The following is a 144179-nucleotide window of genomic DNA, read 5'->3' as shown; positions in this document are numbered from 1 at the left end:
CGACTTCAATTTCCAAAAACTGTGATTGCAGCTTAACCCCAACTGCCCTGTTTTTTTTTTTTTTTTACCTGTTATGCAATGAGCAGAAACATCTGGAAATTTTGGATTGTGCATGGGCAAAATGCCTGAAATCTGCTGTAGTTAAAGTTGTGGAAACAAGATCTCTGTTATAGATTGTTAGACAGCATTTGCACATATGCCAATGAAGTAAATCTGACAAGATTACAAAAAAAAAAGGCTGGGATATAGGGTAAGGATGTGGTTTTTGCATTAAATACAATATATCTCAAGCAAGAGGTGGAAAATACTTATTTATATACAGGTAGTCCTCAATCTATGATGGAGATCCATACTGATGACCCCATCGTAACTTGAATATATCGTAAAACATGGCCTAGCCTACCTAAGGGTCTTAAAGAATTTTGTTCAGTATAGGGTAGTATAATTTATTAATATTTTAACAAATTACAGTACATAATTGAACAAAATGTAGCAATTTAGATTACCATAATGTATAAACCTTGCAGTATACTGTGCATCCGAAAGATTTATTCACATTGCTTCACTTTTTCAACATTTTATGTTACAGCCTCATACCAAAATGGATTAAATTCATAATTTTTTCAAAATTCTACAAACAATACCCCATAATAACAATGTGAAAGAAGTCTGTTTAATATCTTTGTAAATGTATTTCAAATAAAAAACAAACTCCAGGTGGGCTGTCATGTGCCTTTTACTGAGGAGTGGCTTCCATCTGGCCACTTTACCATACAGGCCTGATGGTTGTTCTGCTGGAAGGTTCTCCTCTTTCCACAGAGAAACACTTTGTTTTAGTGTCTGGTGATTACGATAAAAAAAGAAGAGAAACAAGAGCTAAAATTGGGCTTTGAAACACCAAAAAACAACTGAGACAACTGAACTCTGTCAACCCCTGGCAAGGGTGAGGCATCTCACAGGAGATGTGTCCATTATGGTGGTGTCCCAAAAAATGTTTTGTGTATCACACAAAAAATGTATATGGTGCTTCAAAATGGGTATATTTTGACTTTTTTTTTTGTATCAACATCACCATCGTACCAAGTCGAACCACCGTAATTTAGGGGCTACCTAATATTTTGTACTATTTTGAACATTTTGTACTTTACCTGATTTTTATTTACATTGAAAGTGTGAATACTTCCAGGCCAATATTTCTTATTTGTTTTTGGGTTTTTTCTTTTTGCTTGGTTATTTTTTTTTTCTTCTTTTGTTTCTCCCTATTTCTTAATAAAATGACCTCTTTTGCTGGAATTACTAAATCATACAGAATGAGGTGCTTCCTGCATTTAAAAGAAATATTGGCCCATAAAATTCAGTATAACATCTAAAAAAGATTTAATTTTACATTTTTTAAATTAGTTCAGGTAATTTGCTCTTATCATTACCTATCTGGTCAACTTTAGTAAATTTGCTTGTAGAATTAGCAAGCAGCGTATTGCATTTTTACCTTTGTCTAAATTAGAAAATAATTTTCCTTTTGTCTAATTGTCAATATTTTTTCATGAATATTCACTTCTGAATACTGGAGCAGCTTTAAACGTAGATACTGTGTATACTGTATACATGGTTTTACTTTGACTCAAGTACATTTTTGTCTCAATATTGCCAATGTCAGCTGAGTAAGCTTTATACACATTGAAGAATGCTGTCTGCCTACTTTATAACACTTCTTACGCTTTTTATTACATTAATTATTTATTAAAATAAAAAAAAACATACCATTTCCATGTCCAGGTTAAATTCATTGTAATCAATGCATGTGTCTCAGGTAAGTCTTCCATAGCATGAATAATGTATTATTGAATGGCTTTAAAGCTCCTGTGATTGCATTGTGGGATTAAAGTCATGTTCCATGCAATGGCCGTGGTCACAAAATTGTGTAATTCACATGGGACTAAAAGTCAATATTGGGATCGGGAACAAGTGGATTACCCTGCCCTTGAGCTTCTTTCTGTTAATATTAAGATAAAGATATAACATTTATATGTGATACCTACAAAGCATAGTAATTGGTTATGCTTATGAAAGTAGTTTTTTTTTTTTTATCAGTATCCTATAACCTTGTTTTGTTTTTTCAATCTGCATTCACATTCCAACACAGGGCTCACACAGGCACATAACATGATTCATTTGATTCACATAAATGAATCGTAAAATCAGGTCAAGATCAATGTTGGTACTAGAAAATCTTGCAAAACTAAACAAAAGATGTCAAAAAACACAATCCAGAATTGTTCCCAAACAGAACAAGGTCAAAATTCAGGAATCAGAGATTATACCAAAAGAGGGCAAGGCAAAAGGGACATTGGACATTCGTTGCCACCCAGACGTGGATGGATTCCCTTTTGAGCCTGGTTCCTCTCATGGTTTCTTTCTTTCTACCATCTGAGGAAGTTTTTTTCCCTGCCACAGTTGCCATTGACTCGCTCATTAGGGACAATTGTCTAATTATAAGTAACAAACGTATACATTTATTTTATTATCGCTTTATCTGTGTAAAGCTGCTTTGAGACTATGTCCATTGTTAAAAGTGCTATACAAATAAAAATGAATTAAATTTAAATGAATTGGCAGAGGCAATATCAAAGCAGGCAAGGTCATTCACAGAAAAGCGTTTCGAGAAACACCTCAGAACTCACACCATTGACAGGTAACCACCATTGCCTTGTGAAGAGGAAAGATCGTCGATTAAATCCAAGGCTATGAGTGACCATGGTTTCTTTTTCTATATCTTGTCTGAGAGTTAAAGTGTATTATCTACTAATGTTCAAATTTGTGGGTGTCCATATCTGAGGGAGATATGGATCCATTCCAAACTCTGTTAATGTGGAGTGATGGTACTCAATTGCAAAACAGGACACTGACAGTTTTAGGGTTTGGTTTGGCTGAAGGACCTTCACAAATCCAGGACAACATATCAGCACTAACATTAATTTAATTAGGGATGTTACATGAGTTTAAAAAAGAAACAAGTGAAAAGAACACCAGCTGGCTTGCTAGGGGTTAAACCTCTTGTCAGGCTTGATGTTGTCAAGATTTTTTTGTATCCTGTTAGTTGAATTGTCTTATTTCTAACTGGCCCACATTTGCTTTCTGAGGCCTTTACAATGAATTGCAGTTAAGAATCTGGGTGACACAGGGCCAAAGGATAGGGATGCCATGAAACTCTGCTTTAATGGTCTTGATGCTTTCAACAACCCATACTAGAAGAATTAGGGTTTTTTTTTGTCTATGTAGACTATTACTGAGAGTTCAGATATTTACTGAGGACCTCACTATTAACAAGCATTTAGGTCTTCGTAATATATATAATGTCTAAGTTTAAAAAATTTTTCCCACAAAGAAGGAACTAGTGGAAGCATTTGACTGACAGATGTAGCCTTGTTTTAGAGCGTCTGAAATGTGTTCCCCATATTACTTCTAAATTGAGAAAGAGAGGATAAGCTGAAGGGCAAATGTCTGAGCTAGCTGTAACACACGTCTTTCGGCTTCTCCCATTAGGGGTCGCCACAGCGGATCATCCGTCTCCATTCCCCCCCTGTCCTCTACATCTGCCTCTTTCACCCCGACTACTTGCATGTCTTCCCTCACCACAACTAAACACAAACTGGACACCACAACCTCTTGTCCAACTGCACTAACACAGATTCAATACATAATATCTCCTAAATGATTGATGGCAAAAGTTTAATAATTTATTTTCTTAAATTTTTTTCCAGACGAATTCCAACACAAAAGGTTTTTCATTTATGTGTGTGCCAGCAATTAGTTATATAACATAATCAGTTATATGACATAGCATAACAGACTTTACATAACAAAGATAATCGGATTTGTTAGGCAGCACATTAGCTGTCTTCTAAGACATGATTCAAGCAAATTGAAGACAAGGTGTGTCTTGACAATAACAGTCCAATATACTGTTTGGCAGACATTATCACCTCGATCATGCTGACAAAGAAACATGTTTATAGATACAGGTAAAGTGGTCACCTTGATATTAACAGTGACAAGTTTAAAAAAAAGTTTGCCATTGTTATTATGAGACCATAACAGGGACATTTTTTTTAGTTGATTGTAGGCTATGTAAGATTATAATTGCTAAACCTAGACCAAAAACAACAATAAACAATTAAAATTAACAATGCAATTAAAATATCTTATTTATATACAAATAATTTTTGATAAATGATTGTGTTACTTCTTCACACATTACATGTCTATAATTGTTTTGCCAAATGTATCTTCTATATATCAAGCAGAAATATTTTTCCAATTCAGGCAAGTACACATTTATTTGTGATACCAAGGTCTTTTAAAATATCTTTTTATATGAATAGTGACGTAAATAAGGCACATACAGGTGTTGACATAGCAACATTAGGTGACTTTCACAAGACATTTTCCCACAATTATGTCATAAAAAATATACTGAATTTATACACAAAATAGAAAGACCTAAGAACAATGTGAGTCATGGATGAAATATTATTGTTTGTATTTCAGATTATTCTCAGTGATATTGCTATTATGTAACATTTCCTGTGTCCTTATATACTGGCTATGTCAGAAACAGAAAGTGTCCTAGGAATCAGCTTCCTCTCGAGAAATGAAGTTCAACAGTAGTCTTGTGAAATCAGTTATCGGCTGAAATGTCACATTTATTAAACATCGGAGGACATTTTTTTTTATCGTTATACCAGTTATAGAATTCAATTCAACACATGAATGATAAAAAAAAATGTCCTCCGATTTTTAATAAATGTGTTAGTTGACTCTTAGAAGCTTACAGCCATATCTAGAAAACATTGTAGCTACCTAAATGAAATCACTGTATACACACACTACACTGTGTATCAGATTATTGATACACCGTACATGCATACAATATATGGGCTATATGGTATTGAGACACCTGAATTTTCTAGCCAGATGTGCTTCTTCACAAACATGGAGACACACAGTTGTACAGGATGTCTTCGGATGTGGTATCATTTTCCCTTCACTTGAACTAGAAGACCCAAACCTGTTCCAGCATAACAATGCACAAAACAAGCTTCATGATATGCTTTACATGGGTTGGAGTGGAAGCTCTTCAGTGCCCTTCTACAGAGTCTGACCTCAAACATTTTGATCACCTTTGGGATGAATTGTAACACTGAGTGCCCCCCAGATCTCCTCACCTCACCTACATCAGCACCTGACTTTACTAACACCCTTTTGTCTGAATGAGCACAAATCTCCACAAGCACACTTCAAAATCTAGTGGAACATCTTCCCAGAAAAGTGGAGGTTATTATAACAACAAATGGAGATGACGTGCAGAATTTGATGTTCAAAAAGCACAAATGAATCTAATGGTCAGGTGTCAACAAGCTTTTGACTATACTTTTATTATACAAGATACTTATATATTTTACAGATTTATTACACGTTGGTGTACCTCAAGTCAAGAAGCTAATATAATGTGCCACTTGAATACCGAGGTGCCGCAGTAGGCATTAACGGGGAAACAGTGATAAATTGTTATGCTGCATTGCTCTTCAGTATCTGACACTACTACATTCTGTCCTTCTTATTGATGAGTGTACTTAGTATTCACATGTGGACAGCAGGGATGCAAGGGGCGGAGAGACTCCAGAGCCCGAGAGCAAAAGCTTAAGATTACTGAAAGTAGAACAGTACGACATACACACACACACACACACACACACACACACACACTCACACAATCCGATAATGGTTTTTTCTATCGTTTCTGTGGATGCTGCAGTTTCCCAGTTACACTGCATTGTAGTGATGTATGAGCAAGTTACAGTAACTCCTTTGCATTCCATCTGTTATCTGTCCATCTGAGAGAAGTAAAACCTTTCTCACAAAACTGTTCCCTGACGCTTACATGTTTACACCCCTACGGCTATCAGGTGTAAAATGGAAAATGTAACCATATTCTAAAAACAAACAAATAAATGAATGATCGAAATGAAATATGGATGAGTCATAGATCAGTATTGTGTCCAGACGTAATCTGAAAGGTAAAAAACCTCTTCAGAAAATATACGGTTAAAAAAAAAGGTTATGAACTGAAAAAGTAAAAGAAAACTGTTTTAAGGTTAAAGTATACAATGGAAATAGCGAATATAATTATTTCCATCACATTCAGAAAGAAAAATGCAAAACTTTTGAACTGATTTTTAATTTTGCTCTTAATATCTCTATATAAGAAATTCAGTAACACACCAAATACTGTTCATTTATTATGTTAGTGTTATTATTCAATGCTTCTGACTGACGTGAGACTTTTCTATTGATTGTCTAGCAACTGTACAATAAAGCTGAAGTAAATGAAAACTTTATGTTGTTGAGAATTAAAACTAATTTGAAAAATGATTTTGAAAAGATCATACAATACTGCTGATGACATTCAAGATGGAGGTCATGCAAAAGAGATAAACCAACAACAACCAACAAGAATCTTTACTTTCATATTCAAACAATTTATGAAAAAAGATTTTTGTATATATATATATATATATATATATATATATATATATATATATATATATATATATATATATATATATATAATGCTAATGGATTATGTGTGATATGTAACAATTTAAAAATACTAGATTGATAAAAAGCATTTTCCTGGTGGTCTAGTGGTTAGGATGCGGTGCTCTCACCGCAGAGGCCCGGGTTCGATCCCTGGTCAGGGAACCAACCCCAGCCACTTTCAGTGCCGGTCTCAAGCCCGGATAAATGGGGAGGGTTGCGTTAGGAAGGGGATGCAGCATAAAAACATGTGCCAAATCAAACGTGCGGAGGATCCGCTGTGGCGACCCCTAACGGGAGAAGCCGAAAGAAAGTTTAGATTAAAAAAGCATTACTAGATTTTCCTTCTTTAGAAAAGTAAAAAAAAAATTACATTATGTATATTATTCCATTTTCAGGCTTTTTTAAAAAATATCTGGCAAATGTGTGTGCAGTCAAAGTGAAGACAAGAATAGCACTATATAATTACGTTTCAACTGTCTTTTTACAATATGTCCCCCAGCACTTGTGGTGTATTAACCTGAGATAGTTGCATCTCAGGAGAGTAGAGTGTGTGTCATCTGGGGGATTAGGCGTTCTGTGAGAGAAAATTGCAGCTCAGATTTGTGGAGGGATATGTCAGGAGGATATGTACAGAAAAGTATATTATTTGTTGATATAAAAGACAGACAGCTGAATGGAGGAGATCATGTATATAATCTTGAATTTATTGTATACAGTATAAACCACCAGAAGTGTGTATTATACTTATTATATCATTTTAGTCACTTACAATGTTAGGCAGCTATTGTAAACATTACTCAATAACTTTCCTTTCCTTGAATTTTGCATGTCATTTACTTATAGAGCATAAATTTATATTACATATACAGTTTAAGACACAAGATCAATTTAACACTTATCTATTACAGTAATGTTAAACTGATATGTATAAGCAAAATAAACTAGATTGAATGGTTTATCTTTATCTTGGGTTGAGACAGCTTCATTATTATTAGAGATCTCTCTCTCTCTCTCTCTCTCTCTCTCTCTCTCTCTCTCTCTCTTTACTAATTTCAATCAAATAAATGTAATCTTATCCTACTACCTTATCTATGTTTGATGTAGAGTGGTAGAACTCCACATCCAACAACCCACATATATATAATATAATTAATGACAATTAACCATTATTTGTATCCATTCAGTCATTTTTGCACCCCAAACCTCACTGAAACCATTCATTTGGAACTGTGGCAAGTTTCCATGGTATAATCTGGGTGAATAATCCATAGCTGGGTGTGCATTATTTAAATTTAATATACTCAACATTGGTTCGTTACTTTAAACTTATAGTTTGAAGGCGGATTTCTCTGTACCCCATTTAATTATGAATTACCAATTAGGCTAATTTCTTACCAACAGATGCTAAACCAGAGCAATTTCACTGCAAACACATCATACTGTGAAGTGTTCATTATCTAAATCTGGTCAGCGGTGGTCCTTTTGTGGTCCTTTTTTTTACTGTACTTCAATCTTCACAGTAATAATAATCTAATCATATTCAGAAAGTATAGGAGCATTGATGAAAGACAAAACAATAATAATACATATTGGAAAGTGGTAGCTCCGTGGTAATTCTTATTGGGAAATTGTAGCTTAGTTGTTAAGATATTAGACTGCTGATTGTAAGGTTGTGGGTTCAAATCCTGACACTATTAAGATAATGTTATTGGGCCCTTAAGCAAGGCCCTTAACCCTCAACAGCTTGGTTGTATAAATGGCAATTGTAAGTTGCTCTGTATAGGGGTATCGGGCCAAATGGCAAAAAAAAAAGCAAATGATAATGGGAATATCAGCTATGAAATTCAGATTGCTATTTTCTTGGTATCTTCATGTAGAACACATTTTCTTTCTATTAGGCCGTGTCTGGTAAAGCGTATAGAAGCGTTATTAACAAATGGATTTATATATTAAGGTATTACCTAATTAAGGTTTTGAGTTTTAGGAATTCAGGGAAGAAATCCAGTTTGGGGAATATATGGTAGGATTTATTAAGGAAGTGTGCTTAGGACTCCTCAACCTTGAAACTGCTCGTGCTTCACTGTGCTAAAGAGAATACCAAATGACATGCTAATGTACCTGTCTTTAACACATTGTTCAGTGACCTTAAATATATTGCTTTCTTGCTTCACAAAGGAAGGACAAAAGTTACCGTCCTCTCCTACATGGTATACATGATATAGCAAAATAGATAGTAGAGCACAAATACATAAAATATTTAACATTTATTTGCTCAGATGAGAAATATTTATTAGGGATAATATTGTAAATGGGTCATGTTTGCTACTAGATTTCATGTTTCAAAGCTGTAATTGCTCATATGAATTACATTAAATGTTGTAAACATTTTGCACAGTTACTTTGAAATAAGTGATTATTCATCTCTGTTTTCATAGATTTTTTTTTTGTTCAATGCAGACACTTTTTAATACCAGCTCCAATAGCACACTTATAAAAGCGGTGGCCCTGAACCACTCCTGAAAAATATCTTTGGCATTAACGAAACAAACCATCCCCAGATCAAAGCTTGGTGTCTGTCTTATATAAAAGGTTTCTATTTTCCCTCAGTATGGCTTGCATTTTTTCTGCCTCCTCCCTGCTCTTAACTTCTCTTTGATTCATGGGCACACCAAAATTTGTTATCAGTCGCAATAAGAATAGTGAACACGCTCTCCTTTTCAACCGTACAGAGGCTATGTGCCAAATGTGCCCCACCAGAATGACTTGCATAATATCGCCTAAGGAAAGGGTTTTATGTTTCCTTCAGTACTGCACAGCTCTGTACTCAGGTATGTCTTTGGTATTTTTGGAAGCTGGTGGGAAAAAGGGAATATATTACTGCTTTGTTATGACTTTTTGCCCACATACAAAAGTACAGTTTATCACACACACTGTCACATTGTTATATCAGTTTAGACATAGAGTCAATGTAAAAAAAATGGTTTGTGATTCCTGAAAACTACTTTAATACAAAGCAGCTGAGCATCACAACCTAATGTCCTTGCTGAACTGTTGGAGAGGTGGTATCTCAGTTGTTAAGTCTTTGGGTTGCTGATCAGATGGTTGAGGGTTCAAGCCCTAGTATTGGCAAGCTGCCACTCTTGGGACCTTTAAACAAGGCTCTTAACTTTCTGTGCTCCAGCAATGCTGTGTAAGAAATAACAATTAGTGGGATCAATTAAATATTCTTTTCAAAAAATTACACAGAGTTGGTCTTACTTTGTTGCTAGGGACAGCGTCCACTTTCTAAAAAGTCCTTGCACTTGATTTGGGACGTGTGAGGGATTTTTTTTTTTCCATCCAGCCACGAGAACATGAATGAGGTTGGGCATTGGGCATTGGGCACTGACTGAAAGACCTGACATTCGTTTAGCATTTAAAGGTGTTTAGTGAATTAATGGCCAAGGCTTGGTGAAGGTCCATCATCAGCAAAACATATCTGTATGTACAACATTTCCTGTACAGGGGCTCGAACTAAATGAAAAGTCATTGTGTGCTTCTATCTTTCAGTTTGAACTTCCACACATGGGCATGAATGTGAGGTGTCCACTTTCCTTTGTCCTAATAGTGAGCACACAGTATATAGTTATATATGCTAATACATGACATAATAGAATTGAGCAGAATATAGAAGTCTCTCTGGATAAGGGCATCTGCCAAATGCCATAAATGTAAATGCAAATTAGTGCTAGTAGAGGGCATGTGAAAGAATATTCCAGTTGCATAGGAAGTATTCAAATACTATAAGTCTACTTCTTCTTCTTTTGGCTGCTCCCATTAGGGGTTTTCTTTTTCCTGGTGGCTCCATCCTCAGCATTCTCCTACCAATATACCCTATGTCCCTCCTCTGCACATGTCCAAACCATCTTAAACCGGCTTCTCTCACTTTGTCCCTAAAACGTCCTAAATCCTACAAGATGTCCCTCTAATAAACTTGTTTCTAATCCTGTCCATCCTCGTCGCGCCTAACGAAAATCCTCAACTCAGCAGTCTTTTAGTCAATGCCACTGTCTCTAAACCATACAACATCGCAGGTCTCACCACAGTCCTATAAACTTTCCCTTTCACTCTTGAAGATACCCTTCTATCACAAATAACTCTTGCCACACTTCTCCACCCACTCCACCCTGCCTGCACTCTTTTCTTCACTTCTCTAACACACTCTCCATTACTTTGCACTGTTGACCCTAAACTTCTCCACCTTCTCCACCTCTTCTCCCTGCAACTGCACCACTCCACTGCCCTCAATCTCATTCACACACACACACACACACACACACAGTCTTACTACTACTGACTTTCATTATTATAATACCATAAGTAATCCAACTTAATTTAATTAAGTATTTAAATGCATACTGGAAAGTCATTACTAGTTTGTAATGGTTATTATATTGGTTTTACAGCAACAGAATTCCTTTCCCTTTGGCTTTGCTTTTGTTTGAATTTTGAAACTACAGTATTATGCAATGTTAAACACACTACTGCATTTATACGCCTTTTGGATTTGTCAAAAGGAAGGTGTTATGTAGAACTTTCCAGCAAAGTATTTGCCTATCATATTACACTATTTAAGGAAACTAAGAGCACTTAAGTAGCCAAAGAACCTTTGAAGAAGCAGGGTTCCTCACTGGAAGTTGGTAGTTGTGTACACCCTGAAACAGATTCCGATGACTTTAAAATTAGCACACAGTAATAGCAGCAATATTTCTCCTACAAGATCAAGTTATCTTTCTGTTTTTTCCTTGTTAGGGACAGGATTTTTGTTGACATTAGAAAAAAAAATGCTTCAGGACATTAATTCTGGGCCTGCTAGTTATCCAAATACCTCTTTTGCACCAAACATCTACAGATCATTAAGAAAGCAAAAGTTTCCCTAAACTTGCTGTATTGAGACAAACAGAATGATTAATATTGTCACAGATTATCTAACCTCGACCTTGTCACCCTCCAGTCAGACCTGAGTTTGACTCCCAATCATTAACCAGAGATACCCCAGTCACAACCCTATTTCAGTCAGACTTATGTCAGACTTCCAGTCGTACCCCAATGGCAATTTTATCAACTCTAGTCAGACTTCCAATCATACACCATTCATATGTACATTTACGTTTATGGCATTTTGCAGAGTCTCTTATCCAGAGCGAATTAAACGTGAGCAATTAAGGTTTCTTCAAGATACCAGCAGTGGCAGATTGTTGGAGCTCTAATTTTAACTTGTGACCTTCTGATCTGGAGTTCAATACCTTAACCACTAAGCTACCACCTCCCTTATCAGATCTCCAATTATATGACACTCTAAGCATCCCCCATTATACTTCAGCCCCTAATGAGGCACTTCATGGCCCCTCATACCTCAACGATACACCATTCATGACCCAATCTCAGTCACAACCCAATTATTCACACAGTCGCTGTTCAATCTTGCCACAACTAGCCCATGATCATTCTGTTCACAATTAGTATATATTTTAAACTGCCAAGTTGCAGACCACAAGATGGCCCCCTACAAATGCTTAAATCATCCGCCCCTTATTGCCAAAAACCTGTATTCTGCTGGGGGCCTTAGGCAACTGTTTGTACCACTAGCATAAAAAAGACTTGATGTCAACATAAACCTATATACTGCTTTAAAAGAGTTCATTCCAATACAATTCCAAAGTTTAATGCAGTCCTATATGTCAGCTTGATACCACACCATATGCTTCCAAGCTTTTTTTTACTTTAAAACTTAATGACAATTGATTTTGTAGCTCAGTTACTTGCTAGTGTAATGTGACATAGGGAGACCAAGTGAATACGAAACAGAAATGCACTGCGTTAGGAGTATCTCAGGAGACTTGGCGAGGACATAAGAATGGACAACAGAAAGGACAACATCAGAATGAAAGAAGTCAGGCTGGATAGTGACAGATTCCTATCGGAAGTCTTTATACATGTTTATGCAGGATTATGTCAGTTGTCAAGAAGGGCTTTTGTAAATGTCAAATGTATTAGGTCCTAACACTCCTTTATCTTAATACATACACCACAAGAAAACAAATGTGTGTGTGTGTGTGTGTGTGTGTGTGTGTGTGTGTGTGTGTGTGTGTGTGTGTGTGTGTTTGCACCTTCTGTGGAAAACAGGGTCTTGCTCTCTTGCCATCAGCAGTCTGACACTCTACTGCAGAGTCAGCAATCTGTCTCTCTGCTGCTCACCCCCTCTCTCTCTTCTTTCTCCTCGCCACACTCCTCCCTACCCTCCCTTTCTTTTCTGTCATCCCACTGGCATCAGGGTGAAGGGCTCACTAAAAAGAAGGAGTGTGCGTTTTCATCAGCTCAAGTGCCAGGGGTAGTGTTTATCATCGTCCGTCCTCCTCTTTCTCTTTTCACTCCTCTCTTAGACCCCTCCTCCTTCTCTGACTCCCTCTTTCTCTCTCTCTCTATTTCTCTCTTTTGCTCTCTCTCTCTCTCTCTCTCTCTCTCTCTCTCTCTCTCTCTCTCTCTCGAGCTTTTCACTCAAAGCTTCTGTCACCGCTGCTTTGCTCAGGCTCTTCTAACCACAGCTTGCGGGAGCGAGCGATGGAGAGAGTGCAATCACTGTATACTAGCATTCCACCTGAATGAGAAGAGGAAGGGCTAGACTAGCACTGTACAAAACTCTTATGGATGCAATGTTGGATTGGATCACCCATTCTTCTAAATCCACTGGATTCAGTCCATGAGTGCTGGATCTGTTCCTCTCAGTGGAAGTCTGGCTTTGGACACAGGATTCTGGAAGGCTTGCAGTGCTCTTCTTTTGCTCCTGATTCAGCACCAGAGTGGCAGGTGCCATGGAGAGTTGAGCAATTTTGGGATTTGTAGTGAGCAAGCAATACGGAATCAGTGCTTGGATTTGTAGTGTGTGGACCACGGACAGGATTGTCCATGGACGTGTTTGGATTTTCAAAGATGGCTAAACTGACAGGGTGAGTGGACGCACCACTATATAGTGTTTTCACTGCTGGGTCAAGAAGGGATTTTAGCTTACTTTGCACACAGTGATCAATTACTGGAGGGTTTGAGATATCTTCAAGGATCCTTTCATTTGTAATGCAAACGAAGTTAGAAAGTGGAAAATCAAGGCTGGGTTTTGCAAATGCATTTTATGTTTAAGTAAACAGAACATTGAAATAAAGTGTCCATTCATAGGCAAAAATGTTATTACAATTAATAAAATATTACAATTTAGATGCATTTTTTTGTATTATAATGTAAATGAATATTCAACTCTATTGAAGCCTTTTGCTTGTTCAGATACATTGACAGAAACTTTATGTTAATAGATGCTGTATCTTTCCATATTCATGCCTATAGACAGCAATGACACAAATATACAGCTCTCTGCAACACATAAAGTTGCACCGATTTGTATTATTTAATCTGAGCCTTTATAATCTTTATAGGGGATTTGGGTTTTTGATAATTAATGTTCCATGGCCTGTTTATTTGCTGCTTACAAAAAGTTGATTGAAAGATACAAAATGAGAAATAAATCTACTTAAGCTTGGTTGTTAGAGTTTGTGTGTTTGTGTGTATGTGTGTGTGTGTGTGTGTGTGTGTGTGTGTGTGTGTGTGTGTGTGTGTGTTGGGAGGGGGGGGGTGTTCTATAGGCTGCTATAATGCTTCCCTCTCAATACAGATTCTCTAAAAAAAATGAAAGTGAGAGATTGATCATCATCTCTGACAAAGATTACAAAACACTGCAAGTGGCTCCAATGGCTGTCTATTGTCTCCAATGATAATTAGTTGAATAGTTATATTATATAATAATAATAATAATAATAATAATAATAATAATAATAATAATAATAACAACAACGTAATTCTTACAACATTTTACTGATATTCCTCTCACATTTTTTTTTTTTTTACAAAACTGAAAGATAGATAAAATATTATTGAAACATTTCAAACATTCATGATGACAGAATCTGAATTATCTTCAGATCTTTTAACTTCCAGTTTCACCATCTGCCTGATCATATAAACACGTCCATGTACTCACATCAGATTTACATCTTCGTGTCTGTCAGAGACCGAAACAGCTGATGAGTTTCTGAAAGTGTATTTGAGTAACCTTCAGGGAATGAATATGTCTCCTGTGGACTGTTAAATAGAAGAATGCTGAGGGTGTGAATAAAATGCACCACTAAACCATTACAATACTGATATTTATGGTTCTCTCGTTAGTGTGAGATTGTACACTTTGTATTGAAAAATGATCTACTGTATATTCTTTTTCTTATTCTGCGCTTTTTATATGGCTTGTGAAAAGCCTTTAATTGCCTTTCAGAGAATTTTGCCTGCTTCTTCACACGTCATCATCCTTTATGAGTTCTTTTTGTTCCTGAAAAAAGGCTACAAACACAAACTGTCCCTCAACTAACTCCCTCCACTCTCTCAATCCATCATACAAATGCTCTTCTTTCTTTCTTTCTTTCTTTCTTTCTTTCTTTCTTTCTTTCTTTCTTTCTTTCTTTCTTTCTTTCTTTCTTTCTTTCTTTCTTTCTTTCTTTCTTTCTTTCTTTCTTTCTTTTCTTTCTTTCTTTCTTTCTTTCTTTCTTCTCTCCTTTTAATTTTTCTTTCTTTCTTTCTTTCTTTCTTTCTTTCTTTCTTTCTTTCTTTCTTTCTTTCTTTCTTTCTTTCTTCTCTCATTTTCTTTAATTCTTTCTTCTTTCCTTCTTATTCTTGCTCTTTTCTTTCTTTCTTTCTTTCTTTCTTTCTTTCTTTCTTTCTTTCTTTCTTCTCTCATTTTCTTTCATTCTTTCTTCTTTCCTTTTCTTTCTTTCTTTCTTTCTTTCTTTCTTTCTTTCTTTCTTTCTTTCTTTCTTTCTTTCTTTCTTTCTTTCTTTCTTTCTTTCTTCTCTCCTTTTCATTCTTTCTTTCTTTCTTTCTTTCTTTCTTTCTTTCTTCTCTCATTTTCTTTCATTCTTTCTTCTTTCCTTTTCATTCTTGCTCTTTTCTTTCTTTCTTTTTCTTTCTTTCTTTCTTTCTTTCTTTCTTTCTTTCTTTCTTTCTTTCTTTCTTTCTTTCTTTCTGAATGGTTCTCAGACTCTGCCATGTTGGGACATGAGGAAATGAAATGAAGCCAGTGGCAGTTAATTATATTTGACTTTACAGTAGAGTGTTTTTCTCTTTACTCTGACAGTTTCCTTTTTTAAGTTTGCATCTGTGATGTGTCCTAAATTTAGAAACACAAGATTCACAGCATGCCTTTAACTGTTTTTCAGTCTTCTTCCGCTACATGATACTTTAAAGGATAACTCACATTTGAGCAAGTTATTTCCTGCTGAACTTCTCTGATATTATAATTGCCTGGTGGAAATGATATATTTCTAGAGAAAGCTTTCTGTTGCTGACCTTCTGTCAAACCTGTCATCTCACATTAACAGCTTCTGTGACAATATCATTACAGTTTTCTCACTCTGAAAAAAAAAACAAGGACAACACTACAAAACCCATCAACACTACCTACACTGTGGGAGAACTGGACAAAAAAAACACTGAATCATTCTTTATTGTGAAATTTGAGCAGAGAGACAAGAGCTCTCACAAATAATACCATTATAATTAATTGAATGTAAATATAAAATGAAGTCACTTCCCCTATATCTTAACCCTTGGTAACACTTTCCAAGCACATAGTTTTATGAAAGAAAGAAAGAAAGAAAGAAAGAAAGAAAGAAAGAAAGAAAGAAAGAAAGAAAGAAAGAAAGAAAGAAAAAGAAAGAAAGATTGGTGAGTAGATTGATGGATGGATGGATGGATGGATGGATGGATGGATGGATGGATGAATAAATGAAAACGCATGTACATACTAGGACAAAATGTCAATAATTCTTGAAAAATCGCTTCAATAATGAATGCAATGAATGAAACTGACAAAAGAAATATTAAATAAAAATGTACTAATAATTAACTAATGAAAAATCAGACACTGCTTTTGAATTGTGGTTTAACAGAAGCGTTAAAAAAATTATGAAACTGTCCTGGGCAAAAATAATGGTACCCTTAACCTAATATTTCGTTGCACAAATCTTTTGAGGCGATCGCTGCAATCAAACAATTTCTGTAACTCTCAATGCGACTTCTGCACCTGTCCACAGGTATTTTGGCCCACTTCTCATGAGCAAACTGCTCCAGCTGTCTCAAGTTTGAAGAGTGCCTTCTCCAGACTGGATGTTTCAGCTCTTTCCACAGATCTTCAATAGGATTTAGATTAGGGCTCATTGATAGGCCACTTTAGAATAGTTTAATGTTTTGTTCTTAGCCATTCTTGGGTGTTTTTAGCTGTGTGTTTTGGGTCATTATCCTGTTGGAGGACCCATGACCTACAACTGAGAGCGAGTTGTTCCGATGCAATGATAGTCTTGAGATTTAATTGAACCCCACACAGATTAAAGACCCCCTGTGCCGGATGCAGCACAGCAGCCCCAGAAAATAACCAAGCCTCCTCCATGTTCCACAGTAGGTACAGTGTTCTTTTCATTGTATCCTTTATTTTTGTGTCTCTGAACATACAGCTGATGTGACTTGTTTTGATTTAGTCTCATCTGTCCAAAGGATATTCCTCCAAAAACTTTGTGGCCTGTCAATGTGCATTTTGGCAGCAACGGATGGTGCGATCTGACACTGATGTACCTTGACCATGTAGTTTACCTCTAATCTCTTTGGAAGTTGTTCTGGGCTCTTTGGTTCCATTCATATTATCCTTCTATTCAATTCGTCACCAATTTTGCTCTTGCAGCCATGTTCAGGGAGGTCGGCTACAGTCCTGTGGACCATACACTTCTGGATAATATGTGCAACTAAAGTCACAGGAACATCAAGCTGCTTGGAGATGGTTTTACAGTCTTTACCTTTAAAGACTTGCTTGCCTATAAAATTTTTTTTAATGTCCTGAGACAATTCTCTCCTCAGCTTTCTGTGGTCTATGTTCAGTGTGGTGCACACCGGGACATCAAACAGCAAACTTTTCACCCTTTAATTAGGCAAATTGACTGATTACAAGTTTGAAGACATCTGTGATGCTAATTGCAGGGCCTACTTTAGTTTAACATGTACCTATGGTCAAATAAACTTTTCTGGGGGTATTAACATTTTTGTCAACAGTTTCATTATTTTTTTATGCTACTGTTGAACCACAATTCAAAAGCAAAGTCTGATATTCATTAGTTAATTTTCAGTAAACTATGTATTTTTTATTACTTTTGTCAGATTGAAGTTATTCTAGTGACCATTGTGGGTTTTTCTTTCTTTAATAAAAAGTATCAACAAATCTAAGCTGTCTTTATTGGAAAGCTCATTATGCATTCATAGCATGTCCCTAATGTACAAAGCAAATTGAAGTATTGATGAAATGTAATAACAAAAGCTGGCAAAAAATAATGTTGTACACATTATTTTACTAGCACATTAGTTAAATAAACCCCAAAGAAACATACATTTTTAAACCTAGGTTAGGGGATGAGTGGAGGATCGGTTAAAAGACTATTACTAGTCTGAGACCTGTGCTGTTTAAGTGAGGGATTTGAGCCCATGTCTCTCTCTTACCCTTTCTCTCTGTCCCTCTCTCTCTCTCTCTCTCTCTCTCCTTCTCTCTCTCCAACTCGCTGGGACACTCTGTTCTGCCGCACTGGGTAGTGGGCTCTCCGCCAGCTTCTGTGAACCCCCATTACATGCACACACACAGTGCACTCTGCAGTGTCATATTCTAACTTCTTTTAACCCTTGACGTATACACACACACACACACACACACACACACACACACACACACAAGTTCTCATCTGACGCTCCGCTGCTCTGTATCAGACCCTTTCAGACATTATGATATGTTCAATAGCACATGATATGCATGAGTCTATTTTCTTACTGATAACTGATCAAATGAATTTAGCAGTACATCATAACAACATTGAGGAAACAGATAAAGTCAATCTATTTTTGTTTTTGGCTTCTGTTTAGCTCTGTTTTTTTTTTTTTTATATGGATTAGGCGTCATTTTATCATTTTTGCTTTTTGGATGAAATAAACGTCAAATTGGATTAATCAAATGAGTAAAAAACCTTCAGCTGTGAGTAAATAGTGATGTGATACAATTCAAATCCAGGGAAGAAGTATTTCTTGGTACAAAACTGAAGACAGTTTTGTGACGTGCGTTCAGGTTTCATTACATCTGCTTGTGTTAATAATGAAATATTCATGTAATCATAAAACTTGTGAAATGTTTTATTGTGTGATGAGAAAAGAGTGAATGCACCAGAATGCAACAATTCAATATTTCCATCCAACAAAGCACAGTATTCACAAACTATTATGAATTATTAGCTAAATGCAGTAATACATTTATACACAAAGAGAATTATAAAAATTTTGACCTATCAACAAGTAAATATTTAATAAATTTATTTCCTAACAAAATTCAACCACAAATCTAGTTAGAATGTATTGTGATATTGCTGCCTCTCTAACTTCTGACTCATAAAAAACCCTCATAGCTCCAGGGATCAAAAATTAAGTCACAGGTTCTCCCTGTGTCTTTATTGGGTTTCCAGGTTTTTTGTTTCCTCCAGTCTCCCCAAGACATGGCAAAAGGAATTAACTATGATAAACCCATTATATAGACCTATACTGATGCAGAATCTATCTTCTTCTTTCGGCTGCTCCCGTTACTCCTCCATACTACTCTGCATCTGCCTCTTTCAATCCACCTACCTGCATGTCTTCCCTCACCACATCCATAAACCTCCTCCTTGGTCTTCCTCTTTTCAAAATGTCCCTCTAATAAACTCGTTTTAAATCCTGTCCATCCTCGTCACTCCCAACAGAAACCTTAACATATTTAGCTCTGCAGTTCTTTCAGTCTTCACTCTCCTCCTCTTCTTCTTCACCTCCAAAACCGGTGCTGTCTAACTGCACTGTCTCCCACCAACACCTTACAGTCTCCAATCTCCTTCAGGTTGCATCTCCTGCATAGAACATAGTCCACCTGTGTGCACCTTCCTCCACTCTTATACGTCACCCTATGATCCTTCTTCTTCCTAAAATAAGTGTTCACCACTGCCATTTCCATCCTTTTAGCAAAATCTACCACCATCTGCCCTTACACATTTCTCCCCTTAAAGCCATACCTAATAATTACCTCCTCATCACCTCTGTTCCCTTCACCTACATGCCTATTGAAATCCACCCCAATCACCACTCGTTCATTCCTAGGTACACCATTTACCACTTCATCTAATTCACTCCAGAATTTTTCTTTCTCCTCTATCTAATAGCCCACTTGTGGAGCATAGGCACTGATGACATTTATCATCATCCCTTCAACTTCCAGCTTCACGTTCAACACCCTATCAGAAACTCTCTTCACCTCCACTACACTCTTACTGTACTCTTCCTTCAGGATCACCCCTACACCATTTCTCTTTCCATCAACACCATGATAGAACAGTTTAAACCCACCTCCAATGTTCCTGGCCTTACTCCCTTTTTCACTTAGTCTCCTGAACACTCAACATATATACCTTTCTCCTCTCCATCATATCAGCTATCTCTCTCCCTTTACCCCATCATAGTACCAACATTTAAAGTACCAACCCGAACCTCCACTCTCCTACACTTCTCCTTTTCCTGCAGTCTCTAAAGGCGTCTTCTCCTCTCATTTTCCTCCTTCAGCCAACAGTAGCCCAATTTCCACCGGTACCCTGTTGGCTAACAACTTTAAGCATCAAATCTCATCAAAAAAAATGTTTTTCTTCATGTGTATAACATGACACAAGCTTGAATTTTAGAACAATAACAAAGCATATCCAGCAGGGATGCAACGATATATGAGTACACTATTCAGAATGAACAGATAATGTGATACAAATAGGATGTGCACTATGATTATTTTTTTATTTTTTATTTTTTAAGAAAGCATGCCAGAAATTTTCATAGGGCACCTGTTGTGCATCAAGACCATGATTCGGCAGGAAGCAACAAAAAAAGTCATGTGAATGGAGGTTTTTATTTTCATGTGGTTATGCAGTGAGTCATGCTGTATAAGGAGCTTGCTACGAGAGGAAAAAAAACACTTTGCCTTTATTATTAATATGCAATGCGGCATGCATTTAGAGCATCCAGATTAAATGCCTGGTCAGGAGGTCACCCTGGATTAAAGATCACATCCACTTTGGGGCATTACTGTTTAGGATCCAGATATGGATCTAGATATTTGGAGCACTAAACCAATACAGATAGTGTCATTCATTTATACCTGATTTGCTCTTTATATTTTTTAATATCAAGATGAAAGTCAAAGACTTTTCTAAGGTAAAAATATATGCACATACAGATTGTTCTGTTGGAGATAGAAATCTTTTTTGAGATGCAGTGCGATTTTTGGTTATACTCTGCCCCATTTATAAAGTGATCTAAATTATTTACACAAGTTTGAGAAAACTTGTCCTGGCAAAGAACGTAAAATCCATCTAGGAAGGAATGGCAGTGTTATGGAACGCTTGCTAATCTGTTAGCATCCTTTTAAAGAGCAGGGACCCTCTTTGCAAATGAATAATGCACAATGGCTAGAGGTGAACCCAGAGTTAAAAAGGCTTGGAAAGTTCACAATGTTTGGCAGGTGAACTGAGAAAATGTCACACACCGAGGCCTGCATGTTCCTAAGAGAGCTTTTTCTTAGATTAGTGCAAACTTTTTTTACACTCCTCTCATCGATGCTTTTTGGCAAACACGTTGCGGCTCGTTCTTCCTCTGTGGCCAAAACGCGTCAACTGTCATTGCCTTCTGTTGTATAGGACTAAGGGGAAAAATATATTAAAGATGATTATTCAAAAGGATGTATGTTTTGAGCAGCATTGGTATAGTGGAACTAAATCTGTTCTGCATTTGTTTAGCGCCAAATGGGTTTGGATGAAGGCCTCAGGTGGTGGTCTGGAGAAAGAAAAGATACGGATTTAACAGTTTCTCTTTCTCGCTCTCAAATGGCCTGCCAGTTGTTCTCCTGACGATCTGCACTTCTTGAAAATCTGTAAGCTGAAACATTTACATTTATGAGTATTGCTTGAGTGTACTGCTGCAGTTTGATGCCATTAGTTAGCAAATTAGTTGGCAGAGTAAAATAGAGATCTGTCATGCCATGGGTGGCATCGTTGCCATCGTGTATACACATTAAAGCAATATGCAGCTGAAAATCTTTAGATTTAAAATGAACATCTGGCCGCCTGCCAAATCGAATTTGTGCTGTTGGGAAATTTGCCAGCCAATTGGACAAGTTGTCTTGTAAATGTGGCCATTAAATATAGTTCCCCTTGAACCCTTTAAGCATCTGCCTGCCCTTTATATCACAGCTATATTTTGATTTCTATACATGGTCATACATTCTCACTCTTTTTGAGCTTAGCTTGAACAAAGAATAGGACTTTTTCAAATGCATTGTATCATGAAGAACGTTGTTACAAGGCAGAGTGAGTGTCACAATGAACTCTTACATTCTCTGTCTATCTCTCTCTAGCATCTATCTTATACGAGTTCGTTTTACGATGCTTTTGGGAAACCAAGTCAGTGTCAAACAGTAATGTAGTGGGCTGGGTGAGCGAAAACTACCAATAAAGCAGATACTTCAATTAAAAATAGCTGACAGGTTGAGAATGACTTTAGGTATAATGGCACTGAATTGCACACACTCATACACACCATGTTCTTGTGAGAATAAAATACTGATTGTGAAGGTTCCAGCAACAGTGAATGGATTTTTTCATTTAGCGAAAAAATGATAACTGGATACTCAACTGTTAGCATCTAGTCACAATGACTGAAAACTCATGTCCCTGATTTTGCTGACTGGTGTTTAAATAGTAAACTTTTTTGTTTGGTTGTTTTTTTGTTTGTTTTTATTTTTATTGTCTATTTTTTGCTTTACTGGAAAGCGCCTTGTGCTCCTTTTGGTGGTTGTAATGCGCTTTATAAATAAAATTTGATTGATTGATTGATAAACTGTTTCCCAGTCATGGCTATTTTACTGGTTTATGGCTAGACTCTTTACAATGCCTTATTAACAATTCAGTTTTAACAGTTTGGTATTTGGCACCACTGTGTAAAATCTGAAGACTTGCGTTTGTAAAAATCCTGTGATCATGAGTTTCTGAAATACACAAACCAGCCTTTCTCAGAGTCACAGAGATCAAACCTTTTCCTCATTGTGATGTTTGCTAAAGCATTAGCTAAAGCATTGGACCTGCAGCTGCATGATTTGATGTATTGTGTTGCTGCTACATGATTGTCTGATTGGATAATTGCATGATGTGTCATGCTATGCGTATTAGAGTTGGTTGGGGCAGTGGTGGCTCAATGATTAAGGATTTGGGTTACAGATCAGAAGGGTGGGGATTCAAGACCCAGCATTGCCAAGCCTCCACTTTAGGGCTTTTAACCTTCTCTGCTCCAGGGTTTACTGTATCATGGCTGACCCTGTACTCTAACCCAAACTTCCAAACAAGTTTTGTAAAAAAAAACAAAAAAACAAATGCTGTAATGTATGCTGCAATGTGAGAAAATAATGGCTTCTTCTGAATATTCACACAGCAGTAACGTGGAAAAGCACATTTCATTTCACAACTTTTTGTATATATAATTAAAATCGGCAAACCACCCATATGGAAAGCACAAACAACCAAATGGTCTATTTATGAGCGTGTAATGGAATTGTGTTTGCTACAGAAAGTCTTAAAAGGCCCACTATGTTTTCCTGTTTTATGGCAGCGTTTGGCAGATGAATATTTTAATATCCAGATGAAACAATGCCAAATAGCTATGGGACTGCTAAAACATCTTTTGTCTGTAAGAGCTCCAACTGAAAAGAACGGTCCTAAAAAAAAAGGTTGCATTTCTCCTAATGACGATCTTTTATTTTCATGTATTTATTTTTGATTTGCATTTACAATACGTTATAGTTTTTCCATGTCTTTTAAGTTCTATGTTACATTGCTAAAAGAAAAGAAAGGAAAGAAAGCATACAAACGTGTACCAGTGCTTCATTTAGAACTAAAAACGCTGAAAGAAAACCTTCAGTCATCACACCTGATGGAAACTATTGGCTTGCGATCTCTATTGTGTTCATTTGTTTCTGGGGGAAAAAATACCTTTTATAAAAAATACTCACTCAGTTTGTTGATTTATAGCCACTGAATCAATAAAACTTTTACCACAGCATGATGCCATGCCTTTTCTGAGTCATAACAGGGCATAAGCAGACTCGGTGGCATACAATGTTAAATATATTGTACTCCTAGAACTGGTAGTTCTGTGAAAAAAGTGACATGGTGGCATCATTTACCTGTTCACTGTGTGCTTTTTTGTGATCTTTAGTGCCTAGTGAATATATTTCACACATAACAATGCAGCGAGACTCATCTGAACTAATGCCATTTCCTTCCTTTTGTTTCTTTTATATGAGAGGAAAGAAATAAACTGATGTCTGTGGCTACTTGTAATGGAGCCAATAATACAATAAAAAAGGAAGTGCTTTAAATCTTTGCCTTTTTTTGGAACCTTATTTTTGTTGGAAAGGAATGTAATTTCATTCATGCAGAAAAATATGTAGGGCACACCTAATAAATCTACTATTGTGATGAAAAGTTCAAAGAGTTTTTATTTTGTTAGTTGTCAGCAATCAAATAAATAATGAATAAACTTGGAAAACTGGACAATCTGTATATGCAGTAACTAGTATAGTAGTAATAGTAGTAGTACCAATTTTAACCCCATTGCACCTACTTTTATACATGAAATTGAACCCAATGTGCTTTTTAGGGTAACTAACAACAAAAAAGTATACAAAAAATATAAGAATCGTAACATAGGATATAACATAAGAAGATAAAAAGAATCAAATAAAACAGATTCTCACTTGTATATATTTTCACAGTCCACAGTACTATGTCTTTCTTGATGTTTAATGATTAAGTGCATGCTCATGTTTGTTTAAAATTTTGCATTTTTGTTGCATTGTCTATGTTTGCATTTTATTTTAATACATTTAAAGTTCACATATATCCGCTCCTGCATCTCGATTCTTTGTTTCATATACCCTAATTTCTATATATATATACGTAATTTCTATATGGGTGCGCAATATACTATAAAGCACACCCATATATAAGCTGCACTGAATTTTACAAATATTTTTATTTTGAACATAAATAAGGCACACCTGTCTATAAACCGCAGGTGTCTACACTGAAAATACCACTTGCGCTTCCTTTAGGAGCATAGCGGTATTTTGGGAATAGCCTGGCACTGCATTTTTCCAGTATTACTGCGTGTGTGCAAGACCGAGGAATATGTCCTTATTATTTTCTGATGCTGATTTCTAAGTTTCTTTGACTAACCAGTAACGCTGTTGCCAAGAAAAAAAAAATCACGAGTTTTGGAAACCTGTCTGTGCTTATATGATTTCTGTTGTAACTGGAGTTAGCGAGCTCTCCCTTCACCCAGACTCAATGCGTTACAACAGCTTGTATCTAAACAGTAGCCTACCAAAAAAGTCATTGTTCACTGTCTTCCTCCTTCCTTTCACAACAATTTCTCTCGGGAGTTTATCTTTTGGCATCGTCGTGCGTTTAAAAAAAACGTTTTTTCTCTCGATGCCGTGCAGCTCAGAACACAGGTGAGGTGCGTTTTTTCGTTTCCGTTCGGAAATTTCATTGGTCTAATGTTATGGGGCTCAGTTTTTTGGCTTGAAGTTTGTGAAACCGGGAAAAACCCAGGAAAAATTCATAAATAAGCTGCTTCGTTGTTAAGCTGCGGGGTTCAAAACGTGGGAAAAAAGTAGCGGCTTATAGTCCAAAAAATACGGTGGTACATAAGAAATTATAATAGCACTAATAATAAAGTAAATATGATAAAAAATAAGTATAATAATGTACTTTTAGTTTAACCCTAACCCTAGATTTGATATCTATTTGTTAATAATGACATTTTAGACACATACAAAACACCACCAAAAAAGATCCATATATTTGAATGTTTTATTGAATATATCGAGTAGGCCTGCACCAAAAACACATTATGCTCAAGACTCAGCTTCAGAACATTTGCAGTACTCATAGAGACGTATTCTGCATTTATTCCCGGACATATTTCATGATGTGTTAATACGGATTATTCCTTGACTCCTTTTCTACAACTAGTGGATCGAGCAGAAGAAGTCTGGTTCCTTAAGGTTTCTTCTTCCTTTCATTTTCTTTCATTTTTTTCTTGCTCTCCAGGGATCTAAATCTACATGCTGATTTCTGGCAAGCTGCTTTGTGACAATGCAATTTGTTAAAAGTGCTAAACAATGCACCGCCTTTTTAGTTTTTGCTCCAACACCCACTGCAAATAAGCAAATAAATTACGAAACCCCCTGAACAACTGGCTTACTTCACTGGATTGCTGAAGCACAAACCCTCATCCTTCCCAGCCCCCCACTTTGAGTGTCATCAGATCCCCAGCAGAGCACTGATACTTTATTTGTTCCCCTTCCCTTCCTTTCCTCTACACACACCATTCTCTAAATCCTCTTATTGCCACAAATTGTGTGGATTTGTTTTCTCCTGATGAGAAGGATTAGAAGATAAAGCCAGAGGGCCCAGTGTGTCAAATCTGTCACCAAAGATCGCCTTAATAACTTGACTTTTCAATCCACACAGCCCATGCTAGCCACCAAAGGATGTCAAGATGAATTCAGAAGGACAGGAGACTTTTGAAATTAGAAGATACTCATCTATAATGAGCGATTTGTGAGCGATCAGTTACGACAGCTTGGTTTAGAGGAATGTGTCATAAAGCTCATTCGCTTTAATATTAATATGTTCTTGTCAAAGTAATCCTGTGAAAAGATTTAGTGTGATTGTGTTTAGAACATTTGGAGCTTCACTAAAGAATAGCCTGCGCATTTGTAAAATTTTCTTGGTACATCTTTCGTACACATCGACTTACCTGGAAAATCTGAACAGGATGTGCCTTAAAAAGGCATGCTTTTGATGATCTTGACCTCATTGAATAAGAAGTTCCTTGACACACTATATTACAAACAGTTTGCAGACACCTGGTCATAAGTAATGTACCGTAATTTCCGGACTATAAAGCGCACCCATATATAAGCTGCACTGAATTTTACAAATATTTTTATTTTGAACATAAATAAGGCACACCTGTCTATAAACCGCAGGTGTCTACACTGAAAATACCACTTGCGCTTCCTTTAGGAGCATAGCGGTATTTTGGGAATAGCCTGGCACTGCATTTTTCCAGTATTACTGCGTGTGTGCAAGACCGAGGAATATGTCCTTATTATTTTCTGATGCTGATTTCTAAGTTTCTTTGACTAACCAGTAACGCTGTTGCCAAGAAAAAAAAAATCACGAGTTTTGGAAACCTGTCTGTGCTTATATGATTTCTGTTGTAACTGGAGTTAGCGAGCTCTCCTTCACCCAGACTCAATGCGTTACAACAGCTTGTATCTAAACAGTAGCCTACCAAAAGTCATTGTTCACTGTCTTCCTCCTTCCTTTCACAACTATTTCTCTCTGAGTTTATCTTTTGGCATCGTCGTGCGTTTAAAAAAAACGTTTTTTCTCTCGATGCCGTGCAGCTCAGAACACAGGTGAGGTGCGTTTTTTCGTTTCCGTTCGGAAATTTCATTGGTCTAATGTTATGGGGCTCAGTTTTTTGGCTTGAAGTTTGTGAAACCGGGAAAAACCCAGGAAAAATTCATAAATAAGCTGCTTCGTTGTTAAGCTGCGGGGTTCAAAACGTGGGAAAAAAGTAGCGGCTTATAGTCCAAAAAATACGGTGGTACATAAGAAATTATAATAGCACTAATAATAAAGTAAATATGATAAAAAAAATAAGTATAATAATGTACTTTTAGTTTAACCCTAACCCTAGATTTGATATCTATTTGTTAATAATGACATTTTAGACACATACAAAACACCACCAAAAAGATCCATATATTTGAATGTTTTATTGAATATATCGAGTAGGCCTGCACCAAAAACACATTATGCTCAAGACTCAGCTTCAGAACATTTGCAGTACTCATAGAGACGTATTCTGCATTTATTCCCGGACATATTTCATGATGTGTTAATACGGATTATTCCTTGACTCCTTTTCTACAACTAGTGGATCGAGCAGAAGAAGTCTGGTTCCTTAAGGTTTCTTCTTCCTTTCATTTTCTTTCATTTTTTTCTTGCTCTCCAGGGATCTAAATCTACATGCTGATTTCTGGCAAGCTGCTTTGTGACAATGCAATTTGTTAAAAGTGCTAAACAATGCACCGCCTTTTTAGTTTTTGCTCCAACACCCACTGCAAATAAGCAAATAAATTACGAAACCCCCTGAACAACTGGCTTACTTCACTGGATTGCTGAAGCACAAACCCTCATCCTTCCCAGCCCCCCACTTTGAGTGTCATCAGATCCCCAGCAGAGCACTGATACTTTATTTGTTCCCCTTCCCTTCCTTTCCTCTACACACACCATTCTCTAAATCCTCTTATTGCCACAAATTGTGTGGATTTGTTTTCCCTGATGAGAAGGATTAGAAGATAAAGCCAGAGGGCCCAGTGTGTCAAATCTGTCACCAAAGATCGCCTTAATAACTTGACTTTTCAATCCACACAGCCCATGCTAGCCACCAAAGGATGTCAAGATGAATTCAGAAGGACAGGAGACTTTTGAAATTAGAAGATACTCATCTATAATGAGCGATTTGTGAGCGATCAGTTACGACAGCTTGGTTTAGAGGAATGTGTCATAAAGCTCATTCGCTTTAATATTAATATGTTCTTGTCAAAGTAATCCTGTGAAAAGATTTAGTGTGATTGTGTTTAGAACATTTGGAGCTTCACTAAAGAATAGCCTGCGCATTTGTAAAATTTTCTTGGTACATCTTTCGTACACATCGACTTACCTGGAAAATCTGAACAGGATGTGCCTTGAAAAAGGCATGCTTTTGATGATCTTGACCTCATTGAATAAGAAGTTCCTTGACACACTATATTACAAACAGTTTGCGGACACCTGGTCATAAGTAATGTACCGTAATTTCCGGACTATAAAGCGCACCCATATATAAGCTGCACTGAATTTTACAAATATTTTTATTTTGAACATAAATAAGGCACACCTGTCTATAAGCCGTGTCTACACTAATGTACTTTACACAGGCTTTAACGAAAGACACGTTACACACGGTGTAACGGGTGAAATATGTTGCGCTTCCTTTAGGAGCATAGCGGTATTTTGGGAATAGCATGCCAGAAGCGAGCTCTCCCTTCACCCAGACTCAAAGCGTTACAACGGCTTGTATCTAAACAGTAGCCGACCAAGAAAGTCATTGTTCACTGTCTTCCTCCTTCCTTTCACAACTATTTCTCTCTGGAGTTTATCTTTTGGCATCGTCGTGCGTTTAAAAATCACCCGATGGAAGTTTTTTCTCCCGAAGCCGTGCAGCTCAGCGTTTTTTCGTTTCCGTTCGGAAATTTCATTGGTCTAATGTTATGGGGTTCAGTTTTTGGCTTGAAGTTTGTGAAACCGGAAAACCCAGGAAAAATTCATAAATAAGCTGCTTCGTTGTTAAGCTGCGGGTTCAAAACGTGGGAAAAAGTAGCGGCTTATAGTCCAAAAATACGGTGGTACATAAGAAATTATAATAGCACTAATAATAAAGTAAATATGATAAAAAATAAGTATAATAATGTACTTTTAGTTTAACCCTAACCCTAGATTTGATATCTATTTGTTAATAATGACATTTTAGACACATACAAAACACCACCAAAAAGATCCATATATTTGAATGTTTTATTGAATATATCGAGTAGGCCTGCACCAAAAACACATTATGCTCAAGACTCAGCTTCAGAACATTTGCAGTACTCATAGAGACGTATTCTGCATTTATTCCCGGACATATTTCATGATGTGTTAATACGGATTATTCCTTGACTCCTTTTCTACAACTAGTGGATCGAGCAGAAGAAGTCTGGTTCCTTAAGGTTTCTTCTTCCTTTCATTTTCTTTCATTTTTTTCTTGCTCTCCAGGGATCTAAATCTACATGCTGATTTCTGGCAAGCTGCTTTGTGACAATGCAATTTGTTAAAAGTGCTAAACAATGCACCGCCTTTTTAGTTTTTGCTCCAACACCCACTGCAAATAAGCAAATAAATTACGAAACCCCCTGAACAACTGGCTTACTTCACTGGATTGCTGAAGCACAAACCCTCATCCTTCCCAGCCCCCCACTTTGAGTGTCATCAGATCCCCAGCAGAGCACTGATACTTTATTTGTTCCCCTTCCCTTCCTTTCCTCTACACACACCATTCTCTAAATCCTCTTATTGCCACAAATTGTGTGGATTTGTTTTCTCCCTGATGAGAAGGATTAGAAGATAAAGCCAGAGGGCCCAGTGTGTCAAATCTGTCACCAAAGATCGCCTTAATAACTTGACTTTTCAATCCACACAGCCCATGCTAGCCACCAAAGGATGTCAAGATGAATTCAGAAGGACAGGAGACTTTTGAAATTAGAAGATACTCATCTATAATGAGCGATTTGTGAGCGATCAGTTACGACAGCTTGGTTTAGAGGAATGTGTCATAAAGCTCATTCGCTTTAATATTAATATGTTCTTGTCAAAGTAATCCTGTGAAAAGATTTAGTGTGATTGTGTTTAGAACATTTGGAGCTTCACTAAAGAATAGCCTGCGCATTTGTAAAATTTTCTTGGTACATCTTTCGTACACATCGACTTACCTGGAAAATCTGAACAGGATGTGCCTTAAAAAGGCATGCTTTTGATGATCTTGACCTCATTGAATAAGAAGTTCCTTGACACACTATATTACAAACAGTTTGCAGACACCTGGTCATAAGTAATGTACCGTAATTTCCGGACTATAAAGCGCACCCATATATAAGCCGCAACTGAATTTTACAAATATTTTTATTTTGAACATAAATAAGCCGCACCTGTCTATAAGCCGTGTCTACACTAATGTACTTTACACAGGCTTTAACGAAAGACACGTTACACACGGTGTAACGGGTGAAATATGTTGCGCTTCCTTTAGGAGCATAGCGGTATTTTGGGAATAGCATGCCAGAAGCGAGCTCTCCCTTCACCCAGACTCAAAGCGTTACAACGGCTTGTATCTAAACAGTAGCCGACCAAGAAAGTCATTGTTCACTGTCTTCCTCCTTCCTTTCACAACTATTTCTCTCTGGAGTTTATCTTTTGGCATCGTTGTGCGTTTAAAAATCACCCGATGGAAGTTTTTTCTCCCGAAGCCGTGCAGCTCAGCGTTTTTTCGTTTCCGTTCGGAAATTTCATTGGTCTAATGTTATGGGGTTCAGTTTTTTGGCTTGAAGTTTGTGAAACCGGGAAAAACCCAGGAAAAATTCATAAATTATATAGGAAAAATTTATAAATTAGCCGCTTCGTTGTTTAAGCCGCGGAGTTCAAAACGTGGGAAAACATAAAAAAGAGAAACATTATCATCAGGAGATGATAATTGGTGAGACAAATTACATACTCTTTCTCTCAATGACACTTCCTGGTGTAGCACAGTGGTTAAGGCTTTGGGTTTCTGATCGAAAGATCAGGGGTTTAAGTCCCGGTATTGCCAAAATGTCACGCTTGGGGCCCTCGAGCAAGCCCTTAACCCTCTGTGCTTTAGAGATGCTGTAACATGGCTGATCCTGCGCTCTGACTCAAGCTTCATAACATTGCTAGGATATGTAAAGAAAGAGTTTAACTGTGCTGTAAAGTACATGTAACAAGTAAAAAGTACTTTCCTTGAGATAAGTAAATTTTCAGATTTATCCTGTAAGTTCAGATATGCGGAAGAGGATAGATAGCGCTTTCCTCACCGTGTGTTTTACACATTAGGTTTCTCGTAGCTGTTGTGACAAGGGAAAGATGGCAGAAGGGTGGGAATTAGCAGGTGACCCAAATAGAAATAAAAAATATATAATGAATGAATAAAAAATTGAGCGAGTGAAACCGCAATTAGTGAAACTGCAATGAAAGATGATGAATTTTTTTTTTTTTTACATCTCATATCTAGTTCTCATAAGAGACTGGAATTGAGACCTCTTCAACCAAAGTGCTGGTGCTCCATTTTTGAAGCACCATTCAATACTACAGTAATTATTTATGAAGCCCATATGTCAACCATCAAACTAAAGTGGTATTCAATCTAGATTTATACCATTCATTTAAAGCACTATATAATACCTATCAAGGCTACAGACATTAATCAGGAATAATACAAAATAAAAACCTGAACAATGTATTGTTCTATGAAGAAAATTGTAGTATGTGGGTTGATTTTTATTATTAGTATCCCAGCAATGACACAGTCAAAGAGCCAATTAGCAAAATTGTCTGTGCTTTTCTTTTATTTATTTATAATTTTTTTCTTAAAAATACAATTTTATATTATTAATATATCAATATAACATATTAAAAGTAAATAAATGTTAATGAAAATAAATAAATACATATGCTGGTCAGGTGAGATTTGAAAATAAATAAGTAATTAAATAACTAAAATAAACACCCATTACCATAAGTGTTTATACAGGTTTGTTTATTCACTGCTTCTAATTTGCATGAATGTCATCAAGGATTTTGCAATAAGGACATGTTTTATTTAGCAAGCACAATTAATATTTACTCGCATTGATTGTAAGAATTGAGTTCTTCTCTGACCAACAAACAGCCAATTTCATGCCTCAGTAGGAACTATAGAGAAGGTAGCACATCAGTGCCGCAATATCTCAATTACATCATTATGTTAATTAACAGTCAAGGCCATCGCAGGCTTTCCAATTTCCTGTTCATGGCAGTTTGTTGAAATAGATCACAGTGCCAGATGTGTAATTGGGAGATAAGTCAGATAGTATGTCATACACGAAGTGCAAAATTCGAAATGTGAAAGTGCTAATGACATCATTCAATTTAAATCTATGTTACACTTTAGTCATTATTTTAATCATTGAATATGGCAAGGTCCTTTTTTTTTTTTTTTTTTAATAATCACTTTATTTTCTGCTTCGCTTCAGCCATAAGAATAAATCCACCGTCTGGCCTCCGCCCTCTGGCAGCTGGGCTGGAATGCAGGGAGCTGCATCATATGAATGGGACATGACCTCTGCACGTGACACCAGGGACTGTTTCATCAAGTAAGTTTTCAAGGCTTCAGACACTATTGCTTTATACACCAAATTGTAAAAAGGTCTCACGCAAACTCTGGGCTTCCAAAAACTGCTGTATTTGTACAGAGATCTTTTTTTTATTTTATTTTGCAAACTATCTTATTTATTTTTTAGTTACTGTATTATATACCTAACTCAGGTTTATTCTAATTTAATGTTAGATTGTGTCTCGATTAAACACTGTAGCTGGATTTCTTGGGCTGCGATGAATAAGAGAAGGTCTTGGTAACTACAGAATGTTTTTATCAGAATGTTTTTATCTGTTTAATCCCTCATTATAAACTTTGGGTTTTTTTTATAATAGCAATAGGCATTCTATTAATCTTGGTTAATCACTGTTCCATTAAATCTCAGTTGTTTAATGGTTATATGGTGAAATAATAAGAAGTTTAATATATAGCAGTCATATGTTATAAATTCTGGGGGAAGGTACTAAAATGAATTTCCTGCAATCACTTACTGAAGTACTGCTTTTATGAAGAAATTCATGGCATTTATTGAGGACCTCATTAAGATTAGGTTTTGCATACAGAATATTCAAATGCATGCATTATGCTTTAGAAATTGCTTATTTAATTAAATAATGTCAACGAAGCTGACATAAAGAAAAGCTTTCCACAAACATCTGGCACACAAATGCTTCATTATGAGCATTCTGAAAAACTCATCAGTTGAAACATTGAAAACAACTTCATTTAAAAACAAGGTTTATTTGAACCGAAAAAGAGAAAATCAGTGGATTTATTCTTTATTTAGTATTTTGCATCTGTATTCGAAACTGATGATGCAATCAGCATTTTAACTGTGTGTGTTCACAAAGGCAGTAACAGATGGAGAGTACACTGCATTTTACGGAACATTTCACTCATTTGCTCGTTGCCATCTCTGTTCCATCTTGATAAATAGAGTTAACCTATATGTAGTGGATTTCATGGTTTGTAATTTGGTAGATATCAAACAAATGGGTATTTAATAAAATGCTTGCCTTGGAATTCAGATCACACTGCAGTCTGCTGAAGTTTAAAGACTGCACAGTTACATGTATCTGTGGACAAATTCAATTAAAAGTATAGATTATGTGCCGAGATATGATTTGAAGATCTAGAAAAAAAGTGGGCCAAGATGTTGAGTTGATTAATGCCTATTGATACCTTTGTGTACATTTGGACAAAAAGATGGACTGGAAGGTCAGCTCAGAATCTGGGTACATAAAAGAAACGAGCGGACTCAACTTCCTGATGAAGCTCAGGTCCTTTAATTTTTGCAGTAAGATTTTAGAGATCCTCTAACAGTCTGTAGTACTGTTAGGAAAAAAAAAAAAAACTTAACCAAACGGATCAAGAGGGCTGGCTCTATCTTGGGCTGCTCAGTATGGTTTTGAGGTGGTGGTGAAAAAAAGGACACTTAGTAAACTCACAGCCATTCTGGAAAATAAACAGCATCCCCTCTATGACCTATTGATGAAAAACACAGAGCTCCTCTCTCAGAAGATTCATTCAGCTTGGCTGCAGAAAGGAGCGGTACAGGAAGTCGTCTGAACCAACAGTTTATCACTGCGTTGGAAAGCTACACTGCTCTGAGGCAATTTTAGGATTAACACATTAAACCATATTTGAACTTGAGTAGTTTTACCACCATCCACTATTCATAACCAATGGCACTTTAATGTCATTCATTTTTAAAATGTTACACGGGTTACGATGTTCACTTTGTTCGCGTTTTTTTACTGATTTGCAATTTTAATTCACTTGAATTCAAGTCTGCTCTTCTGTCAGCAATGTATACACTCCACTGCACCACCACATCCACATCACACTGTATAATGTAGAGTGGAGTTGTGCCTGATCTTTCTTCTCACAGAATTATGACAGTGTCTCTAAAAATATTTCTTCACTGAAAGAAACACTCTCCTTTATTTTTCTTGCCTTGTCTTTCACTCACCCTGTCTTTGTCCTCTGCTTACACTCTGGCATCGATTTGTTACCTAATAGTCATTACCACAACCTGTCCTTGTTGTATGCTCGAGTCAAATAGACTCCACTGTGACAGAAAATGCATCTTTTCCACACGTTATTAGTCATATATATATATATATATATATATATATATATATATATATATATATATATATATATATATATATATATATATATATGGGTATGGACAAATATGGATGCTTTATGTAAATTTATGTTTATTATTACTAAAACCACTCTAAAATAGAGCATAAAAAACATATCTATTAAACACAGAAAAAAGAACATAGAAAAACCACAGGTTCCTATTACTTCTCTTACTTTGCACTGAGCCAGTTGCTCAAACAGTCTAGCTTGTGTAAAAATACTCTTTTAAATGTTTTAAAGTAATTATAATGTTTTAAATTACATAAAGCATCAGGACACTAAACTGAACTTTTTCCTGTGTTTCCACACAGATGGTTTTAATTGCCGGATGTGTGCATCATGGCGAGCTTTGGTGCTTGATTTGAGACTTGCCGCATCAGTTAAACAAATGTTTAGGGATTAAAAATCATTTTTATGTGGAGGTTTTTTATTTTATTTTTTTTTATTCGAGTAAAAGGAAAGACGTCGTGTATAAATGTGTGTTGATAGATTTAATTTTGCCTTTTATATTTATTTATATTTTTATAAAAATGGTAAAACGTTAATAAAATTAGTGCCGTTAAAATGAATTTGCGTTTATGTTTATTTTTACAGCCCTTATACAGTACAAATATACAGATGGTCCCCAAGTTACGATGGTTCGACTTACGATTTTTCGATCTTATGATGACGATTTAGATACCACAAAATTGAAAAAATATACAAAATTTTATACAATCTACGATACGTTGGATGCGCAGCTGGGATGAGCGTATCTCTTGCTCTGTGAGATGCCCCACTCTCGCTAGCGGTCGACGGAGTAAAGTTTCAGTGTTAGTGTGTATTTTTTTCTGTTTCAAACGGTTTCAAACTGCAATTTTAGTGATAAAAGCATTTCTTTAAAGCGCCCAAGTATGTCTCCTGCTGGTAGTGAAAAAAAGCAAGAGGAAAGCCATCAGTTTAAAGCAGAAAATAAATCAGCATGAAGCAGGAAAGGCTGTCACAGTCATAGACCATCTTGCACTTACGATATTTTTGACTTACAATGGGGTTGTCGTAACGTATCTCCATTGTAAGTAGAGGACAACCTGTATATATACAGTATATAATCTGAACATACAGTGAAGTGATGCTCAGAGTATCCCAGTCTGACTTTATTCACTAAATTTAACATTTTGATTTTTGATCAATTTCTGGTACCTCTCTACATCATACTGTTTTCTGATTCCTTGTTTTTTGTGAGTCTCTGTCTAACCTTAGATTTGTCTAATGTTTTGAGTAAGTCTGCTAGTTTTGCTTGCTTATAGTAGCAGTTTTGAACCTTCACTGGTAGACTAGACTATATAGGCTTACATTTATTAACCATGGCATTTTTTATTAAATTTAATTGTCTATTTTGTAATTTTAGACAACTGCCATTTATCTTTACCTTTAACAAGAAGACACCTTCATGTTTTGTACCATTATATATATTTATAAATCAAGATACTTTATAGATTTTTCTTAAATAAAGCCCCTGTCAGTGCTGAAAAAAAAGAGGCAGCCTCATAGCATGATGCTGCCACCACCATGTTTCACCACGGATATGTTGTTATTAGGAGACAAAGCAAGTTTTTATGGACAAAATAAGTCCAAAGATTTTCTACCTTTGTCTCATCAGCCATAACCCACTTTGCCAAATGGCTTGGCTTGGGGAAAAAATTGTGAGAAAAGCCACATTTCTCATTAGCCCACACATGTAAAGAATATGAGAGGATGTTGATATTCCTGTAGTTGATCATGTGGGTTTTTCTAAAGCTTTCTTGATATGTCTATTGTTATTTAATCTACTTTGTAGGGGTGTTTTGTATGTCGTTATTTCACTGTGGTGCCCCATTTTTTATATGTTGCTAATGACCTGTACAGTGTTTCATGGTTGATCTAATGTTTTGTATTTTTGTTTTACTCCTCTTCTGTTTGATACATTTCAACAAAGAGATTATGTACATGCTTTTGTAAGCTATCAAGAAACTCCAACAATAACAGCTAGGGTTAATCAGAATTTCTTTGCTGATCACAGATATATAATAACTATATCTGAGCATAAGCTTAAATGAGGTGAAATTTGAGCACAGTCACATGCCCATTATAAAATGGTCAGAATTATGTTTAGAGACTAGACGTTCCATCAGCTACTGCATCATGTCATGTCAACACTGCATCAGATTAACATTCAAAGATGACTACCACATGTATATAGCTTTAAACATGCACTACATTCTTTGCTCTTTGTTTTAAGCTCATAGACTATTGTTATTGTTGTTGGTAGTGTTCTGTTTATGTTTTTCCTTTAAATGCTTCTATATGTTGTTCACTTAAATTTCTTGCTTGCTTTAGCACAATAATTATCTATTCATTGCAAAAGCCTGAAATTTTTAAAAACAAAAATTTATCTTTGTTGATGTATTTGTAAAAAAACAAACCTATACTCAGTAATTATTATATATTCCTTTTATATATTATTATATATCTATATCTATAGATAGATAGATAGATAGATAGATAGATAGATAGATAGATAGATAGATAGATAGATAGATAGATAGATAGATAGATAGATAGATAGAAATTTGGTATAAAACCTTTTTGTATTTTGAGGTTGAATAATAGAAATGTTTTTTTTTTTAAATAGTAAAAATATAGTATGACAGTTGACAGATGTTTCTAGATTACACACACCCCTATACACACTCTGGAGTGTAATATAGCTCCTTACTAATAGCAACATAATCCCACAATCTATATTCTCCTTCCTGATTTATTCATTTAGACCCCATTATACACACAATCCTCCAATATTTACACTGCGGTTTTGTCCCCGATGCTATTTCACAAACAATTATCATTTGTACCAAAACCTGAAAATGACTTCCTATTGGGGTTGTATAATATTTCAACAATATACGTCCAATATACGATGGCTATGCAGCTGTTTCACTGGTATTACTCAATGTTTTGCTGATTCTTAGAAATTCTTTTAAAAATTCTGTGTAGAAATTGTGAGAGTTTTTGCTTGTAGACCACTGCCTTCAATTTAGGACTTTTAGTCCAAAGAAATAATGGACAGAAACTATGGAATGATGAAGTGGATTAGAGGTTTTTCCTTTTCAAATAATTGCAATGCAGGTTAAAGCAGGATATGTTTTAAGCAAGCAGAATAATATGCTAATGTTCAAAAGAGTGAAATAGCCCATCGATCATATTTATTATTATGAACATGGAATGGTTCGTGTGCTAAAGACATTCATAAGTGGTCATTGCGATTTCTAAATGTAGCTTTGTGTTTTTACTAGCCTATGAGTTAGCATGCTAGTTAATTTCCACAATGAATAAGAAGCAGGGTCATTAATGTACCGATAGCAGGATGAAAATATTGTATGAGTACAACAGTTTTGTGGAAAGATGAATTTTAGTACATTTAATGTTAAAGTAATGCAATCATCATATATATTAGTACAATGTACATCTTTTTATTATGATCATTGAGAAGTATTGATGTGTTTTGGTTTATGTGTGCTCTTCTCGAAAGAACAAACATCTGCTCTTGTTAAAGCTTACTTAAGTGATCCATGTAGGAATTATTTTATTCTTGTTCTCCTTGTAGTTTATTCTTGTTCTTATTTTTAGGATCAAAGTGCCACCTAAATTACGGGTTTTGATATAATGGTTGTCTCAGATTAAAATGTCATCTTCTAGGCATGCATCAAGACTCTGTGGTTTCTATAGAGGTGATTGAATTAATTCATAATGTTCTCTCTGTACATTTAATATTGCCTTTTGAAAGACACTGCCCTTTATCTACAGTATTTACACCCTAAAAAATTCTGTTTGTGTTCCTATTTAGTCTTATACTACAACCTATTCCTGTTATGAATCCTATTAAAATTTCTTGCAGCTTTTTTACCTGTTAAAAATCTAAGGATTAAATTTCATATTTTTTCAACAATCAAACTATTACTAGCTGTGCTAATTTGGTGAATCTCTGGTATTTGGGAAATAAATATTTAGGGAATGAAATACTTAAAGGTTATTTCCGAACTGACACAATATACAAATAGAAGTGAAGTATCTTATTTCAACATTACTGTATTGAATGAATAAAAAAGTAGTGCATTTACCCAAGTCGACCTTGGGGTAAATGTTATGCTGCACTGAGTTAAGTAATGTTATGAGGAGCAGCACTGAAATTATGTAGCCACATTTTCAAACGAGATACCTTGAGCTCTATTACAAGCCAATCTCCTGAAAAATTAAATAATTCTAAGCAAACTGTATAAATTCTAAGCAAACTGTATAAAATTCAATTTGGAATTTTGACCTTGAAATCCTGTGTTTTTTGCTTGCTGTTTAAAGACCACTATATATATTTATTGACAGAAGTACATGCTCAATGCAAATGTATATAATACAGCGAAATAGTTTATATATAGGATAATGCTTGTCTAATTGGGTATTATTTATTATTTTACCACAAACCTATTGTTAATTCACAATATTTTTAGGTTCAACGACTGAATATAAAAATATAAGAAAATTCAAAAAGGTTAAAAATTGTGAAAACTGAGGGCTGACTGTTTATAGTAAATAAAAAAATCAAACAACAAATAAAAATACACATTGCTAAGTGCTGGTTTGTAATTTACTAAAGTCAGCAATGAAAACAAAAAATAATGCATATTTTTTTGTGATTTCTTTTCCCAATTAAGTAACATTTATGTAGCTTCAAAGTTCTACAGAAAATATTGAATTGGATGAATCTGATCTGAATCTGAAGAGAATAAGGCCTTCATCCTATAAAAACTAAACAAATGATGTATAGCTAAACATATATTGGACTTACTTCACATTTAAGTAGACAACTAGCACCTTCTTCTACTTGAACAATGTCTCCTAAATCTGTTTTTTCAACCCTGCAACCTTTGGAGATTTTCTCATTTGCACTGATGTGTATTGTACAGGCAAGCGGGAAATAGACAGGGGATAGGTGCGAAAAGAGATAAGCAAAGAATGAATATCTTATTTGTAGAAGGCTTTTCTGTCCATACACAAGAGAATGAGTTAATAACTAAAGTAGTATTATCTTCCCCTGGCCAAAAGAGAAATAGAGGGAATATTCCCTGCAGCAGGTGGCTCTTATGCTTCTGGAAATGACTTTTTCCCAAGCAGAATGAGCTCATATGCTTCCACGGCACAGCAATCTGGCACCCTGGTATTCCCAAATCTCCCTTCCAGTTCATTTCAGCACAGTCAAAGTTAACGCTACCGTCTTCTGCCATTGTTTACTCTGTGCTTAAGATTAACACATTTTTGTAAAATTTTTAAATGTAGCCAAATTTTTTATACATTTATTATGCATGTAATATCTCAATCAACCAAAACGCATGTCTGATTTTGTAACAATGCACAGGGAACAAAAACACCATTTATATCATGTGCAGACACAAACATTTATCTATCTATCTATCTATCTATCTATCTATCTAGCTAGCTAGCTAGCTAGCTAGCTAGCTAGCTAGCTACATAGAGAAAGTGGTGCACTCATGTGAAAAAGAATGTGCACCCTCATTGAACTCTACAATATTAGATATTAGGTAAATAAAAGATAGAAAGATTAAAAGGGGGAAAGTTAAACAAAAATGAGGTTAAAACAATTTCCGATGAACAAGATGATATTAAATGAGCCATATGTGAAAATTACACCTGTACTACTTCCATAGGAATTAAAAGGCTAAGTAGTAGCCATGTGTTGCCAAACAAATGCTGTTGATTAATTGATCATTAGCAAGAGTGACCATCATTATAAAAGTTTAATTTTTAGCCTTTTGCTGCTGGATTCTGCAACAGGACAGTGATTACAAGCACACCAGCAAGAGAACAACAGAATGGCTGAAAAGGAATAAAATGATGGTGTCGCATTCGGCCCAGTCATTGTCCTGACTTCAATAAATGAAATGCTGTGGCAGGACGTTAACAGATAATAAACAGTTGCCTCAATGAAGCCTCAATGAACTGAAGCAACACTGTAAAGATGATTGAGCCAAACATTTCCTCCACTGCAATGGAGAGACTGATAAAGTCATACAGAAAATGATTGATCAAGATATTAATGTTAAAGGTGGTTCTTTAAGCTATCAACTCCCAGATAAATATTTTTTAGTATTTATTTTAAATACAGCTATACAGTATTTCTTATTTGTATTATATTTAAAGATTACTTATTGAACATTTTCTGCATGGGTGCCTATATATTTGATTCATTCAGATTATTTGTAGAATTTAAACAACTGGCATGTTCACACATAACACTACAGAATGTAAAATGTAAATAAAATATATTCATTAATTCCATGTATTCAAAGTGTTTTGGTAGTGAGCTGTACAGTATATTGAATTTGTCTGATCTCTCTAACATTCTGTTTCAGTTCACTTTCAAAATCATTTAAGATCAAATCGAGAATTTGAACGTTTGTACGTTTTGTTAAACTAAATGATAATAGTGGTACATCCCAATGTCTCTTGTTCTTCAGACAAGTGTCTCAGAGCGGATCTCTCGAGGAGATGCGTATGGAGGGTGTGCAGGTTGTTCCTCCTGCTCCTCGCCGAGTCGAGATGAGGAGAGATCCTGTGCTGGGTTTCGGCTTCGTGGCTGGTAGTGAAAAACCTGTAGTGGTGCGCTCTGTCACTCCAGGTAAACATGTACAATGTTTTGTTTCATTCAAAGCAGTGGTGAATTGGTATCAGATAATATGATTGTTTTATAATAACTGATAATTATAAGGGCCAATATCATGGTTATGCTGAATAACAATATATTTCACATTCTCTTGATTGATGATGTTAGTTTGTGCAAATATTGCAAAAGCTATAAAAGTGTTCCATTATTTGTTCGGAACAAGTAATATTTTTAACAGAATACAGAAGATCCATCATAGCCTTGAGTGGTTCAGCAAAATAATATACACAAGACCCAATTTTCTCTTTAAAACCAAGCTGCCTGTTCTAAAAGCTGGAAGAATATATTAAAGGGGTATATGCACATTTGTAGGATGGTTTAATCTATTAGGGGTTCAGCAAAATACAATATGATATTTGATGATACTGTTGAATCTGCTACCATACAATATGATTTATTATGCTTTAATGTGTCATATGTGACATACTTCCTTCAGTATCTTATCATAGGCTTACCCTTATGATGATGATGTTGATGGTGATGATAATGATGATGATGGTGATGATGATGATGATGATGATGATGATGATGATGATGATGATGATGATTATGACAATAGCAATGGTGATGACAACAAAGATAATAATGTTAATTATGGCAATGAATAGGACGATGTTGACAGTGCTGATGGTGACATGTTGATGATGGTGATATTGATGATTATGAAGATGATGATTATGATGTTAATGTTAATGACAATGATTCAAGCATCAGAGTGATTATTTATACATCATTTCGAACAACATAAACTCAATTTCATTCACCAGTTTCTTTCCTTTTTCAGTTATAAGCAATTTGTTGCTGACTTATTATTGATAATTTTTTATATTTGCATTTAGTGATTATACTTGTTAATATTTTTTTTATAATATTTAATTGTTTAATATTGATGTATTAATCCAAATTTTTCATTTACATTGAAATCTAGAACTTTAACGGTGTAACTATTTGAGATTTTCTTATTAAAATGTATCCCGATACTCATAGTCTGTAGTGTATTGCTGGCCCTGAGAAAAGATTTTAATGGCATTTTGAAATCAGTACACATTAAACTTGAAATTGCAAAGTGATAAATAGGCTTGCATTGACCTGATCAGTGAACCCATAGCAAACCATTTCCGAATGACCAGAGACAACAAAAACTCATAAGACTTTGTGCAGCACTTTTGCTAATGAGCACACTATCGAGAGCACATCTCAAGAGAAATAAATGGAGCATATAAAATCATTGTGGTCATTTCAAACAAAAACTAGTTTGTGTGTAATGTCAGCCGAAGGAAGTATGCCAGAGGGTGCTTTAAATCTGAGAAGAGAAAGTTAAAAGTCACTAGCTCTAAGGTATTTGTACAAAGATCAGTCTAAAAATCTTCAGCAGGTGTTATATCAAGTTACAAATGTTCACAACCTTGTATGCAGACACTGAATGAACAGTGTAGATTGACTATATACATCTCTTCATCACAAAAGGATACATGGTGTGTGTGTGTGTGTGTGTGTGTGTGTGTGTGTGTGTGTGTGTGTGTGTGTTTGTGTTCTTATTAATAGGAGGCCCATCAGAAGGAAAGCTGATTCCAGGAGATGAGATAATAATGATACATGAGGAAGAAGTTGCCGCAGTACCAAGAGAACGAGTCATTGACCTTGTCAGGTGCTTTTAACTTCCATCTCTGTTTATCCACTTATCCAATCCATCCATCCATACATGATCCACCCATCTACCCATTAGTTCATCTATTCATCCATCAATTCATTATCAGGCCATTATTACATTTATCCATTCACCTATTGTTTTATACACTTATCCATTCATCAATTTAGGCAGCCATCCCTATATGCATTTGTTTATTTATCCATCTGTCCATTTATCCTTCTAGCTATTAGTTTATTAATCTATCCATCCATTAATCTATCCATCCATCCATCCATCCATCCATCCATCCATCCATCCATCCATTCATCCAGCTAGCCATTTACACCTCTGTCTATATTTTTAGCCATCAAGCCAACCATTTTATTCCTTCAATTTTTCCTACATCTATCCACTAACCCATCCATCCATCAGAGCCAAGTCTTTACATAATTTAAGTGATTTTAATGAAAATTTAAAATTTCAATTTCAATTAAAAAAATATATTGTATGATTTTCTTTCAGTATGTCTGCTTTGCCATAATATCTCAAGTCAAGTCAAGTCAAGTCAAGTCATAATATCTGTTTATTTTAGCTGTTATTTAGAATTTAGAATATCTTCCATTTCTCAGTTACTTAATCCATCCATCGATTTATCCATCTGTACATCTATCTGTACATCCATCCATCCATCCATCCATCTATCAAGCCAGTCATCCAGCCCTTCAGTCGGCCATTCAGTCAACAACCAATCATTCATCCATCTAATAATCAGGCACACAAGTCATATTTTCCATCCATTCATCCAGTCATGTATACATTAAATAACTGATACACAGGCCTATCTATTTTTTATCTATCATTTGTCAAACCATTCATGAATCCATCGATCTGCAATCAATTGATCCATTGATCAGTTCATCATTCCGTGCATCCTGTTCACCCAACCATTAATTTATCCACCATCAGTTTATCCATCCATTCATCCATTTATTTATCTATATATCCATCAATCCAACCATCCATTCATCCATTTATATATCCATATATCCATCCAACCATCCATTCATCCATCCATCCACTTATCACATGCTCTGCATGCATAAAGGGCTGGTAAAAACAGTACCCTCGCTTCTGGCAGCCAAAAGTAATAAAATCAAAGGCAATAACATGTTTTTTTTCTCACACTTGTGTCTCTGTGGTCTTGGCTCATAATTACTAGTCATAAAACAAAAATAATGAGTAAAATGCCAACCGGATGAAAATGGATGAAATAGTGCTGAGAGAAAAAGAAGAGGTTAGTGACATTTATGCAAATTAAAAACCATCTTAGGCAGAAATTAAAGCGTGTAAGCAGCAGGAGTTTGGAGTGCAACATTCAAAGGATTCGAATTTATTCCTATATGATGCTCTCTAGAGATTGCCTGGAGTGATTGTTATGGGCTTGCGTGTGTATCTGTAGTAGTAGTCTAGGAAGCCAGGCGAGTGTGTTCTTTTTATTTCATGTAATAATCTCTCATTTCTTCTTAAGATCTTTCCCTAAGAATATGTTTAAATGTGTGTGTGTGTAAGTTATTTGTTTTTGTGGTTTCTCTTCACAGGAGCTGTAAGGAATCCATCCTCTTGACTGTTGTTCAGCCGTACCCAGTGAGTTAACTAATTTCTATTATCTAAAAAAAGAAAACTTTAGAATGAATTTAACACATCAATTAGTGTCAAGTTTCTGCAAGGGGATCAGCCATTGTTCCTTTTATAAAATCATAATATTTACTGCATAATTATAATTATTATGAAGAAGGATAGAAATTAGATTTGTGTGGTCATAAAAATGTAATGTTTAGTTAAGAATGCCTGGGACAAATAAACAGTGGAGATCTTTAAATTATGCTTTCTCTATTTCTATAATGTGTATTTATGTGCAGAATAGGCACTATGTCTCTATTTGCCTCACCAACAAGTTTAGTATTGGATATAACTTGGATATAACCTTGAAGAAAGTCTGGCATCACTCTGGAAATACTGGCTTTGTGGTCCATTTAAAATTCTTGTTAAAAAAAAAATCTATAAAATTGCAACTGTATGCATTGTTATTCAATTCAAGAGCCTTAATGAGTATCATTTTGGCATTCGACCCCACATAATTATGCCTTTTCTTTTTAGAAGGGTGACGGCTTGGCTTTTCTGTCCCACTGCAAAACAAAGCCAATTAATTATCCTGTTGTTACTCTGTCAGCAAACTGACACCAAGGGCAGGTCTCCAGTTATCATAAGAGATCGAAGGAACACAACATACTGTCAGCATTGTCAGTGTTTAGCTCAGCGCTTCTGTGCAAGTGACCTGAAGGCTTTCAAATCCCAGAAAGCCGCTGTCGAGTTCATCCCAGCTACTCAGCCACTGTATATGGTTGCATTAGCTTTAACAATGATTTTGTAAGTAATAAATTGGCTGCTTTTGTCTCGTTTAAAAAATGCTATGCAAATAATTCAAATTGAACTGAAAAGGGAAATTTACTGAGAGCACACCCACTTCAGTGTTTGGGCTAGTGTGTTAGGTTGAATTGATGCATAAGATATGAATGAATTCTAAAGAACTCTGAGATGCTGTTGCCAGTTTTTTGCTATTATAGTGTTTTATTCACCTTAATTACCAATAATACCCAATTTGGCCAATAAGTTTGTTTCATTTAATGTTGCGGAAATTAGTTGCTATTGTCACTTACATTTTTTCAGCCATAAACACTTCCATCCGTTTCCATTTTGCTTTTCTCTTAAAGAATCCAAAAATGCTAAGAAAAAACCTTTATCCTAAAGGCTCTTCCAAAGTGACTCTTTCAAAGCGCTGACACTGAAGATTTCTTCTATAAATGTTATGTAAACATGTCCGTAAAGCAAACTTTTGTTTTGCAATGTTAAACTGAAGCACTCTTAATTAGTGCTTGTGGAATATACTGAATGAGCTGTTGCTATTCTTCCAATAATATATCAATTATTGCATTCATATAAACGTTTTTTATATGAATAAAATATTTGTATGGTTTTGCATGTAACTGAACTACTGTTTGAGCTGCTGTTGTTGAAAACCAACCACCTTCTGCACAATTAGACCCCAGAATTTAATGTCAAATGAAGATTTACAAAAGAATGCTTCAAATCAGACACTGTTATAAAGAGGTGTGGCTGTGAAAACTTGAATTCTGTATTTTTCCTTTCAGTCTCCCAAATCAGCCTTTATCAGTGCGGCCAAAAAAGCCAAATTGAAATCAAACCCGGTGAAAGTACGATTTGCTGAGGAGGTCATCATTAACGGGCAGCTTCCGGTAAGTTCTGCAGCTGTATCGGCTAAGTGTGGACTAATCAAAGTGTACAGTCTTGTGTATTGTAGATCAAACATGCATAAAAAATTAGAAAATTGTGAAAATATGAGTATTTTTGCTTTAAAGATAGTTTAAAGCTCACAACGCTTATACTATGTGATTGTACATAAAGACATGTTTATGACAGGCAGATCTTGATTTATAATCTGTTCAGTTCAACGATGCATTTATACTGTCCTTTATCATATTCAAATTTCCAACAAGTCAGGAAAATTACCAACAGCATGTAATATATATTTCTATTCTATTAAAAGATTGGTGTACGAAGAGTAACATTACAGTCTTTTCACATAAACTGAGTTGATTAAGCAAAAATTCTTGTGACAAAAATAATAATAGGAACATTATAGCCGTAATAAATCGTAGTACTTTGGATACTTAAGTACATTCGAAGGCAAATACTTTTGCGCTTTTACTCAAGTGAAAGTTTAAATGAAGCACTTATACTTTTACGGGAGTCATATTTTACTTACTGTATCTCTACAACTCAAGTACATAGTTTGTGTATTTTGTCCACCACTGCTAAAGGCATTATGGCACTAAATAGAGGACCAACTCCATATCAATGCTCATGTTTTTAAAATAGGATGTTCCTCAAGCACAAATGGGTGTGACTTTTGGGTGTCCACATTCTTTTAACAATATAATATAACTGTACAGTACCAAGTTCTGCTGTAGAAACTTGGTAGCTTTTCATGTTCTTAAAATACATTAAAACCCCGTTGGACGAGCATAATTCGTTCGTAAAAATTGCTCGTAGGTCCATTTGCTCGTACGTTCGAACAAATTTTCCCCATAAGAATTAATGGAAAAGTGACGTAACGGTAAACATAATTTAACACTTACCCACCCATGTGCGAGTGTGAAACACACACCACGCTTGTACTTTTCGACTACTGTATTTCCTTCTTGGTATTTTCCATGTGAATGTATACCATGCTTAGGATCAAAAAAGCACATCAGACAGATCTTGGCTTTTTTGCAGGACACTGTGAAGGACAACTCTCTACTCTTCATGCCAAATGTCTTAAAGGTGTACCTTGAGAATGGACAGACCAAATCATTTCGCTTTGACAACAGCACATCCATCAAGGTAATTTTCTTGTTTGCAGTCTAAACCTGTAATTTTCCCACTTCCCAAAATGTAATAAAATCCACTGTGTATAATATCTGATCTTGTGTGTGCTGAGTTGTCTATGTGCTTTTGTCATTGTGTGATATAGGATGTCATCATGACGCTGCAAGAGAAGCTGTCTATCAAGTGCATTGAGCATTTCTCGCTCGTGCTGGAGCAGAGAACGGAGGACTTTGGGAGCAGACTGCTGCTGCTGCATGAACAGGAGATGTTAACTCTGGTAAAAAAAAAAAATTATAATAATTACAATTACAATTACAATAAGTAAATTAATGTTAAACATTGTATAATTTTACTACTTAGAAATGGACCTCAATCTGCCACCTGGCATTTCTTTTTAATTATGCAATATAAGAGAGCTATTTCAAGACCTTGATAATAAAGGGGACTTTTTATGTCACTTCAAAAAGGTTGACAAATGACTAACACATTTATATTCCCCTGAATATGTGTGGCTACTTGGGAAAACCCTTCAGGAGGTGATATTCACTTTTTGAGCATAAATCATATGCTAGGATTTCATGGACTAAAATATGTTAGGAATTAAATAAATTCCTATAACATAATATGGCACTCCAGTTCTAAGAATGCTTTTGTGTGTGTGTATGTGTCTCTTTTTTTGGGTGTATCCTTGTCTGTTGCTAAAATTTTGGCTTACCATACATATTTATGGATATAAAAATGAGTGTTTACATAAAAAAAATTGTGCAGTTTTAATATTAAAGGTGAGGTCTGTGATATTAAAGGTGAGATCTGTAATATTACATGTGCAGTTTGTAATATTTAATGTGAGGTCTGTAATATTAAAGGTGAGGTCACCCTGGTTCCTAGAGGGAACAAGACTCTGCGTCAACAACGCTTTGGGAACGCTCTGGCCATGCTCTGAACCATGTCCAATGACCATGATCTGTCCAATGGAAGGACCAGGAAGCTATAAACGCACATGCAGTGAAGACGGCGCTAGCTTAGAAGAGGGAAGGAAGCGCTTGCAGGGATGCAGGGAGTGTGGCACCGAGACAAAGCATCTCGTTCCCTCAGGGAACCAGGGTTACATACATAACCTAGAGACATTCCACTTCAGAATTTGATCTGCATCAACAACTAGGTTCATGGACTAAAGAGCCAGTAGTGACGCTAAGACCCTTCTTATATGGACCTTATCAGACGAACAGCTGGTCCAACTTCCTCCACAGGGCCATCCTGTGGACGTATGTATCCAATGCTCACACACCCGATTTAGCTTCTTCTGGTATAGGAGGATAGAATAAGGAGGATAAGGGGATAGAATGCCTGGAGCACGACTGGTTGTTGGGAAACAGATGGCACCTTGGGAACATACTCTGGCCTGGGGTAGAGAAAGGCACTGGCCATGTCTGGGGAATGCCTGGAGTCTTTGAAACTGCTTTACAGTGAGTGACTGGCCTTCTCTTTCTCTCTTGACGGCCGTGAGGATCCAAGCAGGAATGTGACAAATGTGCCTGCATTGTGGTCGAAACCCACACTACACCTTGGCATTCAGTCTTATACCCAACTCCTTTATGTGGGTGAGAACGACAGCTCGATGCTGAATTACCAAGTGTTTTGATTGAGCTAATATCAACCAATTGTCGAAATAATTTAGTATGTGGATGACCTGGGGTCTCAAAGGAGCCAGAGCAGCATCCACACACTTTGTGAGATTAAACGGAATTGGTAAACTTCGCCCCCGAAAGCAAACCTTAGAAACTTCCTGTGTAGAGGAAGGGTGGGTATGTGGAAGTGTGCGTCCATCTATCGTGATGAACCAGTCCACGGACCTGATTTAAGACACGTCTTGTTTCAGCATGAGCATCTTGAACCTGAGCTTAATGAGTGAGCAGTTCAGCTGATGCAGATCTAAAATGGGACACAGCCCACCATCCCTCTTGGGAACTATGCAGGCTGTAGAACCCAGACTCTCTGTCAAGGGAGGGACCAACTCGATGGCCTCCTTCCTTAAGAGATTGTTTACTTCTTGTTCCATGACCAGAGCCTGCTTAGGACCCACCAGAGTGGGAAACACCCGTTGAACCGAGGTGGCAGAGGCCCGAACTGAGTCCTGAAGCCTCTTTCTACAGTGCGCAGGACCCATTGAGACACTTTTGGCAGGAGTTTCCAGGCTGCCAAATAGTCTGCTAAGCGATCAGTCTCTCGACACCGACCCCTGGCGTGCCTAAAGCAGCTAGAGCGGTGCCCTGAAGCTGTTCTGGAGGCGCCCTGGAAGGCAGAAGGCCCCCCAAATCCGCTACGTTCCCGAGCGGAAACTGAGGGAGGCAGTCCCTGGAGACCCCTGTGGCCTGAAACACCAAGGGTGGCAGGGTTAACTATATGATCTCCTGAGGGCTCCTGAGGACACACACACACACACACACACACACACACACAAATTGACGTTAAAATGGACAATGCAAGTACACTCGAATTATAAGATGGTAGAATGTACAGGTCATCTTTTTTTGTTTAAAATTTATTAAGAGCCTGGTTTTGAAATGTTATTGTGTCATAGCATCATTTGAGACAATTGTTCATCATTAGGGAAACTGAGTTAAACCAAGTAAATTTTAATGTGAAACATACATGATAAAGTGCCCCTTCTCCTCATCTGTAGATTTCTAAATGATCAGGAATTAGGAGATCTTTAACAACTTTTACATCATATTTTAGTGAACACATAGTGTCTGCACTTTGCTACAGGATGTGGCAAAAACTGCCTGCACAGCATTTAAGAATGAATACAGAGTAGAAGAAATGCTTTTTTGTGAGAAATATGTTGATTTTTATGGGTGTGTTTCCACATTCTGTAGTAAGAATGTTTTTCAGGAGCATTTGTAAAGCCAGTGTGGCTAAGGCTTGCACAAATGTGCTCACAAAAAGTCTGCATTAACACTCTTCCTTATGATTTGCTAAAAGCTATTTTTTGTTTTTTGAAACATCTAGATACAAGAAGTGTCTAGAATTGTATTTGTGCACAGTAATGTTATGTATTGTAATATTTTATTTAATGAACCACTTCACTAATATTACAAAGTTATATGGGAAACCTTAAAATGGAAGCTAAACTAAATCTAACCACAGTATAACCGTGTTTTATTGACCGTTTGAGAAATTTAAGACATAATAACCAAAGTCAGACCACAAATATGCTTTTAAGGTTTTCAATGGGCTCGTAACCATCATACTTCTTCTGTAGTCATCAAATAATATTAGGAATTCACATAAAAAAGAATTTACTGTAAAAAAAAAATTATGTTATAGGAAAAGTGGAAAAGTCATGTGGTGCATGCGATGCAAAGCATCTGATGTTTTCCTATAACATCAGAAAGTGTTTTATTCCTGTTACACCACAGCAATATGCCAAGTTCATATGTGTTATCAATTATCTTATAATAGCTCTAAATGCCAGTCTTTTTCCTCTGTTTTCGTTAATACATCTTTGAATGCACCTTGTCAAGTTAGAGACCTCCTCCTCAGCATCGAGTTGATACTATTTAAAGTGCTGATACTGAAGACTCGTTTCTTCCACCCAAAAAATCCAAAATGTAACAGCAATTACAATCATTCACACTTAAAAAAAAATCTGCCCAGTGTAGCAAGTGTGAGTTTGTTAGTATTACAGAAACTATAATATATAAAAGAAAATACAAAAAAATACATTAATAAATACAGTATACTTTCGAGACTACTGTCAGGGCTGCTGTTAGAGAAATATTTAACACCTTCATCTTAACAATATGACTTATTTGTCCGGTGAACAGCCACAGGATTGGTTTACCAGCTGGGATTTTGCAGGAATCAGTCACATGAATTGGTATTCACGGGACGAACTACCCTCATGGCGTTATTTATCAAGCCAGGACAAACCACATACATTGGAGACCTTCTGGATTTTAATGAGGGTCTGAAGGCTTATCGAGTGGGTTGCTTTTTATGCAACTAAGCGCGGGAAACATTTGATATGAGTCACCGTGTAAGCAAAAATGAAAATGTCCTCTTTCGGCCTCTAACATTTTGGCCACTGCTTGTGAGCTTGTTCTATCAACCCCTACATGTATAATTCCCTATAAATGCATTTCATTAATAAATATACACAACATACAGAATAGTAATCTTCGACAAATTGCTGTGATGTAAGAGGATACACCTGCAGTGCTTTTATATGTACCCCTTAAAACCAAGGTAGATGACTTATAGGCTGCATTCTACAACAAAATGCATCACAGATTGTTACAACTTTATTGTCATTATAAATAAAAACGCTGTAAGTAACAAGGTAGGAAATATGTGCAGTAGCATGCTTTTTCTGTATACTTTTATGGATTATTTATAATGAATGCTGCTTTAAAAAATTCTGTCTATTTTAAGCTTATGACAGGCATTATGGCATGCTATAAATGCGTTGTAATGAATAATTTATACAAGAGTCATAGGAAGTGCAACTAAAAGTAAAGAATGATAGAGTGTGAGTGAGTTATTTTAAATCACAATCATTTTCCTGACAAGGAAATGTTTATATTCCACATTTGTCTTTATGCTGACCGTATTCTTACTCCAACTCTATAGGTTGCGCAGAGGCCAGGGTCACACATAATGAAATGTTATTTCAGAATCAGCTTCGTTCCGAAGGATCCAGTCGATTTGCTCAGAAGGGATGCAGTGGCTTTTGAATACCTTTATGTCCAGGTGAGGGGAAAAATGCATCTGTCCATTTATACAGTGAGATACATTATTATGTCTACAACATTCATTGTGATACAGGGCCTTTGGGACATACAATTATACTGAATGGGAAAATTGTCCAAGTGTGAAAACAGTATACTTTCTTTCGGCTTCTCCCATTAGGGGTTGCTACAGTGGATCGTCCGTATTCATGATCCGCATGTTCGATTTGGCACATGTTTTTATGCTGGATGCCCTTCCTAACGCAACCCTCCCCATTTATCCGGGCTTGGGACTGGCACTAAAAGTGCACTGGCTTGTGCAACCCCAACGGCTGGGGTTGGATCCCTGACCGGGAATCAAACCAGGGCCGCAGCATAAGTACACAAAATAGAAGAATAGAATAGAGTTTATTTGTCACATATATATTACAGCACAGTAAAATTATTTAATATGCCAGCTTGTTTAGAAGCAATGATCCAGAGCCCCTGGAGCACAGAGGATTAGGGGCCTTTGTTTAGGGGCCTAAGTGTGGCAGCTTGGCAATACCGGGGCTTGAACCCCCAACCTTCTAATCAGTATCCCAGCACCTTAACCACACACAGGACATTAAAGTAACATTGCATTAAAAACTAGCAATAAAAGACATATGTATACAGTATATGCACTGATTGCTCTTGTTTGTATTGTTCATATACTGCTAAATTCTGAATGCTAATTTGACTAACAATGAATGAACAAATAATTTAAATAAGGTATTGTAATATTTATAAACAATGAATTTTATATTAAATACATCAGCAATTTTACATATATATTTTTTACAATTATGTGGCATATACAAATTAGATGGCTAAATGATAAGGCTAAATGTAAATTAATCTCAAACACTGAAACCTAAAAGAACTTCACACACCTTTGGTCTGTTTCTGTCTACTCTGTTTTCTGTTTTGGTCTTTTCCTTCGTTCTCTGTCCTCTCTTTTCTCATCAACCCAAGCAAAAAATGAAAAAGAAAAAGCACATCTGTGCAGAAGTGTGACCTTTAAAAGCCTGTACGCGAAGTCTCCTGGCTCTTGTCCTCACCCCCGTTCTCCTCAGAAGTGTTGCTCAGAGACCAAACCTAAAACATCATCCTATTCATAATAGCTGTACCCAGTTAACTATTGATTAACCTGAACCATATTCATTTGTGTTTTAATCGAGTGTGATTTTAACTGTATACACGTTGATTGACAAAATTAACAAAATGTATACCAAAACTACTTATAAATCAATCATTTAAATCAAAAGAGGGAATAAAAAAAAAAAAACATTTTAATTAGCACATATTAAGATCTATGTACCAGACTCAAGAACTGAGGCAAATCTCATATAAACATGACATCAATTATTTTAGGTTTCGATTACAAGATATTGAGCCATAACATGTTTTATTACCCTCTCTTCTCAGAGCTGTAATGACGTGGTACGGGAGCGCTTTGGCCCTGAACTGAAGTATGACGCTGCTCTTCGTCTCGCTGCTCTGCAGATGTACATCCTCAGCCTCACTACTCGGCCAACACAGAAGTTCTCAATGAAGTACATTCAGTGAGTATGCCTTCAGTCAACTGCCCACCTCTTCAGACCTGGGAGAGAACTGTCTAAGTGAAAGCCGATTCCCTTTATTCACCAGTCTATTCTTAGACCTAATTAAAATAAGACTGTTTACAGCAGAAGCTGTGTGACTGAGTGATCTTCTGATTTACAGATTTAAATTAGCAAACTTTCACATTCCATCAGGGTAACTTCCATAAATAAAGCATTCAAGGACTACAGGGCAGTGCCAATATTCTCATCAAATACTTTATTGAGTTTCAAATGACAGTGTGTGTATTGAAGTTGGAGTCAAATTAATCCTTTTTATAAATACGTTTTTCTAAATTTTTAAAAGATCTGTACCGAATCAGTTTTTGTTTTGTATTTGTGGCATTCCAGATTCTAGAGAAATGGATAGAAAACAAATGAAACAGTTATTCAGGACAGATGAAACATTTCTGCTTGTGTCTGTCACTTTGTTTGTATTTAAAAGATTTTGCCCTAGCATTCGAGCAATCGTTTTTTAGGTTGTGTAGATGCATGTCTTTTTCTTGAGGTATGAGATTGTGATATTTTTCTAAAGACAACCAAAATACTGGAGCACGTGCTGGGTCAAATTCAGAGTAAGGAATTTAAATGTGTAAATTATGATAATATTTATGCTGGGAAAGTTAGTTAGAGATGCATTAAGCATTTGCTTCCATCAGTTTTCTAAGCATGCTGTTCAAATTATGCAAATTCTCTGTCTGTAAATCATTAATTATTCAAGAGTTTATTGTCATATGTTCAGGAAACAGTATTTTATACCATACAATGAAATTCGTACTTTATGAACACCCCAAGCAGCCTATGACATAAACAATAAAGACAACGAAAAAAATATACAAAACATAAACTAAAGATTTACAGTTATGATAGAAAATGCAAATGCAAGAACAACCTGAAATGTACCGCATGCAATAAAACCATCAAACATTTGCATGTGCAAAGTCCTGCAGAAGTTGATTGAGTCCTTGTTGTTATTCACATTGGGATTGGGGCCATGCTGTTAGTCCTGTGGATGTAGACTGAGCCAATGTTGCTATTCCCATTGTGAAGGGGTGTATGTTTGTGTCATATTTCCAATAGTGCAATAGTTTGTGGAATGCTCAAATGGGGGGTATGATGGTCAGCTGTCCAAGTATTTTTGGTAATATAGTGAACTTTTCTACAATTTAATGTTATCGCCAAAACATGCAACTCACATTGAAAAAAAAGAGTTATGCAATTTTGTCCTTTGGTCAGGTCTCAATGTACTATATATTTATAAATATATAATGTAATATACAGTACTAACAATGGCAATGTCTTATGTAGACTACTTATACGGCATTATATTGTCATTTCACACTGTAAAAAGGAAGTGCTACAAATTGTAATGCATTTAAAACATAATGATATATAAATGTATTATAGCATATAAATGTGTTTATAGTTTATTATAAATATGGTCCTTGTGGAAAGTGTAGCAGACTACATTTAATTAACATATTAAAACAGTCAATTATTAGATAACAGATACTGGTCGATAGATACATAATACACTCAGTTATTCAGATTTGGACGTGAACAAGAAACAAAAAAGCTTTGCCATATGCAATCTGCCAAGTGTCCTCACAGTGCACATATGCTGTCCCACAGGAAGCAGTGGGGTTTGGCACATTTCCTACCCCCCTCAGTGTTCTCCAGCATGAAGGAGAAGAACATCAAAAAAGCTCTGACTCACATCCTGAAAACCAATCAGAATCTAGTAGCTCCTGGGAAAAAGGTGGGTGTCCTTTTGTGATTATCCATTTATTGTGATCAGGGGCCAGAGCCTACAATCAATAGTAAATAAACCTCTTCAGAAACTGCCATCATATGAATAAGAAAGAGCTCATTTCAGTGGCCTCTGGTGTCACATCTTTCAGAGTATGATGTTGGAGCTTGGTAAAATGTCAGAGGAGAGGCATCTAGTGGTTCAAAGGCAAGGCAAGAAAAATTGTTGTCAACAAAGGCAAAATGTTTGTTACATTCACAAGTTCATATAGAAACTGTTAAATATGCATTAAGATGTCCTCCACCTTAAAATGAGTTTAATAATATGTGTATCCACTGTTACATTATAATCAAATCATCTCTTCAGGACCACTATGATGATCTACATATTCCTTAGAATAATGCATTGTTTACCATGTCAATGATAACCTTGTCATTTGTTTTTCCAGTTAACCATGTTGCAAGCAAAGGTTCACTATTTGAAGTATCTCAGTGATTTGAGATTGTATGGAGGACGAGCATTTAAATCTCTTCTAGTGGTAAGATAATTATCATAACTATGCAACTTTAAAATTTTAACATACTTGTTAATAGTATTACACAGTTATACAGAGTTTAATTCTCTTTTTATTGGCTTCCTTTTCATATACAGCAAGGGGATAAGGAAACCGGTGTTACATTACTTGTAGGACCGAGATATGGAATCAGTCATGTAATCAATGCCAAGACAAACCTAGTGGCCCTGTTGGCAGACTTCAGCCATGTTAACCGCATTGAGATACTTACAGAGGATGAGGTCAATGTGCGGGTAGAACTACATGTTCTGGACGTCAAGGTATATAAAAGTTGTTGGTCTGCTCATCAATTAAGCATTATGATCATTACAAGTGCTTTCAAACTGTGTTTTAGTCATAAATAGGATTTAATGCTGTTCCAAACTTTCTTTGAAACAGCCTATCACATTAATAATGGAGTCCAATGATGCCATGAATCTGGCTTGTCTAACAGCTGGATACTATCGTCTTCTCGTGGACTCACGCCGCTCAATTTTTAATATGTCCAACAGCAACAGCAGTGGAGAAATAGACAGTGGTAAGTGTTTGTTAGATATCCTAAAAATGTTGATGGACAGCATGGTTTCTTAATAAAAGTGATTAAATTATATTTCCGTTTCAGGCCAGGATTCTAAAGAACTTCAGTGGTCATACAGCACCTCTTTGGGTCCCTGTGAAGATTTCAACAATCAAGAGATCATACCTTCTTACCAGCCCGAAGATTATCAACAGGAACAAACAAGAGAGGAGGTCATATGTGCTCCTTATATTCCCGAGCCTCTGCCACCCCCTTATCCAAGCTACAGTGGAGAGAGGTCGGACGTTCGAAGCAAAAGTCCCCAATTTCCAACACTTTCACCTGTAAGGCACCAACCCCAGGACTCTCCCAGGAGTGCCAAGGTTTCCTTTATATTCAGAGATCCACTTTTGCATGCTGTTAACCCTCGGAACCTTGGTTATCAGCGCCTCATGGATGAGAGTCCTGAGTTGCTTGAAAGGCCTGCGTTTATTTCCAACAGTGATGTGGCTTTTTGCACATCAGATGGAGCAACATTTCAAAATAGACCTCATGTAGTCTATAGCAACATTGGTGAGGGAAAATCTTTGACAATGCTGAAAGTATCGAAGAGCCTCTCTTACACGATTTATGCTACGCTGAGACCGCTGATGATGTGGAGGATGAGGATGAGGCTAGCTGTGAAGAGGACACACCTGCAGTACCTGGAGAGGGTGAAGTTGGGCTGCCAACGAGCAAGATAACATTTCTCACGCTTTCTGGTTCCAGTGATGATATTATAGATTTAACTGAACTTCCACCTCCATTGGGGGATGATGATGAGGATGAAAATGATGCAATTCTCCTTTCACTCAACATGGCCATTGCTGCACCTCCGCCTGGTTTCAGGGACAGTTCAGATGAGGAGGGAGCTGAGAGTAAAAGCCGTCTACAAAGTTGCTGTGACAATGACAGCATTCCGGTGTCGCTGATTGATGCTGTCCCCACACATGGTGAGGGCAATAGTGTCAGAATCTTGGATCATGCTGTTGTGGATACACTTCAAGCACTAGAAGCACTTGCTGTATCTGAGGAAACCACCCAGTCTCAGTCTAACAGCATTGCAGGTCTTTATATTACTACTGTGTTCACTAAACATATTTTGGTATACAGCAAATTCCAATAGTGGACTTACTGCAACTGCTAGTTACTTCAATTAACACATACCTTGTTGAGCTGAACACAAATGAATGAAGGACTGAAGTTAATTTATTTGGTAATTGATCAAAGTTTTAAAAGAAAGGTTCTAAAGAAAGGTTCTAAAGAAAGGTTCAATAGAAAAAAAAGTGTGAAAAGTAATGTAAAATTAAAATGCGTAAAAAATGAATATAAAATGACACAAGGCTTTTAAAACAAGGCATACGCCTAGTGTTTCTGTTATTATTAACTCAGTAGTAAAAATAAAAAATGACACTAAAGAGTGCATAAAAGAATCACATGACCATTCTTTTTATTTTCAGGAACTGGCATATCAAGAGCTTTTAGCCAGGAGTCCTCATCAGATTCAGGAAATGAGACCAACTCCTCAGAGATGACAGAGAGCTCAGAACAAACTGCAGGCCACAGGTTACCCGAGAATGCTATGCGTCTTCTGGTGGCCACTACAGAGGGCTACCAGCCCCTTCAGGAGGAAAAGACAGAATTCCCTGTCTCCCCTTGTACCAGAGTGTCTATTCCCAAGCCACCACGCAGTCCCTCGAGACGCAGAGAACTAGCAGTTCAATCTACAGCAGTGCCTTCCATGCATAATCTAGCTCCTTCTGATAATCCAGAGAGGGAGTCTGGAGCAAAGGCAGATAAGTCTTTAGGTAAATATCTGGTCAAGTCTCATTCAAGCACCCTTTTAAATACTGGCAAGCGATTAAAAGCAATAGCAACTGAGGGAAGACGAATAAAAAAAAATAAAGATGCACCAGGCAAGTATAACACCTTCAGTGGAAGAGAAAGTCATAGAAGAAGACAACTGGTTGTGAAGGAGTTCTGTGAAAGATTTCAAGGACTACAGTCCCCAACAGAAAATGAGCCTACAGGGAGTCAGGTTGCAGAATCTCTTGGTTCAAGAGAGGACCTAACTGGAAGTAATATAAGTCTCCCAACGAAGAAGATTAAAGACACTGAACAGAATGAAATCTATAAGGAAGATCAACAGATCCTTCCGCCATTACGACAGGGAGTGGCACGACTGTGTGAGTACCACCTAGCCAAGAGGATATCTTCTTTGCAAAACGAAGCTCGGAGTTCTCTTCAGAGTTCCCAATGCTCCTCTTTGGATGTTGGCGGCAGCTCAGGAAATATTGTTTCTGCAACACCAGCAGACTCCCCACTTTGTACCACTGACTGCAAGAGCTCTTTCTCTGGATCTTCCTCCTCTCTCCTGCTCACATCAAGAGACCTTCACCCTCATGCAGATGCTGCTCTCCTTAGGAAGATGCTGCCAAATGTACATCCTCCAGGATCCAATCCATCCCTCAGTGCTCGACCATCCAAAGTCAAGGAAACTACAGGTACAGCTCGAAGGAGCAACATTCTAAGTGATCTGCATGCAAAACATGTAAAAAGTATTAATACAAAAGAAGGAAGTGAGGCTTACAGGCAATTAATAAACTATCTAACAGTCAGTCAGATGCATCAGGGGGGCAAATTGTTTAGGGCAGGACTAGGGGTATGCAAAAATGACAGCAGAAGGCATATCAAAAACTCGTCAATTATTATAGACAAGGTTAAAGGTAATGGGAACATTCTAATAAAGTGTCCCTGCATGCCATCTTCACCCTCACTTCCTCTCAGTTCAAGCCCCAATGCAGCTTCTCAAAGAGTTCCCGAAATTTACCACTCAACCACTTTGCCTGCTAAACTGAAGAGGAGTCCTGATTTGCATGCTCAGAGACCTGTCCAAAATCTAAAAGTAAAGGGTAATCATTCTGAACAAAGGTCATTCTCTGGTCTCACGTGTGAGTTAGAGCAAAGTTTTATCCTTGGTCAGTGCTCATCTTTAAATAGGAGCCACAGTGAAGCGATACCTCATGCAAGTACAGATGACTTGCTCATGTCTGACTGCAAGATGACAGATGCTGTCCAACAGACGCTTAATGATTCTTTTTGTCTCTCTAGTGTAGCTTGCACAGAAGAGCGCGGAATGCTGCTGAGAGGAGAAGGAAGCTTACCTATTAATTTACCAAGGCACTTCAAACCCTGTGCCGTCCCTTTACCACCTCCACCATTACCCCCACCAATATCACTTCCAGCACCACCACCATTATCTCCTCAATTACGTCTGTCAAAGAGCACCAGTAACAGTGGGCCAAGACAAGAGTCATTTGTCCCTCTTAGACAGAACCATGCAATTTCTCAAGGGATAAATCAGTGTGACGCCAATAGTCTAAATCATGGCAGAGAGATAACACGAAGTACCAGTGTTGCAATAACTGCTGCCTCTAGAAGTACTGATGCACTGATTGAGAAATCAAGAGCACTATCACTGGGCAGAATTCAGCAAGATCATTTGCAAGCAACTGAGCCACAACTACAGAGAAGGCCTTCAAAGAAGACGCTGTCAAAAAGTTATTCCCAAGGTTCAATGTCCTCCCAGACCATGGGATGGTCTGTAAGCAACATGGACAGTAAAATAGATTGTATGAATTTTCCATTGCAAAAGGATATAAAGCAGATAAGATCCACACAGAAGCTGGATATAAATCCCTGGACATGCAATGGTCCATTTAGTTACTGTTTCTTCAATAAGAAAAAGCAGACAGTGGAGGATGAAGGTGAGATAAGGGATGGTTTAAGAAGGCAGCTTTGTGGCTTGGATGAAGCAGAACCTTCCCACTACAACCCTGACCCTCTTCTAGACTCAACAGGAGAGCAGCTGTATGCAGAAGTTTTAAACAACATGACTTTTGGGGATAGAATGGTTCGCATTAATGCCTTAAAAGAACACACCTATGTGTACCCTGCTGTGTTTAATGATGTTCGAAGAGATGCAAGTGAGCTGATTGCTGTGGTGCGATCTAGTGTGGGCAGAGGTGACAAAGGAATCCCACCCATGCAGCCAGACGAGCTGGCCCAGTACAAGCACTTGCTAGCGATTGAATCGAAAGCACTTGGGCAGGCATGCCGCAGGATGGCCCAAGCACATGGAAGCCAAGAGGAGATGTTGCTGGCAGTAAATTCCAGTTTTCAGGTGCTTTGCTGCTTATCTGAGATCTGTATGTGCTTGGTCCGTGGTTTAGGTGCTTCAGCCAGCCAGCAGCAGCGCGAGGTTGTGGCAAAGATTGACGAGGTGGTCATGAACTACATGTGCTTGCTCCGGGCAGCTGAGGGAGCCTCGGTAGTGCTCCTGGGGACCAAAGTGTTAAAACACTTGATCGTCATTCTAGCACCATGTCAGCTATTATCAATACTCTCACCCGCTCTCTAAAAACGCTGCTCAACAAGTAGGCACTGTCACTAAGTCAAACTTTTATTTGCAAAGCCATAAATGGACATCTGGGATGAATAAATACCCCGAAGTTATCGACTATAACCAATATTGCTGTGGTGTGCATATTTATTTTTTATGTTAGAATGTATATACAGATAAATTATAGAACTTTTTAAGGAGCTTTAAAATGACTATTCATGTATCCTAAATATCTTGCAATGATGTAATGTCCTATATTGCAGTTTAAACCTAGGGATCATAGTAGATGATTTTGCTAAGAAATTGTAATACTTAGTATTTAAACTGTCTTCATACTGCAAATAACTAAAAAGCTTTTTATTAGCTATTTTAATTTATATTATTTATTGTTTTACCAAAATAAATATTGTGATCAACAGGATATTGAACAAATAGAGCTTATATTTATCTGGTATTGAGTTCCTATTTGCAAAAGTATAATGACTAATAAGAATTTAATTTGTTTACTTTGTATTTTCTGACATGATGCTTCCTGGGATTATATGTAAAAGAATTCTCAACCAGTAGTCACCCGAACATAATTAAAAATTATACACATCATCATGGCCATCTTTAATTCTTATTCTCCAGAATACAATAAAGTGTTTAAAGGGTTGAAGGGTTTTCTGTTTTATTAACTTATTGAGTTGTCAATGGATCTGCTTATTTATTCAATAAGGTAAAACATTTGCACTACATAATGTTCGAGATTTTCTTGAATTCCTGATGCTATAAATGTAATAGTTTATAATGTTCAGATTGGAATGCTTGAGTTACATTTATTTAACTACATATGAGACTGACACATCACTAAGCACATTTTGCAACAACTTCATTTCCCATTGGGCAGACAGATCTTTGTTTGACTACTTGCAGTCTCAGTAAATTAGAAGCTAAACACTGTTTGACTGTAGCTGAATACCAATTATTATTCAGAAAGAGGTCCAGACATACCATACATAATCAAATGACATATGAAATGTAAAATCAACAAGGGTAAGATTTAACTTTGAAGCCAGTAAATCTGATTATATAAATTTGATGTAAATAACTTTCTTTCGGCTTATCCCGTTAGGGGTCGTCACAGCGGCACATGTTTTTACGCTGGATGCCCTTCCTAACGCAACCCTTCCCATTTATCCGGGCTAGGGACTGCCACTAAGGCTTGTGCAACCTTAATGGCTGGGGTTGGTTCCCTGACCAGGGATCAAACCCGGGCCGCAGCAGTGAGAGCGCCGCATCCTAACCACTAGACCACCAGGGACTCATATAAATTTGATGTAAATCTTCTTGAAAATACCATTGATTTGATAATTATAAATAATAATAAACTAATTCATGCAATTTTGATGTTAATAATGATGATGATGATGATGATGATTATTATTATTATTATTATTATTATTAGAGTTTCAGACAACTCCCTAAATGTTATCAATATCATAAAAGGGCTGACAGAGCAAGAATAAAATTCAATGTATCAAGTCATTTTAATTTTTCATCACTTGACATAATAAACCAAAGCAGAAAAACAAAACTAAAAAGGTCTCCTGTGGGTAGTATATCTATATTATACAGTTAAACAAATCTACACTGCAAATGAACTGCTTTGATTACTGCAGATATTTACTGTTCAGATAGGCGTATTCAATAATACAAGATTTATTTACGTCCAGTTGCATTCATTTTGCATTCATTTTACACCAAGATCTTGTATTGATGAAAGCGTTGAACTGCTGGAAAGTCCAAAGGATTCTCAATAGGGTTAAGATCCGGTCTCTTTGGTGGTCAATTCATGTGTAAAAAAAAAGTATGTCTCATTCTGTATATAGCATGTCACAGTATATATATATATATATATATATATATATATATATATATGTATAAAATAAAATGTTATATATATTTTTTGTGAGCATCATTGTTAACTACTGTATCACTGCTTTAATTCTTCTGGGCATAGAATTTACCAGAGCTGCAAAGGTTGTTGCTGGGATCCTGATCCACTCCTCCATAATGACATCACAGGACTTTAACACCATGCTTGACTGTAGGCTGTAGCCTGATTTTTCTTGGTACTCCTCACCAGGGTGTCACCACACGTGCTGGACAAGTTTATCTTAGTCTCATCAGATCTCATGACATGGTTCCAGTAATTCATGCTGTTGGACAGGTGGTCTTCAGCAAACTGTTTGCAGGCTTTCTTGTGAGCCAGCTTCAGAAGAGGCTTCCTTCTGGGATGACGGCCATGCAAACCGACTTGTTGCAGTTTGCGCCGTATGGTCTGAGCACTGACAAGAGACCTTCTGCTTCTGCAACCTCTAAAGCAATTCTCTAAACCCTTCTTGATAAACCTCTGTATGACCCTGGCCACTGTATTGTAACTTAGATTCAGGGTGTTACTGATCTTTTTATACTTCATAAAACCGAGGCCATCTATGTAATTCTCAAATCCTCAGAGAGTCTTTGCCATGAGGTTGAACATTCAGTGGTCATTATGAGAGAATTGTACTCAAAGAACCACATTTTAACTGCTCTAATTCAAGATACACAAACTTGTATGGTCCTGTCAAGCAGACAAAAACATGAACATGAAGCTTTGCAAAGTTTGTTGCCAGTTATGTAGACAGTAAATCTGTACTCATCAGGCCAAATAACAATTTTCCATTGCTCCAGAGTCCAATGTTTAAGCTTCCTAGCAAACTGAAGCCTTTCTTCATTAGCCTTATGATAAGTGTTTTTTTTAAGCCTACACAGCTGTTTAGTCCCAATCCCTTGAGTTCTCTTCACATTGTGTGTGGGAATGCTCTTACTTACACCATTAAACGGAGCTGTGTTCTACTGTCGTTTTATTCTTTAATCTAATTTTTAAAAATTGGATCTCTAAACACAATCATTCAGTTTGCTGAATATAGAACATTGAAAGACTTATAAGAATATAAGCATTTTTAAAACATTATGTGTGAAAATTAGATTTATCTTACTTCTGGTGTTAGCTAGATAGAAAAAATGCTCTGTTGTTTACTTTATTTTAATTTATATTATTTATTGTTTTACCAAAATAAATATTGTGATCAACAGGATATTGAACAAATAGAGCTTATATTTATCTGGTATTGAGTTCCTATTTGCAAAAGTATAATGACTAATAAGAATTTAATTTGTTTACTTTGTATTTTCTGACATGATGCTTCCTGGGATTATATGTAAAAGAATTCTCAACCAGTAGTCACCCGAACATAATTAAAATTATACACATCATCATGGCCATCTTTAATTCTTATTCTCCAGAATACAATAAAGTGTTTAAAGGGTTGAAGGGTTTTCTGTTTTATTAACTTATTGAGTTGTCAATGGATCTGCTTATTTATTCAATAAGGTAAAACATTTGCACTACATAATGTTCGAGATTTTCTTGAATTCCTGATGCTATAAATGTAATAGTTTATAATGTTCAGATTGGAATGCTTGAGTTACATTTATTTAACTACATATGAGACTGACACATCACTAAGCACATTTTGCAACAACTTCATTTCCCATTGGGCAGACAGATCTTTGTTTGACTACTTGCAGTCTCAGTAAATTAGAAGCTAAACACTGTTTGACTGTAGCTGAATACCAATTATTATTCAGAAAGAGGTCCAGACATACCATACATAATCAAATGACATATGAAATGTAAAATCAACAAGGGTAAGATTTAACTTTGAAGCCAGTAAATCTGATTATATAAATTTGATGTAAATCTTCTTGAAAATACCATTGATTTGATAATTATAAATAATAATAAACTAATTCATGCAATTTTGATGTTAATAATGATGATGATGATGATGATTATTATTATTAGAGTTTCAGACAACTCCTAAATGTTATCAATATCATAAAAGGGCTGACAGAGCAAGAATAAAATTCAATGTATCAAGTCATTTTAATTTTTCATCACTTGACATAATAAACCAAAGCAGAAAAACAAAACTAAAAAGGTCTCCTGTGGGTAGTATATCTATATTATACAGTTAAACAAATCTACACTGCAAATGAACTGCTTTGATTACTGCAGATATTTACTGTTCAGATAGGCGTATTCAATAATACAAGATTTATTTACGTCCAGTTGCATTCATTTTGCATTCATTTTACACCAAGATCTTGTATTGATGAAAGCGTTGAACTGCTGGAAAGTCCAAAGGATTCTCAATAGGGTTAAGATCCGGTCTCTTTGGTGGTCAATTCATGTGTAAAAAAAAAGTATGTCTCATTCTGTATATAGCATGTCACAGTATATATATATATATGTATAAAATAAAATGTTATATATATTTTTGTGAGCATCATTGTTAACTACTGTATCACTGCTTTAATTCTTCTGGGCATAGAATTTACCAGAGCTGCAAAGGTTGTTGCTGGGATCCTGATCCACTCCTCCATAATGACATCACAGGACTTTAACACCATGCTTGACTGTAGGCTGTAGCCTGATTTTTCTTGGTACTCCTCACCAGGGTGTCACCACACGTGCTGGACAAGTTTATCTTAGTCTCATCAGATCTCATGACATGGTTCCAGTAATTCATGCTGTTGGACAGGTGGTCTTCAGCAAACTGTTTGCAGGCTTTCTTGTGAGCCAGCTTCAGAAGAGGCTTCCTTCTGGGATGACGGCCATGCAAACCGACTTGTTGCAGTTTGCGCCGTATGGTCTGAGCACTGACAAGAGACCTTCTGCTTCTGCAACCTCTAAAGCAATTCTCTAAACCCTTCTTGATAAACCTCTGTATGACCCTGGCCACTGTATTGTAACTTAGATTCAGGGTGTTACTGATCTTTTATACTTCATAAAACCGAGGCCATCTATGTAATTCTCAAATCCTCAGAGAGTCTTTGCCATGAGGTTGAACATTCAGTGGTCATTATGAGAGAATTGTACTCAAAGAACCACATTTTAACTGCTCTAATTCAAGATACACAAACTTGTATGGTCCTGTCAAGCAGACAAAAACATGAACATGAAGCTTTGCAAAGTTTGTTGCCAGTTATGTAGACAGTAAATCTGTACTCATCAGGCCAAATAACAATTTTCCATTGCAAAAGGATATAAAGCAGATAAGATCCACACAGAAGCTGGATATAAATCCCTGGACATGCAATGGTCCATTTAGTTACTGTTTCTTCAATAAGAAAAAGCAGACAGTGGAGGATGAAGGTGAGATAAGGGATGGTTTAAGAAGGCAGCTTTGTGGCTTGGATGAAGCAGAACCTTCCCACTACAACCCTGACCCTCTTCTAGACTCAACAGGAGAGCAGCTGTATGCAGAAGTTTTAAACAACATGACTTTTGGGGATAGAATGGTTCGCATTAATGCCTTAAAAGAACACACCTATGTGTACCCTGCTGTGTTTAATGATGTTCGAAGAGATGCAAGTGAGCTGATTGCTGTGGTGCGATCTAGTGTGGGCAGAGGTGACAAAGGAATCCCACCCATGCAGCCAGACGAGCTGGCCCAGTACAAGCACTTGCTAGCGATTGAATCGAAAGCACTTGGGCAGGCATGCCGCAGGATGGCCCAAGCACATGGAAGCCAAGAGGAGATGTTGCTGGCAGTAAATTCCAGTTTTCAGGTGCTTTGCTGCTTATCTGAGATCTGTATGTGCTTGGTCCGTGGTTTAGGTGCTTCAGCCAGCCAGCAGCAGCGCGAGGTTGTGGCAAAGATTGACGAGGTGGTCATGAACTACATGTGCTTGCTCCGGGCAGCTGAGGGAGCCTCGGGTAGTGCTCCTGGGGACCAAAGTGTTAAAACACTTGATCGTCATTCTAGCACCATGTCAGCTATTATCAATACTCTCACCCGCTCTCTAAAAACGCTGCTCAACAAGTAGGCACTGTCACTAAGTCAAACTTTTATTTGCAAAGCCATAAATGGACATCTGGGATGAATAAATACCCCGAAGTTATCGACTATAACCAATATTGCTGTGGTGTGCATATTTATTTTTTATGTTAGAATGTATATACAGATAAATTATAGAACTTTTTAAGGAGCTTTAAAATGACTATTCATGTATCCTAAATATCTTGCAATGATGTAATGTCCTATATTGCAGTTTAAACCTAGGGGATCATAGTAGATGATTTTGCTAAGAAATTGTAATACTTAGTATTTAAACTGTCTTCATACTGCAAATAACTAAAAAGCTTTTTATTAGCTATTTTAATTTATATTATTTATTGTTTTACCAAAATAAATATTGTGATCAACAGGATATTGAACAAATAGAGCTTATATTTATCTGGTATTGAGTTCCTATTTGCAAAAGTATAATGACTAATAAGAATTTAATTTGTTTACTTTGTATTTTCTGACATGATGCTTCCTGGGATTATATGTAAAAGAATTCTCAACCAGTAGTCACCCGAACATAATTAAAAATTATACACATCATCATGGCCATCTTTAATTCTTATTCTCCAGAATACAATAAAGTGTTTAAAGGGTTGAAGGGTTTTCTGTTTTATTAACTTATTGAGTTGTCAATGGATCTGCTTATTTATTCAATAAGGTAAAACATTTGCACTACATAATGTTCGAGATTTTCTTGAATTCCTGATGCTATAAATGTAATAGTTTATAATGTTCAGATTGGAATGCTTGAGTTACATTTATTTAACTACATATGAGACTGACACATCACTAAGCACATTTTGCAACAACTTCATTTCCCATTGGGCAGACAGATCTTTGTTTGACTACTTGCAGTCTCAGTAAATTAGAAGCTAAACACTGTTTGACTGTAGCTGAATACCAATTATTATTCAGAAAGAGGTCCAGACATACCATACATAATCAAATGACATATGAAATGTAAAATCAACAAGGGTAAGATTTAACTTTGAAGCCAGTAAATCTGATTATATAAATTTGATGTAAATAACTTTCTTCGGCTTATCCGTTAGGGGTCGTCACAGCGCACATGTTTTACGCTGGATGCCCTTCCTAACGCAACCCTTCCCATTTATCCGGGCTAGGGACTGCCACTAAGGCTTGTGCAACCTTAATGGCTGGGGTTGGTTCCCTGACCAGGGATCAAACCCGGGCCGCAGCAGTGAGAGCGCCGCATCCCAACCACTAGACCACCAGGGACTCATATAAATTTGATGTAAATCTTCTTGAAAATACCATTGATTTGATAATTATAAATAATAATAAACTAATTCATGCAATTTTGATGTTAATAATGATGATGATGATTAGTAGTAGTTAATTCATTTATTACTCAAATTTAAGTCATTTAGTAATATTCAAACATTTGTATTTGGAAATTGAAATTTTAATCCATTTTGGAATACGGCCGTAACATAACAAAATGTGGAAAAGTGAAGCGATATGAACACTTTCCGGATGCACTGTAAATAGTGAAGTAAAGTACTGGTACCAAAAGAACCTTCTTAAGTACAGTAACAAAGTATAGGTACTTCATTACTTTCCATCTCTGAATGTAATTATATATATATATATAATAATGACAATAATAATTTTACATCACTATAAAGAAAAATTGCTATCACCATTCTTCCTGCTGTTACTTCTTTTAATATGTATTTCCAAGATACACTGTGAGATTAGTAGTAGTTAATTCATTTATTACTCAAATTTAAGTCATTTAGTAATATTCAAACATTTGTATTTGGAAATTGAAATTTTAATCCATTTTGGAATACGGCCGTAACATAACAAAATGTGGAAAAGTGAAGCGATATGAACACTTTCCGGATGCACTGTAAATAGTGAAGTAAAGTACTGGTACCAAAAGAACCTTCTTAAGTACAGTAACAAAGTATAGGTACTTCATTACTTTCCATCTCTGAATGTAATTATATATATATATATATATAATAATGACAATAATAATTTTACATCACTATAAAGAAAAATTGCTATCACCATTCTTCCTGCTGTTACTTCTTTTAATATGTATTTCCAAGATACACTGTGAGATTAGTAGTAGTTAATTCATTTATTACTCAAATTTAAGTCATTTAGTAATATTCAAACATTTGTATTTGGAAATTGAAATTTTAATCCATTTTGGAATACGGCCGTAACATAACAAAATGTGGAAAAGTGAAGCGATATGAACACTTTCCGGATGCACTGTAAATAGTGAAGTAAAGTACTGGTACCAAAAGAACCTTCTTAAGTACAGTAACAAAGTATAGGTACTTCATTACTTTCCATCTCTGAATGTAATTATATATATATATAATAATGACAATAATAATTTTACATCACTATAAAGAAAAATTGCTATCACCATTCTTCCTGCTGTTACTTCTTTTAATATGTATTTCCAAGATACACTGTGAGATTAGTAGTAGTTAATTCATTTATTACTCAAATTTAAGTCATTTAGTAATATTCAAACATTTGTATTTGGAAATTGAAATTTTAATCCATTTTGGAATACGGCCGTAACATAACAAAATGTGGAAAAGTGAAGCGATATGAACACTTTCGGATGCACTGTAAATAGTGAAGTAAAGTACTGGTACCAAAAGAACCTTCTTAAGTACAGTAACAAAGTATAGGTACTTCATTACTTTCCATCTCTGAATGTAATTATATATATATATATATATAATAATGACAATAATAATTTTACATCACTATAAAGAAAAATTGCTATCACCATTCTTCCTGCTGTTACTTCTTTTAATATGTATTTCCAAGATACACTGTGAGATTAGTAGTAGTTAATTCATTTATTACTCAAATTTAAGTCATTTAGTAATATTCAAACATTTGTATTTGGAAATTGAAATTTTAATCCATTTTGGAATACGGCCGTAACATAACAAAATGTGGAAAAGTGAAGCGATATGAACACTTTCCGGATGCACTGTAAATAGTGAAGTAAAGTACTGGTACCAAAAGAACCTTCTTAAGTACAGTAACAAAGTATAGGTACTTCATTACTTTCCATCTCTGAATGTAATTATATATATATATATATATATATATATATATATATATATATATATAAAATAAAATGTTATATATATTTTTGTGAGCATCATTGTTAACTACTGTATCACTGCTTTAATTCTTCTGGGCATAAAATTTACCAGAGCTGCAAAGGTTGTTGCTGGGATCCTGATCCACTCCTCCATAATGACATCACAGGACTTTAACACCATGCTTGACTGTAGGCTGTAGCCTGATTTTTCTTGGTACTCCTCACCAGGGTGTCACCACACGTGCTGGACAAGTTTATCTTAGTCTCATCAGATCACATGACATGGTTCCAGTAATTCATGCTGTTGGACAGGTGGTCTTCAGCAAACTGTTTGCAGGCTTTCTTGTGAGCCAGCTTCAGAAGAGGCTTCCTTCTGGGATGACGGCCATGCAAACCGACTTGTTGCAGTTTGTGCCGTATGGTCTGAGCACTGACAAGAGACCTTCTGCTTCTGCAACCTCTAAAGCAATTCTCTAAACCCTTCTTGATAAACCTCTGTATGACCCTGGCCACTGTATTGTAACTTAGATTCAGGGTGTTACTGATCTTTTTATACTTCATAAAACCGAGGCCATCTATGTAATTCTCAAATCCTCAGAGAGTCTTTGCCATGAGGTTGAACATTCAGTGGTCATTATGAGAGAATTGTACTCAAAGAACCACATTTTAACTGCTCTAATTCAAGATACACAAACTTGTATGGTCCTGTCAAGCAGACAAAAACATGAACATGAAGCTTTGCAAAGTTTGTTGCCAGTTATGTAGACAGTAAATCTGTACTGCTATACAAGCGTCACAATGAATACTCTAAAATATATCCAAGTTTCATTTCTATAGTATTTGAGAAGATACATTAAAATAGTTAGTGAAATGTGAGGGGTGTACTCAGTTTTGTGAGATACTGTACATCCTGACCATTTGTATTGTAGCAAATAGCTGTACGTATGGTGTTTTTATTGCATATAAAGCAGAGACGGCAAAAGTTCACACATACTTCACTTAAGTAGATGTACAGATACTTATGATTTGAAAGACTCTGGTAAAAGTTGAAGCACTGACTATACTTTTTCATTCAAGCTAAAGTAAAGAAGTTTGGGCTCTGACATGTACTTAAGTAAAAATTATCTGTTTTAGTGTCACTCTGGTAACTGGACCTCACATCATAATAATATATTAATACAAAAGAATTTCCAATTTGTTATATTATTAATGTATCCAGGCTGAACAACCACTATATATATCACAAGCAGAGAAGAGATGATGATCCGGTGATCAGGAACATCTCTGTTCTCTGTCATATTTACATCGCTGACTCCCTCTTTCTCATCCATATTAGCCAGACTTCTTGTTGCCTTCTGTTTTGCTTGTAGCTTTGTAGGCTAGACGACGTCTGTGGTGTGTGAGAGCCAGGAAATTATACACCAGTGGTTGGTCGAAAAAAGTCACATAATGACAAGACTTAGGTTGATGGTCTGAAAACGGCAACGAAAAAAATGTATCATGTGATGAGTGTAAGTAGAAATAAAACTTTCAACAACAAATAAAACAGTAGAAAATGCAGTGCACCTTTTTCCACATTGTGGTTTTTTTTTTGTTTTGTTTCTTTATGTTATTTTTTATTCTTAATAAATTTGCAAGAAACGAGTTTATTAGAGAGACAGTGCATGTAGGACGTTTTGGAGACAAGGTGAGGGAGGCGAGATCGAGATGGTTTGGACATGTGCAGAGGAGGGACGTGGGGTATATCAGTAGGAGAATGCTGAGGATGGAGCCACCAGGAAGGAGGAAAAGAAGGCCAAGGAATAGGTTTATGGATGTAGTATAGAGAAGGGTGATCCGCAGTGGCGACCCCTAATGGGAGCAGCCGAAAGAAGAAGTAGAAGACTTTGGATATTTAAGTACATTTGTTGGCAAATTCTTGTGTAATTGTACTCAATAAAATATTAAAGGGAGCACTTTTACAGGAGTAATATTTTATTTGTTTTGGTTTATTTGGGGGTAAATTTCTCTAGCTGCTTGTGTGGCGTTTTCTAACACTGGTGTATCCACCAATTAGAAAACTAGACAACAACAAAAAAAAATCCCCACGAGACTGCTAGTAGTTATTCACTTCCGCTTCCTAGTTTCTCTCTCTTCCGTCACTTCCGGCTTGCGCGCTCCGGACTCTCCGCGCTTATCTAGCATGCAGCCGTGCCGTTTTTGTTCACTTTAACTGCTCCAACTCCGTGCATTTTTTCCCGGAGATTCCTGTTTATCTGCGTTCACACACCAGCGATCTTTCCGTATTTCCTTTGTGCACACGTGTCCACAGCGCGCGCGTTTCCGCCATGCCCAACATCGTGCTTTTCAGTGGAAGCTCCCACCATGACCTGTCCCAGAAAGTGGCTGACCGCCTCGGGCTCGATCTGGGTAAAGTGATCACCAAAAAATTCAGCAATCAGGAAACATGGTGAGATTTTTTTAAAATCTTCTGATTAGGGGGGGATCAAGTATGAGATCCTTGGAAGAGGTGGAGGTATGTGCTGGAGAGAACAGGAATGAAAGTAAGTAGGAGTAAGACAGAGTACATGTGTGTGAATGAGAGGGAGGACAGTGGAGTGATGCGGTTGCAGGAAAAAGAGGTGGAGAAGGTGGAGGAGTTCAGGTACCTGGGGTCAACAGTGCAAAGTAATGGAGAGTGTGTTAGGGAAGTGATGAAAAAGTGCAGGCAGGGTGGAGTGGGTGGAGAAGAGTGACAGGAGTGATTTGTGATAGAAGGGTATCTGCAAGAGTGTGAGAGAAAGTTTATAGGACTGTGGTGAGATGTGTGATGTATGGTTTAGAGACAGTGGCATTGAGTAAAAGACAGAAGGTGGAGCTGGAGGTAGCAGAGCTGAAGATGTTGAGGTTTTTGTGGGAGTGACGACTATGGACAGGATTAGAAACGAGTTTATTAGAGAGACAGTGCATGTAGGACGTTTTGGAGACAAGGTGAGGGAGGCGAGATCGAGATGGTTTGGACATGTGCAGAGGAGGGACGTGGGGTATATCAGTAGGAGAATGCTGAGGATGGAGCCACCAGGAAGGAGGAAAAGAAGGCCAAGGAATAGGTTTATGGATGTAGTATAGAGAAGGGTGATCCGCAGTGGCGACCCCTAATGGGAGCAGCCGAAAGAAGAAGAAGAATTACTGTTTGACTCATTAATATCATTTTATTAATAGATTGGTGCACTAAGAGTAACATTAGAGTCTTTTCACCTAAACCGAGTTGATTAAACAAGAGTTTTGTGACAAGATGATAATAGGAACATTATAGCCATAATAAATCATAGTACTTTGGACACTTAAGTAAGGAGCAGGTTGAGAAGAGCCTGGAGAGGTGGAGGTATGTGCTGGAGAGAACAGGAATGAAAGTAAGTAGGAGTAAGACAGAGTACATGTGTGTGAATGAGAGGGAGGACAGTGGAGTGATGCGGTTGCAGGAAAAAGAGGTGGAGAAGGTGGAGGAGTTCAGGTACCTGGGGTCAACAGTGCAAAGTAATGGAGAGTGTGTTAGGGAAGTGATGAAAAAAGTGCAGGCAGGGTGGAGTGGGTGGAGAAGAGTGACAGGAGTGATTTGTGATAGAAGGGTATCTGCAAGAGTGTGAGAGAAAGTTTATAGGACTGTGGTGAGATGTGTGATGTATGGTTTAGAGACAGTGGCATTGAGTAAAAGACAGAAGGTGGAGCTGGAGGTAGCAGAGCTGAAGATGTTGAGGTTTTTGTGGGAGTGACGACTATGGACAGGATTAGAAACGAGTTTATTAGAGAGACAGTGCATGTAGGACGTTTTGGAGACAAGGTGAGGGAGGCGAGATCGAGATGGTTTGGACATGTGCAGAGGAGGGACGTGGGGTATATCAGTAGGAGAATGCTGAGGATGGAGCCACCAGGAAGGAGGAAAAGAAGGCCAAGGAATAGGTTTATGGATGTAGTATAGAGAAGGGTGATCCGCAGTGGCGACCCCTAATGGGAGCAGCCGAAAGAAGAAGTAGAAGACTTTGGATATTTAAGTACATTTGTTGGCAAATTCTTGTGTAATTGTACTCAATAAAATATTAAAGGGAGCACTTTTACAGGAGTAATATTTTATTTGTTTTGGTTTATTTGGGGGTAAATTTCTCTAGCTGCTTGTGTGGCGTTTTCTAACACTGGTGAAAATATTTTATACAAAAAGAGTATTGTTTTAGAATCTACAACACAATTTGTGCTGCTTGGTTTTATCTACTTATCACCAACATACACTTCAGATCAGTTCAAAAGCATGCAGAACATTTTGAGAGAAATAAATGATGGAAGAAATTCCTAACTTGAACTTGCCACAACATCCGTGTGGCCTTTTTTTTGCAGTTTTTTTTTTAAGTAGTTGAAAAAAAGTTTTTGATCATTTTTATAGATTGACTGTTTGACTGTTTGACTCAAGAGGCAGATGTAGAGGACAGGGGGGTATGGAGACGGATGATCCACTGTGGGGACCCCTAATGGGAGAAGCCAAAAGAAGAAGAAGAAGAAGAAGAAGAAGAAGAAGAAGAGGAAGAAGAATTACTGTTTGACTCATTAATATCATTTTATTAATAGATTGGTGCACTAAGAGTAACATTAGAGTCTTTTCACCTAAAACGAGTTGATTAAACAAGAGTTTTGTGACAAGATGATAATAGGAACATTATAGCCATAATAAATCATAGTACTTTGGACACTTAAGTAAGGAGCAGGTTGAGAAGAGCCTGGAGAGGTGGAGGTATGTGCTGGAGAACAGGAATGAAAGTAAGTAGGAGTAAGACAGAGTACATGTGTGTGAATGAGAGGGAGGACAGTGGAGTGATGCGGTTGCAGGAAAAAGAGGTGGAGAAGGTGGAGGAGTTCAGGTACCTGGGGTCAACAGTGCAAAGTAATGGAGAGTGTGTTAGGGAAGTGATGAAAAAGTGCAGGCAGGGTGGAGTGGGTGGAGAAGAGTGACAGGAGTGATTTGTGATAGAAGGGTATCTGCAAGAGTGTGAGAGAAAGTTTATAGGACTGTGGTGAGATGTGTGATGTATGGTTTAGAGACAGTGGCATTGAGTAAAAGACAGAAGGTGGAGCTGGAGGTAGCAGAGCTGAAGATGTTGAGGTTTTTGTGGGAGTGACGACTATGGACAGGATTAGAAACGAGTTTATTAGAGAGACAGTGCATGTAGGACGTTTTGGAGACAAGGTGAGGGAGGCGAGATCGAGATGGTTTGGACATGTGCAGAGGAGGGACGTGGGGTATATCAGTAGGAGAATGCTGAGGATGGAGCCACCAGGAAGGAGGAAAAGAAGGCCAAGGAATAGGTTTATTTACTTATAAGTATAAGGTTTTTTTTCCTTTACAATTCCAGTTCAAATGCAATAGTGAAACACTCAGATTTCCCCACATGCATTAGTCTTTGTATCACATGATTGCAACTTTTGATATGTAGCTTTAACCAGGGGGGAAATAATTAGTATACAACATTTACATTTATTGCATTTGGCAGTACTCTTATCCAGAGCAATTTAGGGTTAAGGGCCTTGCTCAGGGGCCCCCAGCAAGTGGCAGATTGGAGTGGCTGGAATTTGAACTTGCAACCTTCTGACTTGCGTCCAATGCCTTAACCACTAAACTACAATAACAATTTTAACACATACAGTGTGGTACCTGTATCATTATATTATTTGGACATTCATAGATACACCAGCATGCCACTGAGTATTAGTACCAGGGTCAGTACTGGCATTGATCTCAACCATGGATTGGTGTCTGATCTAATCTGATGGTCATTTGACGTAAATACATGTCACCAATCAGATTTCGCATGAACTTTGGACACAAGCCAAAGCATACTGTCCTCACTCCAAGGGTTTTGCATAGAGACAGTACCCGATGTTGGAAAAACTCAAATGTTTAAACTAGTATTGGAAATAATTGGGAAAAAATTGGTCAGAAAATCAAGGTATGCATTACTGCTAACAAAATGCAGCTACTGACTGACAAAACATGGGCCATGTTGTCAAACTGGCAGATCAGAACATTTTTAAAATAACGTGCCAGATTCTACGATGCTGCAAACATTTATTGATCAGTTATAGGGAAATAGCTATAATAAAAAAACTATGAATGACTATCATTGAGCCTAATTCATTGATCCGGAGATGGTCTTCCAGTGTGAGCAGTTTGACTTGTTGCTGGTTATAAAATGACCTTGCTGTTAAGAGTTAAAGTCTCAGACAGAAAGTCTGAAGGTTGAAAACGCATTGCAAAAGATTAAACTTGTCTTAAAGGTCTGATTAGTTGTGTGTAGCTGCATTTTATAGTTCTCAATAGTTCTGGTAGCTGACTAGTTTCGCTTACTGGGAAATAAAATGTCTCTGTTAGTCTGAAAATCCTGCACAGTGTTGCACAGGTTATCTCGTGATCATAGGTTACTGGAACAGTGCTGAAATACGTAATCTAAAAGATCTGTCCACAAAGCTTTACCTACTTTTTGTAGATTACCAAATCACCCTGAGTGTGGTGCAAGAACCATTATCTAAAAAAAGAAAAAAGTGTCTATCACAGTTGGATAAACCAGTGCTGATGGGTCTACTGGTCAATGGGTTCAACATGAACGTGGCCATGCTGGCGTTTAGGCTGGTGAATAATTTTAATTATTATTTTTACCCATAATTTGATAACTGATTTAAGGATTACCACTTTGAAGAACATCTACCTGTGTTTGGTAAATATTTTACCTCAGAATTACTTAGGGAGAACATGTGCTTTTAGCACTAGTACTTTTGGTACTGAAATGTTGACATTATTATGTTTAATAATGTTACACAAAGCATTTTTATTTATTTAGACATGTACCCCTAGTTTTACTACTGATATGCATGAAAACCTCTGTGTACCTGAGGTAGAAAATGGCTACATGACTTTCTAAAGTTTGAAGTTCATTGTTAGCGTTTTTTCTGATTAGCCAAATTAACCAAAACAAAATGCAGTCGTCCCTCGTTTATCGCGGTAGTTACGTGCCAAAACTGACCGCAAAATAACAAATTTCTGCGATAAACAGACCCCAAAAATGCCCAAAAATCAACAAAGGATGATTTCAAAGGATACTACAACCAATAAATAAGCGAAAACCTAACGGTTTATTGTAATGCTACTAATTTCTTGTGCCAAATTTAAAATCGCGATAAAGTGGGACCGCGAGATTCGAACCGTGATAAATCGAGGGACGCCTGTAATATATAATGGTTTATACATTTATTTTAGTATTTTATTTTTTATAAAGCTTTAACCACTCACCTTAACCTACTGCTACTATTTCTGTAGTAGCAATAAGCTAGGTGACTAAGTGAATCCTGAAAACAAGAATTGCCCTCAGATCATGAGAGAACTTTTACAATTGTTTTTTTTGTTGTTGTTTTTTCTTTCCTTCTTCTAATCTCGCATATAGAGCTTTGTTTTTGTTCCTAATCGATTTGTCATGGACCCTTTTTCTTGTCCCCTCACGTGACACGGTTGAAGACGCATAAACAGAGGGAGGTCAATCTCCTGTCAGGAATTTTTCACACAAGTGCTGACTTGAGGAAACACACACACACACACACACACACACACACACGATCACATACCCACTTGTTAGGTTGTTTTAGTAAACACAACCAGAAAAAGCAATATGCATGTCCAGAGGTTATTTAGCTGCAGATCTGGAAGTTAAATGTTGAAGATCATTGCTCCACATTAGATCTTGTATTGACCCTCCAGTTTATTCATAATGGATTTGCTCAGATTTGCATTAGTTCTGATTGAACGGTCATGAGTTCAAATTCCAGCATTACCAAGCTACTGTTTTTGACCCACAACTGCTCAGTTGTGTAAATGTGATAACTGTAAGTCTCTCTGGATAAGTTTGTCTGCCAAATGCCATAAATGTGAAAACAAAAATACTCTATTAAAAACTATAAGTTTGAAAATCAGTTAGAGATTTGGGTACAAAACTATGTATTCTACAGTTACTGCCACAGTTTGATCTTTTTTTACTGTACTATTTCTTCTTTGATGCTATGTACATCGTTAAAAACAATTATTGCACGTTTATGGCTTTGTTCATAAGCATCATAAAACATATCTACTAATCATGGCATTCTTACCTGGAATTGCATTGGTAATATATGTGTATTTGTACGTGAGAGACCCTAGTCTTGGAGAATAGTAATCAGTGTGGGGTAGTATAGTACATAATTTAGCAAAACAGAGCGATTTATAGCACCGTACTCTATAAACTATATATAGTAATACACAGTATTGTAATATACAATACTGTCAATACTGTAATACACAGTATTGTAATATACAATACTGTCAATACTGTAATACACAGTATTGTAATATACAATACTGTCAATACTGTAATACACAGTATTGTAATATACAATACTGTCAATACTGTAATACACAGTATTGTAATATACAATACTGTCAATACTGTAATACACAGTATTGGCACGTTTTATTAAAGATCATACTATTGTATAAAGAGCTGCAATTTGAAATTATTACATCAGCTAATATGATATATATCATATTTGTATAAATAGGTGTACAGTGGAACCTCGGAGCTCACGAGGTTTAGGGACCAAGACCGGTCATGAGTTCAAATTCCAGCATTACCAAGCTACTGTTTTTGTAGTAGCAATAAGCTAGGTGACTAAGTGAATCCTGAAAACAAGAATTGCCCTCAGATCATGAGAGAACTTTTAGAATTGTTTTTTGTTGTTGTTTTTTCTTTCCTTCTTCTAATCTCGCATATAGAGCTTTGTTTTTGTTCCTAATCGATTTGTCATGGACCCTTTTTCTTGTCCCCTCACGTGACACGGTTGAAGACGCATAAACAGAGGGAGGTCAATCTCCTGTCAGGAATTTTTCACACAAGTGCTGACTTGAGGAAACACACACACACACACACACACACACACACACACACACACACACACACATCTAAGACTCACTGCAAGCAAACGTATAGTTCAAGTCTTGAAATTGTATTCATGCTTTTTTGGTTTGAAGATAGAATCTAAATTGTAGAATCATTTACTTTGCACACTTGTGGGGGACATGGTAGCTCAATGGTTAAGATATCGGACTTCTGATTGAACGGTCATGAGTTCAAATTCCAGCATTACCAAGCTACTGTTTTTGACCCACAACTGCTCAGTTGTGTAAATGTGATAACTGTAAGTCTCTCTGGATAAGTGTGTCTGCCAAATGCCATAAATGTGAAAACAAAAATACTCTATTAAAAACTATAAGTTTGAAAATCAGTTAGAGATTTGGGTACAAAACTATGTATTCTACAGTTACTGCCACAGTTTGATCTTTTTTTACTGTACTATTTCTTCTTTGATGCTATGTACATCGTTAAAAACAATTATTGCACGTTTATGGCTTTGTTCATAAGCATCATAAAACATATCTACTAATCATGGCATTCTTACCTGGAATTGCATTGGTAATATATGTGTATTTGTACGTGAGAGACCCTAGTCTTGGAGAATAGTAATCAGTGTGGGGTAGTATAGTACATAATTTAGCAAAACAGAGCGATTTATAGCACCGTACTCTATAAACTATATATAGTAATACACAGTATTGTAATATACAATACTGTCAATACTGTAATACACAGTATTGTAATATACAATACTGTCAATACTGTAATACACAGTATTGTAATATACAATACTGTCAATACTGTAATACACAGTATTGTAATATACAATACTGTCAATACTGTAATACACAGTATTGTAATATACAATACTGTCAATACTGTAATACACAGTATTGTAATATACAATACTGTCAATACTGTAATACACAGTATTGTAATATACAATACTGTCAATACTGTAATACACAGTATTGGCACCTTTTATTAAAGATCATACTATTGTATAAAGAGCTGCAATTTTAAATTATTACATCAGCTAATATGATATATATCATATTTGTATAAATAGGTGTACAGTGGAACCTCGGAGCTCACAAGGTTTAGGGACCAAGACCGGTCATGAGTTCAAATTCCAGCATTACCAAGCTACTGTTTTTGTAGTAGCAATAAGCTAGGTGACTAAGTGAATCCTGAAAACAAGAATTGCCCTCAGATCATGAGAGAACTTTTACAATTGTTTTTTTTGTTGTTGTTTTTTCTTTCCTTCTTCTAATCTCGCATATAGAGCTTTGTTTTTGTTCCTAATCGATTTGTCATGGACCCTTTTTCTTGTCCCCTCACGTGACACGGTTGAAGACGCATAAACAGAGGGAGGTCAATCTCCTGTCAGGAATTTTTCACACAAGTGCTGACTTGAGGAAACACACACACACACACATCTAAGACTCACTGCAAGCAAACGTATAGTTCAAGTCTTGAAATTGTATTCATGCTTTTTTGGTTTGAAGATAGAATCTAAATTGTAGAATCATTTACTTTGCACACTTGTGGGGGACATGGTAGCTCAATGGTTAAGATATCGGACTTCTGATTGAACGGTCATGAGTTCAAATTCCAGCATTACCAAGCTACTGTTTTGACCCACAACTGCTCAGTTGTGTAAATGTGATAACTGTAAGTCTCTCTGGATAAGTTTGTCTGCCAAATGCCATAAATGTGAAAACAAAAATACTCTATTAAAAACTATAAGTTTGAAAATCAGTTAGAGATTTGGGTACAAAACTATGTATTCTACAGTTACTGCCACAGTTTGATCTTTTTTACTGTACTATTTCTTCTTTGATGCTATGTACATCGTTAAAAACAATTATTGCACGCTTATGGCTTTGTTCATAAGCATCATAAAACATATCTACTAATCATGGCATTCTTACCTGGAATTGCATTGGTACCATATGTGCAAACCTTGTCACAGGTTTGGCAGACCTCTTGGAATACTATTGTATTGCTGGGCTTAAAAAAACTACCACCTCATCCATTCACCTCACCTATTCAGAGTACAATATGTCATGTTTGGTTTAAGATTTATTGCTATAATGCAGTAATTACAATAAAAGCAAATGTAATTGCTGTTTGAGCTAAATTGCTCGTTGATAAACGACATCCACTGTGCAACCAGTTTGTTATGACACAAAATTTCATAGCTGTTAACAGCTGCTTACAGGTCTACTAAAATTTATTTATCAGTAGATTAGAGGACATTGCTTGAACTTGTTGAACCCTTCAGTATTCACTATTTTTATGTTATAGCAGTATGTTTACTCAGATGCATTTGTGGCTACGACACAAAAACAGCACGGTTTTACAGCCGAGACTAAGGTCAGGGTTTAAGTGTATAAAACGGAGTATATGTGACTTTTTTTAACATTGACCATATGTGCAAACCTTGTCACAGGTTTGGCAGACCTCTTGGAATACTATTGTATTGCTGGGCTTAAAAAAAAAACTACCACCTCATCCATTCACCTCACCTATTCAGAGTACAATATGTCATGTTTGGTTTAAGATTTATTGCTATAATGCAGTAATTACAATAAAAGCAAATGTAATTGCTGTTTGAGCTAAAGGCAAAAAAATTTTCCTTTCAGAGCCGTGCACCAATTTCTGCCAAACTGGTGGCTAACATGCTGTCGGTAGCCGGGGCAGACCATATAATCACCATGGACCTCCATGCTTCACAGATTCAGGTAATGACTTGACAGGCAATGCAAACCTTTTTTTCCACCGATTGGCATTTATTTAAGTCACATACAATTGTGGTATAATATGATTTTAATGAATCAAACGAATGTTCATATCATCAGAATTTTGCAGCTCAGCCAGAAAATACATGGTCGAGTATAGGACCGTTTCTTTTCTCCCTTCACTCCCAGCATCTTACCAGTCTTGTCTACTTTTGCAGACATTTGTCCATGTGCTTTTTGCTATATTTCTAATTAAAGATAAATACCGAAGATGAACAAACGAATGCCATAGGTTTAAGCCACGGCATGTTAATAAACAAGTTTCATTTCTTAGAGCGTGACAGAAAAAACACACATTCCAACTTCTTTTTTTCTTTTTTTTTTTCCTTTACAATTCCAGTTCAAATGCAATAATGTGTCTCAAGCTCAGGCCTGTTTGAGCTAAATTGCTCGTTGATAAACGACATCCACTGTGCAACCAGTTTGTTATGACACAAAAATTTCATAGCTGTTAACAGCTGCTTACAGGTCTACTAAAATTTATTTATCAGTAGTTGATAATACAAAGTAAGCACTAGAAAAGGTACAAACTCCAATGGAAATATAAAAAAAATAACACGAATGAAGGTAGAGGGAATTAGAACGTGTGTAGACGTAGGTCTGTGTGTAAATGTGTGCTGCAGTGATGTGTGTGTGTGTATGTATGTATGTGTATATATATATATATTTATTATAATGGGCTGTTAGAATTAAAGTGTTGATGCAAATTCATATTAACTGCACTAATTTTATTAGCACGCGATTAATGCAATGCGCATTTCTGTTTGACCATTTTTATTAAAGATACTGTCTCTTATTTCCAAGTTAAAACTTGCAACGCAACACACGTTTATTCAAAATGTCTTTTCTTTATTCAGATATAGAAATAAATAAACTCTACCGAAAATTTATTTTCAATCAATAAACGTTTGTCTTACTGATGCACCAAGTCTCAAATCATGTACCAAAATCCACCATGATGCACACGTCCAGCAATTAAAATCGTCCGTGTGGAAACGTAAAAGTTCTGCTTGTTGTCCTGATGATAACACCATAATTGCTTAAACATTTACTAGAATATTTTGTCTTCATGCTCAATGTTGAGTTTGGTTTCACTAATAATAAACAAATATGGATGCTTTATGCAAAAGTATGTTTGTTGTTTAGAGTATTAAAAACTTGAAAAGTATTAATTTAAGATATATTTAGAACAGATTTTTTTTAAATGTGCGATTAAGTTGCGATTAATCACGATTAAAAAAATGAAATGCTTGACAGCCCTAATATACGTGTGTGTAATTCAAACATTTGTTTATTTGACATGGGAAGTTTATTAAATGTTTTATCATTCTATTAAAAATAATCCGAAATAACAATGAAGTAAAAAAACTTTCTGGCATCTAATTTGCACTTTGTGGTGTCTTTCGGCCTCCAGGGATTTTTTGACATTGCCGTAGACAACCTGTACGCAGAACCTGCAGTCCTGCAGTGGATCCGAGAGAACATACCTGAGTGGAAAAACTGCATTATTGTGTCACCTGATGCTGGTGGTGCTAAAAGGTAAGCGAATGGCAAGGGTCAGGGTCAATGACTCAAGGCTAAGGGTTTTGCTTTGGCGTTCAATAAGAACATTTTTGTTGGCTGGCAGTGTGATAAGATCTTCAAAAAACAGCTTGTCTGTGTGAGATGGCAGTGGAGTGGATAATAAATCACTTTGCTGTACGTGATCGCCATTGCTTCCAACTACGCAGGTCTCGAGACCATCAGTCGTCATGTTTCATCTATTGAACTATTCTGGTTTTTTTTTTTAGTTTTAGCTTCAATGTAGATGATCATTTTAGTTCTAGGGAAATGTCCAGTTAGCTTGAAAAGGAAACAGTCTAAATCATTCATAGAAGGAACGTGATCATTGTCCAATGAATAATTACAGGTAGTATCACTTACAGTAAAGCTCTCCGTCTTCATCTACTGACTACACAGGTTCAGGAGACGTTCCTGAAGAATTACTTTTTTGAATTACAAGCTCATAAAACAAAGCTATTGTCTTTTTTTATTTGTATTTAATTTTCTAAATTGATATTGTTTACTGTTTATTAAAAAAAAAAAAATTTTGTTTTTTTTTTTTTTTTATTTTATTTAATTTTTTTGATGGCCCACCAATTAGGAAACAAATGGAAAGTTCCAGAATGCAATGCTGTTGAGTTATAGCATAGATATGGCTTAGGAAGCGAGGGGGGGAAAACATTGATAGCGGAACTGCATTGTAGGATGCCAATCATTTTAGTAATTTATCTTATTTATTACTAAGTAAATAATGAAGTAATTCAGTGATCACATGTTTATTATGCAAATTAAAGGAAGGCATGCATTGGGGTGGACTTTATTTACTTATAACTATAAGTTTTTTTCCTTTAAAATATAAACTCTAATGCAGATCAAAAAGCCTTGTGTGTGCAACTGCATTTGAAAAGTGGAAGAGTAACAAATACGATGATGTTTGCTAAGGATTGTGGGTATTCTGTTGTCATAATAATAGACCAAACATCTGAGCTGTTGGTTATCTTAGGATTTCTTTTATCTTAAAGACATCTAAAAGATCAAGAAAATCAAATACAGGCAGAGGAAAAATGTAAAAAAAAATCAATATTGGAAAAGACTTTGAACGATCAGGGATGAACTTTACAATTTCAGATTATATTTCCTCAGTCTGAATCTTTGGCCTTTTTAAAAGTCAGTACAATACACGTTCTGAAATACCGACATTTCAGTCGATTTGAGAGCTGCCATGTATATCAATTTCAGAAACTGAGATTTGAACGTTCAGCGAGGAAGTTTGGACTGATGAATCTGTTGCAGTTTTTTTTACATTTATTACGACATCATTTCCACGTGATTATTTGAGTTTAAATATGTATACATGCCCTTAGGGTGACTTCCATCGCCGACCGGCTGAACGTGGAGTTCGCTCTCATTCACAAAGAGCGCAAAAAAGCTAACGAGGTGGACCGGATGGTGCTGGTAGGAGATGTAAAGGACCGAGTGGCCATCCTGGTGGACGACATGGCTGACACGTGTGGGACCATCTGCCACGCTGCTGATAAGTAGGTCAAAAGGAAAAAAAAAAAAGGCACCCGTAAACACATGACTGGTTTATACCATAGCCTCGAGGTTATAAAGCATCCTGGGAAATGCTACATTCATCTTAGAAAGTGACAGTTTGCTCATGGTGCTTGATTGCCACTTGTTGGAATGGACCTTCTGGCTTTTTTATGATCGATTTTAACTAGCACTATTTTATATCAAATCAAATGTACAATTTCTTTAAATGGTTGGAGGGTAAGCCTGAGGGGAATGACGGAGCATGGATTTTCTACCATTATTGAGGAAAAAATAGGTTAAATGATGCCTAAGTTGAGATTTCTGAAAACTACAGGCAAGTAGTGACTGTAGGATTCATCTGAGGAATTCACTTGTTTTCCTATTTTACAGTCATTAAGTCATTATTCAATGTTTAATAAGTAATTGCGTATAATTATAAAACAAAAAAACGATCAATTCCCACTGTAATTTTATGTCCTGAAAAGGAGTATTTGCACAAATTCTATCTTTAGTGCACCAAATATCCATAATCTGTATCCATAATCGAAGTGGGCGTGGCCTATGCAATGTAGTTGGTGCTGTTTACCCAAAAGGAGCAAAGGCTTTAAATGTATCCGATGTCGCAAGGAATTTCAGCCCTAACTTAACCTTGGGTGTGACCCTTAATAGCCAGATATATACAGATATAGACTTTTTGGACAAAAAAATTGGGACACCTGCCTTTTTTGACATACGTGGTTCTTCCTTAAACCGTTTCTTTAAAGTTCAAGGCACACAGTTATATATATATAATGGGTAATATAGGTAACGGATGTCTTTAGATCACCAAAAGGAAATTTTGCCATGTTTCCACACGGACGGTTTTAATTGCCAGATGTGTGCATCGTGGTGGATTTTGGTGCTTGATTCCAGACTTTGCGCATCAGTAAAATGAATGTTTATCTAGCGAACCACTCGTTATATCTCTAATATCTGCCGTCTTTCTTGTCGTGTTATCAGGCTGATCTCAGCCGGTGCTATAAAGGTCTACGCAATTCTCACCCACGGCATCTTCTCGGGTCCTGCGATTTCACGCATCAACAACGCTCCCTTCGAGGCTGTCGTCGTCACCAACACCATTCCACAGGAGGAGAAGATGAAGCAGTGCCCCAAAATACAGGTATTCTTAAACTACAATTCAGTCTTGCTCAGATCCTGAAATATTCAGAACATCATCTCGTGATCTGGCAACATGGACTTTGGGGTACAATCGTTAAAGGGAGATTTGATTGATGCATTTTACATGTTTATCCAATGGGAAGTAGCTCACAGTGGCTAGTTTTACCTCTTGACCAATCAGGTTGCAAGTTGGAAAGCAAGTGAGAAAAGCGTATATATTCGGCTTTTCATTGAGGAAACGTAGGGACTTTTCAGACATCATCAAAATCATTTCTTCTCTCTGTTGATGTTATAGCAAGCAAACAGTGTAAAAATCTAGTGCTGTAAGGACACTCTGATCAGTCCCGTTTGTATTCTGCATTTATGGTTGGCTGAGTGGAAAAGTGTCACATGCTCCTCGACCACTGTTAATCTGCAACTTGCCGTTTTCCGTTACGTGCTTTATAACCTGTCCGTTTCTTTTCTAGGTCATCGACATCTCCATGATCTTAGCCGAGGCCATCCGGAGAACCCACAACGGCGAATCCGTCTCGTACCTTTTCAGTCACGTTCCGTTGTAGGAGAGAAAAGCGGTTGCATCATCTTCCTCCTCCATCACCAATTCCAGTATCGTTTTCATGCGGGAGACCCGAGAGTCATTCACATTCGGTAGCTAACAGCAAGCAGCCGGCGTGTGTTTATCCTGCCCACGTCACTGTCTTATTAGCATTCCATTCACACAACAAACTCTGGGACAGTTTACAGTGGTTCCGTTTTTTCATCTTTCCATCAGCTTTATCCAAATATCTGATGCAGATTATTATTTCCTTTTTTTTTCTTTTTCCTTTCCCATTCTGTCTTTTAGTATGTGGGATTGTTGTGGGCAAGTACATTTTATTGCCCTTGTTTCGTTTCTTTTCTTTTCAAAGACACACACGTGTACATAGATCCCGTACACACAGTCATTGTAATTTAGCGTCACAAAATTACACATTATTTGGTCAGATATTTAGTTCTGCATTTGGGATCCCAAAAGGTTTTGTAGCATAGACGAGATGCCAGTATATAGAATCTCAATCTCTCTCTCTCTCTCTCTCTCTCTCTCTCTCTCTCTCTGTCTCTGTCTCTGTCTGCACCTTTTCATGACCATATAATGTGCTTTAATTCTAGGCATTATTCAACATTCAGGCTCATTATGTTTTCAATCCTGATGCCCCTTAAAACCCCCATGAGAGAAACGGATCGGTTCTTTGGCTCGAGTCCACCATCGTGGTCTTCAGTGCAGCACAATGCATTGCAAATTAACATTCGTAAGAATTTAATGCACAATCTCCATTTGCACAATGAATTTTCTGAACTGCAAGTAACCTGCGATCGTGTTTTATTGTATTTTTTTACGCACAATTCATTTAAAACTGTTCGAGACTTGCGAATGTTCAGCTTTGTACAGACCTCCAGTGCCGGACCGCACTGCGTTTGATATTCCATGCACCAATAAGAGCAAACGGTCACGGATAACGCATGGAGTTAACATCGTACAATTCCGGACAGATTCCTCGTATTGTACCGTTTATCCATTTTCAGGCACATCATGACACACAGGCACATATATTCCTTATAAATCAGGTTTACGTCCAGCACTGACCATATCTACGGTTACAAACATGAAACTTTTAAAACCGCACCCAGCGGTCACGCACCAATACGGCAAGCATCGAGTAACACTAAATGAATTAAACGTGCACGTGACTGCAAGATTTGTGTAGAAACCTTATACATTCCATGTTCAATTCCTTTCAACAGATTTAGTTCAAGAATCAAAAAAGAGCTGTTTTACGCTTCTATTAAACGCTTCTTTAGACAACAGTAATCATTTTCGCCAAGGGACTCGTATTGCCTCCTGTATAGAGAAAGTGAGGTCGTGCAGTTCACACGCATAATTACGAGCTCCCGTTTTCCTTAAACACGAGTAGAGCGTCGGAAACTGCATTCCGGACAAGCGTTTGAAGTGTTACTGTCTTAAAGTGACGATGAAAATAAAAGTATGCTTTGACAATTCCTCTGTGGTGGTCTCTTTCGGCTTAGAGGTGTGAAGTAACGCCTACAATCACGTTAACGACGTCACGTCTTCACGTTCTCGTGAGTGTCGAATCCTTCCTTCGTTCTGACGTGGATTAATGCACGTCTTTTACATTAGACTACGATTAGAAAATTTTTATTTTGCATTTAATTTATAGTTGCATTCGAATTTTGCTGTTATCCTTAACGCTGAAATTTTTTGTTGCCGCTTGGAAACCTCTGGACCACATGAGGGCGCCTCAGTCATGTTTATCATATCTACCAAAACAAAAATGAAATGACTGCTAAACACTAGGTTTGGTATCACATTAAAGAGAATTTGGATAGACTTTATTACTACTTTTCTTTATATAGGTTAAAGGTGATCCTTCCTGCTGAAGTAACGGGATTAATGTTATGCCAGGAAATTTCCCCCAGAGCACAGCAGTCACCCTCTTCATAAAGGTCAAGCATTATGGTCTGTACGGTTCTTTGCTTAATGTCTGGAAAGAATGTGTTAATGTTTTTTTATTCGTCTTTGTAGGATGAGGTTCATGCACTGCAGCCCTACTATGAGGTATCAAAAAGATATCAAAAGCACTTTACGATTACAGACTTATCACCTTAAAAATAGTCCCCTTGCACAGCAATAAAGTGTTCCCTGCGAATTCTGGAATATGCCCCGTCAAGCACCTTCTGCTTTTCACACTGTATCTCCACAATGGCGTCAGGTGACCAGGAATCAGTGTGATCTCTGGGAAAAGGTGAGAAGGGTTTGGAGAGAAAGCCTGTGGATTGTTCTCCGACGATCGTCATGCACAAGTGACCGAATGGTTGTGATTTTTTTTTGGGTTGAGCTCGTTGAAGGTGTTCCTGATCTCTCGTCATCATTCAGTGATGATGTTTCGCGCTTAAAGCACTCGCACCATTCAAAACTCCTCGAACGAATCATTGCAGCATTGCACGTAAATCGAACATCTCAGATTGCAGATTTCACACAGAATTTCACGTTTGCTTTTTGTTTTAACTGGCTTGGCATGATGAAATCGCAGACGTGGTAACGCACATGCTCAAAATAGCACCAGTTAGCGCCATCAGTCTTGATACCATCTCATATAATATCCCTTTTAACGTAATTTGGGGGCAATGTTCTTGCAGGCAGTCATATCACAATCTACAATGACATTCTCACTCACTTATAATACAGTTATACATATCACATATACAGTGGTCCCCCAGAACTCACAGGGGTTATGTTCTAAGACCCCACGAGTACCGGATAACCGCGATGTGTTTTTAAAAATAAAATTTGTTAGTGAAAACATTGTTAAAATTATTTTTAACGTTCCCGAACATTCGATCCTGCTGCGGATTCCCACGAATTTTAAGATAATCCGCAACTTGCTGTTAGTTAGGTTCCAAACGAGAAATTGCGAATTTTCCGAACCGCGTTGACTGTAATCACAGACCACAATATAACAGTGAGCATGAGTACATAGAAAAGGATGCCAGACCATGACAAGACACTGAATCTGCACATGCATTAGACCTTAATAGGACTTTTGGCAGGGATGAGAAAAAATAAATAAAAAGTCAGTGTGATCAATTTTCTGGTTCCTCAAACCTTGAACTAATGCTCAACATGCATTGGCGTTATTAAGAAGCTACAAATTAATCTAACTGATGCCCACCAAAGCATGATTAAGCAATAAAACCACATTAAAATGGTTTCAACTTGCAATCTCGTCTGTCTGAAATGGCAGGTAAAAGAAACTGTGGAAAACATGTATGAAAATTTCAGCTGACATTGTTTGCACAAACATGATCTGAATGAAAGAGTCATTAGAAGGAGGTCTTATGTGTTCTCATCATTAAAGTGAACAACTGTGTTTTTGCAAAACAATGTCTAGATGAGCCAAAGGCAATTTTGTACAGGTGTTATGGAACGCTGAAGTTATACAAAATTTTTTGGCATACAATCACCACTCGGGCCAGCCTTCTCTCTCCATGTGCATCAGGGAGCATTGGTCACCCATGACCCTGTCGCCGGTTTATCACAGCTCCTTCCTTGGACCACTTTTAATAAATACTGACCACTGCAGACCAGGAACAGCCCATAGGAGCTGCAGTTTTGGAGATACTCTGACCGGGACGTCTACACATCACAATTTGGTCCTTGTCAAACTCACTCAAATCCTTACACTTGCCCTTTTTTCCTGCTTCTAACACGTCAACTTCGAGGGCTCAAAGCAGCTTTACAGAAATCAACAGTTAAGGTGAACGGTGTGCATTTATCCCTGATGAGCAGCCGTGGTGACTGTGGCAAGGAAAAACTCCCTTAGATGTTATGAGGAAGAAACCTTGAGAGGAACCAGACTCAAAAGGGGAACACATCTTCATTTGGGTGACATCAAGAGTTGGATCATAAATCTTTCAACAATACAGAACACTGAAGAGTGAGAACTAACATGAGTAATGGAGTGTGTGATTATAAGTAATGTTCTTTCCACAGTCTTATACAGTCTTTATGGTTATAAAACTAGGAGCTACTGAGCAACTCATAAAATAGCTCAACATTTGAGATCATCACAGCTTCTCCATGCCAGAGCCTTTAAACACTCCAGGAGGTCCAATGTCAAAACTCCACACATGTAGTGGGATCCCATTGGCACTGGTACGTCTCTAGATGGTTCGGGATGTTTGCGAGTTCGGCATCTACTTCTTTAAAGGTCCATAATCTTCATGAGGTGGGACGTGACTGAAGCTGGCCAAACCTCAGTATGCCTCGGGATGGGGAGAGAAAGAGAAGCATATAATATAATATATGCAACCCTCTAACAGCTGCCATGATGGAGATAATTAGTGTTATTCACTTCACCTGTCATAGTTTTATAATGTCATAATGTTATGCCTGGTCTGTGTATGTGTTTACGTTATGTAGAGAGGCAGTGGCACAGGAAAGGTTGTGCAAATAGATGGAAAAATGGATTTCAATGAATGTGAATTTTGAAGCTTTTGAAAGTGTTAGGGCAAATGAACACACACACACACACATACAAAATAAAAAAAACAACAACATTGTAAATAACATTAAAATCCATTATGAACTCCACTGTGAACATATGTAGATAGATAAATCTCATGTGTGCTCAAGAAGGTCAAGAATATCCTGTAATTTGAAAGATTTTTGCAAGGAATGTTCATTAAAAAATAGAAAGACTCCAAGTTATAAGCAGTAATGTCTGTTAAATAGGGGGTTCCTGAATACTGACATAGTTTGCATATCTCACAGTAAATTTTTTAAAGGTAGAATAACATTTCATCGAATATATTAATCATGCATTCATCTCTTGCACAAAAAAAGAGAAGTATATATTCACTATTATGAATTAATTTCAGTTTGAGCAGAAGTGGCTTTGTACTGTGTATATATATATATAGTAATGAAAGGACACACATCAGGGTCCACAACATCAGCAACCCTGTCTGGAAAAAAAGAAATGTCCAAAAAACATGATCGGACATGTCGGATCGAATCGGCGGGAGGAGAACAGACGCCACAAAATATCATTTCCACGTTTGATTTTTATTAAAAAAGGTAAACCTGATCACTAACATCTATGTATAATGATAACGGACCGATCTGACAGTAGTAAATGCGATCAGCTAGCTTGGCGATGGCTCAATCTCAAATCTCCCCTTGCTTCGTACACGAGTGCACTTCATAGGTTGTGACGCCATTGCGTTGACACCCTAAATAGTGCACTACGCGACTAAGAAATAGCAGTTTGTAATACAGCCGTCCAGTAAAACGCTGAACTAAGCCTTTTTAGTGCTAGTGTCAGTGCCTGGGTTAGCTAGCTAAACTCTGTGCATGAACAGAAAACTGAATTTTGCTCTGTTTGGACAATTCACTCGTATATTTATCTCGATTGTATGATTTAAGACAAACGTGACGGTTGCTAACAGCTAGCTGAGTAGCATAACAATGTGAGCTAAGTACATTTCCCCAGTGCAGTTTAACATGGACAGGGAATGTATTTCAATATGTTTTCGGAATTATTTCAAATATAAAAAGGGCATGTTTGGTATATTATTGTTTTTGCATGGCGCAAAGAAGAGCACCGATTTTTAAACATGAAAGGTAAGCGCTATATTGCAAAAAAGGAAACAAAAAGGGCATTAAACATGCAGACAATGCGCATGCGCGTTTCCGCCGTGTATCATGAGCTAGGATGTTTTCTGATGTATAGTGAATTATTTATCATCAAATATTATCAATAATTTTTGGGTATTTATGATGATTAGGGTATTGAATGTAGCTTTTATGGCTATTGAGTGGGTCAAGAGATAGTTGTAGGCTTTAAAACCTTGAAATAAACAGGCCTACTGGACAAAGCTTCATTACCAACGTCCAAAACTCTTGTCCCCTATTGTTCACACTTTTAGAATAAGGATGGCTAATCTAAAGGGTCTACATGGTTAAATATTTAAATCATCATAATTATAATTAATATTCAACTCATGAACAATATGTACTGGAAATCCTTTTATCTTTATTCTATCTATATTTCAGGAAGTTACCAAATCAAGAACATCATTATTTAAGCTACATTTAACAACAATGTCCATCAGCTATGGGGTTTGTTACATTCTAGAAACACTACACTAAACACACACATATACATATATATAAGGGTGTAACGGTACACATTCGTACCGACATTTCGGTACAGGGCTTTCGGTTCGGTACACAGGTGTACCAAATGCAATCCTTTTTACTTGCGGAACATTGTTACAATCTGAGTTTCCCTCTGGAACGTATTAGGTGGCGGACCAAAAGTTTGTTTAGTCTCCGTCTTGCATTTATTATTATTATCATTATTATTATTATTATTAAACTTGAAAACATACACAACAATGCCAAGGGGTATAAAAAATGAAACTAGAGTTAATGCAGCGTTACTGTGGTTACTGGAACTAATATATGTTTTGCGCATGCGTGAAAATGCTACAGAATCCATAGCGTTAGCCGCCAACCCGGAAGTAGCTAAGGGCTAACACTAACGCTAATGGATTTTCTAGCTTGTTTATGTCCAGCTTCAAGAATTTCTTTTGAAAGAGGAAAAATCCCTATAATGCTGAAAGCCATGTACTGATAAATTCCACACATATACGTATATATAAGTTAGAGGTGCACTTACTTCAGTGCTACTGTGAGGCAGAATGTGGGCTTTTGTGCAGCTTGTGCATTGAAGGTTGAAAAACAGCATTAATTAAACCAGAAGAGATTTGATGCACATGGTCTGTGTGAACTGTTTGAGTTTTGTGCAGAAATACAGGAAAAGGGTTTGATTCCAGAGCTCAGTATGGCAGTGTTTAGGTCAGGTTTACATAAACTATTACATCTTCCATTATTATACTGTTCATAAACTTTTTTTAAAAGTTGCCTTGTGTAAGAGCAGGTCTTTACACAACACACGGTTCAGTTAATACATTTCAATGATTGTAGAGTGTCAATATAATGGCTGACAGAAGGTGCATCCAAACACAAACACCTTTTCATACAGGAAGTCAGTTTTCCAAGCAGAACTTTCTATTTATTTGTACATGTAAGAAATAAAATTAATAAAAACGTCTTTTTTAAAGTCTTAAATCTTTAAGATCTCTGAACACAGTTGTCCGGTTGTGTGTTATACAGGCCACATTGGAGATATAAATCAGATGCACCACACCACTGCTAACAAAAAATGAAGGAAGGAATAAAAATAAAATGCAGTCTATGTTGGTCACAACCATTACCACAGTTTTTTGTAGTCACTGCTATTGATGTGTTACACATAAAGTCAAAGCTGAGTGAAAATAATGGCAGTCAAATATAGATGTCTTTTTACAATCTTGGGCAGAAAGAATTTAACCCATTGTTGTTTTTTTTTTTTCACACACATTTTTTGTAAATCTTAACCTCGGTCATACTGTTACGCTCGGCTCCACAAAGTTGTTTTAGTATGGAATATGTACACCGGAGAAACCTGGCATGCAACCTCGTTATGCAAATGATTTGAAAAGCTATTAGGCAGTTTTATATTCTGCACATGTTGATCGAGCTCCAGGCTCCTCAGATCAGGTATTCCGGTTTTCTTCCACTTGCTCAATGCTGATTTGTTTAATGGTTAACTTTAATCTTTGTAGAAAGTGAATTTATTCAGATGTCAGAAATCACTACTTTAGTTTTTTTCCTTCGTCATCTTAATTTTATTCTGAAATGTTTTGTTTTTTGTAAGGAGATCTTTTTTATTTATTTTTTTTCTTATGGCACAAGTTCACAACACAATCAGTCTTACAGCAGTCAATGGCTCTTCTGTGACTAAAGACCTGGCTTCAAGCTATATGCTATGTAGTTCTGTAAAACGCCACCTTGTCTTGACAGGTATGGAGAAGGTGTGACATGGCAAAAAATTAACTTTTCTTCTTTATAGCTCCTCCAAGACTAGTTTAACCATGGCTTTTAACTGTGTACACAACCAGTTGTTCATTTGGCACAACATGGCACTGAATCCAACATTCATTTAGCATTTAGCTAAATCTCTCTGAGGGTTAAGGACTCACTCAAGAGGCCCAGCAGTGGCTTTAATGTGGAGATTTGGCTGAAGAAGAAACACTGTCCATAGACGTGTTTGCATTGAAACGCTGAGGCTCTGGAACCAGACAGTTTGTGCTTCTATAATATTTTTGAAGTCACAGTTCGGTTCAATTTCGGGAGAAGAAATGCGAAACATAAAATTGCTTGTCGGTTTTTTTTTATTTATGCAGTTTATTATTAACATTTGTGAACATCAACAGTTTACATTTTTAAAACAATTTTAAATAGCTGCTTGGTTAAATTATATAAAACATTAATTATTATTATTTTAATTACTTATTAATGTATTTAATTTATTATTATTATTATTTTATACAAATTAAATGCAGTACACTTGCAATACACTTTTTTAAAATAGATTGATTAAATTGAGTGATCAATTGAATTGGCACAAATTAAATTAATGGAAAAATGTAATGAAATTGTTTACATTAGTTAGATTAGTAATACGTGTGTGTGTGTGTGTGTGTGTGTGTGTGTGTGTGTGTGTGTGTGTGTTTTTAATATAGAATTTTCTGAAGATATGATCTGCTTAACTGTTTCACCTATTTTAGCATACTTTATCAGATTTCATTCCTTCCATCCTTCATTCATTCACTCCCTCGATATGACGAATTGTCAGCCCTACCGAACCCTCATTCCACATTGCACTAACTCTTGTTTCTTTTGTTTTTTTATACCCCTGACGTTGTTGTGTATGTTTACAAGATACATAATTAAAAAAATGGTGGAGACAAAACAAACTTGCGGTCCGCCACTTTACACGTTCCGGAGAGAACTCAAATTTTAAATATGTTCCGCACGTAAAAAGGATTACACGCATTCGGTACACGTGTACCGTTAGACTAATATTATTGGGTAAAAACTGGTATCAATGATGTAACTATACTCTGTTTGTGTTGTGTTGTACTGCAGGCTCCGTCAGCGTCTCCATGGCCCAATGATGCGCCGTCACTGGCTGCTGGTCGGCGCTTGCGGATGGGTGCTGCTTATCCTCATGTTCGTCAGCAAATTCATCAACTTCAGCATCAGAATGCCAGACGGTACAAATCGCAGGGTCACTTTTCAATTGATTTGCATTGGACAAACTATTGCATTTAAGTATTTTTGTATATAAGCATTTGAGGATTGTGGCATACTGTGCGTCTTTAAGCAATACAGAAAGGCTCACAAATAGAGGTTACATAAATTTCAAGCAGCCTAACTTCTTCTACTTTTTCTTTCGGCTGCTCCCATTAGGGGTCGCCACAGCGGATCATCCGTCTCCATATCCCCCTGTCCTCTACATTTGCCTCTTTCACACCAACTACCTGCATGTCTTCCCTCACCACATCCATGAACCTCCTTCTTGGTCTTCCTCTTTTCCTCCTTCCTGGTGGCTCCATCCTCAGCATTCTCCTACCAATATAACTCATGTCCCTCCTCTGCACATGTCCAAACCATCTCAATCTCGCCTCCCTCACCTTGTCTCCAAAACGTCCAACATGCGCTGTCCCTCTAATAAACTCATTTCTAATCTTGTCCATCCTCGTCACTCCCTTAGAAAACCTTAACATCTTCAGCCCTGCTACCTCCATCTCTGCCTCCTGCCTTTTACTCAATGCCACTGTCTCTAATCCATACAACATTGCAGGTCTCACCACAGACCTATAAACTTTCCCTTTTACTCTTGCAGATATCCTTCTATCACAAATCACTCCTGTCACTCTTCTCCACCCACTCCACCCTGCCTGCACTCTTTTCTTCACTTCTCTAACACACTCTCCATTACTTTGCACTGTTGACCCCAGGTACCTGAACTCCGCCACCTTCTCCACCTCTTCTCTATGCAACTGCACCACTCCACTGCCCTCCCTCTCATTTACACACATGTACTCTGTCTTACTTCTACTGACTTTCATTCCCCTCCTCTCCAGCATGTACCTCCACCTCTCCAGGCTCTTCTCAACCTGCTCACTACTCTCACCACAAATCACAATATCATCCGCAAACATCATAGTCCAGGGAGACTCCTGTCTGACCTCGTCCGTTAACCTGTCCATCACCACTGCAAACAGGAAAGGGCTCAGGGCCGATCCTTGATGCAGTCCAACCTTCACCTTGAACCAGTCTGTCGTTCCTACTGCACACTTCACTGCTGTCACACTGTCCTCATACATGTCCTGCACCACCCTTACATACTTCTCTGACACACCTGACTTCCTCATACAATACCACAACTCCTACAACTACTACAGTGCTGTTACGGATGTACATTTTTTAACGCAAACTGAAATGCAGTTCTAAATATGTAACGCGGGAATAGAAATTATCTAAATGATTCGACTTTCTATATGTAGACCATCACTTCTTGTTCAATCGCACTGAAATGGAACTGAACTAAATTAAATATTTTTGAAATTCTATAATGCATCTGTACGGTTGTAGCCCAGTCAGTTATACCACATGTTCTCCAATGTAATGTCTTTTAATCTTGCAGCCTAATGGTTATGGGTGTTAATAATTATACAAGGAACTGTAGATTTTGGTCCTAGATTTGCTTACACTTAGCATTTAGAGACATGTTCTTTGTTTCAGACTACGGGGGAAGGGCTGTGGTGTTAAACTGGACCTCTACATCCTTAAAGAGTGAAAAACCTCTAATTCAGCTTTCACAGAACCCAGCCTCACAGCCGTATGCAGCGGTGAGTCAGTCAGCTTCATGCCATATGCCTTCCTGTCACTTTTATGTACTTATGTACAGTATTGGGGTGGCACAAACTGTGCATACACTACATATAATAGTAGAACACAGGAACTATATTTGTTGTCACTGTCACTTTAATACTATCACAGCTGCCTAATACAATAACATAATGACTGGTAGCACGATGGCTTTGTCATGCTGCTGCTCCACACTGCTTATTTTGTCATGGGAACAGATCGTCCTGTGGGCAGCTATTAGAGTGGGGTTTTTTTTCACTTGTGTGTGTGTGTGTGTGTGTGTGTGTGTGTGTGTGTGTGTGTGTGTATTTTTTTCTTTTCTTTTATCTTTTTTTTTTTTTTTTTTGTAAGTTTTTATTTCTTTGGTTGTTTTTTTTTGTTTGTTTGTTTTAATTTTTTATTTATTTGGTTGTTGTTTTTTGTTTTATTTTTATTTCTTTGGTTGTTGGTTTTTTATTTTTTATTTCTTTGGTTGTTTTTTTGTACCCAATTATTCAGAGGATGCTGTTTGCATGCAGAGGTTTATTAATGTTCGAGTAAATACGAAGTCAAGTGACTGCTGTGTTTTCCTGACTCTCTGCAGGCGGTGCATTCAGTATCATCACGCATCACCGCTTCCAGCGCTCGACACGTGACATTTATTTACTTACACTCGCTTATCAGTTTCTCAGCATTCAACACATAATTAGGTTATTTTAACAGAATTAGCTCAAAGCGAGTCAATAAAGCGGTATTCAAACATGGAAATTCTTTTGGAGAGAAAAATTATTTACTTTTACTTCAAGGTACTCGACTACTTCTCTAGGTGATCGAGTTTATTTCCATTACCAATCACGGCAGTGTGAGCGAATCGAGCTGAATCAGCGAGCTCGTTTATCATGCGTGTAAGGAATGAGACAACAACTTTTCTAGAACAGCATGTCCTGAAGGGCTTTATTTATATCTTTACTCTCAATCTACAATCGCTTATGTTGTAAAGTCAGTTTATGTGGCTCAACTACCACTTGAGTATCTGTCCAAGCCGTTACTATAAAAAAAAAAAAAAGACAATCACTAATATAAAGTTAAAATATACTCAAGTCAAGAAGCTTTTATTGTGATTTCATCCATTTATAGCTGACCCAGTACACATTGAAATGAAACGGTCCTCCAGAACCCTGGTGCTACATTAAACAACATAGAGCTACATAATAGAAAAAAACAGAGCTGAGGACTAAAGTTAATGTGTCCTCGCCACATAAAGTGCATCGTGTGCAACCAGAGAAAGACAACACAATAATGTGCAAAAGACAGTGTAGGACAAACACACAAAACACAAAATAGCACTGCCAACAAACCTACTACACACATACAGTACAGACCAAAAGTTTGGACACACCTTCTCATTCAAAGAGTTTTCTTTATTTTCATGACTATGAAAATTGTAGATTCACAATGAAGGCATCAAAACTATGAATTAACACGTGGAATTATATATGGAATTATATACATAACAAAAAAGTGTGAAACAACTGAAAATATGTCATATTGTAGGTTCTTCAAAGTAGCCACCTTTTGCTTTGATTACTGCTTTGCACACTCTTGGCATTCTCTTGATGAGCTTCAAGAGGTAGTCACCTGAAATGGTTTTCACTTCACTGGTGTGCCCTGTCAGGTTTAATAAGTGTGATTTCTTGCCTTATAAATGGGGTTGGGACCATCAGTTGTGTTGTGCAGAAGTCAGGTGGATACACAGCTGATAGTCCTACTGAATAGACTGTTAGAATTTGTATTATGGCAAGAAAAAAGCAGCTAAGTACAGAAAACGAGTGGCCATCATTACTTTAAGAAATGACGGTCAGTCAGTCCAAAAAATTGGGGAAACTTTGAAAGTGTCCCCAAGTGCAGTCACAAAAACCATCGAACGCTACAAAGAAACTGGCTCACATGCGGACCGCCCCAGGAAAGGAAGACCAAGAGTCACCGCTGCTGCGGAGGATAAGTTCATCCAAGTCACCAGCCTCAGAAATCGCAGGTTAACAGCAGCTCAGATTAGAGACCAGGTCAATGGCACACAGAGTTCTAGCAGCAGACACATCTCTACAACAACTGTTAAGAGGAGACCGTGTGAATCAGGCCTTCATGGTAGAATATCTGCTAGGAAACCACTGCTAAAAAAAAGGCAACAGGCAGAAGAGATTTGTTTGGGCTAAAGAACACAAGGAATGGACATTAGACCAGTGGAAATCTGTGCTTTGGTCTGATGAGTCCAAATTTGAGATCTTTGGTTCCAACCACCGTGTCTTTGTGCGACGCCTAAAAGGTGAACGGATGGACTCTACATGCCTGGTTCCCACCGTGAAGCATGGAGGAGGAGGTGTGATGGTGTGGGGGTGCTTTGCTGGTGACACTGTTCAGGATTTATTCAAAATTGAAGGCATACTGAACCAGCATGGCTACCACAGCATCTTGCAGCGGCATGCTATTCCATCCGGTTTGCGTTTAGTTAGACCATCATTTATTTTTCAACAGGACAATGACCCCAAACACACCTCCAGGCTGTGTAAGGGCTATTTGACCAAGAAGGAGAGTGATGGGGTGCTGCGCCAAATGACCTGGCCTCCACAGTCACCGGACCTGAACCCAATCGAGATGGTTTAGGGGTGAGCTGGACCGCAGAGTGAAGGCAAAAGGGCCATCAAGTGCTAAGCATCTCTGGGAACTCCTTCAAGACTGTTGGAAGACCATTTCAGGTGACTACCTCTTGAAGCTCATCAAGAGAATGCCAAGAGTGTGCAAAGCAGTAATCAAAGCAAAAGATGGCTACTTTGAAGAACCTAGAATATGACATTTTTCAGTTGTTTCACACTTTTTTGTTATGTATATAATTCCACATGTGTTAATTCATAGTTTTAATGCCCTTAGTGTGAATCTACAATTTTCATAGTCATGAAAATAAAGAAAACTCTTTGAATGAGAAGGTGTGTCCAAACTTTTGGTCTGTACTGTATATATATATATATATATATATATATATATATATATATATATATATATATATATATATATATATATATATATATAATATCCCTGTTTGCTGTTATAATCATTTCCACTTTTATGGAAAGATTTTTGACATTGGCATACTGGAACACGTTTGGGTCTCCTATTTCAACTGAAGTTCAACAAAGAGATCCTATATAATGATGGGCCTCCAACTTTGTGGTAACAGTTTGGGGAAAAAAGGAACACATATGGCTGGAAAAGTCAGTTGTCCCAATACTTTTGTCCATACAGTGTAAATTTGGTTGGGGTTAGTAAACACGAAGACATTGTGTATACAGAAAATATATAAGGAATTTTATAATAAAAAAAAAAAAAAAAGCATTGATATTGAAGTGTGTTCTATATTTGTGTAGTCTTCAGGTAGCCCAACTCAGGTGGAGCTCTCAGACTGGGAGTCGGTGACTGTGCAGCGTTTGCAGCTATTATCCAGCATCTGCAGGAACTCCTCTCTCCGGAACCTCACACACACTGCACTGCGCAAGTTCGTCCTCGACCGCATCTTCGTTTGCGACAAACACAGGATTCTTTTCTGCCAGACGCCCAAGGTGGGCAACACACAGTGGAAGAAGGTCCTCATTGTCCTCAATGGTGAGAGGGGGTTGTTCAGCGCACACAATTTAAGCACTATACTTGGATAGCGATGATGATTTTATCTCACATGTCTTGATTGTTAACATTTAGGAAAATTCTCCAAGGTGGAAGACATACCCGAGAACGTGGTCCATGACCACGAGAGAAACGGCTTACCTCGCCTGTCCTCCATGAGTGACGCAGAGGTCGCGGAAAGGTCTGTGAAAGTTTGCTTTACACCCAATGATTTTATGTACAATTGCATAACCGCACATTGATGGTATTGGTATGGTGACGTCTCTCCCAGATTTAATCCATTCAGCCTAATATGACATGCAGTAAGTTATTTATTATCCACAATAAAACTGTCATTTCAATAAAAGCTTAATAAAACTATATGAACATTGTTTTACCATCAAGCCTGCTATGCATTAGTGTGCATAAACAGAACTATTTAATAATGCAGTAATGACTACAGAGTGTTCTACTGATTTACATTACTTCTTATTCCAAATACAAAAAGGGAAAATAGTTTTTTATTATGAAAGAACTCACAGCTGTCTGGAAATACGTTAACTATATTATAATTACTTTTATGATATCTTTAATAGAGCGGTAACATTTTTCTGTGTAATCTTAAGAAGAAAAAAAATGTATCCCTATGTCCTGATTGATTAAACACCATCTGAGATAGGGGTGTAACGATACACAAATTCGTATCGAGCTGTTTCGATACAGGATTTTTCGGTACGGTGCACATGTGTACCAAATGCAATAATTTTAATGTTAAAAATCAAGTTTACTCACAAATATATTATATAGGTTTATCGTACAGTTAAGAGTTTTTTTCTAAAATGAGAAAATACTGACAATTTCTGCATATAGAGGGAGTAAATGAATTAAGGAAAGAAGGAATGAAGATATTTGTTAAAGTTTGCTGAATGAAGTAGAACAGTTAAGTAGATCACATCTTTAGATCTTTAAATTAATCTTTAAATTACATATTAAATGTTAAACACACATTTATATAAACATCTGTAATACCTAAATAAGGTCTAACAAATTTAAACTATTAAATTTCTACAATTTCTTTAATTTTATATAATCAAATGAATTTGTGCCTATTTAATGGAGTACTCAATATAATCAATATGTGTATTGCATTAATTAGCTTTATTCTTTTTAATTTTAACTTTTTTTTTTATTTAAACCAAGCAGGCATTTTATAAATTATACATTTTTTGATGTCAACTTTTGATGTCTACTGTTATACCCCTCATCAGATTAAGTGAGACCCTGTTGTTATCTGCCTATTGAAAAAAACACACCTCTAATATCATGATCCTACAACAGCACTTACACGTTTCTTTTAAATCATTTCAGATTAAACACATACTTTAAGTTCTTCATTGTCCGAGACCCATTCGAACGCCTCATATCAGCCTTCAAGGATAAGTTTATGGAGAACCCGCGTTTCGAGCCATGGTACAAGCACAGCATCGCCCCAGCCATCATCCGCAAGTACCGCAAAAATCACCGAGACGCCTCAGGGAGCGCCGGCCTGCACTTCGAGGACTTTGTGCGCTACTTGGGTGACGAGTCGGGCCGGAAACATCTCGACCGCCAGTTCGGAGAGCACGTCATCCACTGGTTAACCTACGCTGAACTCTGTGCTCCCTGTGACATTTCCTATGATGTAATCGGCCATCACGAGACACTTGAGCAAGATGCTCCGTATATCCTCAAAGCTGCTGGAATTGAGGACTTGGTATCGTACCCCAGCATCCCTAAAGGCATAACGCGCTACAACCGGACCAAGGTTGAACGCTACTTCTCTGGGATTAGCAAAAGGGACATACGACGACTTTATGCTTGCTACCAGGGGGATTTTAGCCTTTTTGGGTACCACAGACCTGACTTCCTGCTCGACTGATATTTGTATTTATTAGAGTTTTTTTGTTTTTTTTGTAACCGGAGGAAGTGGTCCTGATGTCAATCTGGTCTTCCTATAACTTTCGGTCAAACCGAATTGACGTGTGTTTGGCAGGTGGGGTGGGGGTTTACGACCTCATTATGGGGCAAGAGAGTTGTTAGGAGATCATCTAAAAAGATCTGCGTCCAAGAAAAAGTCACTTTAGAGCAAATAACAGATACGTATTCTGACCTAAAGACTACCTTAATGAGATCTAGTTTTTTCTTTATTAATGCACTCATATTGAAATGTATTTTTTTTTCCCTCCCTACAGAAATGGTTGCCTACTAATAGAATAATACAGAGAATTCCCCACTATTGCTTTCTAATAAACAATCTAAATATCTTGGACTGAATGTGAATCTTTATTTATAGTTAAATACAAACAGATCAGTGAATAGAAATATCAAGCAAGGATAAGCCAATAATGTGTCAGATACCTATTTGCTCTCTCTTCAGTGAAAAAGAACCTGAAAAAACCTTCCCTGTTCACGTGTATTTTCAAGGTAATATTGTACATTTAGTTCCTTCCTTTTTTTTTTTTTAGTTTGAATCACTTCAAGCTAATTACAAAATATCCCTTTCTACCACTGAATACATCTACTGCTATTACCTTCCTCGATTGTTGTTTTGCCGACCTGACCGTATTTTCATTCGTGTTCTGTGACCAAATGTATTTGATCTAAAACCACATATAAAAGAGCCTCAGGTCTTTTAATAATTTCAGAATTACAAAAATAGATTCACATGATTTTTGTGTCAGCCTGGTAATGTGAACATAACAAATCAGTTTCTATACTTGTACCTGGTTATTTCGCTTTAAATCAGAATCCACCAAAGAATATTCATTAGTTCCTTTACATTTACATACATGGATGCGTTCATATAGTTATGCGACGAGCACAAGATCCTTTTCGGCCCGAATACCGAGGGAAAGAACGCCCTCATTGTATTCTCTAGAGAAAAACCTCATGGACGACACACAGCATCTTTGTCTTTAGGGAAAACCATGATGCCTGGTGCTGTGCAGTTTCATTGTCCATGTTTAGGATGTGTGAGTTGAGATCCCAACTGCATGGCAATGTAACAGGAAACAACAGTAATGTTTCTGTTACTATACAATCTGGAGCGATGGGCTAAACTCTGGTTGTGAAATATTGAAAATATTTTTATATTGAGGAGCCACAAAAACAGTAATATAACATTAGTGATAAGGATTGCTATATAAAAAATATCCATTTCATATCTTAAATGAGATTAATAATTTGGCATGATAATTACCATATTTTTCGGACTGTAAGCCGCTACTTTTTTCCCACGTTTTGAACCCCGTGGCTTAAACAACGAAGAGGATTATTTATAAATTTTTCCTGGGTTTTGCCCGGTTTCACAAACTTCAAGCCAAAAAACCTTTTTTTAAACGCACGACGATGCCAAAAGATAAACTCCCGAGAGAAATAGTTGTGAAAGGAAGGAGGAAGACAGTGAACAATGACTTATTTGGTAGGCTACTGTTCAAATACAAGCCGTTGTAACGAGTTGAGTCTGGGTGAAGGGAGAGCTCCAGTTCCAACAGAAATCAAATAAGCACAGACAGGTTTCCAAAACTCGTGCTTTTTAATTTTTCTTGGCAACAGCATTATGGGTTAGTCAAAGAAACTTAGAAATGAGCATCAGAAAATAATAAGGACATAATCCTCGGTCTTGCGCACATGCAGTAATAGCGGAAAAATGCAGTGGCATGCTATTCCCAAAATACCGCTATGCTCCTAAAGGAAACGCAACATATTTCACCCGTTACACCGTGTAACAGACACTGTCTTTCGTTAAAGCCTGTGTAAAGTACATTTGTGTGGCTTATAGACAGGTGCGGCTTATTTATGTTCAAAATAAAAATCTTTGTCAAATTCAGTGGGTGCGGCTTATATATGGGCGCGATTTATAGTCCGGAAATTACGGTAATAATCAGTTGAGACCCATCATTTAACCTCTGATTTGAATTGGAATAATTCAGGAGTTTATATAATAGATATTTAAGATTTGCCTTTAAAATGACCTAAGCTGTTTGTTGACATAAGCTGAATAATACTATATGAGGCAACGTTAAAGTTTTTTTTTCTCTAAACTTACAAAAGGATAAACTGGGACTTGACCTGGAACTTTAGTAATCGAAGTGTTGTCTATAAAATAGACCACCACCACCGGGGGGAAAAATAGTTTTCACAGTTTGTAGTGCTGTGTCCAGAAATAGACACTTGACCTATTTAGTATTTAGTTGTTTTTTTTATAGAGTTCTATAGACCAGAGTGCACCACAAGCACTATTTTTTATAGTCTGGTTTCTTACTGTGTGCTGAGATGACCTGCAAGAATTTTTAGATCCTAAAATGACTGGAAATTTAATTTGTCCTCTTTCGACAAAAGTAAAAGCAAATACACGCCATTTTTTCGGGGCTATAAGAAATCTTTCCCTTAATGCGATGTCATAGTCGCCAGGAGAATGAATTGGTACTCGAGCAGCTTTCTCAGTAAGTGAGTGCCTCACCCACTAGAGGGAACAACATCTAAAGGACACCATGTTCTCATCACGTCCCCTAGGTGACAAACAATCTACAGTACATTGGAATAAATCCTAACCAGGATGTGACTCACTTTTTTTTGTCTCCCCATGAAATATCGTTTTTATAGCAAATTATCAGTCGAGATCAGAATCAATAACTGGATAATTAATTAATCAATAAACTGAATATTAGAGCACGATAGGCCGATCATTTTATCCAGAGTAGAGCTGCAAGTGTGAAATATCAGGTCATGTTACAGGAAGTAAAGTATTAATGGGAAGAAGCCACAGTTGGAAAGGGCGATGGGTAAACTTTCAGTTCAGTTAACATCTTTAAACGTGAAGAAAAAAAAAAAACGTGTTTGTGTTCTTAGTGACATATAAAACGAAATAGAAACATCGAGTTTTTAATTTTTTTTCTGATTTAACACAACTCCCAACGCTGAGGTGTGCTTTGTGTTCCTGAAAGCCACAACATCTTAAGAGTCTCGTCTTTGACTTGAAGGTCAATCTAAAAGGCCGTCATTTCTGAAGGGAACGTGAATGTGGGCAAAACCGCGGTTGCCACGGCAACGCGCTCCCTTTCGCCGTCCTCGTGTGCCGTGTTGCATGCTCTCTTTTGTTGAATTGCGTGACCGCTGGGTTTCATTTATAACCAAGAGGTCTTTTTTTTCCATCTATACAATTCCCACGTAGTTAATTCACATGGAACTTGAAGGAAACCGTACGCCGCTGTGTAAAGGCCTTTTTATTGAGCGATAATGTGCTCACGGACCTGTGCGCTGTAGGGCATGTGAGACCAAGGTGGAAAAAGAAAAAAAAAATGGAGATGGGGGTGAGGCCGGTTGAGGAGAAGCAAAGCAAATAAACCTGTTTTATTACTACTTCTAGCGTCTATTACAAGTAACCACTTGCAGAAAAAGTGGGGGAGAATGAGCGAATTTGTTGCCAATCTAAACACATTTGCCCTTTGAAGGAGACACTTTATAGTTATCCAGCTTACTAACTCAGATACACTACGGCAGGTCCATCAGCTGCCATGTAGAGTGAACTCCAGTATAATTGGCACTCTTAGTTGTGATAGTTAAAATGATAAGAAATGCTCTGTTGGTAATCTAAGATTTATTTGACTTACTATATTGCAGTGGTAGTTTGGTGGTGCTAGGATTTAAACTTCTGATCAGAAGGCCAACATCTTAACCGCTTAACTACCACTTTTCCGACCATCCACTAGTAATGGGAAGAATGGATCATATTAGTAACTTGGTTCTTTGAATCTCGCTCATCAAAATGAATCTTTTTTTATTAATTAGTTCCTTTTTTCTTTTTCTTCTTCTACTTCTTCTTCTTCTTCTTCTCTCGGCTTCTCCTAAAGCGGATCATCCATCTCCATACCCCCCTGTCCTCTACATCTGCCTCTTTCAAGCCAACTACCTGCATGTCTTCCCTCACCACATCCATAAACCTCCTCCTTGAACTTCCTCTTTTCCTCCTTCCTGGCAGCTACGTCCTCAGCATTCTCCTAGACTCAATTAGTTCATTTAATTTCTTGAATTCTTTAATCACCTTCATAGCACCTATGGGAGTCACCTGACAAAAAAAGTGTGATTTGGACCAGAATACTCATGAGATGAACTTCTCAATTCTGTTTTCTTTGTAATGATAAAAGAAGAGAGTCGAAAAAGAGTCGAAAAGTAAACTACACAATTCTGTTTCCTGTACATATCCTATGGACATTATGCGGTGCTTTGCTCATGCATAGAAAAGGAACTAATCGCTCTTTGAGACGATTAGTTCTTCTGAGTCACATTAAAGATTTGTTTGTGAACGCCTCATCACTAATATCTACAGGTAATTCACAGAAGCTAGAGTCGAGTCAACAAGCAGTTCGTTGTGTCTTCTGGCTTTCAGGTTTTCACATGGAGTCTGCAATCATTTCACCCTCCGCTCCAGGGGCTCTTCTAATAAACATCACTTCAACAAAGTAGTAAAAGAGCATTGAAGATGGACCTGGGTTTCCCCCAGGGGAGGTAAAAAGAGGAAGATGACAAAGGTGTTAACAGTGGTACATGAAAGCAGCTTTGGAATACAGTGCAGTGGAGGAAAGTCTGCTTAAGATCTAAGAAGATATAACGCAACAGATGGTGTTTTTTTTAAGGAAAGTAATCTTAAAGATGTAGGTTGTTTGCACTTAGCAGGCATCAGATCACTAAAAAATGAAGCTAACGGGTAAATAGGCAGTACGTTTGTGTTTACTGCACGGGCTTAGACGGTTTTGTCAGCTGTGAAAACAATCTTAGGCTGATGTTCAGGAGTGCATTCTCCTGTTTCTGCATTTCTCTTCATGTTTTATTCCACTTCGAGTACTTGATTACGACATCTTTATTTGGAAGCTTGTAAATGAATTGTTGGGGGTAAATAAGTTTTTTTGAACACACTGCTGCGATCTCTGAACTCTTGATTTGGTTAAGCATTGTGGTAACAAAACCAAACATCATTCTGATCTCTGAACTCTGAATGTTTGATTTGGTTAAGGATCATTGGGACAATCCAAACATGATTTTCTAGGAAATATATGACTGTTCCCAGAGAGGGCAAATTATATAAGCGAACCTTTGGGCCTTTCCGTATTTCTCTGAAGCTTTTGGAACGGAAGTGGCTCATTCCAGCCAGCACCTAAACTTGCTCATACATGTGATAGCAGGATGATGCAGACAAGCGAAAAGAGTATTATGATAGGTTTCATAAATTGGTGAGTCATCGTGCAGCAGCTGCAGAGCCTGAACACGTGCCATGTGAAATGAGCGCACGTTGGAGACTAACTTCATCAAAATAGCTCGAGGCAGTAATTGTGAGCCATTATACAGTGCTCTTTATTATAACTTGCATTTTATGTGATTATAGCTTGTAGGGTGAATAAAGCAGTTTGGATTTATACCTAAGTCCATTTAGCTTTCTTTCGAGGAAAGTATTTGCTTTTGCACACAGCTCACAACAGACCAAGTGCAGTGGTATGATGATCAACATTTTGATTGTGCAATAACTAGTTCACTATTAAAAACAACCAAAGATGTTGTTACTTTTTATAGACTGTTGTCCTGAATCCCAGAATAGACTTTTGACCTATTTAGGTGGGTTTTTTGTAGCACATCGAGCTCTGTATTCTGTATTATGACAAAAATGACTACATAATAATCAATGATAAAAAAATAAAAATTAAATACATACCATGAGCTGAAAATTGGCTCTACATTGGAATATATGTGTACAAATACATTATTTATTTTCTTACACATTTATATACATATATTTGATTTATTTATTGTATTCCAGCTTGTTATTTGTCAGATATACGTTAGAGTGTTCTCATTGTCTTTGGTTGATCTATAATCATACTCCATTGTACACGGGTTGCTCTGAATGCACTAATGGATACACAGACAACAGATGGTAAAGCATCTGATACTCTTCAGTGTTTGTTCCAGTTTGTTGACAGGCTATAAACTGGCGAAAGTATTAAACAGAGTTCCTGAAAAACCAGTAAACACATACTGCTTGATCAGTAGGTTGTGCAGGTTGAGATGTTGCACAATGATGATGATAGGATATCACTTGCTACTTTGGCCAGCACTAAATGCTAATGGTCATAGTTTGCTGTGGCATTAAAGCTATAAAAGGCATCATTGTTTTCGCAAGCATTATCCAGCAATATGCTTTTGCATGTATACTTTTAGATTATAGAGTCTTAGCCTTTTCCAAACATATACAACAGCTGCGATCCTGAAGACTTTGTCATCTTAGGCAAACAAAGCACCAACTTAGCCTGCTGTAATCACATAATCTGTTTTACATTAAATAAATATAGGTAAACAACACGTTCCCTGGGTAAATGCTTAGTCAGTTTATACTACAATGCCCTGTGTATGTTTTTATCCCCATCTTTAAAAAATGTCCACAATCTGTAGTGTTAAAATCCTGAGTTGACATGGACACAAATGGGATTTTTGCCATTTTATTTCCACAATGTATTTCTCTGAAAGGGTTCATTAAACCTAAAAGCAGCTATTCATTTGATGCATAAGCATTCATCTCTTTAAGTGCAGTGCTCGGTAAAGCCAATTTTAGCATCTGCATCCTGAAATTTTTTCCATTCATCTTGCTCCAGCACCGATCTTGATACATCTTCTAAGTTGGATTGAGGTCTGGGCATTTACTGGACCTTTCTAACACCACGGTGTAGCTTTAGCTGTATGTTTTAGGATTGTTGTCTAAAAAAGCCTCAAGTCTTTTGAAGATTAAAACGTTTGTTTTTCTATAGTATTATCCTGTATTTGGATCCATCTAGCTCTCAGTCCTGACCAGTTTTCAGATTTTGCTAATAAAAAGCATCCTCATTATACACACAATACTACCACCACCATGTTTCACTGTGGAGTGTTCTCACGATGATGAACATTGATGTTTCCTCCACAGCCACATTTAAAAAATGTAGTTGAAAACCTTCAAAGGAGAACTCTGGAAAGAAATGTACAGAACGCACTAAAGGGTGTGATGGTTAGGTGTCGACAAACTTTTGACCGTATAGTGTAAATTGTACTTACAGCAGTAGGGCAATGTTAGTTGTTCGGGATTAGTTTTAAACCTAAAACAGCGAGGTTAAAGTAGAATATAAAGATAATAATAGAAAAAAATTATGTCAGGAGAAGAGTTTTGTAAAACCTCCCCGGTTGTCAGAATTTAGCTTCTTCTTTATCTTGATTTTAGGTCTGAAAACAAAACTTCCTTTCATGCTGTGTCTGTTGTATTTCGAATTGCTTTTTAGCATTTGGGGGCATGATATCTTTTTTAAATATGACATTCATTACTATTATTAATTAACAAATACGACGAGTAAATCCCATCCAGCCTCGTTGCTCCTAAACATAAGGACTCTAAGATCTTCTGCCAAAAGCATTCATGACATTGAAGGAACTCCCTGAGGTTATTCTTAATGTTATAGAAGTACTGTAAGTAAAGAAATTGGACTGTATGGACATTGTGCTTCAAAGAAGGTAAAATATATACTACAATATTCTTGTTCATCCAAATAATTTAGGATTGAGTTTGTTTTTTATTTGAAAGATTCTTAGAAAGTCTTTTTTTTTTTTTTTTTTTAATAACTGGAATATCAGGTTGGGTTGAAAAGGTTACCTAAGCTAAATTGTTTCCTTTTTATTTGTTGTTCTTTTACGTAATATGGCTCTGTACCAAATATTCAAATGAGTGTTCTTTTACAGAAGAGAACATTGTGTTCAATGTGTTCATGCAAGTAATGTCACTGATCTGCTTCGTTCACAGACATGAGACTTGTATTGTTCTGATAGAACAGTTTATAAAGTAAGCCGGAGGTGATGTGGAGGTTAATTAATTATTTGACAGACAGAAGCAAAGTGATTTTATTCCACATAAACTGCAATCGTCCAACAATATTTTTTATTTATTTATTAAAAATCTCGCATATATACATACACTATATTGCCAAAAATATTGGGTCACCTGGTCATAAGTATGGTATGTGCATTGCATACCACATTTAGTCCCAATTTGCTCTTATATTTCCCTCCACTCTTCTGGGAAGATGTTCCACTACATTTTGGAGGGTGCTTATGGATATTTGTCCTGGGCCTGGGGTGCAGTAGGGATGAGATCAGAGCTCTATAGCAGGCCACTCAAGATCTTCCTCTAAAAAGCATATAAACCAGATCTTCAAGGAGCTCACACAGGGGCATTGCCATGCTGGAACAGGTTTGGGTTTTCAAGTTCAAGTGAATGCAAAATTGTATTATACTGCATCCAAAGAGATCCTATACAGTTGTGTGCCTCCAGCTTTGCGGTAACAATTTGGAAAAGAAGCAGGAAAGGTCAAGTGACCTAATACTTTTGTCAATATAGTTTATAGTGTATAGTGTATTGTTTTTTCATTTGTTTTGTTTTTTTCATTGTGGAACATCCAGAAAATCAAACAATTACAAATAGTTTAAAAGAAACAGTTCATGTTATCAGTGTCCTCATCAGCATCTTGATGCTTTTACTGATTTCTGACAAACTGCTGATACTGAAGACTTCTTCCATGATAAGCATCCAAATAAGTTGAGCATTTACCACAAAATACCACTATAGAAACCGTTATATAATACAACTGTTGTCAATGCTGCTGTTATTAAGAAGAAATTAACCAATCAGAATCGAGAATTCAGCAGTGCTTTAAGTACAATGGTACAGATTTGTTCGTATTGGCATTTTTTTGTTCTTGTTGTTCTTATGACTAGATACAGGTGTAGTGGTTTAAATAGTAAAATGCTGAATATGCATTTGGTGCGTTACAGAAGAAGCTGATGGTCTCTGATACTCACTTCATAAAAATAATTAATGGGTTAATGGCATTTGAATGGACATTAAAGAAACATTAAAGTCATCTGCTCTAATGGAACCACAATATATGAAAGTAATTAATAAAGCAATCATTAAGGCTCATTGTAAATGAGATCATACTATTTTTTTAATAGTCTTTTTAATATTTCTAGTCAGTGAATTAGATCATTTCCTGGTTCTTTGACTGGCATGTCCTTGGCTGGCAGAGTTATGTGACAGACCTAATAGGAAGACAGTTATATGACCGACCTACTTTAACATGGAACTGCTCTCAAAGGTAAAATATAAGTCCAGAAAATAATAAGACTAATCTAATAAGTAATAAATGGTTCTAAGAAGCATAAAAAAAGCAATGTTTATAAAAAATAAAACCAAAAAAATATTTTTTTGATCCATTTATAGTTATTTCTGATGTTGAGGAATGTTAAGGTTAACACGTATCAACCGTTTCCTCACCATCCCAGGTCTCATTTATATAAAAATATATCTATATTTTTTTTAGTTTTCTCTATAACACATCACCAGTACCACTTTATCAACAACTACACGTGTTTTTAAACTCCATTTAGTGCCACACCAGCCCCAAGCTTTTCTTGACTAAATATAAATTCCCAGTCGTAGGCAATATCAAATGATATCTCTTAAACAACATGCTGTCTGTGGTGGGGATTCTTCTAGAGCATTTCGTACCTTTCTGTTTAGAATAATCATGCCAGGTTATGTAAAGACAGGATAGCATGACAGACCGTATTATGGAAGCAGGGTTATGTGACAGATCTAATAGGAAGACGGTTATGTGACGGACCTACTTTTGGAACTGGTTCTAAGGAGGAACTGCTTCCTGAAAATGTATCAATAGAAATGAAGTAAAAATAGATAAAGTATGAAGGAAAAGAGAGGCTCTGTGGGGAAGGTTTTATGGGTTACACTCTGTTCAGTCTGAAGCATTATACAGGTTGTTGCATTGCTTTGCATTTAATAAGGATGTTATATAAAAACTTATAAAAACACACATGTATACATAACTTTTTTGGGGGAGGGGGTGATTGACAGGGCAATCTGAGGTGGTGTAGGGTAGTCAACACTAGTTGTGTTATCTCCTACTTTAAGGTTACACAACCCGTGTGTGTCATTATATAAGTGAGCTACATAATGTGCCAATGGGAGGAGGCTTTGGAGGTCACGTGTGGTGTAGTGGGCGGGGCTATAGCGAGGTGTTTATTGTTATGTAGCTGGGTGGATGGAGCGCTTCTCCTCCCGGTTTACTGATCTTCATCTTCTTTTTTTTTTATTATAAAGCTGGTGACGATGATGATGTCTTATGATGATGATTATGTAGCTAAGGCGTGTCATGCTGGATGACATGGACTCTTCGGACTGGGTTTGGAGGGGCTTTCAGAATGGAAAGGCGACGCGTCGGAAAGCGGGGAGAAGAGGCGAAAGCGCGAGCGCGCAGGGTCGTGCGGAGGACAGCCGTGACCGGAGGAGCGCGTGCTTTCTAGAGGGACCGCGGGACCCACCGATTAGATCGTCGGCGTCGCCGTTGCGTGTCGCTCGCGCCTGAAACGTGACCGCGATCCACCGGTTTAACGCTTTTGTCTCGTCTGGCCGGTGTGTGTGTGTGTGTGTGTGTGTGTGTGTGTGTGTGTGTGTTGAACCACAAGACCACGTCCCCCCCCCATCAAGATCAATGGTTCTACAAGTGGCGTCCCGTGTAGCGCAGACCCAGGTGTGTGTGTGTGTTGGAAAGAGAAACAGCGTGAGGTAGGGAGATCTGGATTGTGAAACATTTACGTAATTAATAGGCGATTAAAGAAGGAGGGAGTGCGCGTGCGATCCGGTTAATGACCTCACGATTCATTAGGGCGTTTGAATTACACTTGTGACGTCACTCTGCCCTGGACAGCATGAGGGAGGTTGCGTTCGGAATCGTCACCAAATAAAACCTGGGACTTGGACTCGCTCGGTTTTGTTTATTATTTATTCCCGTGTTGAAATCATAGAAACATTCAGTAAAAATGGACACCGGGATTCAGAGTTCCGCGGAGCATTTCGGGCGCGAGCCCAGCGCCCCGGGTGTGTGCGCGGAAATGCTGGAAGTGGCTGAAGAGGCATGCCGCGCCGGGGATTACGAGCTGGCCGTCGAGATCTACTCGTCCCAGCTGTCCGAGCTCCACAAGCCCGACCGGGGACTTTGTCTCCGCAAAGCGGACGCTCTGGCCCGCGCCGGGCGGATCGCCGAGTCTCTGGACTCGTACTGCGTCGCCGCGGACCTGCAGCGGCTCCGAGCGGAGGAACTGCGGCCGCTGGTCGAGAGCATCGCGCGCTCGCTCCGCGCCAAGGAGCCCCCGCAGCCGGCGGCCGCCACCTGCTTCGACCGGGACGAGCTCGATGACGGTGGCGGCGGCCTGCACGATATGTTCTCGTGCCGAATCTGCCGGGGTCTGCTGTCAGAGCCCACCACGCTCGTGTGCGGCCACACGTACTGCAAACGGTGCTTGGAGGACACCGTGGTCCACGAGTGCATGTCGTGCCGCGCCAGTCTGAGCGGATCAGGGTGCACCAGCGGCCTCCGGGCCAACGTGATCCTCAGCGGCCTGCTCGACAAGTGGTTCGAGGCGGAGAGTAAATGCAGGAGGTTCTGGCTCGAGGGGGAGAGCTTGTGGAAGAAACAAGAGCTGCAGGGTGCCCTGGAGAAGTATAACCAAGCTGTGGAAATAGGTAATGGATTTCAGTGATTGATGATGTACACGTGTGTGTGTGTGTGTGTGTGTGTGTGTGTGTGTGTGTGAAAACCTGCAGCATGTATTGCTTGACCTACTTCTCCTGGTAACAGTTATAAAACGTCTAGAAGGGCTTTTAGGACATTTTTCTAAAAATAACTTGTGCCCTCAAATTTACCAGACTAGATCACACAGCATCCAGTCCTTCATGATGCCCCTTTGTTATAGCTCATGTGTTATGTTATGCATCATCCACCTGTTGAATGGACTTTATTTCAGGAGCAGACTGTGGCTTTGCAAATATGTGCACAGGAGACATTAAATAAGTGTTTGACTATTAAATAAAAACCAGTAGCAGACACTTACAGGAAGGGTCCAGACAGAAGGTAGTAATTATAGTAGCGAGTAATTAAAGTATTAATATGAACTACAGATATGTACTCCTAGGAAATAGCCTGCACTGAGCCTGTCTTCATACGTGGGTCAAGGCCGGAAAGGTTCTTCATGCATTTATTAAAATAAATTTATATATATTAGAGAGCGATCGAAGGGAAGAAAGAGAGAGATTATGGATATAGATTTTATAGATAGATAGATATTTTTTAAAATTGTTGTATACAGTATTGTAGGTTTTTTTTGTACACTTACTGCTACTACAAGTGATAATAATTTCAATATAATTATAAATTCACTGTAATTATTTCAATTAAAATATTAATTGCTTATGATTTATTCTTGAATTTCTGTTTATTGTATGCATTTTGTCTTTAAATTTATTACATCAAATTCATTTTTTATTTATTTTTTATTATATTTTGAAAAGCCTTTCAGCATCCAACCCATACAGACTCATCTAATTTTAGCTTTAATTATGCAGTGTCAGGAGAATTCAAGTGTCAGGATCGTGTTGATGTCCCATGACTTGATTCTTAATAAAAAAGTAAATGAGGTCGTATAGGTGCTTCTTTTAAATCATGATTTGAAGGGGGTCAGTGCAATGCTGGGGTTAGCAGAGGAATCTGCTTTCTATTCAGCATGCCTGCATCCTGTTTCTGTCTGCTAGCTGCTCACGCCTGACCTAGTTCAGCCCATCAGGCCCTATATTCTGACCCGTTTGTGTAAGGGAGATGGGTGGAAGGAGACGAGAACTCTCATGCAGTTTGAGTAATGGTAAATACACAGGAAAAAATATGTGACTAGCATTTCCAGCAATGTAAGTCTGGATGTTTTTTTTTGTTCAATACAGATCAGATGCTTTTAATTGTCTCCAGGGCCCTTATTAGACAGATCTGTATCTATACTTAAAAAAAAAAAAAAAAATTATTTTTTTCAGGGAATTGAATAGAACAAAAATAATGACTGTGAAATGTACTGAAGAAAATAAACATCGGTCTATATTCAGCCACATCACTACAGAACAAGAACACGGCGTTCTCTAAAATATGTTTTTCTGGCTCACGTAAAGCGTCCTCTCTCTCGTTTAACAGCGTCATGCTTTCCAAGCGAACGTTTCCGCCAGTGAAGCTGCTTTTAAAGATAGACAGTCTGAAATTCTGTCAACATGAAGTATTTGATTATGCACCTTTTTTGAGGGGCCTAGTCAAAGTGGTTAAGCAATCGAAAAACCGTCTTTAGTCAAAATGTTTAGTTTAAAGTCTGATTACTTTAACTCACTTGAAATGAGTATTATAAGATCACTAGAACATTCAGAATTTCAATATAATTATAAATCCCCCCTAAAAGAAAACCTGGGAAATATTCACATTTGAAAAAACCAAAACAAAAAACCAACGATGCTGCAGATATCTCTCATATCCTTACGTCTATTATAAATCAGGGCTTTCCTGCTTGGCTGTCAATCAATTCAGAGATCTCTACTGAAGTTCCTTCGAAATTACAGACTATACCCTAGTGTGCTATTGTGCAGCTTGGGACTTAGCCTTTCTGTTCTTCCTGCTATCGTTTCCTCTTTTCACTAAAGGAGCGTGTAGGCGTTCATATTGGCGCGTTCGCCTCATCTAATCTCTCAACATGCGGACGAAGGCGGCCAGTGAGTAAACACATAAGCTCAATTGACACTCGGCGCTGGAAAGCAGCCCGACTGTGGGATTCTCAAATTTTGAACATGACAGCTTAGCTTTAAAAGCAACCGGTCATGTGCCTAGTCACAGGTTTGCACATTAGTTACGCTTCAACCGGGCGTTCGAGGAAAATGCAACGAATAAACAATGGTGGGGGGATTTGTATCTTTTGTTTTAGAAAAAGTGACGGACATCGATAGATGGCGTATGAAATGTCATATTTTGGAAACTTGAGAATTGATCTGGTTCCTGTTAGGATGCGCTACATTTCTGAAGTACATTTTGATCCAAGAAGCTGAACGGCTTAAATGAGTTCTCAATATATTGTTTGCTCTCTGTTCATTGTAGTAACACAATGTTCCCTCTAGAGCCAACATTGTGTTTTTGGTATATCTGGTATAAAACAGGGTTCAACTCTAAACAAGCTTATGTTACATAAGGCCAGGGTCTTATCATGAGCTGTTTGATCTAACTTTACCCTTATACCATATTAAAACCTGATGCTTAGATAAGATGTTCTCACACCGGCCAACCCTGTTTTTTTTGGGAATGTGTAATGACAGTGAGGCTCTGAAGTAGTAAACAGGTCCTTGTGGTGAAGCATTAGTGAGCTCCAGTATCTTACAAAAGTGAGTACACTCCTCTCATTTCAGCAACCATTTTAGTGTTTCTTCTCGAGGGACAATACTATAGAAATGAAACTTAGAAATATTTCAGAGTAGTCAATGTGCAGCTTGTATAGCAGTACAGATTTACTGTCCTCTGAAAATAACTCGACATACAGACATTATTGTCTAAAAAGCTGCCAACAAATGTGAGCAAACATGTTAAAACTGTGTCCAAAGTGTCAATATTTTGTGAGCACCACTGCTTTAATCATCCTGGGCATGGAATTCACCGGAGCTGCACAGGTTGTTGCTGGGATCCTCTTCCTTTTTTTCCATAATGACACCACGGAGCTGCTGGATGTTAGACACATGATGCTTCTCCACCTTCCGTGTGAGGAGGCCCCACAGGTGTTCAATAGGGTTCAGGTCTAAAGACATATTTGGCCACTCTATCACCTTCACGTTCAGCTTCCTCAGCAAGGCAGTTGTCAGCTGTGTGTTTTGGGTCGTTATTATGTTAGAAAACTGCCGTTTGGCCCAGTTTCTGAGGGGAGGGAATCATATTCTGCTTCAGAATTCCACAGTACATGTTGGAATCCATGTTTTTCCTCAATGAACCACAGCTCCTCAGTACCAGCAGCACTCATGCAGCCCCAGACCACGATGCTACCACCACCATGCTTGACCATAAGCAAGACACGATTTTATCTAGTTTAGAAGTCTCATCAGACCACAGGACATAGTTCCAGTAATTCATGCTCTTGGACAGGTTGTCTTCAGTAAACTGTTTGCAAGCTTTGTCTGTTTTTTGATGCAACTTCTGCTCCTGACGCACAGCACAAGGACTTAACTTTTTTGATGGACCCTTGTGAGGTCTGTTCCAAGTGAAACCCGTTTTGGAAAACCTCTGTATGACCCTGGCCACTGTACTGTAACTCAGTTTCAGGGTGTTTCCGATCTTCTTATAGCCGAGGTGAGAACAACAGTTCAAATTCTCTAATCCTCAGAGAGTCTTTGCCATGAGGTGCCATGTTGAACATGTGGTCAGTATGAGAGAATTGTACTCAAAGCACCACATTTACGTTTCATTTCTATAGTATTGTCCCTTGAATATATATATATATATATATATATATATATATATATATATATATATATATATATATATATATATATATACTAAAATGATTGGTGAAATGTGAGGGGTGTACTCACTTTTTGCTCACTTTTTGCTCCCTTTTTGTGAGACACTGTATATGCTGGGATTATGTTCTGGATATGGATGAAATGTGCCATGTGTTCATCTGAGAGATTCCAACTGGTGACGAAAGAAAAGGAAAAAAACAAGAATAAATGATAAACAATGAGGGCAGATGCTTCTGGACATATGTGTTGCTTACTCTGTGGTATGTTTACAAATTTCTGAATAATGAAAACCTCTAAATCCAAACACTTTAAACCTAAAAGGCACCAGATAGTTATGCAAATTTCAAGAAGAAGCGTAAACTGTAATAAAGGTAACATGTAACTGATGTGTCCTTTATGATTGTAAAACCGATTTTCTTTCTCTATTCTTCCACAGCGTCCTCTATCGCTAGGTTGCTAGCACAGCGGGCTGAGCTGAACATGGACATGAAGAACTTCAACCAAGCAATCCATGACGCAGATAGTGTGTGTCGGCTTCTACCAACTTCACCAAAGGTAAGAATATAGACGAGGAGTGAAAAGTTGGAAAAACTCCTCCGCCAAGATTACGTGCATGTGTTGGTCATTTTCCTGTGATGTCTAGAACTCCCGTTCAGTTGCCTGCCACATTCAAAGATCAAGTGTTCTTCAGTCAGACTAAAGCCAGGTGCACACTGCGAGTTTGGCCAAGAGTTGGTTGTATGCGACAAATTTTAAAATGCCAAAAGATTCCTATAATCCTAGGCTAAAATCTGTAGTCTTTGATGGCTGGTTTTAAGGGTTCACCGACAGCATGTTAATGGGCGTTTCGATGGTTTTTGTCCTCCGAATAAATTTTGCCAGTTTCAGAAGATTTCCGAAACGTTCCTGCAGTGTGACTTCTACAACGAACGTCAAACCGAGAACCAATAGGAGCGCTGAACCCGATGACGCAATCAGCGCAAGAACTTTAAACCACCTCAGGGGAAAAGTGGAAAAGTTTAATGAGGATTTTATTGTTAAGGCATTTCTTAAACAAAAATTAACGCCACAGGTCGTTTTTGCTTGCTGCTAGTTACCATCTGTGAGATGACGTGGGTCTGAACGCATTGTACACTTGGGTATAGTCTGCAATTTTGAGGGAACTTAAGTGGAGATCTCTGAATTGATTGACAGCCAAGCAGGAAAGCCCTGATTTTCTATAGACGTCACGGCTCGATGACGTATAAACTCAGACGAGTCTTTTTCTTGTGTGCACAGTGTGAGCCCGACATAAGCCTACTTAGAAAGAATTAACAGTCGTTTTTCATCCCAACTGAACTACTTCATGTGTTCTTGTTCTCTCTCTACAGTACCTGATTGCACATTGTTATAACCTTACAGCAAAATCATAGAACTGGATTTTAGCTTAATACAAATGAAACGCATGTGGTGTATAGGATGATGTGAAAAATGATTTATAAATACGTGTTGAAGCAAATTGGATGTATTAGCCAAGAAACCACAATGACGGAAATTGTATTAATTTGCAAAGAAAGAAAGAACTGCAAAGTAAATGAAAATTAGCACTCGATTTTCCTATAACAGCACATTATTTCTGGCTGAGTATATAAGAATATTAATACTAAATTATAATATAGTTGATAAATATATTTGACCGGTGTTTGGCTAGATTTTCGAGCATTGCTGTGGAGATTTGTGTTCAATCCACTGTAACAGTTTTGGTGCGATCAGCCTGGGGTGCAGTCAGCATTCCATCCTGAGTTCATCTGCACAATCTCTACAATCCATTCAAGGTTTTTTTCATTAGTCTTTGCTTTCATTAGTCGCCATGTATTTGCTTGATTTGGGCGCAGAAACGTTGTCACGCTAGAACAGCTTTAGCTCTCTTTGTTCCGGTGAAAGGAATTTCAAATGCAACAGCATGCAAGGTCTTTACAGTGGTGTGTCTCCAAGTTTGTGGTAACAATTTGAGGAAGAGCCACATATGGTTGTGTAGTTCAGGTGTTAATAAATGGTAGGCCATATAGTGTACACATTTGTCTGATGTCACATTGCCAGGTCGAGCATTGTCCTGTTGATTTCTATTTCACTTCAGTTCATTTGAAACATTCTTGGAGAGACCCTGCTCAATCCAAGGGCATGTGGAATAAGTGGAAGAGGCTTTCATGATGTCAGCGAATTTTTCAGAACATTTGCCCTGATCATTCCAGATGACCCACAAACTGTTTTACTAGGGAGAAATGATGTGCCCCAATGCCCTTTTTTTAAAATGTTGGTATTTTTTAGCAAATTGCATAAAAGACAGTTTACCAACACAGTCTCCGCAGTAAATATTGGAAAATCAGGGCTTTTTTTCCCCCATTGTACACTAATGGGTTTGAGCTCAAAAGATGAATTAGACAATGAATCAGAATTTGAGCTTTCATTTCCTGATCTAAGACCCCAATATCTTCTGTGCAAGAACTGGACTTGCTGTTCCAATATTTTCGAATGATACTGTACAATATGCACCATATCAGGGTTCCCAATATTTCCAATGTGTGCAATTCAAAAAAGAATTTTAGACGTTTATCTATCCTATTCGTCTATGGCATTTGTTACTTGATTGACGTACGGGGAGGCCAGTCTGAGCTCTCTTCTTTTCTAACGCACAAGATAAGTGGCTTCACTTATTTATGTGAGGCCGCCTTTTCCCAAATGGAGATTATTAAATCCAAATCCCATTGGGCTGTGCAACCCTGGCTGACTCCTTTTAGTGCAAGGCATCAGATTAAGGTAGTGACCATAAATGTGTAAGGGTTCCTGCAAGGTATGCCAACATGTATAGCATCTAGAAAGTATACTCGGTGTGTGTGTGTATATATACTGTTCTTCCCAAAACTGCTACCACAAGAGTGGAGGCACTCAGTTGTATAGGATGTATTTGGATGCAATGTTTTTCCTTCACTTTGAACTTTTAGACCCAAACCTATTCCAGAATGACAATGCCCCTATGCACAAAGCCAGCTCCATGAAGATATGGTTTACATAGGATGGAGTCTTATGATCCGGTGTCCACATATGTTTTGTCAATAAAGCGTAATCTGATGAAAGAATGCTGCAGGATTTTGAGTCTGTGTAATAAACATGGCACAAGCCAAATGAGCACACAAATCACAAGGCAACTGATGAGGCAGGGAACGGTTTTAAATCTGTATTTCTGAATATGCAAATAAGATATGGCTCTTTCATGCACCCTGTGCTGTAGTAGTAATGGTAGTCATTGAAAAGGTGGCTGTAAATCTGCTAGTACTGAATGGAATTGCTGGTTGCTGTAATTCGGCCCAAATGATTTATGAGATATATATATATATATATATATATATATATATATATATATATATATATATTTTTTTTTTTTTTTTCTTGCAATACACTGATCATTTTGTTGTCACACTAATCTACGTTAGATCTCGTGTTCTCCGGGTGCAGCTGGGCATTCTTTTACTCCCAGTGTGCTAAATATTAAAGTAAAACATTGTCAAATGGGCAGCGAACCCACTCACGTGACTTTAGTCATATAACCAGTAATTATATTCAATTCTTTTCCATTGCCCTTTAATTCTTCAGAAGCTAAGTGAAGTTCAAATTGACTAGATACTAATTTCATCCTTTATAACATTGTTATTGTGTTTTTTGTATCATAGTTTTTCCACTTTGTCATTATTTTATTATTGCTGTAGTTCTGTAGGGTCACCACAAGGACACAAAAGCTCTTTATAACATTTTAATAGAAAACAAACCTGCACAACAATCAAGTTATATACATTTTATTTAAAGCTTATTACCTGAACTTGTTCAAGCTATTTTGATTTTTTTATTATAAGTATGTAATTATTCACACAGCATCTAATTTTACTTTATAGCCCTCTACAGGGTGATTCACCCTCAAGGCAAACATTGACTGACTGACTCGTCAAACTGTGTTTATATAAACGAATTTATAGTTTTCTATAGAGTACAATCGTAAGAAATGCACAAGAGAATTTCACAATTTGTAAGAAATTCTTTTGTACAAAAGCTTTGAAATGATTGTTCCAGGTCTATTATCACGTTTGAACAATTACAAATTGCAGCTTGTTCCACTGTTACTGTTTCTTTCCTCTTGACTGTTGTTGATCCGTTGCATCAGTCAAAGAATACAAGCATTATTGTGATTTTGTAAAATTATTTTTTGCCCCCAGGCCTACTACCTTCGAGCCAAAACGCTTTGCTGTGCAGGCCGCAGAGAAGAGGCATTACAGGAGTATTTTATTTGTGTAGCACTCAAGCCAGACTGGACATGTGTTAAAGCCGAGGCACAGAAGGTAAACTTGATCTTACATTTTTTCTATTGTCCCCCTTAACAAGCTTGATATTAACATTACTCCTTGCAGGTTGTAGTTTGTAATCTCACGCTGTTAAAAATGTTGTTTCTTCTCAGTGAAAAAAACATGGTCTTGGGTAATGGTGCACTTTTTTTCAGAGAACTGTTCCTAACTTCCTGCTTCTGTATTTTCTGCAGATCTTGAGCGAGATGTTTTCGTCTATCTTTCAGAACGACAGTCTGGTCACTCGCCTTCATCCGCTTCAAACCACAAGCTCATCCCCTCGCATTAAACCTTCATCACTCCTCAGCTCTCTTCACTTTCCTCTGATGAGGGACAGAGCAAGAGCTGGCTGCTCCAAAGTGCGTATACACACAAACACACTTTGAATTCATGTCAGTAACACATGATGGTGCACGGTGAAGAGCAAAAGCTTGTAAAGTAAAGTGAAGCAAATCAAAGATGATAAGGAAATGAGGAAGGAAAGACTCGAGTCTGTCCGTAATTTGTCAGGAAACCTCCAGTGCTTACCTTGAATCCTGACACTTTTGTGGTAGAAAGCGTAAATGAACAGCTTAACCTCTGTTACAAAGCATTTGCACTGGAGACTCCTTCCAAAAAGACCAAACATCTCCTCAAAGTAAAATGAACTGTATCAGTAACCACACCTTCTTTTTTTCCCCAATCCATGTGTGCAGCCGATTCCAACCAGATGAGGACAGATTCCCTTTTGAGTCTGGTTCCTCTAAAAGTTCCTTTCTCATTTCCATCCCAGAGTTTTTCCTTGTCACAGTCACCACTGGCTTGCTCATTAAGGATAAACTTAAAACTATAAGGCACAAATATTCATAGATCTCTTTATATCTTTATAAGCTGCTTCGGAACAATAATCATTGTTAAAAGCGCTATACAAATAAATATGAATTTAATAGAACCATAAAACACCATGTGTAAGTTGTTACTATGGAAACAACACCAGCAGAGAGTGTGTTCATATCAATGTCACCGGTAGCAAATGAATGAAACCCTTTTGACCAATCAGAATGTTCAAGTAGCATAAATGGTGAAAAGGTGTATGTTAGGATGGTAATAATTAGAACTGTATGTGCATCTACATGTCACTCTTTATATTTAGTCTCAATGTTTGCACTTTTTGTATAGTTACATAAAGATAAAAAAATAAATTTCCTCAGCATAGTGACACTTGTTTACGGTGTACGTGTTTTCTCCTCACAGGATCCTGCGCTCAGTAGTAATAAAGCTTGTGAAAGGTCAAGCTCCTTGTCCTCAAATCAGCCAGAGAGCAGCAGAGAAGAATCCAAAAGCCTGGCAGCTGTGCTCTCCTCTTTCCCTGTAGCTCCTAGTGTTAAGAGAAAGTGCTTGGATGATGACAGTGCCTTTGTGCCTCCCAGCAAGATTCTCAAAGCAGGTATGTGCTGAAAAATACAGTTGTGACATTTTACTAAATGTTGGACTGTACGGTTTTAGTTATGAACTCTCGATGTCCTGAACGTGAGCTAGACGTTGATAGAATGTTCCTGTGCAATTAAAAAAGTAGGCAATTTTTTCAGTTTAGAATTAGGTTTTTTTTTATTATTATTTGTAACTTTCTTTTAACTCCTGCTTTTCTTTTCCTTCATCCATTCACATGGTTTTTGACACATGCAATGTGTACAGATACATTTTGTACCTTTTAACTACTTCCTGCACACGTTGTGTAACTGTACCTAGTGTTATATAGTTAAGGAACACATTTGTCGCATAGTTTTCGCATGACATCGCGCTCTGTCCTAGAACATTCCGTCCTACAAAAGCGTTATTCAAAACATTATCGCGTGGATTATTCCGACTAGAATTACCGGATCGAATGTCTTTGTTGCTCTTATTGCTGATCGCATGACTGCTTGTGCATTCTGCCATGCTTTTCTGCTCACCATGGCTGTAAAGAGTAGGTATTTTCACAACCTTTCTTGTTTGCCTCAACTTATTTGATTTTTCTCCTCTGACCTCTCTCTTATGAACGAAGGGTTACGTCTTACAAATGAGCGGCTCACTGCATATTATTCACACCATTCTGTGTATTGTGTCTAATCTTGCTATGGTCCCGAGAGATTGAGATTGAGAATTGTAGTTTGTAAAGTTTTGGAAATAAACTGACGATTAGGAATTATTAGGAAAGAGGCAAAATAGACGCCCCAAAATGTGCGTCAGAATATTAGAGATCACCCGATAGTGGATTTTACCGATAGCTAGGTCGGATCATACTTGCTGATAACTGATTAATCGTCCTATAGTTTTTAAAATGGATAGTGAATTTTTTTTTTTAAACACCATTTCATGTAAAGTAGTAGAACTTTTTTACAAAAATAAAGAAGAAACTTTACTGAATCAAAGAAAATGTGCTAAATAAATATTGTGCTATAAATATAAAATTGATAAATTAGAAATAATAAACATAATCTAGTTCTCTCCATGCATCGTGCACTCTCCATGCAGCGCGTAGTCTCGTGATTAATCAGCAAAACAGATGAAAAATCAACCTCGGATAAAGAGGTGTCAAAGTTTTAACAGATGTAGCACATTTTCTTTCACCAGTTTCAAAAAAATCTCAGTTTTGTGGTTCTGATGTCAAACACTTGTATTCTTCAAACACAATATGCTTCATGAAATGGTTATATAGATATTGTGTGTGTAAAAACATAGATGGGGGAGTGAAGGGATTTATTTATTAAATTTTTTTGAAGTAAAAAATTTTTTTATTATGCATTGATTATTAATCATGCAAACAGATAGTATTCACCATACTTACCAATCATATTCAATGGTTTCTCTTTCCATCTTTTTCTCTTAGATCCATCCAGCTCCTCACAGACAACTCCTGTTCCACACGGGGCGAGGATAGTGCCGTCTCATCTTTTGGACAGTGCGGATATGGAATGCTCTCTGTGCATGAGGTAACCTCATTATTGTTTGTGTCGTTTTGTCTTTTGAGTGTGTAACTGTATTTGTATCAGTTTTTGTATCTATGTACTTGTGAGTTTGTCTTTGTATCTGTTTTTTTGTGTCTTTGTCTTTTTGCCCTTGTGTCGTCTTCTTTGTTTATTGCGTGCACCCACACACGTACACGCTGTCGCACTTTAAATAGTGGGAGATGGGAACAGTGTGTCCCTGAGAGTCCATTAAAGAGCACTGACGTTTGCTGATCATGCAGCAGCTCTCAGTCAATGTCTCTGTCAGCCAGCAGCTTCATTATATTTAAAGAAAAGAGCTTTATCATGTACACAACGTGCTCAGTGCACAAAAACACGCAGCTAGGTTTCACTCGACAAACGTGCGAATATGTTTGTAAAGCGTTTCTACATCTCTTTGGGCATATCTGTTACAACGGTGAGCCATTGGGGGTGTCGGGCTTCGGTTGTACCGGAAAGCGAAGAGAATGGATTGCGATGATCAGATTAGAGTTTTTACTTTGCAGTTAGTTGATCGCTTTGAAAAGAAAAAACTGTCAGGGTGCCATTTTTAAAGGAGTCTGAAGGCTGTGATGGCATACACACTACAAAAATTATCCTCCTAGTGGTGTGTTCTGCAGAATGAGCGTCATAGATGGGATGTGCAGGTTGGCTCCACGTGTCTGAGCAAGCACGTGTTCACTGGTTGGTAGTTGTCGGGCGATTGGAAAGAGCTGAATGGTGGGAGGGAATTGGCAGGTTGAGAGAAATACATACAGGTGTGTGTGTGGGGGGAACCTGAAAACAATCACTTCAGTAATACAATCCGCGAAGCCACAACGCAACGTCCGAATGCTCCACGTGACAACGTTTTGCGGAAGATTTTCTGGAACGGAATGTTCTCAGACAGAACACGATGTCGTTCGAAAACTATGCCACAAACGTGTTCTTTCAGCTAATTATAACACTAGGTACAGTTACACAACACAAGGTGACTAAAGGTAATCGAGTGTACTCTCTGTCCTCCGGTTTACTAGGTTGTTCTACGAGCCTGTCACCACTCCCTGTGGACACACCTTCTGTCTCAAGTGTTTGGAACGCTGCCTGGATCATAACCCCAACTGCCCTCTATGCAAAGAGAATCTTTCAGAGGTACTGATGTCTTCATACATGTGGGTTCCTCATTGTACATGTGTCCTGTAGCAATGCGTTTGATGAACAAGGAAGTTGGCTCAAAAGTACACTAGATCAGACAGTGAACAGAACGTTCGTATATTGAAATGTGTGTTTATTTCCTCCCCACTTTCCGCATCTTTTCCGTACTTTTTAGCACAATTGCACAACATGTTGTATACACTAAGGTGTTGTAACGAATTTTCATGGTTTCCAGTTGTTGTTTAAGACAACTGTCAGTAATGTTTACTATACTGCAGCTATAGCAACCAGTCTTCATTCGGAATTTAGGATTAGCAGCAAATGGGAACTTGAACCAAATCTCTCTCATGAAGCTGGAGGTATAAAGAGGATTTAGATATGATTTATGATTAAGTTTTGATTTATGTTCCACTTCCAGTTGTAATTCAAATCACAGGTTTATAGAACTGCATTATTGTTTCTATAGTAACAACTCGTTCTCAAAAGAATCTCTAAAGACCAAAAAAAAAAAAAAAAAAAGGCTGGTGAGCTGCTATAATGCAAGTGATAATAAGAACCAAGTGTTTTGTGGATTTTCTACAACATTTTACTTATAATTATTAGTGATTTTGTTAATGAAAGTCCTGTGGTATAAGGGGAATAAAACACTTTTTTCTTTTGTCTGGTAGTACGTACCTTTTTGTTGATTGTTGCTAACTGCGGACTGTGTAAACTCTGGGTTGCCAAACACCACCAACCTGATTAGTTTTGAGTGGAACGTGGAGTTACTTTATACACTTTGTATAGAGGGTTTAAGGGACAGAAATATGGTGAAATGCGAGTTCTCTCTAGGGGAGCATGCAACTCGGCTAGGACTCGAATTTAGTCTTTGCTAGATTTATTATGCGTTTAAACACCTCAGTACATCCTGTACCAATAGTAATTTATCATCCTGAAGCTAAAATCTGTTTTATAAGGTAGCTCATTATTTTTCAAAACACCACAGAAATGCACTTCTGGGTCCATCCAAGATCAATTCTGCAAATCTCCCTAAAAGTGAATCAATGTAATATTTTACAAAATTGATTCTCTCTCAAATAGACCTAGAAAGCAAACGTGTTATTAAATGATTGTTACTGATCATTTTACTGTCAGTTTTACATCAATACTGGGTAGGTACAGGAGAGTGGATATAAAGTGGACATTTCTATTCTATTTTTCTTGAAAACCGAATGGTCCTAAATCGGAGGTTTATAAATCCGAGGTGTTTCGCATACGCTATACTGCCATGTTCGAATACAGTGTACCCTAAAATAAAGGTGAAATGTGGTTTGGTCATTTCGTGACCCGTTGAATACCCATCGGATAGTCTGTGGTCCATTTTACCAATCAAATATTCTGTATGGGGTTCACAAGTAGCCATGCTCAGACCGCTAATGGTTTCATTATGCAAGTTATTGGCTCACCTTGGTTTCAGAATTATTTTAGATGTTGAAACGACGTGTTGAGGTACTACATATACTGTGTAAAAGGTAAAACATGAAACAGTAGGCATGTTTACATGCAGCATTGTGATAGGTTTAAAAGTCCAATCCGAATTAAAATGCTCCATATTAAACACCTCAATCGGAAAAATGCCCAAACTGAGTGAAATTGTAATGGTTCGAGAGGGGTGGGATAAACCTTTCTATAAACCGAACTAAATAAAAGATTCTGCCATGTAAACGCTTTAAACCGATTGTATACAAACCTTTTTTTTTTGTTACCGCTTTGATTTGCCATAAAACATTTTTCCGCACAGCTTCCGAGTTTGTATAAAAAACATCCGCGAAGCGCATTATCAGGGGAATTAGATTTTTGACAGTCTCTTCTTCTGGGGCCGTATGTCCTTCTACCAGTCCACAAAGGGTGAATGACTGCCGACTCGTACAAAAGTTTCTATTCCAGGTCACTAAAATCCAGCAATACAACCCGCTCCCACCAGTCCTTCCTATGGACCTTCTTCCACACGCTTCTGCTTTTCAGAGGTGGGATGGGTAGTACTGAAAAGCTACTTAGAGTATAGTTTTCTGCACCCGTCTTTTCCTCATACTTTCTAGCAGCAGTATGTCTACAAATTCACTATGTTGCTTGATTTAAGAGCAACACTTACATCAAAAGTAGCACGCGTAAGAAATAATGGAACTCCATGTTGACAGGAATAAAAAGTGCCAAACAGGACTACAGGCTTATGTGCGCATGTCACAAACCACCCGTGCATGTAAACACCATATCGGATTAGATAACGTCTCATGTAATCAGTACAACGAATCTTTCAGTTTGAACAGATTTTAAACTGAATGACGAAACAAAGCTTAAATGTAAACATGGTTACTGTGGATCGAAAGATTAAATGCTGATTGTTTTGGTTGTAATTGCAGTTTCTGGCCACAAGAGGGTATAAGAAGACCTTCCTGATGGAGGAAGTCATTCACCGCTACCTGCGCGAAGAGCTGGAGGAGAGGAGGAAAGTGCACGAAGAAGAAATGAAAGAACTGTCAAAGTGAGTCCAAACCTTCTTCTAACGTGTTATATACGTCCACATGTAGGCAGCAAGGAGGTTTTCTTATGTTGGGTGTCGTGTCTATGGATGCCTTTATTTTCCAGAGCACTGATATGTTTAAATAGACAAATAAAAACGACAGAGCCGTCTTTGTTTTTCCAATATACTTAGTTCCAGCTTATTAAACCAAGCTCAGTTCCAATAAAAGCTGCATGTGAGCCATAAGAATATTCTTGCCTGCAGTCCCGAGTGTGACTTTATTGGTGTGTCATGCTACAATAATCTTTTATATTACACTCTTTCACTCCAGCTTGAACCAGGAAGTTCCTATCTTTGTGTGCACCATGGCGTTTCCCACAATCCCTTGCCCGCTGCATGTATTCGAGCCACGCTACAGGCTGATGATCCGCAGGGCCATGGAGACTGGAACCAAGCAGTTCGGCATGTGCATTTCAGACGAGCTGAAAGGGTAAGTGGTGCCAAGGCGAAAATTTTTGTCTTGTCGTTTGTCACTTTTGATATACAACGACGACGCAGGACTGCACGAAACACTCAAAACGGTCAAGTAAATTTTTGTTTTGTTTGTCAGGTTTGCCGATTACGGTTGCATGCTGGAGGTGAGAGACGTGAAGTTCTTCCCTGACGGACGCTCCGTGGTCGATACAATCGGCATGTCTCGCTTTAGAGTGCTCAGCCATGGCCAGAGAGACGGATACAACACAGCCAAGATAGAATATTTGGAGGATAAAAAGGTGTGTGTGAAAAAGGTGTTTCAAGGTTTTTGTGTTGGTGAATGAGAAAGAGAGGAAAATCCCAAGCCTTCCTTCCATCCTGACGTGTGTATGTGTGTAACTCCAGGTGGAAGGAGAGGAATTGACCGAGCTTCTGAAGCTGCATGACTCCGTGTACGATCAGGCCACAGCCTGGTTCACGTCTCTGAAAGACAACATGAAGAGCCAGATCCTTAGTCACTTCGGTCACCTGCCTGCCAAAACCCCTGAGCCACAGGTAAAACTGCATTCTGGGATTTTATGACTTTTATTCCAATGTTTTTTTGTTTTGTTTAAAAAAAAAAAAAAAAAAAAAAAACACATTCTTTTATCTACACGGACTGTTACAAAGCTCTGACCCTGGAGTCGTCTTTCATAAGTGTTATATGAATGTCATATTGAAGACGATACATTAAATATGTGTCATCTCTTCATACCCACCTCGATTGTGCCAAAGGAATAGCCACCGATGCTGGCATGGCATTAAGCAATTAGCAAACAATTCGTTTTAGATTATGTTTTTCCCTCTTCATATTAGTTACATTGGCTAGTGTGAAAGCATGCTTATGTTTCAGGCTGCAAAATTTATATTGGGTTTCTGTTGCTTATCAAAATATCGTAGTACTAATTATACTTAAAAATCATGTGTAAATCTGGTTTCTAGTTAACAGTATTCAAAAACCGTCAACAAGCACTTTATTAGATATTTGGGGGGAAAAAATTTATTTATTCGTCTGCATGTCTGCACAAAAAGCATATCACCTGCTTTCAAACGGAGCTGAATTCAACCTTCTGAATGATGTAGGAACGACTGATTTGATTTGTGTTGATGTTTTTAGAGGAACCCCAGCGGGCCGGCATGGTGCTGGTGGCTGCTGGCTGTGCTGCCTCTCGAGAACAAAGCTCAGCTCACCATCCTCGCCATGACCTCACTGAAAGACCGACTCATCGCCATCCGCAGAGTGCTCATCTTCGTCAGCCGGAAGCGCCCCCGATGACCACGGTCTTCCTCGATCAGCACTGTCATAGTCACTATTGCTTCAGGAGCCACAAAGACAAAGGTAGCGGGCCACTGAAGAAGCTTGTCGAGTCTCATCATCTCTTCCGCGTACAGTCCGTGTTCATTTACAAAAGAAAAAAAAAACTGAATGATTTGACTGTAGCTAAAGAAAAAAACTCAAAGAGGAAGCCCTGTGCTGATAACCAAATGCTGTGAACATGCCACTCCTGCTTTGTGCCTCGTACATGTTTAAGGCCGACCAAATGCATCTCATGGGCTTCCGGTATTTTTTTTTATTACTGGTCCACTGGCCTGCTTGTGGTTCACAAATCATGTAATAGTTAAGCCTACACACCTTTTTGTTTTATTACCTCTTTTAAAAATAGGTCTCGCAAAACCACAAAGTCTTCATTAAGTTACCACCGCACATGATGCACGGTGGTGAAGATTTATTACAGCTTTGCTTGATCCCGGTTTAGAAAGAAATAAATGTGAAAGGGAAAAATGTCAATTCTGTACTTGTGCCAGCGTGTCATCTGCTGTCACTGGTAATTGCTCAATTGTTTGTGTTCCAAACATGTTTCCGTTAAAATACTTCAGCTCAGTAATTTGATCAAGAACACCAAAATGACACATTTCACAACCACCACCTGAACATATCTCAAATCTTTCTCGTTAAGGAAAAGGTCAGAGTTTGTCAACACGTTGTCAAAATGGCCACCATTCTCCTGCACAGTCAAATTGTCCAAAAAAATATAAATAAAAAGCCATTTACAAGTGCTGATTATTAAAATACAAACGACAGTCAAGTCAACTCATAGAACAGATATGACCGAATGAATCCCCAAGCCACCACCACTACACACACACACACACACACACACACACACACACACACACACACACAGATATTAGCGTGAGATCAGTAGACAAGTGAATTTGACCTCACAACGAGAGACAGACTTATTTTCCTGTTCTAATTCCTTAATGTTTAGCAGGATTATTGGTTCTAAGCGGGTTATAAATGTAGGGGTAGGTGGGGTGCTGAGTGGATGGAATTGACATTCCCCCCCCCCTTCCTGTTCTCTTGTATTTCACTTCAGGAAAGCCTGTAGATTTAATAAAAGGTGAATGGTTTTCCCATAATGCAATTGGCATAAATTGTACTGAAATGTAATGTGATGTGTTACTGAAAAGCTTTAACTTTGATCTCTGATTGATTTATCAACTATATTTCGTTTACATTTTGCTTTTGTATGTCGTTCAGGCCAATTCAAGTTGCTGATTAAACAAAAAATATACTGTGATTTTCCCCAGAATGACTATTGCACAAGTATCACATAATAAGAAAACGCTGGTCATTTAGGTTCGGAAAATTGACTGTATCGATAATGCGAATGATTCCAGGTACTTTACAGCGTTAAATATAGAGTGTATTTGGCTTTAAATACGGATCATCTTTCACAAACATTCCCCAGAACCTTTTCTTATTGCATACGGTAGATGCACTGTGATGAAGTTAGCTTTATATGCATTTGGTCATTTGGGAGACGACCGAACCAGGAGCTGCCGGTGTCACTTCAGGATTCATGATTCGGTGATGAATAAAAAATGAACCACAAAGCATTGCACAACATAATGTCCTGTTTCCACAGAAAAATTATTGTAGCTCATATCATTCATTTTGAAGTTAAAGTCAGAACAGAGCATCTCTTTTACTTTCTTTCTCAGGTTGCAAAAAGAGTCTTTAATTCCTCATTTTTGATGGATTCAGCGTTGATCCCTGATCCAAAAAAAAAAAAAAAAGAAGAAGAAAATATCGAGTCCACTACTTTTACCTTGTAATTTCTATGCACCTTTAACTAATGTTTCTGTGCAGTGAGCCGTTTGTGCAACTTTACCTGTTGATAAAGGTTTGCGATTACGTGTGTACAGACAAATTCGAGGCCTTGGACTGACCATTTCTTTTATTTTATTCCTTTACGTTTTCCACTGTGACTGATTTCTTCCTTTTTTTTGTGTGTGTGTGATGTGCAAGACTCTTTGTGTAGCTCCTCTTTTCTCTTGTAGCATCTCCTCCTGGTTACTGCAAAAATGCTGCATTTTTATGTCGATTTGTACGTTCTGATGAAATTAAACTTATTTTATATTTTACATCAAAATTAGCCTGTGTTTGAAATCTTTTTTGTTTGTGTTTTCATGCCGTGCTTTTACTTTTTTACCTGGTTTTGGTTTTTGCTACTAAACTAGACATGTACAGTTTTGAGGTATAACTACATCTAACATAATATAACTTTGAATTATGAATAAATCAAAAGGAAATGGACTGAAATTGATTTTTCTGAATGATTTTGTTGCATTACTGTGACAAGACAAACATAAGTTTATGGTGTGTTCCTTCTAAAATATGCTAGAAAACTATGTAGCCTACATAGAAAATGTACTGGGTACGAGTTTGTATTGTGACGTACCAAACAAAACGTTATCAGGTAAAAATATATAAATTCTTCACTCAATAAAAGTGCAACTATGTGTTGTTCAATTCAAAAGACATCAATCTCAAATCACATACTGCTTTGAAAGAAATATTTGTGCCTCTTGTCAAGGATCAGGGAACTAGAGAATTAGCTACGGCTAACTGAAACAGCTTTAACATCTAAAATGTTAGCTAGTGTGCTGATAATACAAACTCATTCAATCCTTATAAACGGATCCAGTGTTCTGTATTGTTGAAAGATTTATGATCAAACTCTTGATGTCACCCAAATAAGGATGGGTTCCCCTTTTGAGTCTGGTTCCTCTCAAGGTTTCTTCCTCATAACATCTAAGGGAGTTTTTCCTTGCCGCAGTTGCCACGGCTGTTCATCAGGGATAAATACACACAATTCACTTTGACTGTTGATTTCTGTAAAGCTATTTTGAGACAATGTCTGTTGTGAAAAGCGCTCTAGAAATGACGACTTGATTCTATACAACCCACTAAAAGAGCACAATGGCTAGTAGCTAATCGTATAAACTACTTGTATGCTAATAGTTTGGTGTTCACATTACAACCTGTTTTAATAAATGCATAACCGTGAAAGCCATAAGATCTTACTGTTCATGACTGTTTTAATTTATAATGTGGGTTTTTTTCATTTTTATATTGTTTGTGTTAAGTTTCGGCAGCAGTTTCTATGAACTCCAGGAGAGTGCTTTAGCTCACACTCATTTTATAATTATGGAAATGGAAAGATTCAAGATAACAAAGTGATGCAGAGTTCAAGGTTAAAGGTTATAATCTAGTGTTATGCTAATTAGTTAGGTAGCACATCGGTGATTTAGCATAATAGCTAATAAATCATTAGTTTTATTATTAATTACCACATTAAAAAAAGGCCAGTTAGTAAATGTTGCTAATAATGCTAGCTAGAAGGTAAACCATGTTTGTTAAAAGTCTAGCTGCATAGTTAATCAGTTATAGTCGTAGCTTGGTGGTAAACCAGTTCATTTGTCCAATAGCTAAATAGCTAAATTGACATGTGAAAGTACAGAATCAATGCAATTGTACTTTTTTCAATCATGAATTGATATTTAGGCATATATTTTTAGCACATTAATATGAGAAGCTAAAGAACAACTAAAGGGACAGTAATGCCACTGAAAGACAAATAGGAAATAGAGAGGTACAGTTGCTCATGCTAATGTTTGATATTGGCTGAAAGAAAGAAAGAAAGAAAGTAAGAAAGAAGATAGGTGGATGGGTGGATGGATGGATGGGTGGATTAAATTATTGATGGATTGTGTGGATAGATGAATGGATGGATGGATGAATTGTGTGGCAGTGAGAATGATACTGGTATTGTGAGAGTGAGAGTGAATGTGAATTTGGGGAATTTTTTTTAGCGTTTGTCAAACCAACATAATTACATAGGAGGAAATTTCGCTGTCCCTTTTAGATTTATATCCTGCCTCATGTTGCCATGTTTATATTTCCTACTAAACTAAAACTGGGATGCTGCACCTCAAAACAGCTATTCGAACGTATGCTGTAATTCTTAAAATAAGCCTCAAGATGGCGATATTGTCAAGCTTGTGGTTTGTTTTGTTTTGTTTTGTTTGTTTTTTTAGTCTTCGGTGACTAAAGTATACACAAACACACCGTTAAACAATACACAAGTGAGCCAAAGGGATCATTTTACCATTTCTGACAATTGTTTCAGGATATTAAATAGTAAAATAAAGCACTACATTACATAAAATCGAATAAATAGACTTTTCTCTAAAGTTTAAGCAAACATTAAATACTAATAAATCTAAAAATACTAAATGCAAACAACCTTTATCAGGCTTCACTTTTAAATTGTATTGAATATATGTTTTTCTGCACTTCAATCCATATTCGAATGTAATCACATGTTGATAAGTTATACATTTCCTGTCATTCGGTGTGTTTGAATCATATATCCCGTAAATCCGTTTGAATATTTTCTATAGTCACAGTGAGTACAATTTCTCAGCCATGCGTGATTCAGCAACAAACAATCAAATAAAAGGTCACTCGAATGATCACTTTACATCCTGTAGTGGTTGCACAGGAGCTGTGTACTTTGTGAACATTCTTTTTGTGTGTGTGTACATTTGTGTACATGCACTTTTCGGTATAATTGAAGCAACAATAAAGCTTGTGTAATGAACTCGACCGTGTGTCATGTGTGGTTGGAGCTGGATTTGACTCATACGGTTTAAAGGAAGCACAGTATGCTTACAAAAGGCATGTCCAGACATGTCCCCATTGTTGTCATTAGCATCATAATCACCACTATTAGCCTTAATACACTTATAGCTGTATTAACAAGTAAAAATAGACAAGCTGAGGTCTGTGCACCGACAACGGGACATTTAATATTCGCAAACTGGAACCATTTCTCTCATTTCAAATGTGTGCACAAGTATATTATTCCCCTTAGTTTTGGGTCACTAGATATATCCTAGAGAATTGTTTGCCTCCAACATTGTAGTAACAGTTTAGGGAAGAACCACTTATGGTTGAAAAGGTGTATATTGTTTAAACATGTTTACACAGAACACACACAATTCTCTGTCCAGAAGACTTCCATGTGAAGGTTAGAAAATACTGATACTGGAGACTTCACTTATAAATGCTGAATAAAGATGTCCTTAAAGAAAATGTCACCATATCGGAAATCAGATGTTTTCTTCTTTTAACAACAGTGTGTCAGCAACACATGTCTGTGTGAATCATAAAGCAGAAGAAATGATCACCAATCAAAATATGTCAGTCAGCAGATCTGTTTTATAATATGTATCTATATTCCTCTTTGGACTGGATCATTAAATTGGCACCAGTAAAAATGTATTTGACCCAGACATTTTATGGTTATCATAAAATATAACTAATACTGTAATCAGTATTTGCAGGTTGGTGCAGAATCAAATCAAAATAATGTATGAACCCAAACTATGGAAGTTTTCTTTTTTTTTCCCCAACTTATTTCTCATGATCTCCATAAAAGTTGTTTATCTCATGATCTGACCTAATTTTCTCATTATCTCAACATAACAAAAGTAGTTTTCTCCTGCTCACTTTCTCCACATGCCCACAATGACGTTCGTCCATTTGCTCGCTTCCACAAATGGTTATGTTATTATCCATGATGGTGTGTCTAGAGCATGCTTCTTCTTCTTCTTTCAGCTGCTCCGATTAAGGGTCGCCACAGCGGATCATCTGTCTCCATACCCCTCCGTCCTCTACATCTGCCTCTTTCGAATCAACTACCTGCATGTCTTCCCTCACCACATCCATAAACCTCCTTCTTGGCCTTTCTCTTCTTCTGGTGGCTCCATCCTCAGCATTCTCCTTCTGATTTCCCCCATGTCCCTCCTCTTCACATGTCCAAACCATCTGAATCAGGCCTCTCTCACTCTGTCCCCAAAACGTCCTACATGCGCTGTCTCTCTAATAAACTAATTTCTAATCCTGTCCATCGTCGTCACTCCCAACGAAAACCTCAACATCTTCAGTTCTGCTACCTCCAGCTCCACCTGTCTTTTACTCATGCTCTTGTGCCGAATTCACAGAAAAATTAAGTACTGATTGTGAAAAAACAACTTTTGTTATGCCAAGATTACGGGAAAAAGACCGAAATATTTTTTGGGCTCTTAGGATTTCCGTACAAAACTATAAGATTTGTTATATCTTAAGGTATTTGATTGGAAATAAAATCCAGTCACTCGATTAATAAAGCACTCACTTTATTTGATGATATTTGAAGCAGCTGAAATGTTTATTTGTTATTAAAATGAATGCATAATTCCTTACTACAGTGAACATACACACAGTGTACCATCAAACCTGTGATGCAAATGCTGATGTGCAGTTGGATGCATTAGAAAATTGAAACACTATGAAATCTTTTTTTCCACTGTTTCACAAAGGATTTGAAATACTGGATTCTGGACAGTTCCTCAGCCGGACTGTGGTTTAGAGTAAAGCTGAAAACAAGAAAAAATAATAAATGACTGGCCAGTTCCACTGATGCATTCCTAACTTCTGCTTTATGCGAATTTGTTTTTAGAGTCCACTGGAATCTTGTGACTTGGTGACGAACAATTCATCAGCAGATGCCCACTCCTTGTCTGAGACATCACGTGTTTGAGGTAAGTTTCTTCATGGCTACAGATCCGATTCCTGTCTTTCCTCACGTTGTCAAATTTACAAGTTTAAACACATCACCTGATGTTATCTGGAACCTGAAAATTAAAACACTGTTATGTATTCCTTTAGTGACGAACAAGTTGCTGATAGAGATATGCACCTTGGCTAACGTCCAGTCACGCCATATATTTCTACATTTCAGTGTGTCCTCTTTCAATATGTTGATTGCTGTTCATGTAACTGATGCCACTTCGATCTAAATTTCTTGGCACATTCGTACAATATTAAAAAATTCAAAGTTGAACTGACTATTTCTTGGCTCTGTTTCTCTAAAAAAAAAAGATCATCTCAACAATAACTTTTGGCACCTGTCATGAAAAATGTGGAAAATAAAACTGCAACTTAATTGTCAACCTCCGTATTAATCTAAATTAAATCTTTTTTATTATCTTTTTAATTTCTTTATTTACATATTTTTTCTGTTTATCACATACAAACCTGAATCTAAGAAAAACTTAAAAATGATATTGTGCCATCTCTGGTATAAAGCCAAAATATTATTTCTCATATCTTATCATAACTTTAATAACTATAACTATGATAACTATAAATGCAGCTCGATACGAGTGTTAAACCGATTTTGCAAGTGTAAATCTTCATATTTATACACTTTAACTTGCTGTTTGGATGGACAGTTTCAATTGGGTGTGTTTGTTTTATACAGAAGCATGTGCCATTCTCCTAAAGAGTGCCGATCATTTCGCAGTTAATTGTTTAGAAGTTTGTTACTTCTTTAACATTAAAGTTTTTGAGATTTTTACACAAATCTAGCAAAGACCTACAAATGTAGATTAGATACATTGGATATGTTCTTATTCAAAAGGCATTTAATAAATATTAATACATTCCAACTGAAAGAAAGTGTCAGAGTTTAGGCGCTGGACTGTGGTTCCTATCAGCCACTGCACCTCCACATGCCGAGCAACATGATCTCTTTACCTGATTCACCTCGTCTTGTAATTAGCAGATGTCTCCCCTTCCAAAACACTCACTGTCTCAAGTGTGTCTTCGATGGTTGTTGTTATTGTTCACAGTCAAGGTTTCTTTGTTAGTTTGTGTTTAGTTTATTTGGAAAATGCACAACATGCGAATGAAAAAAGTTCCCAGCATTTCCATACATGTCAAAATTATACATCTTTCCTTTTGATTTGGTTTTTGCTACAAAAAACCCAAATAAACACTTTTAGGTGGGTTGCATTCGAACATGAGGCTCCTCAAATTGCGATTGTGTTTTGACAAAGCTCTTATCAGTGAAACTCAAATATTAGCTCTTGTGAGTTCTCCCTTAATTTATCTCCTGAACTTAACTGAACTATAACCTGCTGCCTGAATGTGAGACCTGTGTGAGGAATTAAACACGGCGCTATTAATAAATAGTCAAATACAAGCTGGTATAAATGTGGCCTGACCCAGTTACAGTGTTATTTTCCAATAACATTATACCCTGAAGTATTTCGTATGTCAAATGCTCTATTACAATTTTCATTCAATAAAGAACAATGTGTCATGAGCTTTAGAGAAATTCTTGAAAATGATCTTGTTTTAAATGTATACGTATATATCATACAGCTTGTCAAAAATTTGGAAACACTTAGTCTTTTATGGTTTCTGAGATACAATACGAGTCCCTTTTGTTCATATACAACTTTGACCAAACAAATACATAAATAAACAGATGATAAACTTTATTTTCATTGTAAAATCCTCCCTTTATATGAATAACAGCTGTACGCACCCTCTGTATCCAGGAAGTTTGTTTCTCCAAACATTCAGCTCAAATTCTTTACGATGACTCTTGTAAAACTTGCCAAAAGTGTTCTTTATTAGTTGGAGATTTCTTTGTGACCTTGCCATCCAGTTCATCCCAGAGCAGTTCAATAGGATTTTGGTGCGGTAACTGGGCAGACCATTCCATGATAGAAAACACTCCATCCACTGTTTGCTCTGTAAATAGTGCTTACAGAGCTTGGATGTATGGTTCGGGTCCTTGTCTTGTTGTATGGTGAAGTTGGTTCCAATGAGGTGCAGTCCAGATGAAATTGCATGGAGTTAAAGTATAGAATGGTTGCCATGTTGGTTCAGTATCTCTTTCACCTGGAATAAGTCTTCAACCTTCCATCCTCCAAAACAACCCCAAACCTTTCAGCTTCCACATCACCTGGTCTCCATCATACATAAGTTCTTCTGTTGGAGCCAAAAATGTAATATTTGGACTCATCTGTCCACATGAGTTGTGTTATACAAACAAAAGGAACATGTATATGTTTCATCAAAGACTAGGTGTTTCCAAGCTTTTGACAGGCACTGTAACAGCTATCAACAGTCATTCCCCTTGTATTTTCTTTGTTAGCAAATTTATGAGTGTCAACTGTGACAAAGCACCGAAACTAGAGACTCCATTCAAAAATGCTCCTATCAACAATTACAAAAATATTTTTTAATTAATCTAAATGGAGTATCCTCCATAGGTGTGCATTTTGTTTCTATGCAAATAATAATGTATTAGATATGAATCGTTAATTTTTAGAACTTCAGAAATGCTGATACCGAACACAGCTAGAAGGCATACGGTATATTCTTTAACACGCGCCAGCTCGCGTCTCGTATTGATTCTCTATACTCACTCTAAATCTTTTTTGATCGATATACTTTAATATTTTCACCACAAATTCAATCCTACTTTTTTTTCAGCAGGAGCTTTAATCTTGCTAATGACCTCATGATGCACAGCATCAGCATTAGGTTGGAGTCACACTTTGCTTTGAGTCATAGTTTACATTTCAATTGCTGATTTATCTGACGTCATGGTGCTTCTGACATCATGGTTTTCGACTGCTTACTATAAATATTTTAAAACAGGGATGTTGCAGAATTGTATACAGTTAGATGAGCAACACCTAAAGGCTGAAAATCCAAAATGTTATCATGAAAGATTTGGTGTGTTGGTGTAAAATCTAATTGAAAATCATATCTCTCTTTGTTGGAATTCTTATTGTGCATTTTTTGTTAGATCAAGTGAGTATGGCATCTCTTCCTTTATTTGCAGAAAGACATTTTAAATGTTTTATAATATTTGTAGATACGGCATTCTGACAATCTGTCCTAAGTCTCAGAATTTGCTGAACAGGCGCAGTGTTTATGTGAAATAAAGTCTCAGGCTTAGAAATTCAATGTATGGATGCACTACTCCTGATTGTAGTAAATTCTGATGCTGACTTACTCTGCTACCCATATTAAAGGTATTATAAAGCTGGTGTTCATACATTTTAATGTGTATTGTAAAGCTGACAGTATGTGCTTCCCCTGGTTTAAACTCATCTATCAACGTGTTAGTACAGTAGGTTGACAGGATGTGCTACACCTGTTATGAACTCATCTATCAAGGTTGTAGTACATATTGATGAGTATATTAAACCTGACAGGACCTGCTACCCATATTGAACATACTGTAGCATATTTGGTCACACTAATGCTTGTACGAAAGCTAGGTCAAGCTGAGGAGTTAGCATCGATCGCCAGAACACCAGCTGAACAACTGTTATGTTTCTACCAATCTAGTATTACTCTCGTTATACCCGTGTTCATTTCAAGGACACACACGACAGCAGGTTAGTTGCTACAACTTTCACCGTTTCTATACACCGTCTCACAACCCCAAAATACATACAATTTCGAGTGTCCTTCAGTGACGAACGAATAAAGTGAATGCAACTATCAAACAATGACACTATCAAAGGTGTCTAAGCTATTAAACAATTTTCCCCCATAAAAATATTAAATTGTAGGCAAAATAGTTCACACATGCACACAAACATATATATATATAAACACATACACACACACACACACACACACACATACCTAGCCTGACCGGTCTATCCTGTCTGTCAATAAGTGAGTCATTAGGTTTGTTGTATTCATTTCTACCGAGGCTTATTACTGCGAGATCCGAATTCAAGATCAGGAAGTCTGCAGCAGTTGAGTTATTTCTTATTTGAGGTCAACACTGTCCCTTTTATTATGTGCTTTAATTCTCTTTTGTGTTTTGAGTTTTCATGCAAAACACCACACACACACACACACACACACACACACACACACACACACACACACACACATAAGAACCCAAGCAAGATCAAATTCAAACCCTTGAAATTGTATGCTACCAAAGCTACATATCACATAATCACATTTCAATTTATTTTTAGATTTAAGCTTTATCACTGTTTTTTATTCCCAAACCTCTACTCATGTACAGAATAACAGTCAAGCTTTGATAAGGGATACAGTAATACGGGCTATGAGCGGATACTATTGCAGATCAAACATCAGTTAATGACCATTGCAATAGACTCGCATTCTATCAGGATGTGTTCTGGTTTTGTGCTCAATGAAAAGGATATTCATTGTAACCCTGACTAGGAGGAAGAGTCTCCCGAAAGTGTTTGAACAAATGAGTCAATGATGATGTACTTTAGAAAGTATAGTTAAGGAAAATTCATCAGGGTCTGTTGGATGTCTAGCACAACAGATGGACACCTCTGGCATCGACCGAGCGAAAACACCTTGCGGTATTTGTTACCGCCGTTGGTTCAGCCAGCCAGAATAAAAAGGATGGACAAAAAGCTCCACATGCCTTACACAACTGCTAAATCGAATAGCCATCTGGGAAGCTGACCAAACTTCATGCTGATTCGGCGTGTTGGCAAATAGCCTCCAAATTGATCTGGGACCAGCACCTCACTGTGGGGAGAGGTTTAGACTCCTTCCTGGATGCTTTGTGTTAGAATTCACCCACTTTAGATTATGGGCTCAGAGTATCATCATTTCATTTGATTGCATCCAATAGAAGTAATAATTTGAACTCCTCACAGACACTCCAGGTATTTTAAAGGTTACTAGGCGTGCTTGACTGAGAAATCACCATAAATATCCTTGGAGTGAAGCATCCAAAATGTTGTGTTTACCTAAGTGAGAGAACAAGGGCTGGTTTAGTATCAACTTTACGACCAATTTCCTGTCGAATTATTAAAGAATCCTTTGATGGCTGATTTTTTTAAATGTTGCTGACTATCCGTCTCCTTCATCACATTCTTGATTATAGGTTATTACCTGCCACATTTACAGAGCCTGTCAATAATGTGGAAACACACCTAGTCTTTTATTTTTTTGAGACACATGCAGCACTTACTAGAATTGGACAATGAATGACTGGAAGTATGTTCTGTAGAAGGATGAGTCCAGATTTGACATATTTGGCTCTAACAGAAGTACTTAAGGAAGACACAGAACAGAAGAAAAGATGTGTGCAGACTGCCTCACCCCACAGTCAAACATGGAGGTGGAAGCTTAATGGTTTGGGAAGGTTGGAGACTTATTCCAGGTGAAAGGAATACTGAACCAACATGGCTACCATTCCATAATTCACTACAATGCAATTTCATCTGGACTGCTGCGGCTATTTAGAACCAACTTCACCAAGTCAATGGCTTGACGCATACATCCAAGCTCTGTGAGCATTATTTAGAGAGCAAACAGTCGGCTGGAATGTTATCTACCGTGGGTCAGCCCGCCCAGGCACCGCACCTAAATAATACTGAACTGCTCTGGGATGACCTGGATCGCGAGGTCAGAAAGAAATACCCAAGGA

At 37.3% G+C, this 144179-nt stretch overlaps 3 protein-coding genes and 1 pseudogene across 7 annotated transcripts; all 4 read left to right on the top strand.

Annotated features, from left to right (window-relative positions):
* Nucleotides 1–68058, top strand: part of LOC124378321 — a 69191-nt pseudogene extending 1133 nt beyond the window's left edge.
* A 14098-nt stretch (nucleotides 68059–82156) lies between these two features.
* On the top strand, nucleotides 82157–88589 carry LOC124378313 (ribose-phosphate pyrophosphokinase 2-like). The gene is made up of 5 exons (XM_046837900.1): nucleotides 82157–82259; nucleotides 83731–83855; nucleotides 85223–85396; nucleotides 86394–86553; nucleotides 87020–88589. The coding sequence occupies exons 1-5, from the start codon at nucleotides 82197–82199 to the stop codon at nucleotides 87110–87112; spliced, it is 615 nt and encodes a 204-aa protein (XP_046693856.1). The 5' UTR covers nucleotides 82157–82196; the 3' UTR covers nucleotides 87113–88589.
* Nucleotides 88590–92052: 3463 nt separating this feature from the next.
* Nucleotides 92053–103873, top strand: chst10 (carbohydrate sulfotransferase 10). Of its 3 annotated transcripts, XM_046838282.1 has the most exons (7): nucleotides 92374–92733; nucleotides 93166–93231; nucleotides 96148–96275; nucleotides 97810–97916; nucleotides 101334–101568; nucleotides 101662–101767; nucleotides 102934–103873. In XM_046838282.1, the coding sequence occupies exons 2-7, from the start codon at nucleotides 93227–93229 to the stop codon at nucleotides 103481–103483; spliced, it is 1131 nt and encodes a 376-aa protein (XP_046694238.1). In that variant the 5' UTR covers nucleotides 92374–92733; nucleotides 93166–93226; the 3' UTR covers nucleotides 103484–103873. The 3 variants fall into 3 exon arrangements, with proteins under 3 accessions (XP_046694239.1, XP_046694238.1, XP_046694237.1); XM_046838283.1 differs by lacking the exons at nucleotides 92374–92733; nucleotides 93166–93231 and adding an exon at nucleotides 92053–92187; XM_046838281.1 differs by lacking the exon at nucleotides 93166–93231.
* Nucleotides 103874–113701: 9828 nt separating this feature from the next.
* lonrf2 (LON peptidase N-terminal domain and ring finger 2) lies at nucleotides 113702–133973 on the top strand. Of its 3 annotated transcripts, XM_046837357.1 has the most exons (13): nucleotides 113704–114109; nucleotides 114222–115213; nucleotides 119487–119605; nucleotides 123295–123417; nucleotides 123615–123779; nucleotides 124654–124846; nucleotides 126269–126371; nucleotides 127403–127517; nucleotides 129920–130041; nucleotides 130352–130510; nucleotides 130631–130793; nucleotides 130900–131049; nucleotides 131651–133973. In XM_046837357.1, exons 2-13 carry the CDS (start codon nucleotides 114511–114513, stop codon nucleotides 131807–131809), a joined length of 2274 nt encoding a protein of 757 aa, XP_046693313.1. In that variant the 5' UTR covers nucleotides 113704–114109; nucleotides 114222–114510; the 3' UTR covers nucleotides 131810–133973. The 3 variants fall into 3 exon arrangements, with proteins under 3 accessions (XP_046693314.1, XP_046693313.1, XP_046693312.1); XM_046837358.1 differs by having other exon boundaries at nucleotides 113702–115213; nucleotides 123648–123779; XM_046837356.1 differs by having other exon boundaries at nucleotides 113704–115213.
* The last annotated feature ends 10206 nt before the right edge of the window (nucleotides 133974–144179 follow it).

Source organism: Silurus meridionalis, chromosome 24 (assembly GCF_014805685.1).
Source record: "Silurus meridionalis isolate SWU-2019-XX chromosome 24, ASM1480568v1, whole genome shotgun sequence".
In the NCBI taxonomy this organism is placed as follows: Eukaryota; Metazoa; Chordata; class Actinopteri; order Siluriformes; family Siluridae; genus Silurus; species Silurus meridionalis.
Note: the sequence above shows the minus strand (reverse complement) of the source record. Positions and strands in the feature narration are given on the sequence as shown.

What these genes read in the sequence shown, in the direction of transcription:
- LOC124378313 (XM_046837900.1), top strand. Translation starts at nt 82,197, where the DNA reads ATGCTGTCGGTAGCCGGGGCAGACCATATAATCACCATGGACCTCCAT. An exon ending in TCCATGCTTCACAGATTCAG is followed by an intron (nt 82,260 to 83,730) that starts GTAATGACTTGA and finishes TTCGGCCTCCAG; the next exon opens with GGATTTTTTGACATTGCCGT. An exon ending in AGCAGTGCCCCAAAATACAG is followed by an intron (nt 86,554 to 87,019) that starts GTATTCTTAAAC and finishes TTTCTTTTCTAG; the next exon opens with GTCATCGACATCTCCATGAT.
- chst10 (XM_046838281.1), top strand. Translation starts at nt 92,696, where the DNA reads ATGGCGCAAAGAAGAGCACCGATTTTTAAACATGAAAG. An exon ending in CAGCATCAGAATGCCAGACG is followed by an intron (nt 96,276 to 97,809) that starts GTACAAATCGCA and finishes TCTTTGTTTCAG; the next exon opens with ACTACGGGGGAAGGGCTGTG. An exon ending in CCTCACAGCCGTATGCAGCG is followed by an intron (nt 97,917 to 101,333) that starts GTGAGTCAGTCA and finishes ATATTTGTGTAG; the next exon opens with TCTTCAGGTAGCCCAACTCA.
- lonrf2 (XM_046837357.1), top strand. Translation starts at nt 114,511, where the DNA reads ATGGACACCGGGATTCAGAGTTCCGCGGAGCATTTCGGGCGCGAGCCC. An exon ending in TTCTACCAACTTCACCAAAG is followed by an intron (nt 119,606 to 123,294) that starts GTAAGAATATAG and finishes TTTTGCCCCCAG; the next exon opens with GCCTACTACCTTCGAGCCAA. An exon ending in GCAAAGAGAATCTTTCAGAG is followed by an intron (nt 127,518 to 129,919) that starts GTACTGATGTCT and finishes TTGTAATTGCAG; the next exon opens with TTTCTGGCCACAAGAGGGTA.